Source organism: Panicum virgatum, chromosome 4K (genome assembly GCF_016808335.1).
Source record: "Panicum virgatum strain AP13 chromosome 4K, P.virgatum_v5, whole genome shotgun sequence".
NCBI classification, from domain to species: Eukaryota; Viridiplantae; Streptophyta; class Magnoliopsida; order Poales; family Poaceae; genus Panicum; species Panicum virgatum.
The window spans coordinates 20,359,508-20,502,887 of record NC_053139.1 but is presented as its reverse complement, the minus strand read 5'-3'; the positions used below and the strand labels follow the sequence as shown (position 1 = coordinate 20,502,887).

At 47.8% G+C, this 143,380-nt stretch overlaps 4 protein-coding genes and 4 long non-coding RNA genes across 14 annotated transcripts in view; 4 read left to right on the top strand and 4 right to left on the bottom strand.

Annotated features, from left to right (window-relative positions):
• Positions 1-9,826: 9,826 nt before the first annotated feature.
• On the top strand, positions 9,827-14,534 carry LOC120703450. The gene is made up of 7 exons (XM_039987543.1): positions 9,827-10,444; positions 10,560-10,646; positions 10,741-10,977; positions 13,140-13,304; positions 13,432-13,485; positions 13,576-13,722; positions 13,900-14,534. The coding sequence occupies exons 1-7, from the start codon at positions 10,217-10,219 to the stop codon at positions 14,275-14,277; spliced, it is 1,296 nt and encodes a 431-aa protein (XP_039843477.1). The 5' UTR covers positions 9,827-10,216; the 3' UTR covers positions 14,278-14,534.
• Positions 14,535-27,733: 13,199 nt separating this feature from the next.
• On the bottom strand, positions 27,734-31,456 carry LOC120703448. 2 transcript variants are annotated; one of them, XR_005686969.1, is made up of 4 exons: positions 30,964-31,456; positions 29,188-29,272; positions 28,760-28,816; positions 27,734-28,072 (listed from the first exon to the last, which is right to left on the bottom strand). It is a non-coding gene; the product is annotated as an uncharacterized LOC120703448 (long non-coding RNA). The 2 variants fall into 2 exon arrangements; XR_005686968.1 differs by having other exon boundaries at positions 27,734-28,024; positions 30,964-31,442.
• A 15,631-nt stretch (positions 31,457-47,087) lies between these two features.
• Positions 47,088-49,120, bottom strand: LOC120703447. Its single transcript, XR_005686967.1, has 3 exons — positions 48,766-49,120; positions 47,884-48,053; positions 47,088-47,795 (listed from the first exon to the last, which is right to left on the bottom strand). It is a non-coding gene; the product is annotated as an uncharacterized LOC120703447 (long non-coding RNA).
• Positions 49,121-65,195: 16,075 nt separating this feature from the next.
• Positions 65,196-69,576, top strand: LOC120703446. Of its 5 annotated transcripts, none has more exons than XR_005686964.1 (7): positions 65,196-65,447; positions 66,662-66,739; positions 66,887-67,271; positions 67,349-67,443; positions 67,721-68,190; positions 68,354-68,518; positions 69,225-69,576. It is a non-coding gene; the product is annotated as an uncharacterized LOC120703446 (long non-coding RNA). The 5 variants fall into 5 exon arrangements; XR_005686966.1 differs by lacking the exon at positions 66,662-66,739 and having other exon boundaries at positions 65,197-65,447; positions 66,887-66,948; positions 67,032-67,271; positions 69,225-69,575; XR_005686965.1 differs by lacking the exon at positions 66,662-66,739 and having other exon boundaries at positions 65,197-65,447; positions 66,887-66,924; positions 67,032-67,271; positions 69,225-69,574.
• A 1,949-nt stretch (positions 69,577-71,525) lies between these two features.
• Positions 71,526-73,337, bottom strand: LOC120705128 (probable methyltransferase At1g29790). The gene has a single exon (XM_039989639.1). The coding sequence runs from the start codon at positions 73,144-73,146 to the stop codon at positions 71,689-71,691; it is 1,458 nt and encodes a 485-aa protein (XP_039845573.1). The 5' UTR covers positions 73,147-73,337; the 3' UTR covers positions 71,526-71,688.
• Positions 73,338-78,423: 5,086 nt separating this feature from the next.
• LOC120703445 lies at positions 78,424-80,612 on the bottom strand. Of its 2 annotated transcripts, none has more exons than XR_005686960.1 (3): positions 80,272-80,612; positions 79,962-80,060; positions 78,424-79,715 (listed from the first exon to the last, which is right to left on the bottom strand). It is a non-coding gene; the product is annotated as an uncharacterized LOC120703445 (long non-coding RNA). The 2 variants fall into 2 exon arrangements; XR_005686961.1 differs by having other exon boundaries at positions 80,288-80,612.
• Positions 80,613-106,020: 25,408 nt separating this feature from the next.
• Positions 106,021-111,264, top strand: LOC120703444 (transcription initiation factor TFIID subunit 6-like). The gene is made up of 12 exons (XM_039987542.1): positions 106,021-106,372; positions 107,316-107,402; positions 108,123-108,224; positions 108,314-108,422; positions 108,547-108,653; positions 108,760-108,897; positions 108,979-109,074; positions 109,177-109,301; positions 110,057-110,189; positions 110,262-110,387; positions 110,512-110,623; positions 110,726-111,264. The coding sequence occupies exons 1-12, from the start codon at positions 106,247-106,249 to the stop codon at positions 111,085-111,087; spliced, it is 1,623 nt and encodes a 540-aa protein (XP_039843476.1). The 5' UTR covers positions 106,021-106,246; the 3' UTR covers positions 111,088-111,264.
• A 30,995-nt stretch (positions 111,265-142,259) lies between these two features.
• The window catches only part of LOC120703442 (FKBP12-interacting protein of 37 kDa-like), a 10,449-nt gene continuing 9,328 nt past the window's right edge, over positions 142,260-143,380 (top strand). Inside the window, exons 1-3 of the mRNA XM_039987540.1 lie at positions 142,260-142,580; positions 142,729-142,790; positions 142,936-142,992. Coding sequence (XP_039843474.1) covers positions 142,565-142,580; positions 142,729-142,790; positions 142,936-142,992 — 135 coding nt within the window. The 5' untranslated portion in view covers positions 142,260-142,564. The remainder of the gene's footprint in view (positions 142,581-142,728; positions 142,791-142,935; positions 142,993-143,380) is intronic.

The following is a 143,380-nucleotide window of genomic DNA, read 5'->3' as shown; positions in this document are numbered from 1 at the left end:
TCCCGGAATAGATCTGCATGGCGAAATCCAAACCAAAAATGCGCCCACAAAGGTGTCGAGAAGAAGCAACTACTAGCTTCTTCATATATCCACCACCAGATCAATGATCATCTTAATAAAACACATGCTCAGGCTTGTTCTAAAAAAAATCAATGATCAACTTAGCTAACGGTTCGACCCCAAAGTTCTCTACTGAGTTAATGTTCTGCCCTTCGCCGTTTACTGCTAGAACAATACCCCCACCAACCCCGCTCTAGGCTTTAATGCAAAGCATAAGCGTTTCAGATATAGTTATACAGAAGCACAATTATTCTAATGAAAAGAATTATAGAAGCAGCTAATTTACGGCCGTCCATATTATAAACCATCCATATAGCCACCTTATTTTTGGAAGGAAAAAACAATGCCGGCTAAATTTCCTTTCTTCTTCATTTTTTTCAGAGGAGTGTGGGGAAACGGGTAGGCTACGCTAGCATCACTACCGCATAAACCCAAGATACTTGCGAGTAGAAGATCATAGATCGTTACCACTAGACGCGCAGCGCAGCGGAAGAAGTCGCGCGTCGATGTAGAGGAAGTAGTCGATCACGTCCCACGAACCGAGCTCCTCGTACTTGATCCCAGCAGCCGATCAGCGCAGCAGTCGCAGCAGCGCCTCCACGGAGTCCACACGTACGGGGATGAAACGCCGGGCGTCGGTGTGCTAGCACCGCACGCACGGCAAGGGCGGCGGCCGAGAGAGAGGGAGGGGCGGCGGCTAGGGAGGTGGCGCGGCTCAGGTCATCGCCCCCCTAGCCCCTCCCTCATATATAGGGCGTACTAATGGGCTTCTATCTCATAGGCCCATTAGTAACCCTAATCCCTCTTGGATTAATATCCACTTGGGCCTTTAAACCGTATTATGATGATGGGCTCTTGGGCATATCACCAACAATCTCCCACTTGCACTAGAGACAATCATACATGCAAGCTTTCCAACATTCCAAGCCCCTTAAGTGTGTGACCCATTAGGTTCATGTGTAGGTGGTCGTGATCGGAAATCATTTCCGAATCACAAGTCAATAGCGGCACCTAGCAGGGCATAGTGACTCACAAATACACATAAAGATCATATCGGCCGAACCATAGATATACTCATACACCGATCCCTTTGCCACACGATACCAGTCAAGCTCAAAGCGAGATGCGTGCCACCTTTGTGATAGCTCGACCATTCTCTCGATCTAATAGTGGATTCTATTCATAACTAACCTTTAGTCATCATGATTAACTCTTTAATCACTTTGGCATGGCCATGCACTTTCAAATCCAACTATCTCGAGGGGCCCAGAGATATCTCTCCCGTTATCTAGGAGGGGCAAATTCCATCTTGATCCGCTCACATCTCATTCCATGTTTCATGACATACTTGTAAGCTGCTTTTGTAACTACCCAGTCACGGAGTAGCGTTTAGCAGCCCTAAGATGCACCACTACACACAGTGAGAAACAATGGCGATCTCAGGTCTAAGGATTCAGTAGGTATAACACTCAAGAACAACTGATGGCACATACAAAATAACAATCCCAACATTGTCTTGGAGTGGGTCAATCCAACACCATGTTCACCAACATGTGTCCACATCATTAATCCGATATCTCCATATCCATGATCCGTGAAACATGATCATCAATTAATGCATGTGCTAGTCTCAACATCGTTGTTGTCCCACACAACGACATAAACTAGGGATAATTTAGAATCATATCATTTTCAACAAAGAGTTTCACGAACAAGTCACATACTTGATAGTCAATGTAAAATAATCATCCATGGAACAAATAACAATTATTTATCATTACATAAACATACTCATGACACAAAATCTCTCATGCACACTAGAATCACTGATGTAAGTATCTAATACCCATAGATCTCATGTGCGCCTCATGCTTTGGTTGTGGGAGAGGCTTCGTCAACGGATCAGCAACGTTTGAATCCGTGTGCACCTTGCAAACCTTCACATCTCCTCTCTCAACAAAGTTACGGATGAGGTGATACTTCCGCAGTATATGTCTGGACTTCTTAGTTGTTCTAGGCTCCTTTGCTAGTGCAACGGCACCACTATTATCACAATAAAGGTCCACTGGACTGGACGCACTATGAACAACACCCAAGTCAGAAACAAACTTTCTGATCCAAACAGCTTCTTTTGCAGCTTCGGAAGCTGCAATATACTCGGCCTCTGTCGTCAAATCAGCCACCGTATCTTGCTTGGAACTCTTCCAGCTCACTGCCCCACCATTGAGGCAGAAAACAAAACCGGATTGCGATTTGGAGTCATCTTTGTCTGTTTGAAAACTAGCATCGGTGTAACCCTTTACAAGGAGCTCATCTTCGCCTCCAAATATTAGGAACATATCCTTAGTTCTTCTCAAGTACTTAAGGATACTCTTTACAATTGTCCAGTGAGGTTCACCGAAATCTGACTGATACCTGCTCGTAACACTTAGAGCAAAGGAAACATCTGGGCGCGTGCAAAGCATAGCATACATGATCGACCCTATGGCTGAAGCATAAGGAATCGTACTCATCCTCTTTTGCTCATCAGGTGTTGTAGCACACTGACTCTTGCTTAGAGTAATGCCATGTGACATTGGCAAGAAACCTTTCTTGGAATCTTGCATATTGAACCGATTCAATATCTTGTCAATGTACGTGTCTTGGCTCAATCCAATTAGCCTTTTTGATCTATCTCTATAGATCCTTATACCCAGAATATAAGCCGCCTCTCCTAAATCCTTCATCGAAAAACTCTTTTTCAATGAGGTTTTAACGGCTTCAAGCATTGGAATATCATTTCCGATCAGTAATATGTCATCCACATATAGGACCAGAAACACAAGTGCGCTCCCACTAGCCTTTTTGTAAACACAAGGCTCATCTTCATTCTTGATGAAGCCAAACCCTTTGACTACTTCATCAAAACGAATATTCCAACTCCGAGATGCTTGCTTCAATCCATAGATGGACCTCTGAAGCTTACATATTTTCCCAGCATTTTTAGGATCGACAAAACCTTCAGGCTGTGTCATATACACATCCTCACTTAGATGTCCATTAAGGAAAGCAGTTTTGACATCCATTTGCCATATCTCATAGTCATAATATGCGGCAATTGCTAGGAGAATCCGAACAGACTTTAGCATTGCGACGGGCGAAAAGGTTTCCTCATAGTCAACACCTTGAATTTGTCGGAAACCTTTCGCCACCAATCGTGCCTTATAGATGTGAACATTTCCATCCATGTCTATTTTTTTCTTAAAAATCCACTTACAGTCGACATGTCTCACACTGTCAATTTGATCGACCAAGTTCCAAACTTGATTATCATGCATGGATTTTAACTCGGATTCCATGGCTTCAAGCCATTTGTCGGAGTCGGGTCCCATCATTGCTTCTTTGTAGGTCAAGGGCTCATTATTTTCCATCAATAATACATGGCGCTCCTCCGTAATAAGGAGGTTGAGCTTGTCAGTAGCGCGACGTGCCCTTATAGACCTTCGTGGGGCTGGTGCCTCAACTACGGGTTGTGCAACATCTTGCACATCCCGTGGATCTTCAGTGGGTGCTGAAATAGTTTCGGGTGTTTCCTGAATTTCTTCAAGTTGCACCTTGCTCCCACTAAATCCTTTTGAGAGAAACTCCTTTTCTAAGAAAACACCATTGCGAGCGACAAACACTTTGCCTTCCACCTTATTGTAAAAATAATATTCTTTGGTTTCCCTAGGATACCCCACAAAGAAACATTTGTCTGACTTTGGAGTGAGCTTATCAGACATCAAACGTTTGACATAAACCTCACATCCCCAAACTTTGAGAAAAGATAATCCGGGACGTTTCCCAGTCCATATCTCATATGGTGTCTTCTCAACAGACTTACTTGGAACCCTATTCAGTGTGAACGCAGCAGTTTCAAGAGCATAACCCCAAAATGACAATGGAAGATCAGCTTGGCTCATCATGGACCTAACCATGTCCAACAAGGTTCGGTTCCTCCGTTCGGATACCCCATTCCATTGAGGCGTTCCGGGCGGAGTTAGCTGCGGAATAATTCCACATTGCTTCAAATGATCACCAAATTGAAGGCTCAAATATTCTCCTCCACGATCAGATCGCAGAAATTTAATTGTCCTGCCTAATTGATTTTGTACTTCATTCTGAAATTCTTTGAACTTTTCAAACGATTCAGACTTGTGCCTCATTAAGTAGATATAGCCATATCTACTAAAGTCATCAGTGAAAGTAATGAAGTACTGAAAACCACCTCTGGCTATTGAGCTCATTGGTCCACATACATCAGTATGTACAAGTCCCAACAAGTCACTCGCCCTCTCACTCTGACCAGTGAAAGGCGCTTTGGTCATCTTTCCAAGCAAACAAGACTCACATGTGTCAAATGATTCAAAATCAAATGAGCTTAACAATCCATCTTTATGGAGTTGTTCAATGCGGTTCTCATTTATATGACCTAAGCGACAATGCCAAATAAAAGTGGGATTCAAATCATTTGGTCTAAGCCTCTTAGTATTAATGTTACAGATAGATTTATCCTCAAGATCAAGAACATATAATCCATTCACCAATGGACAATGAGCATAAAAAATACCATTGCAAAAGATAGAACAACGTTTGTTCTCAATTACAATCTTAAAATCACCAACTTCTTCCAAACATGAAGAAGAAATAATGTTCTTACTCAAAGAAGGAATGCAATAACAATTATTTAATTCCAAAACTAATCCGGAGGGTAGAGACAAGTGGTAGGTGCCGACCACCAACACCGCAACCTTTGCGCCATTGCCGACCCGAACGTCCAACTCGCCTCTTGCAAATCTTCTAGTCTCATTTAGACCCTACAACGATTTGCAAGTGTGAATCATCGATCCAGTATCAAATACCCATGATTCACTAGAAGATAATGCAATATTTATTTCTATAACATTTATACCTGAAGTGGAAGTCTCACTTCCCTTCTTCTTCTTCTTTTCTTCCAAGTACTTCTTGCAGTTTCTAGACCAATGTCCCTTTTCATGACAGTGGAAGCATTCATCTTCAGAAGTAGGGCCAGATTTGGCCTTAGGTGCTGGCTTTAGCTTAGAGCCTGAGGACTCACCACCGGAACTCTTTTCCTTGCCTTTACCTTTGGGATTAGGAGGCGTCCAACGCTTCCTCTTTTTGTTCCCCTTCTGAATCATCATCACATGATTGGGATTCTTCTTAATGCTCTCCTCTGCTGTTTTTAGCATCCCATGCAACTCATTCAATGTTTTATCCAAGCCATTCATCTGAAAGTTCATGATAAAAGGCTCATAGCTCGCCGGGAGCGACTGGAGAATAACATCAGTAGCCAAGTCTTGGTGAAGTTCAGAACCAAGTCTATCCAAAGTCTCAATGTAACCAATCATTTTGATCACATGAGGACTGACTGGGCTACCTTCTGCCAGCTTGCACGCAAACAAGGACTTTGAGATATTGAACTTCTCAGTCCTGGCTTGGTTCTGAAACATCCCACGCAGCCCCTCGATCATGGTATGAGCATCTGCATGCTCATACTGCTTCTGCAGATCAGGGGACATGGTGGCGAGCATCAGACAGCTGACATCAAGTGAGTCATTGCAGTGCTTCTCATAAGCTCTGCGATCAGCAGCAGTTGCATTGTCAGGGAGATCATCAGGATATGGCTTCTCAAGAACATACTCCTTTTTCTCTTGCCTGAGAACAATTCTCAGGTTGCGGTACCAATCAATAAAGTTTGTTCTATTTAACTTTTCTTTCTCAAGAACAGAACGCAAATTGAAAGCGGAATTGTTACTGGCAGACATGATCTACAACATTAAAGTAAAGCAAGATTTCAGCACTAAGTTTATGTAAAGACTTTCATTAACTGATTTAACAAAAGACAACCTACTATATCAAAGTCATCTTCCCTCTAATGACATATAGTGGTTCAAGATCCATAATCACTAAAATTCTAGTGAGCTTTAGCATCACGGCTAGAAAAGTAGTGATACAGGTAAGTAACAAATTACTAATCACATCTCTATGCGACTCTTGTTTGTTGGGTGGCATCCAATGCCCCGGCCCCAACCCTATGCCTTAAAGCCCAAAACTGTTTTGATAGCTTTGCTGAGTAAACCAATACTATGCTTGTGAATGTCCGACATCCACCCTATACAAAAGTGATAGCTGAGGGTACTCTACTTTGGTAAACCTACCACACAACGATCAAAATTTATAGGTGCAGCTATTGGTAAAAGGCATCAAAAACTCAAACTTTTCTGAGGGAAGCTATTCTATCATGATTAAAGCATCCACCATATGTAAAAGCATGAAAGAATAGTATGACAGGAAAATAAACATCACAGGCATATAATCATATTATATTGTGAATAGTATGGCCTCTTGCATCACAATGGGCTCCATCGCCATGGCTCCAAGGTGACCTCCATTGCCATCCATCTTGTCTTGTGGTGATCATCATCGCCATCATGATTGAAACCTCCATGAAAAGATACTAAGCTACTACATCTAATAGCTAGTGAAATAGTTACATGAGGATTCAAACATCACAAGTCGACACGCAGGTCGTTATACAATAATGGTGCAACCTCAACCCGGTTGTGTTAACTTGCGACACGCAGGCCGCACAAATCATCACATACATCATCACATGACATTGAGGCCATACCATTCACATCACACCCTGCAAAAACAAGTTAGGCGTACGATGTGTTCTACCAAAGTAGCGCTTGGGAAGCCGCTACAGCGAGAAAGCAACGGCGGTCCCCCGCGGGTCTCAGGGCAGCGCCCTGAAAACCTCACGGAATTACACAGATCGCATCTATGGAATCCCTATGAAAATCTCATCAGAGTGATCGCATCACCTCAAATCCGAGCCATTCATAATGCCTCAATTTTCACTAGGTCAATCACCTTGACCGTGCAAACTTTGCACTTGAGAAGACTGCATCTCCACATGACCTTGATATGTTGGTTCAATCTGCTGACTATGCACACAGTTAGTCCCGATGGTGATTCCAGCCGGTAGGGACATGTCGTATGCATAACAGAGAAAGAACACAAACTAATCTTTTGTCACATGCCGCGCAATCAACTCGCTCCAGTTTTAACCCCTTATGACCAATTGATCTAATCAAACCGTGCAAAAGTAATAGATCCAATCTACTACAACAACATATCATCTATATGCAAAAGATCCAGACCAAAAACTACGCAAGATGGCTCTGGTACCACTGTGGGGAAACGGGTAGGCTACGCTAGCATCACTACCGCATAAACCCAAGATACTTGCGAGTAGAAGATCATAGATCGTTACCACTAGACGCGCAGCGCAGCGGAAGAAGTCGCGCGTCGATGTAGAGGAAGTAGTCGATCACGTCTCACGAACCGAGCTCCTCGTACTTGATCCCAGCAGCCGATCAGCGCAGCAGTCGCAGCAGCGCCTCCACGGAGTCCACACGTACGGGGATGAAACGCCGGGCGTCGGTGTGCTAGCACCGCACGCACGGCAAGGGCGGCGGCCGAGAGAGAGGGAGGGGCGGCGGCTAGGGAGGTGGCGCGGCTCAGGTCATCGCCCCCCTAGCCCCTCCCTCATATATATAGGGCGTACTAATGGGCTTCTATCTCATAGGCCCATTAGTAACCCTAATCCCTCTTGGATTAATATCCACTTGGGCCTTTAAACCGTATTGTGATGATGGGCTCTTGGGCATATCACCAACAAGGAGTTCAGTTTGAGGCTTTGGCAACACACTTGGATGTATGCATGCATGTAAATGTGAGGGGGGAAGAATGATAGATATGCGTGCACCCAGTTTCAAAATAAAATGACCATTTTCGAATTAAGCATTCAAATCAAAATCTATTTGCACCACGCTTGTTTCAATAAGAGCTTCAAAACAAGATCCCATGCCACTATATTTTAATGACATGAGAATACTTTTTACGGTATTCTAATTTGCTTATAACTTTTGCAAAAGTTGCTTATGGCTTTATAAAATGTTGCTTCACTTGCCCTGAGTTCAGTGAAGTGGATATTGGTGTTGATATTGCGAAGATAGACTGGTTGGTGCGATTAGCGGATGAGGGTAAATGCGGTGGGTAAATGTTTATTTCATGAACAATGGTAGGCAACTTTAGCAAGTTAATTGAGTATTTTAACTAATTTATTTTGGTATTTCTCCATTATACATAAAAATTATCTTTTAAAAATATCATCAAAATATATGTAACTGGGGTCTTAATTTGAAGGTCTCGCTGAAAGAGACACCATTGTGCAATCGAAATTTGAATTTGATGAATGGTTAAGAACTACAATTTTGTAAAGTTTTGAAATTGTTTTCATGTATCACTCCAGTTGAGCGGCATTTCATTGAACTAGACATCAAGGCGTATTGTATACTGCATGAAAATTTATGAAAAATGAAAGGATCATAGAATTTCACGTGGTCTGGTATAATTGATAGACTAGATAAGCATATAGTACACAGACATGGGTGATAACGGTCATAGCCCTAGTGGTCTTTTCACAATCCAACTTAGCCCTATTTTTTGTATAAAATTAGAGCTCAACTCTTTTAGAGCCCGGTTGATGGAAAATATACGTACAAATGGAGAAAATTAGGGCTGATTGTAGGAAAGCTATTACCAAGAAGTATAGTGTCACCCTGTTTGGTTCCTGCTAGGAACCTAGTATGCACGTTTCTCGAGAGAAGAATCTCGCATGCATGGAATACTAAATGAAGTCTGTTTGCGAAATTTTTTTAGAGATGGGTGTAACTTTTCACGACGAATCTAATGATGGTATTTAATCGATGATTGGCTACAGTGATGCTACAGTAACCATCATCTAATCACGCGGTCAAAATGCCTCATTAGATTCTTCAGGGTTTCTAGCGCAGGAGTTCTGAAGTTGGTTATGTAAACTGGCTTTGTTTGACCCGTAATTAGCGGTCAAAATATTACTATTCCTAGCACAAGAACTAACCAAACAAGGCCTGTATAAAAGTAGTTTTTACGAGGAATCTAGTTATTTATATTATTCTTCTTTTTGCAGGAAAAGAGCGCATATATTTATGATTTATCAAGAAACCGAGAGTTTACACCTCTAATCGAAGCTCTTTTATACAAACAGGACCATACCGCACAATACTTATTGTTCTTTTTGCTAATTATGTTGTGCTAATTATATTAATTCATGAGCAACTCTATTGCACTCTTCTAACATTGCTAACCTCACGTTTCAAGAAAAAACATTGCTAACCTCTCAGTTGCATTGTTTCTAGTTGCGAATAAATGTATGATATCCTTCAATAAAGTAACTTTTAGCATAAGAATGAACTAATTAGCTTGTGACATTTTTGCATAATGTGATTTACATAGTACTAAATTTTAGTATGAGTATTTGAGCAATACTTCCTGTAAATTTATATACATAATATATCAGAAAATTTTATGTCATATGTATGTATTATAATATGTGAGATATTAATACCTGAAGTGTGATGTTAGAGACCGCCTTCTTGGAAAGCAGGGAGTACTACTACGTGCTGATAAGGTTCTGATGCCTGGCTGTAGTCTAGAGTAGTAAAAGCTGGGGGTCCATGGCAGGCCCAGTGACCAGTGGCTAACAGGTCAGGCGCTGCCAGGGTCCCCTTGCAGCCTTGCTTTAGCTGCACGCTTGGTTGGCGCTGCAGGGTTTTACTGAGACCAATAAATCTATACTAGCACCCAACACTTTGTGTGGGAACTCCAACACTTTACTCTTCCATCTTCACAGTTCGCCCCGCTCTTGAATCTTTCCCTGTTTTTTTTTTCCTTTTCAAGTAGAGTCACATGGATGGTTTTAAAAGTCAAAGGTAGGATCAGCACTTCAGCAGTCAGCATATAAGAGATGCAGCAGTAGAAGGAGAGGTGCCTCCCGGTGTAACAAGTGAGAGACCCATACTCCATAGACGCGCGCGCGCACACACACAGAGGGACAGCCAAAGAAGACACTCACAAATCACAATAGCAAGGGACGAGGAAAGATTGCTCGCAAGGCACCAGGGAGGAAGAAGACAACCACGCACTACTACTATTTCTACTGCTTGTGCTTTCCCAGTGTGCGCGCGGGGCGAGAATCAGACAAGCACCTGCGGGAGCAAAACGGGGCATGGCTTCTCGCGGTAGCTTCTACTTTGTTCCCTTGCTCCTCCTGCTGATACTCTTGCTCGCGTCTCCTTCTACTGCTGCATTGTACTCATCCAAGCCTGGGAGTGGCGATGCTGGCAATGCCACTGCTGCTGCTGCAAGGCTGAAGCCGGGAAAGGAGCTGCTCAAGTACAACAGGATCAGGGCTCTGCTCAGGAAGCTTAACAAGCCGTCTCTTAAGACCATCAAGGTCTCTGCTGATAACCTGAAACCAACCTCCATCTTTGTTTGGCTATATCTCCTTTCGATCTCCCTTTGAGGTTCTTGATTTGCTAACTTGGTTGCTTGTTTGATTCTTGTGGCAGAGCCCTGATGGTGACATCATAGACTGTGTACTCTCTCACCTCCAGCCTGCATTTGACCACCCAAAGCTCAAGGGACAAAAGATTCTGGTAACACTAACAACAGCTTCTTCGTTCTACTTGCCATTTACTTATAAATTTACATGCTATGTTATAATGTTAAACCAATTTTTTGTTCATTCAGGATCCACCGGAGAGGCCAAAGAACTACAACTTCACCATTACCGGCAGTGGCAGCGGCAGCAGCGATGATGTGGTGGTGCAGGCATGGCATGCCACCGGCGAGGCATGCCCGGAAGGCACCGTGCCAATTCGGCGGACGATGGAGAAGGATCTGCTCAGGGCAAGCTCCCTAAGGAGATATGGCAGGAAGCCAGTGCGCCGGGGTGTTCGCCGTGATTCCACAAGCAGTGGCCATGAGGTTTGTTGGTCCTACAAACCTTGTTATCCATTGCCATACAGAAAGATAGGAAGGAATTAATAATTTTGTGCAACTTTTTGTTTTTAACAGACGGTATAGTTGCCATAATGTCAATTCGTAACTGTCTTAGTGACATGGTAGATGGCAGTGGCACAACCAGTGTTCTGCAATGGCATGCATATATTATTAATTACTCCATAAAACATTTTTAAATATTTTCTTCAGTTGGTACCCAAAACTGCAGCTCCAGTATATAGTAGTATGGATTAGATTTCCTCAAATATATGCATTTGCACAGCTGGGATTCATTATCTTCCTCAATTGTCAGTTGGTACCCAAAACTGCAGCTCCAGTATATAGTAGCATGGATTAGATTTCCTCAAATGCATGCATTTGCACAGCTGGGATTCATTATCTTCCTCAATTGTATCATAAAAAAAATGGAAAGAAAGAAAACAGAAGTTTCTTGTTCAGGGATAAATTAATAACCTGAAGTGCCAAAACTAGAGAAGTTACAAAAGAGAAGCCCGTGAACTTGGAATAAGATAGCACAACAATTACTACTTGCATGAATCTACAGAAGCTTCACTTGGGAAAAATCCATATGAGAAATTTTACTTTGCTTCTAGGATTAATGGTTGGCTTTGTTCTCTTCTGTAGGCCAGACTTCTTTTTTAGATCTACTGGCATCTTACATATTTCAAGATGTCCTCTGCCTGACTACATAACCTGGCCACTGAAACACATACTCTATTTAAGTCACTCGTCAGCGCAGTGGTTGGACTCCTGTCTACTAGTAGCACAGTTTTAAGTGGCCGCATGTGCAATCTCATCTCGGTCTTGATGTTGTTTATTTCCTGAATCAGGAACATAGTTTCCATGCTTATTGAGGTGATTAAATAAGTTCTCTCGTGTTAGGTTTTTGATGCTTGCTGCTAGGTCAATGACAAAGCTCTCAAATTTCTAGGATGGGTTCGAAATATGTAGTGGCCTACTGGCCTGTCATTAAACAGATAGGCCAAAGGGTTCCAAAGAACCAGGCGTTTACATAACGTTAAGTACTCATTTCCCAGTGCAGCTACTGAAGCTTCGATTGGTAACTTTAGGGCTAGATATTTGACTTCATCAATTGCAGTGGTAAACAGTCAGCCAATCAAATATTGTTGATTCTCTACTCTGTAGATCAACTTTGACTGTTGTCTAGACTCTAGACGAAATTTCAGTTCATTTAGTTGCAGTACTTCAACAGAAAACATATTGTTGCTTTCAGTTGATAAAATCGTTATCTTTGACGAAGTTTCCTCCATTTTTTCTCCACGATTTAGAGAAGATCCTAATATGTAATTTTCTTGTGGGCTAACAAGTTAACTGTGCTCTTCGAAATGCTCATGTTCATCTACATCTGGTAGTTATCGATTCCATTTAGCTTGATAGTCCTATTACCGAATCTCTGTACTATAACTCAAGGCCTTGACGTGTATCGAGCTAGCACATGAGATAAGTTAGCGGAAAACAGCAGAAGTTCAGAGTTGACAAAGATTCTCGTTTAAGATATAAAGATTCAAAGAACCTCGATTGAATTCGCCGAGAAGTCTAATATACAGCTAGGAGATGCCCAAGGGACACACAACAAGAAAGCCCCCATGTGGCTCGGAATAAGCAGGCCAAATTGTTTTCTACATCTGCAGAGAAGCTTCATTAAGCTAATCCATATCCGCAAGTTAGCGCTTCTCGAATCATGAGCTCATTTGACGTGGCCATTATAATACCGACAGCTCTGTCTTGTGTCCACAGCGTTTAATTGGCCGTGTTAGTACTGTACTACCAAGGGCCACAAGGGAGATGCCCAAGGGACACACAACAAGCAACCCCCCATGTGGCTCGGAATAAGCACGCCAAATTGTTTTCTACATCTGCAGAGAAGCTTCATTAAGCTAATCCATATCCGCAAGTTAGCGCTTCTCGAATCATGAGCTCATTTGACGTGGCCATTATAATACCGACAGCTCTGTCTTGTGTCCACAGCGTTTAATTGGCCGTGTTAGTACTGTACTACCAACTAAACTATGCAAATCTCACTACAACTCACTAAACTAGTCAAATCTCACTGCAACTCTTGTTGGTGTACATGTTACTGATGAGTTTTCACTTGGTTGTTGCAGCATGCAGTTGGGTATGTGAACTCTGAGCAGTACTATGGGGCCAAGGCCAGTGTTAATGTGTGGTCACCAAGAATAGGTGACCCATCTGAGTTCAGCCTGTCACAAATCTGGGTCATATCTGGCTCTTTTGGCAACGATCTCAATACCATCGAAGCTGGATGGCAGGTACATTTGAACAGAGGAAAATAAGCAGTCATGTTTCCGTGCATGCAAGACAGAGATTGCTGCCTCATCATAATCAGATAATTATATTAGCAGTATAAATTTCATAATCTGTGTTCTGCTTTTATAGGTAAGCCCTGAGCTATATGGGGACAGTAACCCAAGATTCTTCACCTACTGGACAGTAAGTGTGTTTAACAACAAGCATTGCGGCATTGACAGAGTCACATCTTTTGCCCACCATAGGATCCTAAGCAAACTCTCATTCGTGTAGACTGATGCGTATCAAGAAACCGGGTGCTACAATCACAACTGCCGTGGATTCGTGCAGACGACCAACAAGATTGCAATTGGGGCGGCTATTACCCCGGAATCGGTGTACAACGGCAGGCAGTTTGACATTACTCTGATGCTATGGAAGGTAACTAGTCGAGATTCCCGTTGCAAAGCTAATGCGGTGTGACTAATCATGTAATGCTCCACGATTGTTCAAGATCTCAGTAGAGTAGAAGCATTATTTTGTAGTAAAATGTATACGTGGCCATAAGTTTATCAGTATGCCGTCATTCTCAGACAGCAAGTGGTCCATGGTGTGCAGGATCCGAAGCACGGGCACTGGTGGCTGCAGCTGGGCTCGGGCCTGGTCGTCGGGTACTGGCCGTCCTACCTCTTCACCCACCTGGCGCGCCACGCCAACATGGTGCAGTTCGGCGGCGAGGTCGTCAACACCCGGCCGTCGGGGTCGCACACGGCGACGCAGATGGGCAGCGGCCACTTCCCAAGCGAGGGCTTCGACCGCGCCGCCTACTTCCGGAACCTCCAGGTGGTGGACTGGGACAACAACCTCATCCCGGCGGCCAGCCTGAAGCTCCTCGCCGACCACCCCGGCTGCTACGACATCCAGGGAGGGTCCAACAGCTACTGGGGGAGCTACTTCTACTACGGAGGCCCGGGGAGGAACGTGAAATGCCCCTGAGATTAAAAAAAATTATGATCTTGTTTTCGTTTTGCTGTTTTTTTTTTTTTGCTCTCTTGTTTGTTCTCGTTTGTTTAATGCTTTTTTCTGTTGGGTCCTTTTCTGATAGGAAGTATCTGTTTAGCCCTTTCTAGGATACCTTAGGTCTTAGATCTATCTTTTAACTCAAAAATGCATCAAAACATTAAGACTCCAGTGGGACTTGTAAATTTAAGTATACTGAATACATGATAGTGACTAGTACTCATTACGGATGACAGGATTCCACATTCAGAGACAACAAAGGAACTAGAGCGGAACCAAACGCAGGAGCGATAGTCGTAACATCAATTCCTGTTTGTAGTTCAACATGCCATACGGTGGCAGGGTGGGATTGTCGGCGGAAGAAAATAACCCCGCGCAGCCATGTAACTCTTGCCTCTACAAGCCCGGCCCTTCCAACGTCAAGGTGCTAGCAGCCCTCTTCAACGACGACGTCGGGAATGAGTCGTGCCGGCAGAGGCAGAAGGGCAAACTAGCTTCCTAGGCTGTTTCGCTGCCTTTCCTGGTTGTCTATCATTTATATAATATCGAACTTTATTTTTTGTTGGCGCTCCTTTAAGTACACATTTTATCTCTTGTTTATCTTTGATAATGGCATGAATTTAATATCAAAATCACTAACCGTCCTAATCCCGGCCTAATTATTGTTCATTTTCACATTTGCACATATATTTTGGAGGAACTTCATTTTTGCAGATTTTTGGCCTATTTTGGAGCATGAAATGACGAGGCTCGTGATCGAGCGCTAACACGGAGAAAGACGAAGGCCAAAGCCCAAAGGAAGGACCAAAGCCCATGTTGATTCGAAGCCCATTCATGCATATCCATCCTCCAAGAGAGCCCAAAGGACCAAACCCACGAAGATGAGATCAAGATACTTCGGGATTAAGCAAAGCAAATGAAGATTTAAGGAAGGATTCCTTATCCTATCCTTTCCTCGAAGATATCTCCAAGATAACGACGTCCAAAGCGGTGTAATCGTGAAAGACATAAACTCTAGAAGGTGTGAGGAGTCTACACGCGAAAGATGAGACCGAGGCGGGCCCGAAAGAGGGTAGGCCGGCCGGCCTAGGCCCATGAGCTGGCTGGCCTAGCCCGTTTCTGAGGCGGTTCGGCCTCCCCTTCGACCCGTGGCTTTCTCGGCTCATAAATAGCTCGCACCTTATTCAACTCGCGGCATCCATCCACCCAGAACTCGATGAAAACCTAGGCCCAAGACCGGAGGGAGACGACGGCCGCCGCAAGTCTTCGAAGTTGTCTAGGAGATGACTTAGGCCACCCCTAGCCGCCATGGCCTCCCTGCGTGGTTGTGCCATGGCGGAGTTCATGAGCTAGTTGGATTCATCGATAGTGTGCACACGGTGGTGATGATCCAAACACATCTATTATATGAGTAATGATAATCATGTCTTCCGAATCTATTAGCGATCATGTCTCTCATTTTTTATTTCGTTCTTGCCTTGGGTGCGCTTATTTCTAAATCTATTCTCGAGATAGATTGCATGGGGTGTTCTTGTAGCTATGGTGGCTAGGAGTTCATACCGGATCTACTCAAGGGGGTTCGACACGTCTAGCGTGCTTCGGGGTGCTTTTGTCCAAAGGGAGCATCGTGACAGGGCGTGGCCTGAGTAGAAGGGTTCCCGAGGGGTTGGATTGGAGGTTTTGATTTAATGATGCTATTGATTCAGATGCATGATTTATTTGCTCGTTAGCTTGAACTACAACTAGATGACGATAGGCCTAGTTATGTCTTTGGTTTTGCTATGGTTACACCTATATTCATGGATGAGATCAACCTTTACACAACACTCATATCTATCAAAGGTTTACTCTATATGTGCAATTCATGCTTCATGTTAGGATAGATCCGTTAGATTAGATGAAAAACCTTAGGTAGTTCTTTGTCGATCCACGGATTGATAAACCTTTGGGGAGTACTCTAAGGGAAAAGTTATCACGATCCGTGCGCTTGCGGTACATAAATTGGGGCGCTAAGGAGTGTCAACATTCTTGTAGACCCTATTCTAGAGCATTCGCTTGAAGCGCGTATTCGATAAAAAAAATATAACCCTTGTCTTCAATTACACTAGTAGCACTGCGGCCACTGTTTTCTATATCCCTCTACTAAAGCACGAAATAATCTTTCTTAAGTCCACACAAGAATTTGCACCCTAAGATGGATGAACCATTGTGCATTCATACAAATGTACCCAGACTATTTACAACATTAACATCCATGGCTAAGATTGGATCGCCCGAGACTTCAACGCGAATCAACGGCCCAAACTCGTCGGTTCATCCCAGCCTCAACGCATCCCCCGCTTTCCCCGCCTCCCTCCCGCGCGTCTACCTCCATCAGTCGCGGTTCGATTCCATCTCTCTCTCTCTCTTCTATTTTTTCGCCCAGACCTTCGGCCTCCCCGGCCGCTCGCTCGTGCCGAGCACCGCCGCAGCTCCGCTCGCCCAGTGCCGGCCGTGCGCCTGCGCATGCCTACGCCTTGCGCCCGCAGCCGGTACGGGGAGCCTCCTTTCCTCCTTTCTCTTCCCCTGGCCTCCAAACCTAGGTTGTCTCTGTTTTTTGCCGCCGCCGGCCGCCCCTACCTCCTCGACTTTAGTGCGTATGGCAGCGGCCAGTGCTCGACCGAGGTCCTCATCGAACTCCCATATAAGAGACCTCGCTTATCCCGATGCTGCGGATGCAGTGATTCGGCAGCCGACGGCACCACGGACCTCTAAATCATTGGTGTACGAAGCGCCCGGCTGTGGCCGTGTAGCGAGCTGATTAATAACTCTACCTTGTGCGATTAATTGCAAGGCTATGGCACGGGTAATCGCTGGCGTCGAACCGTACCCTGGACGTGGGATATATTTTGAACTCTAGGCGCTGAACTCATTGATTTTTTTCTTGTGGTTTTCTTGATGTTTCTATGACGGAGTGACTTACATATTCCACATGCGAGTTTTGCTGTCATAATTAGTAAGAAGCTTGTTCGTTCAGTGCATCCCGCTATATGAATATATAAATTTCTCATAGTACAGTCATGTGATGCCTTCAGTGTTTTAAAATTTTCGGTATATGGTGTAGTATTGCATATGCTGCTCCTTTTGTTCCAGGAGCATATGCTGCTCCTTTGTTCCTCTATACCGTCCAGCAAATAAATAAGCGGAGTGATACCTGTTGATGTTTCTTTAGAGGCAGGGCTAGAGATTGAAATTTCCGGCTTATGTAAGACATATACATCATTTGTCCCCCTGCATCTTATGCGATTGGTATGTTTCAATAGTATGTGATGGGATTAGGACCATAAGCAAGGAAAAATCACTACTACACAAATCTTTACCGAAGCGAGCAAAAACCATAACCGAGACGGTTTTTACATCCGTCTCGGAGCTATCATCACGGTTAATCGTGGTATCAACCGAGGCGGTTGCGCTAACCGCCTCGGTTAATCGAAAAAAATAGGAAGCCCATGGACAGGCCCGCCAAGCCCATCTAGTGGCCCGTCGAGCCCATCCACGGGAGAGGCCGCCGCTGCCGCACCGCCACTCGCGCTGCCGCCGGGGGAGGCCGAATCCAGCCCATGCTCGCCAGATCCACCGTCGCTCGAGCCGGAGGCCCGTGCCGCCGCTCGAACCGGAGACCCGCTCCGCCTCGGATGCGCCGGCCTCGCTGACCCGCGGGCCCACGCGCCACGCTCCTCGCGCCATCCCATCCTGGGCTCGAGCCACCTGGGGGAGCGTGCCGCCGAATTTGAGAGAGGAGGAGGGGGGCGCAGCGGAGGAGCTCGAGGGAGATGGGTCAGGACGGAGGAGCTCGAGGGTGGGGCCGTGTCCGCGCGCCGCCATCCACATCCCCACTGGATCCGGCCTCGGGGGGCCGCCCACCGCCGCATCCCGCCACTCGCCACCGCCTCCTAGGCCTCGCTGGGCCACGGGCCATGAATTTGAGCCCGACGCTTGCCGCTGCCTCCTCGGCCGCAGCCACGCTGCGCGGACCATAGGCGCTGACGGAGGGAGGGGGCGCGGCTGGCAGAGCAGGGGCGCAGCCCATATCGTGACGAGAAGGAGGGGGGTTGGGAGGATAGAGGAAAGAGAGGTGCGGCTGGGAGGATGAGAAGAGAGTTAGGGTTTCCTTCGTTATATACTTCCTCTCAACAACTGGGCTGATATGGACCTTGAATGGGCTTTGTCTGTTAATCGAGATGGACGTTTATAAGCGGTCCGCCTCCGAAAATAGGACTATTAACCGAGGCGGTTCCTTTAAAATGCCCGCCTCAGTTAACAGATTTTGCGAGGTGGTTTTTTTAACCGCCTCGGTTAATAAAAAATGACCATCTCGGTTAATCGTAGGCATTAACCGAGATGGTTTTTTAACATACCCGCCTCCGAGGCCTTTTCAAAGTGCCTCGGTTAATCAGTTTTTGTAGTAGTGAATGTGATCTCAAAGCATTTTAGAGTTTCTGGAAGGAGTTCTGCTTCTAGGTTAGTGTGCCATTCTAATGGGGCACAGTTTCACTGTTGGTTATTGTTTGATTTGCAGGCATTCATCGAGGGATCAAGAGAAAAGAAACCGTGGTCGGTCTCCATTTGCAGACCTTTCTAACAGGGACAATGTGGGTAAAGCTTCATATGAGCTGAATTCTCTGTATACACAATTCTATGCCTAGTGTAAAACACGCTATGATCATTAATTGTTGGCACTCAAAATACTTATTAACCAAACTATAATACTTATCGATGAAAATTATGTTGCAGGTCTCACTGGTTGCAAGGTAAGATATTGTCACTAATATTCTCCTAGCTTTGAAATTGATTATGCAGATTATGTCTCGAAGGGACATGACGACTTTGATAAAAAAAATTCATCAAAGTACGACAAGCTTGGCCCTTATGGTCTTCTGTTGAAGTACTTAATTGTATTATAATCTTATACTGATACTTTTTATATCTCATGTATGATCAATGAAGTATTTTTATCCCGCCAGTCAATTTATCCTAGCTCTAGGCTGTAATATGGTTATAGTTGATTTATCTGTGGACTTCAAATAATAATGATGGTTTTCATGTTACATAGAAACTCACAAATTGGATACTCTGATAGTTTGATGCCACCATTAATTTCAGCAAGCCAATATATACAAAAATATTTGTTGCTTAATTACTGTTGTTGACTAATTCAGGTACTGACCATTGCTTAATATATGGCACCCAACCAACTGAAACTTCACTGACGAAGTGCTGCATCCAAGTCACAAAAATAAACGGCAGGTAATTGTATCATGCAACTCATTTCATCTGTTTAGATAAGTACACCTGCAGGCACTAACAAGTCTATGGTGTTCTTGTGGTTCTGTCATCAAGTCTGCAGTGTGTTTATTTTCCCATATACAATGCACTGTTTTTGCTGCTCCATTGATCCATGTTTTATTGATAGAACCTGACAATCTGAGCATGGTTTGTTGTATAGAAAGAGAGTCATGATTGGAATGTTTTAATTAGTGTAAAAATGTACATGATTATCTGATAATTAGGATGGTGCAGACATCGTCGCATATATATTTATTTGTGTCAGTACAAAGACCTAGGAAGCTCAGTGATGCTTAGCTGGTGCTTGAGTACGATCTTTGTGTCCAGGGAATCCTCTTGAAAACTCCGATTGCTTTTACATCTGCTATTTTAACCCTCTTAAACACTGACTGTGGGCTCCTTTTTCCACCTGAGAAACTTCCTTATCCATCCACACCAGGAAAAGCCCATGCAAGGCTCTTGGTTCAGTTCACCCAACAATGGGCGCAGCTTGGGACAAAGGCAGTCTAAGCCCATAGGATCAGTGTCGCTCCGTCCTCTCCTCACCACCGCCAACTGCTTTCACTACTACGAAAAGCATTTGTAGGGGCGGGTAAAAATATATTTTTAGGGGCGGGTAGAAAATCCATTGCTAGTTTCCACTGCTAAAAATACCACTTTTTCAGAGGCGGGCAAATTCCTCTCAGTTGTGAGAAAGTTTTGAGTTGTTCTGTGTTAGCATTTCACATTGTGCATAAAGAAATGGTTTCACACTAATTGTTTTGGTGACATTACAAAATATATAACCTTGACCTCCTCTATTTTGGTGACATTGCAATGGTCATGGTTCTGAGCTTACTTCCATTGATGAACTGAGCTTATTGACCATGCTTTGCTCTGTCGCCAGGCTCTTCAACGACAACATCTTCCTGTACTTCCTTGCTCGACGGAGTGAGAAAGGCAGAAGCTGAAAATGGGAGTAAATCTTGCAGGTTGCAAAGTGTTGATTGGGTTTCATTCATTAGTTTCTGATTTGTTTTTTGTTGTTTAAAATGATACTCGTAGCGTCTATGTTACATCTCATTTAATTTGTGTGGAACATATATTTTTTCATCATTCTGAACTATGGATCATGTATTATTTTTTGTATATCTGAAATTTATCCGTAGCTATAGCACGAGCATCATTACTTCAACATAATAACTCTGTTCTTTGTGTCAAACATATATTTCTCAGTTTGAACTATGGGTATGTGTTGCTTGGTGTAAGTTTGAAATTTATCCGTGGCGTTAGTACAGACACCTTACTAGTAAGGACAATAAAGTCTAGAGTTCGGTGAGTAACGAGAATATTTTGTTAACATGCAGTGAAGAAAATGGGGAGCAGATATGAAACATGAACAGTACTCTTTGGTTGTCCGTGTGGTGTCATCCCTGCGCCATCTGAAATCGGTATGCGTGGGCGCCCGTCTAGAAATATGCTCCAGCACCAGCAGTGAGCTGCCCGCTCATGACCAAGATCACTGCCAAGGCAAGGATGACCTTGTGGATTCCCATACTAAGATTGCTGTGAAGTGAAACTTAAAGACTTATGTTTTCATGGCACCACCTTATATACACCAAATTCTGAAGTGTCGGCAGACAATTTGGCATGCCTAACATGTTGCATTTGCTGAAACTGATGCATGTGGGCCAGGGTTTCATCTAAGGAATCAATATCTTGCAGGTATGTGACTAGCTAGCTAGATTCTAACGGATAGGTTGTTAGGCATGCAATATGTGGAGTACAGAGACAAGGCAAAAGGGTCTTAGCTCACGACGAGGGAAATGTATTACAGTTTTAGATACAGTCATTACAACTCAACGTCAGCCTATGTTACAAGGTATTCCTGTCCGACAATTAGAATGCGCGCAACCATACAAAATTCCTAATTGTTTTGAGTTCTGCGAGCATGTATTGACTGCAGGGAAGATCAAAATTGTTTTGGTACTGAGAATTGATTCAGTGAGGATCAATGGTGGTCAACCTTGGATGATGAGTGATTCACAATGTTGTATGAATTTGATGTCTCTTGGCTCGTAATGTGCAGGCGCAGGATGCGACGTGGTGGTCGACAGATTTGGTAAAGGTCAAGCGAAAAGTTCATGCCGATAGACCAAGAACGATGAAGAATGGACACGAGTAGGCTTGGACCGAGGAACCCGAGGAGTCTGGGTGGACTCACGAGCGATCCACGTGGTGCACTAAAGAGGGAGATAGCACATGCGTGATGAAGACGACGTCAGTTAAGTCAAGGAGAAAGACGATGGCAAGCTTTAGTAGGCTGCCCATGCAGAGGGAGCACAAAAGAGTTGAAGGTGTCAAGGCTTGGCGGAGACTAGACACGCGTCGACACTGAGGAAGTCGCATGGTAGCCAAGTGGAGATGGACGGTCTCGGCCTCAAAACCACCGTGTAGGTAGGTTTCCCGGTTTGGGCCTCAAAATCAGGGGCGTGTCTAGTACAGTCAGATGGTGGAGACGGAGAGCACGTGGCACCATCGCGAAGCTTGCATCGAGGCGAAGCGATGGCGTGTCTGTCCAATGCTTCTATAAAAAGTTGGACGAAAATACCCCCAAATGCGTAATAGGTATAATTAGTAGTGTAGGGCAAAATCGTCATTCGGCCGAGGAGTTGTGGAAAATAAGAGATGAGGGGTAGCTATCACTTGGAAACCCTCTCTCCCTTATTTCTTATTTCCCCTTTCCTTTCTTCCAACTAGGGTTAGGATTTAAGAGATGAATACTTGAGATTTTGTGTGTATTTTTGTTAGGAATGGATGCCATAATCTTCTTGTGTCCTTTGGGCTTCCGGGTTCAAGCTTCTTCTTTGTGAATTTCACGTGCCTTTTTCTGTCCTATTTTTCCCCTTCCCATTCGTGCTCATGTTCGTGGATTTGAGGAGTTTTTGGTTCGTTTCATTTGATCTAAGATAAATTAGGATGTGAGTTGATCCTTTCCACTAAAATAATTTGTCTAAATCCTCACGGGTTCATAGATCGGAGTGATTAAAGTTTTTTGGGTGAAAAAATGGCTGCCTTCTTTTCTTCTTTGATTCATCAGTGATCTGAATTTTGTGGCAGCACGGGGAAGCGCTGCGCTCGGATCGGGCGTTCACTGCGCCGGCAGCGGTGGCAGGCGAGCTAGCGCTGGCCGGCGGCGGTAGGCTTGCGCAGCCAGATCACGCAGGAAGCACTCCAGCAGGCCGGGGCAAGCACAGCCCACCTTGCCATGCAGGCCCGCAGCCCAGTAGGAGAGTGGGCCAAGCTCGAGCGTGGCCCATCTTGGAGCCAGGAAGCAGCCCAGCTCGTATACATAAGGTGTGGGGGCAATGGAAGGAAGTCGGGTGACATTGCAGATGAATACAACAAGCATGCAGAAGGGCAAAAAAAACAGCTATACAATGCAAGAAACATTGGAGCAAGAGCAGATTAGTTTTCGTCCTCGGTGCCTAGGCGACTCGAGGTGGGTGTGGCGTCTAGGGTTTTGGAAAACTTTCTCCTTCCGTGTTCCTTTCTGTTCCCGATCCAATCTCCTTGATTGGATCTTGAGTCCACGTCCTAGTTCATGATCGCATCCACGTCAAACCCTCCGATTCGGAGCCCAGCCAAGACTTGCTAACCTAGGGTTGGAGAGGTGCTGCGCCTTCTGCTGCATCTCCTCGAGAGGTTGGAAGGGCTACGCGTTTCCAATGGAGGCAGTCGAGGGCATGCTGAAATAGATGCAACTCTCGGAGGCGGAGAAGAAAGGCATCAGGATTGGTGGTGGAGATCCGTCCAGGGCAAAACAGGCAGGGCCCCAGGCGATCGGCAAGGTTCTGGCAGAAAAACCAGTGAGCGTGGAGGGACTAGCCGCAGCACTGGGCAAGATTTGGTGCCCGATCAAGGGAGTTATGTGTAGAGATCTTGGGGACAACCATTTCCTCTTCACTTTTCTCTATGCGTCGGGCAAGCGACGTGCACTAGATGATGGGCCTTGGATGTTCGGCAAGGATCTCATTGTTCTGGCGGATTATGATGAAACAAAAGTGCTGGAGGAGATGGAGTTCTTCTTCATCCCGATCTGGGTCCGGGCTATGAAAATGCCGTTGGGGGAGATGAATAGGGAGGTCGGGGCAGCGATCGGGTAGGAAATTGGGGAGTTCCTTGAGATGGAGGCCAAGGAGGATGGCACAGTTGTGGGGGCAATTTCGTCGAATTGTGGTGCGGATGGACATCCGAAAGCCGTTGATGCGGGGTGTGACCCTGTTTGTTGGAGCGGAAGGAAAACCTTTGTGGTGCCCTCTGGTATATGAGTTCTTGCCTGACTTCTGCTATACCTGTGGCATCATCGGGCATACTGATAGGATGTGCGACATTAAGCTAAAGAAGGATGAGGTCCAGCAGTATAGCAAAAGCCTGCGCTTTATTCCGGAGAAGATGAGATGGGAAGAAGGGGGTAGTGATTGGTACTCTGGTGGTCGTGCTGTGATGCCATGGCGTGCAAGTGGAAGTGGGAGTAGAGGCAGTTGGGGAGGTGGTAGTGGGAGATGTTCAAGGAGTGATGCCCCATCCTGGAGGAGATCGGAGGGTGGTCGCATGGCAAATCCCCAGAATGTGGCAAGGGACGAGGATGAAGTCACTAGCCCACTGAAATTGACATCATCACCTAAGGGTGGCGACGCTGCAAAGCGGGCTCTGTTCTAGGTGGATGACAACGAGGGAAAAGAAAAGGATGGAAAGGGGACGGGAAAAAGAGAAGAGGAACAACTAAAAGATATGGAGGTCCTGGCGGAGGGGGAGGGAAAAGGAGCGGGAGAGGAGAAGAGGAAAAAGGTGGGCACTTACAAGAAAATGTGTCGCGCTGGTGGGAGGAGTGCAGTGACACCAAAAAAGAAAGCCGGACGGAAGAGGGGTGGTGACGTTGTTGATGAAGTGAATCAAAAAGGGGAGAAGAGGCAGAAGGAGGATGAGACGATGGGGGTGACCACGGTAGCAAATATCAATGAAGCAGGACTGGTTCGCCAGTCCTGCAATACCCAATGAAGATTGCAGTGTGGAACTGCCGAGGTCTGGGAAACCGCTCGACAGTTCGGGGGCTTCTGGGCTTCCAGAAGTCAGAGGGAGCTGACATCCTGTTCTTGTCGGAGACAAAACTAGACGAGAGGAGGATGCAACGATTTCGGTGGATGCTGGGACTTACAAACATGCTGGTCCATGATTGTGGCGGTCAAGGAGGGGGGATTGCTGTGTTGTGGAGGAGAGGAGTCGATGTGTCATTACGAACTATGTCGAAATACCACATTGACATGGATATTAAAGGCACAAATGGAGGAAGTTGGCGCTTCACGGGCCTGTACGGGGAGCCACATCATGATCATAAGTATAAAACATGGATTACCATGAGGAACCTCATCAGCTACCCAGCGGTGCCGTGACTGATGGCCGGTGATTTTAATGAAATTTTATTCGCACATGAGAAAGAGGGTGGTCGGCCAAAAAGCCAAAGGGAGATGGATGCTTTCAGGGTGCCGTTGGAGGAGTGTGAGCTGCAAGATTTGGAATTTGAAGGGGACATGTACACATGGCGAAATAACTGCCACGAGGTGGATGGTTATATAGGGAGAGATTGGATAGGGGAGTGGCGAACAAGGAGTGGCAGATGATGTTCCCGAATGCACGGGTGATCAATGGCGATCCCCGCCATTTCTGATCATCGGCCAGTGATTATTACAACGGAGGGAAGAGGTGAGAGAAGGTCTGGTGGTGGTGGTCAAAAACTGTTCCATTTCGAAGTAGCATGGCTGGAAGAGGAGATGTGTCCAGAGGTAGTAAAAACAGCTTGGGAGGAGGCGATGGGTAGAGGAGAGACGGGGGTGCATGCTGCCCTGAAGGTGGTGGCAGGTGGTCTGGGGCATTGGAGCCGAAACATCCTGGGGGACCTAGAAAAAAGAATGAAATTCCTGAAGAAGCAGTTGGAGCTGTGTCGGAGGGGTGCAATTAACCCGGAAAGTGTAGCCAGGGAAGGGGTGCTGAGGTTCCAATTGGAGAGGGTGGAGGAGCAAATTGATTGATGTGTCTCAACGTCAACTGATTGAGATATTTGTTATCTCTCAATCATCTCCACTAGCCGTTGGATGGTGGATCAACAGCTTAAATTACTTCCTGTCTTTTTGCCCAACCTTCCACACTGGTGCGAGCGTACGAGCATACAGGGTCCACAATTTCTTTTGTTCAATGCACAGTAATTAAGCAGTAATGGGTCCATGTCTACTTTCATACCCGTTTAGACTATTTGGACTACTTTGGATCAATTAGCAGTTCTCTGTAGAAGTGCATAAAATGCCCAATGATACGAGCTGTTTGTTAATGTATATGAAAGTGATCGGGTGCTCTAGCCTAAGAGGGGGAGGAGGTGAATTAGGCACTCTAAAAACTTAACATATGGCTCCAACTAGTTTGCACAAAAACTTAAACTAAAACAATCTATCTAGATGTGCAACTATGGTTCTTCTAGTGTGAAACCCTCATCCCAAAAAGAGTTTTGCAACCTATAACTAATCCTAGCAAGATACTATACTAAGAAAGTGAAGGCACACAAGTTGCAATATGAAATGCGGAAGCTTAAAGAGGAGGGATGAGAGAAAGCAAACTCTCGACAAGAGGATTTATCCCGTGGTTTGGATTGCCACAAAGGTGCCCCTACATCCACGTTGTTGAAGCACTCACGAAGAGTATCGCTTCCTGGCAATCAAGTCTCTTTCGTGAACATAATCACGGTCACCTTGATCCCACTTTCCACTGAGGGAGCTTGCCCACGAAGGAGGGGTCTCCGTCCCCCGCACAATGTTGTCAACGCCGCTCCACACCAAGCAGGAGAGTCGTTGACGTGCCAGTGAGTCACCAATGCTCCAAGGAGCCGGCGCACCGAGATACAAGTGTGGTTCACTCTATAACCAAAATACAAGGCAACAACACCTTGCTCTCTCACTCACTTAGGAGCTAAACTAGCACTAACACTCACAAAGCTTGTGCTAAGGACTAAAGATTTGATCATTAAGCTCTTGGATGGCTTGGAGGTGTTCTTGGGTGTATGTGTGGTGTCTTGGAACTCCAGCAAGCTTCAAATGGCCTGGGGGAAGCCATATATATAGCCCACAAACTCGAAGTAGCCGTTTGTAGCCGTTGGGCACTTTTCTGCGTAGGCATCAGAAATTTCGGTGCTAGGGCATCGGTTCTTCCGGTCACACTGAGCTCTAAAGTAGCCGTTGGCTTCTCTGACATAGCCGCAGCAATCCCTGGGACCATCGGTTAAACCGATGCTTGGTCATCGGTTAAACCGGTGACACAGGATCTTCACGTAGCCGTTATTCTTGATCATTTCTTGATGACGTCATTGCTCTGACGCTTGCTCCGATGGGGCATCGGTTCTTCTGGTGCTAAAGGCTTGGCTGCTGCGCACTTGACATCGTCTCTGGACAATAGTATGTTGAATGCGCGGATGCCTGTCTCTGACCAGTCGGTTAAACCGGTGCCTAAAGGCTGTCTTCACTTGATCCCTTCTAGCCCCAAAACTTGCACCGATGCCTAAGCGTCGGTTTATCCGGCAACCATCGGATGCACCGATGATGGGGCGTCGGTTTAACCGGTGCAGCTGACTCTGCATCTCTGGATTGTAACTATGCTTTGGCACCTCGACGGCGGTTTGGACTTGTCATCTTGATGGTGGATTGGACTTGGCGTATCGACGATTGATTTGACATTGCGTCTTGACGGTAGTTTAGACATTTTGAATTATATCCATGGGACCTAGAAATCCTACAAATATGATCTCGCAAACTTGTTAGTCTCATTGATTATGTTGTCACTCAATCACCAAAATCACAAACAATGGCCTAAATGGGGGGCCATGTTCCTTACAGTATAGATTTTAAAATTTTGAATGCAAGGGAACTCACATCATATTCCAAATTTACACCCATTTCTTTCACACAAAAAAATAAATTTACACACATTTCAAGTCACAAACATAAAATGAGCTCTCTCTCTCACTCTCTCTCTCTCGCTCTCTCTCTCTCTCACACACACAAATAACAGCATGAGAGGGTGAAAATACATCAAAAATAAAAAAATTACAGGCAATATTTTACGGGTTGACAATAAAGTTACATGTAAATAAAATATGCAAGCTGGGAATCAAATAGCAGCATTAGAGGGTGAAAAATACATCAAAAATTAAAAATTTACATGCCACAAGTAATTTTCCTCACAATTACAATCACACCCTATAAGTACATGCCACAGTTACAGTTTGACAAGTGCCGATTCCTCCACATTGTGAGCTCTAATAAAGCTCAGGGAGAACACAATTTCAATTTTATGGGTGACACCGTACCATAGAAATCTGCAACGAAGCAACATCAATGATAACCTTATATTGTTGACGTTCCATCTGCCATTGCATGTTTAAAAATTTACACAATCACAGTTCATAAACACATCGATCAGATAAAAAAACTATGTACCACACATTTAACAATTTGTGACCTAAGATTCATAGAAGCATTATCAAACAAAGCTCATGAACAGTTAGCATTATGTCTAATCCAACAAAAAGTTTTCATATGCACAGGTTCCCAATTAGGTTCTCCCAATAGCATAGCATGGGCCAAATAAGCCCAACGTGTGAAATGATGAGCTTTGTTATAAATCCTTAGTTGGCGCCCGACAGTATTTAACTATGCAACCAAATTAAATAATTTATAATGTCATTTATACCATATTTTTTGGCGCCCGAATTAAATTCCCAAATCCTTAGTTGCTACATATATTTTAAACACTTGGGCATGAACCAGTTATAAGCTCATGTAGAAGCTACAGACCATGGAGGTGTGACTGGACAATAGATGCTAGTACACATTTTTGTGAACACCAGGCCGTGGACCATGCAGTTGACATTTGACATGGTTATAAAAATATTATATAGAAAAATCACAGCTGCTACATGGCATAAAGTTAATATTTTTTTTAGTTCAGACATGTTCATATGATACATAGTTGTTTAACGAACTGTAAAACACTAGAAAACATGATGAACACTTGGTAAACTATATAGCTTAGTTTTGGACGAAAGAGGTACCTTGGAAAGGTGCATTACACACCACTCATCTCAAAAACACTTGGGTAAACTCATAGTCTGAAAAATATACAATATTTATCAAGACAACTGACATTTGACATAAATATGTATGAACTAGTTCATATTTACATTGAAATTGTAAGCACTGGTCATATTTGACAAGAATATGTGAGGTGATGCACATTTGCATATTTACAGTAAAAAATCAGGGTATAAGTCTAGTATAATATATTTAAGGTAAAATCACAATATTTATACTAAAATTAAAAAATTACAAGTAAATCACAATATTTACAGTAAACTTAAAAGATTATAGTAAAATCACAAATATTACAATAAAATTAAACTTACAAACTAGACGTGCAGTGTCATTGATACGTGTTGTGCAAATAGACAAGGGATCCAGAGAGAGAGAGCTTGCAACTTACAGACACAATAGGATACTCAACCACAAAATAACTTGTATACATTCTTGAAGTTGTCTTCACATATCATCTTAGAGTCATCGTTGTTCTAGAACAATAGAAATTATAATTACAAATCGAATCGGTCACCAAGATTCAAAAGCTACGCAAAATTAAAAGGCATTTATAACCAATGCCACATACCTCATTATGCGGCAGATAGGCCTGTACCACATCAAGTATGAAAAAAGGGAGCCAAGCAAACCATAGACGGTGGCCAGGAAAAATAGTTTCAAATATGCAAGCATGGGATTATCCAAGATTTAGTGGTCGTATGCACTGAAAGGCAACATTGTCTATGCATGTACTAAACTGTAATTAAGTAGGATTGGTACAGTAAATGTGGAGGTGCATGAGGAAACAGTTGTAGAGAGGGCAGAAACTAGCTAGAAAGATTTGAGCTAACCCTCCACGATCGAGCAGACTATGATGAAACAAAAAAAACTCTAGAAGAGATAAAACACACAATGACTGTACATCATAGCAATAAAAGAGCACCCTCCGTAAGATGGAAACTACAATCTGTGCGATGAAATTGAAGAAGTTTCACTAGTGTAATTTTATATCACTACATGAAAAGGATTTTCAAATGGAACTAAAATGTCATAATAATGCTACATTGATATAAATTATCGCTATAAATTTTATTATTCAAAACTGAAAAGAATGAAGAACGTCTGTAAGAAAATGACAGGTTTAGACATTATATGAAGGACAATCACCCAAAGAACATACTGATGCAAAAGGTATATGGTAGGAAGAATATATACCCACGTGAATTTAGCTTGAAAAATAATTTTGACAAATTCGACATATCATACTGCTAGTAGACGCACTACAAATATATGGTTTTATGAATTGTTTGCTGAAAAGAAATTGCACTGTGTCGAAGTATAAAAATCACACATACAGATATATGATGGATAATATAAGCCAACAAAAATAATAATAAAAGGAGAATGTCCCCTTGCCCATTGTTACAGCAGGCTGTTAATGAGAAAAATACAATAAAACAATAATCAGATACAGAAAAGCGAAAGAACATGAATCACAAGTAGGAACATCACCCATCAGTGTTTCTCGTGATGTAAGACACACTTTGCTAAGTTAGACAATCTTAGCTGGAGCATACAGAAAAAGAGATGGCTATATTACCAAGGAGATCAAAGGTGCTATTGCAATACTAGTAGGCTTCAAGCATTTTCAAAACAAGGAAAAGATTCTTCAATCTATGCAATTCCTGAAGGGGATACTGGTCAACAGTCAACACAATATACTTCCCCTTTTCTGAAACATATGGAAATGGAATACCGGAACAATCTATCATGCATGATATCAGGTAAAATACCAAAACTATCGCCACAATTCAGACATACACACATCTCCCAGTTAACTGCACATGGACACAGGATACACATATGCGATAAACCATCAAAAATCGATGAACACATAACACAAATGGATCTTTAATCGCGCAAATCGAACATAGCGGAAAGTGGGGAAACCAACAGGAGACGAATCTAGGCAAAGGGGGTAAATCCTCCACTAATTTCTCATCTGCGTGGCATGTGTATGGTGGCGCACAGCCAATGCAGATGCTTCCCGTGGAAAATCTACAGCTCAACCAGACAGGATGGGATTAGGGGATGAATAGGGGATTTCAAAGGCCAATCTGTCCGCCTACCCTCACATCAAACAACTGAACCAGGAACGGAAAGATCAGGAGAAGAAGAGACTAACCTCAAGAGGACCTCGCCGGAAATCCACAATCGTCATTGAGGAAGACAAGGTCCGCCAAATCGCCCGCCTCTCCATCTCCACCTATTCCGCCTCCATGCAGCTCAGCACAGAAACGAAAGGGACAGGAGACATCGAGTGGAGTATCAGACCAAACCCGATAACACTTCAACACCGACCCGGTAACACTACAACGGGCAGAACAACTGAGCCGAGCGGGCCCGATTACACGAAGTAGAAGCGAATATATCCCACACGTCCAACCCTGATCGGATGGCTCACAGCGTCGATTGACACATAAACAAATCCTCAAACGATTGACGTGGAGTAAATCTGAAATTTGATATGTATTGGAAACAAAGGGCGCATGTTAAATGGCTGGAGAAAGGAGATAAAAATACATCGTTCTTCCATGCATCTTGTTCGGAGAGGAGGAAAAATAACTTTATTGGAAAGTTGAGGAGAGAGGATGGGAGTTTGGTGGAGGTGGAGGGGGAGGAGGAAAAGAAATGTTTTATATCTAACTACTTTGTGCATCTTTTCAGGTCGCAAGGTAGCCATGACACTGAACGGCTACTTAGCAAGTTGAATATGAAGGTCACAGAGGCGATGAATGAAATGCTCTCCATGGATTACACCGTGGAGGAGGTGAAGGAGGCTTTGGATGGAATTGGTGACCTGAAAGCTCCGGGTCCGGATGGAATGCCGGCAATTTTCTACAAGAAGTTCTGGGAGATTGTGGGAGAGAAAGTGCAGGATGAAGTGTTGCAGGTCTTGAGAGGAGGGCCGATGCCAACCGGGTGGAATGAAACGACAATCGTACTGATCCCAAAGGTATCGCAGCCTGAACATGTTAAAGATCTACGCCCAATTAGCTTGTGTAATGTTCTGTATAAGATTATCTCCAAAGTTCTCTCGAATAGACTAAAGAAAGTGCTACCAGACGTGATGTCTCCAACACAAAGTGCGTTTGTGCCAGGCAGGCTCATCTCGGATAATATTTTGATCGCTTATGAGATGACACACTATATGCAGAAGAAGAAAAGGGGGAAAATAGGGTGTGCTGCAATCAAGCTAGATATGAGTAAAGCATATGATCGGGTTGAGTGGTCTTTTTTGTGAGAGATGATGGTACAGTTGGGTTTTTGCGAGGTGTGGGTGGAGCTTGTGATGAAGTGCGTCTCCTCGGTATCATACAAAATTCGAGTAAATGGCCAATTGACAGATAGTTTCCGGCCAGAGAGGGGACTGTGGTTGTGGTAGGGAGATCCTTTGTCGCCATATTTATTCTTGCTCTGTGCGGAGGGTTTTTCGGCAATGCTGGAGAGGGCTGAGTTAGAAGGGGAGTTGAGGGGTATCAAGATTTGCCATGGAACTCCGAGCGTTTCTCACTTACTGTTCGCCGACGACCCATTGATACTTTGTCGTGCGGACGGGAGTGATGCGCAGTGACTACAAAGTATACTTCACATTTATGAGGAGTGCTCCGGGCAAATGATTAACAAGGACAAGTCGGCAGTGATGTTCAGTCCTAACACCCCAGCAGCAAAGAAAGCCGAGGTGATGCAAGCTCTTAATATCCAGCGAGAGACAAGGAATGAAAGGTATCTTGGCCTCCCGGTATTCATTGGGCGATCGAGATCTCAGGTGTTTGGGTACCTAAAAGAGAGGATCTGGAAGAGAATCCAAGGTTGGAAGGAACGCATGTTGTCACGTGCGGGGAAAGAAGTGATGATTAAAGCTGTGGCGCAAGCCATCCAGACATTTGCGATGGGCTGTTTCGACATCACCAAAGAGATGTGCGATCAAATAAGCTCCATGATTGGGAGGTATTGGTGGAGTCAGCAGGACAGTGAGAAGAAGATTCACTGGTTAAGTTGGGAAAAATTAACGCTTCCGAAGAGCAAGGGTGGTCTGGGCTTCCGGGACACACACTCTTTCAACTTGGCGATGTTGGCGAAATAGAGTTGGCGCTTGATCCAATGCCCAAACTCGCTGTGTGCTAGAATTCTACGTGCAAAGTATTATCCTCATGGTAATGTGCTAAAAGCAAAAGAGACGGGTCATCTGTCTTACACTTGGAGGAGCATAATGAAAGGAGTTCATATCCTGAAGGAAGGCATCATATGGCGTGTGGGCAACGGGGAGAAAATAAATATTTGGACCGATCCCTGGATACCAAGAGGGACGACGAGGAAAGTGGTAACACCTAAGGGGCAAAATCTGCTAAGAAATGTCAGTGAGCTGATCGACCCCAGTACTGGGAGTTGGGATTATGAGCTGTTGGAGCAAACCTTCTGGGGAGAAGATACTGAAATAATAAAGTCTATTCCTGTTCACCAAGATATGGACGATGTAGTTGCCTGGCATTATGACACCAGGGGGATCTTCTCGGTCCGGTCGGCATACAAAATACACAGAGTAAACTCCTGGATGGCGAGTGGCAGAGGTGCATCATCAAGCCATGGAAGGAGTGATGCAGAGGAGGGATTTTGGAGGAAGCTCTGGAAGCTAGCATGCCCGGGTAAAATCAAACATTTCTTGTGGAGGCTGGGTCACAATACCTTGGCTATGAGAACTACTCTGTCTCGACGCGGAATGGATCTTGACACACGATGTGTTGTATGCGAAAGACTTGATGAAGATGGGGGGCACCTGTTTTGCAAATGTAAGTACGTGAAGCAACTGTGGCAGGAACTGAACCTTGAGCATGTGAGGCTTCAGATGGCCGAGAGAACATCAGCTAAGGAGATGCTGCGTATGATCTGGGAGCTGGAAGAGAAGGAATGCATTCTGGTGGTGACGACGTTATGGCACTGGTGGTTGGAAAGGAACCGAATCAGAGGAGGAGAAAAAAGAAGGGAAGTTGGAGGGCTAGCTTTTGAAATTCGGTTCCACACTGAGGAATAGCTGAAGCTTGCTGCAAGTGAAAACCCCAAACCGCCCAAGACCCTAAGGAGGTGGACAAAACCAGGAGGGGAGGTGCTGAAAATCAACTCTGATGGTGCGTTTGACCCAGTAGCAAGAAGTGGTGGCTGGGGTTTCGTTATACGAGACTCAGAAGGCACTGCGATTCTACGCAATACTAGTTTCACAGGTGACCGTAGGAAAGTCACGGTCGATTCTGTGGAGGGTCCCACCCACGTGACTCTCTAGTCCCCAGCCCTCTCTCCCGTGACATCTCTCATATTCCCTTTCCTCTCTCCTTCTCCTTTCATTTTTTCTGTCTGCATCTAGCGGCCGGCGGCGGGGAGCGAAGCGCACGATTGGGCGGCCGCTGCTGCATCAGCGCTTGCGGAGGATGGTGGCGACTGCGACGAGGCCGCTTGCGGAGGATTGGGGACGCGGCAACGAGGGCGCTCGCCGGCGGCGGCGGCGGCAGGGTGTTCCCCCGGGCGCTCGCCTCCGGCGACGGATCTGCCGCCGGATTCGCTTCCACGCGCCGCCTTCGCTGGATCCACGCTCATCCGCCGCCACACGCTCCCTGCCGCCGCCACCGCCGGATCCGCCTCCCTGGGTGCGGCGGCCGCCGCCTCCCTGGCCGCGCGCTCCCCCGCCAGCGTGGAGGACGACGGGGCAGTGCGACCTCCCCGCCACCGGCATCTCCGGGTTTTTGTTTTCATTTTTTATCTGAGATTTTTTATTTTTTATGTAAATATTTTTTTCTCTTTGAAATTTTTCTCTTGATTTTTTTAAAATTTATTTCGTACAATTTTTTTTTCAAATTTTTTCTTGAAGGTTCCTCTCCCCTAATTTTTCCTTTGAAAAAATTTTTCTGCTCTCCAAATTTTTCTTGAAAAAAATTATGTTCTTCAATTTTCCTTTGAAAAATTTGCTGCTGCTCCAAAATTTTTCTTTACAAAATTTCTCAAATTTTTGTGTCTAATTTTTTCTCGTCAAAAAATTTCTCTCTCCAAAATTTCTCTTACAAAAAATTTCGAAAATCGGAAAATAACAAAAAAAATACTAAAAAAGGAAAAAAAATGGTCGGACTGTGGTCAACCGTAAACTAGCGAGACTCGCGATTCTATCAGGATTCAGGAGCCGGTGTGGTGTTACATGCATTAGATGCTTTCCATACGGAAGTGCTGGGATGCCTTGCCGGGGACGGGGTCAAAGCAGCAAGCGATCGTGGAATGCAGAAGGTGATTGTTGAAACGGATTCCATGCTTCTGAAGATGGCTACGGGAGGGGACAATTTCGCTCTCGCGCCGACTGGTGGTCTCGTTCATGAAATCAAGGCAACGGCCGCATCTTGTTTCTCATCGTTTGACGTTTACTGTCCTAGATCTTGTAATAAAGTACTAAAGTAGCGCATGCGCTAGCTGCAAAAGGACGTATGTGTCCCTCGAACGCAGACATGTATTGGGAAGGTGTGCCTGCGGGTACAGCTCCGACTTGCGCCGTGCCATTTTTGGACGGCCGTGCCATATCATTTGGCACGACCCAAGCACAGCACGACACGAAATATTTTGGGCCGTGCCGGCATGACACAAACACGAGGGCCGTGCCGTGCCTAAGATCTCAGCACGACATGTTGTATGGCATGACCCGCATTTTGGGCCGTGCTTGGGCCGGCACGGCACGAAAACAGCCCATCGGCCAGTATGTAGCCCCTTGTTCTATTATGACAGATAATCTTCATTTCTAATTAACAGCAATCATGAAAGAAAATATTATTCATTCAAAAAATCATGTAATTTTTATACATCAATAGTAGTTTATGTGCTTTCTAATTACAATAATAATATTTCTATATCGATACATATAAATCCAATTGCAAGTATACGAAGGGCCGTACTTGGGCCGGCACGGCACAAAGACGTGCCGGCGTGCCATGGGCCATGCTTGGACTTCATAATAGACTTGTCGTGCCAGCACGGCACGGCACGGCACGATGTACCGATCATGCCTAAAAATCTAAACCCAATACGGCACGAAGCACGAGAGGGCCGGGCTGGGCCGGCACGGCCAAGTCCCAGCTCCGCCTGCTGGCATGGAGTTCATGGTGGCCTGTTGATGAGTCCGTGGCTCCTCAAATTGCTTTAGCTTGTCAACATGAAAGGAAGTATATAGTTTCCAACAATTCAGATGGTGCAGCACTGCATGGAAAAGAGATGAAAATGAGCCCAAGGAAATTTGTTTATATTGGCTCTATGCATGTCGAGATCATTGATGCCTTTCCAACTTAATCATAGGGACATAATTTGCTGGAAGAGCTGTTGGCGTCATTAGCAACTTGGCCGGAATATCTTATTATTTCTATAGACATGATGTACTGTCAGGTTACTATTTTATACATTAACCAGTAGATACGCACGTGCCTGAGGCACGTGTAATAAAAATATATTAAATAAAAATTTTATATTTGTATAAATTCTAGTAAATAATAATTTTATATTTTATAGTAAAAGTGCCCATGCAGAGAGAACATAATTTCAAAAGAAACTTTGTAAACAAGAATACAGTAATTGACAATTTACTATCACACGGATTAAAAATACTCAGTGATAGAAAAACTGAAACCCATACCATAATTTTTTACATTCAATAATTCAGAGCTATATCGACTGTGGACGAAAGCCTAGATAGAACTGGTCGAGTTTTGTGTCTTTTTCTCTCTATCCTTGTCTGCTGAAACTATTTTGCTATTATTCCTTGAATTCTAAGATTTTTACTCGTCTTGCCTTGATTTTTCTCTATAGAATAGTTTCCGTAGATTTTGGCCTGAAGTAAGTCAAACGACCATCATAGGTGTAAGCTAAATGACCCTTTATAATAGCACAATAGAACGTTTTGCGACGTGTTGTGTTAGTCGAGTTGTGTGTTAAACTCGGCTAAAGTGTAAAATTTGTATGCTTGTTATTATGCAAATATTTGATTTGGATCTTTGGTTGATTGCATAGCTTAGTAGTTAAATTTGTTTAGTGAAAATCAGCTCTGAAGTTAAAGTTTAATTAATTAATAAAATGAGTTAGACCGTTAGGGTTAAAACCATGCACTCTGTCATGTCTACTTTATCATCCCTAAGTCTTCCTTGCAGAAAGATATCATATCCATCTGAAATTATTTCTGCAATATCTTTGCTCATACATCTTTTGTTCAAATCAGATGGTGAACACCTGGAGCACCGGTTCCGGTTCTGGCCAGCAAGGGCAGAACAACCAGGGTACCGGAATGCCGAAGCCTCCACCCTTGACTCCGGAGCAGTTCTTCCAGCTCCAGATGCTGATGATGGCCACACTGAACAACACCGTTCAGGCACTGCAGCAGGTCCACGCTCAGCCGCCGCCACCGCCTCCACCACAGCAGCCCCGCGACAGGCGCGCGAAGTTTCTGAGGGGTCACCCGCCGACGTTCTCCCACACGTCTGACCCACTCCAGGCGGACAACTGGCTCCGTGCAGTGGAGCGCCAGTTGGATATCGCACAGTGCGATGATCGGGAACGTGTCCTGTACGTAGCAGGGCAGCTGCGAGGGGCAGCTCTTGACTGGTGGGAGTCCCACAGGATTCAGGACCGCGAGGCTTTCACCTGGATCCAGTTCCGGGAGCGGTTCCGCAGCCACCACGTCCCAGCGGGCGTGATGAAGACGAAGAAGAAGGAGTTCCTTGCGCTTAAACAGGTAAATCCAGATATAATCCTTCAGCATTTCCTTTTGAGATAAGATCTCCCTTGTTCTATCTTTCTAAAATAGGAGCTAATCATTCGTCATACATCTTTCTTTTTCACTTCAGGGGACTATGACGGTCACGGAGTACCGTGATCGTTTCCTTCAGCTCGCTCGCTACGCCTCTGCCGAGGTCGCGGATGACTGCGAGAAGCAGGAGCACTTCATGGAGGGTCTTGAGGACTACATCCAGTACGCGCTGCTCAACCTCCGCTTCGATGACTTCAACCATCTGGTTGACAGCGCGCTCAACACGGAGCACAAGCACCGGGAGATGGAGGATAAGAACAGGAAAATCACTCCAGTTGCTTCCGGCAGCAACACCCGTCCCCGCTTCCAGCCGCCTCAGCAGCAGCAGTACCGGCCGCCGCAGCAGTACCCGCCTCGACAGCAGCAGCAGGCGGTGCAGGGCCAGAGGTTTCCGGCACCTCCGGCTCGTGCCGCTCCACCAACTCCGCCGCACCTCAGGCTCCATGGCAGGTAGCTCCTCCTACCAGATAGCAGGCTCCAGCACCTCCTCGCGCGTGCTATCACTGCGGCCAGCCGGGGCACTATGCCAACTCTTGCCCCCGGTAGGCACAGGCGGGACAGCAGGGGCGCCCAGCTCAGCCCAGAGTGCCAGCACAAGGTCGGGTGAACCACATGACAACCGAGTCAGCGGCCGAGGCTCCTAACGTGGTTATTGGTACGTTCATGGTCAACTCCCATCCAGCTACAGTGCTTTTCGATACTGGTGCTACTCATTCATTCATCACCAAGTCATATGTTGAGCAGCATAGTTTCTTTACCACCACATTAAAGAGGTGTCTGCTAGTCTCTTCACCGGGAGGGGAGTTGAGATCCCATATTGTTTGCCCCCGGGTCAGTATAGCCATAAGGGGGGCAAAGTTCAGTGCTAATCTGATGGTGCTAGACACCAAGGGTATTGATGTGATTCTGGGAATGGAGACTCTTGCCAAGTGGGGAGTCAGAATTGATTGTGCTCAGTGGACAGTTCACTTGTCAGCATCTGATGGCCAGCAGGTCACAGTCAGTGCTTCAGAACCCTCGGGGTTTCTTCATCAAATGGAGGCTAGACCCACAGACGGTATTCGCGTGGTGTCTGAATTCCCGGATGTCTTTCCGGATGATCTGCCAGGTGCCAGGTACGCCGCTTGAACGCGACATTGAGTTTTCTATTGATCTCTTGCCTGGCATATCTCCTATTGCAAACCGGCCCTACCGCATAGCACCTATAGAGCATGAGGAAGTCAAGAAGACCATTGATGAGTTGCTAGCCAAGGGCTATATCCGTCGCAGCTTTTCTCCTTGGGCTTTTCCGTTGTTGTTAGTAGATAAGAAGGATGGTTCGAAGAGAATGTGCGTCGATTATCGGGATCTGAACACAGTTACCATCAAGAACAAGCATCCACTGCCCCGTATTGAGGATCTTTTTGATCTGCTTCGAGGTGCTTGTGTATTCTCGAAGATTGATCTGCGTTCGGGTTGTTTTCAGCTGAGGATCCGTCCTGAGGATATTCCGAAGACGGCATTCACCTGCAAGTACAGGCTGTATGAGTACACGGTCATGTCCTTCGGCTTGACTAATGCCCCGGCTTTCTTCATGCACCTGATGAACAAGGTTTTCATGGATTATCTCGATGTCTTCGTGGTGATCTTTACTGATGATATCCTGATCTTTTCCAAGTCAGAGGCAGAGCATGAAGTTCATCTAAAGCTCGTGTTGCAGAGATTGAGGGAGCATCAGTTGTATGCTAAGTTCAGCAAGTGCGAGTTCTGGATTGACGAGGTTCCATTCCTCGGTCATATCATCTCCAAGGGAGGCATTGCAGTTGATCCGAGCAAGGTGAAGGATGTGCTCGAGTGGGAGACACCGCAGACGGTGAAGGAAATCCGGTCATTCTTGGGCTTAGCAGGATATTATCGAAGGTTCATTGAGAATTTCTCCAAAATCGCAAAGCCCTTGACTTCTTTGTTAGAGAAGAGTGTGGATTTCATATGGACTGATGAGCGTCAGATGGCATTCGATGAGTTGAAGAAGAGGTTGACTACGGCGCCAATCCTTACTCTGTCGAACCAGAGCAAGAGGTCCAGGTGTATTGTAATGCTTCGAAGGATCGTCTTGGTTGTGTTCTGATGTAGGAAGGCAGAGTGATTGCTCATGCTTCACGGCAGTTACGTCGGCATGAGCTGAACTATCCCACTCATGATCTTGAGTTAGCCGCAGTTGTCCATGCTCTGAAGATTTGAGGCATTACTTGTTCGGGCAGCAGTGTGATATCTACACTGATCACAAGAGCCTCAAGTATATTTTCACGCAGAATGAGCTGAACATGCAGCAGAGGAGATGGTTAGAGCTGGTCAAGGATTATGACCTAGAAATTCACTATCATCCGGGTAAGGCCAATGTTGTGGCAGACGCTCTGAGCAGAAGAAGCTATGTCAACATGGCCGTGGCTTTTCAGATGCCTCAGGAGTTATGTGAGGAGTTTGAGAAGTTGAGCTTGGGTTTCTTCTATCACACTTCGAGTGCAGCATTCGAGGCAGAGCCCACTCTAGAGGCAGAGATCCGGCAGCATCAGAAGGAAGATGAGAAGCTGCAGGAGATTCGTGAGTTGCTCAAGAAAGGCAAGGCTCCTCATTTCAGAGAGGATGATCAGGGTACCTTGTGGTACAAGAACCGGATCTGTGTGCCAGATGTGAAGGATCTTAGGAAGTTGATCCTGAGCGAGGCTCATGATACAGCGTATTCCATTCATCTGGGCAGTACAAAGATGTACTATGATCTTAAGGAACGATTCTGGTGGTTTGGGATGAAGGGTTCCGTTGCAGAGTACGTGGCTATTTGCGAGACTTGTCAGCGTGTCAAGGCTGAGCATCAGAGACCAGCATGTCTGTTACAGCCATTGAAGATTCCAGAGTGGAAATGGGACGAAATCACTATGGACTTCATTGTTGGGTTGCCTCGTACTCAGAAAAGGTACAACTCTATATGGGTAGTAGTGGATCATTTGACGAAGGTTGCTCACTTCATTCCGGTGAACACTACCTACTCCGGTGCCAGACTGGCAGAGTTGTACATCTCCCGGATTGTCTGTTTGCATGGTGTACCCAAGAAGACCATATCTGACAGAGGATCTCAGTTCACTTCACGGTTCTGGGAGCAGCTCCATGATTCGTTGAATATGAAGCTGCGCTTCAGTACCGCCTATCATCCTCAGACAGATGGGCAGACAGAGAGAACCAATCAGGTCTTGGAAGATATGTTGCGAGCCTGCGCTATTCAGTATGGTACCAGTTGGGATAAGTTCCTGTCGTATGCTAAGTTTTCCTACAACAACAGCTACCAGGCCAGTCTGAAGAAGTCCCCCTTTGAGGCATTGTATGGCAGAAAGTGCAGGACTCCTCTTTATTGGGATCAGATTGGTGAGAAGCAACTCTTTGGCCCTGACATTATAGAAGATGCAGAGCAGATGGTACAGACTGTGCGGGAGAATCTGAGGATTGCACAGACTAGGCAGAAGAGCTATGCAGATGGCAAATGGAGGGACCTGACCTTCAGCGTTGATGATTATGTATATTTGAAGGTGTCCCCGATGCGAGGGATCCGCAGATTCAACGTCAAGGGGAAGCTAGCACCTCGGTATATTGGTCCATTCAAGGTGCTAAAGAGGAAAGGCGAAGTTGCTTATCGCCTAGAGTTGCCTACCAGTCTCTCTGGAGTGCATGATGTCTTCCATATCTCTTAGTTGAAGAAGTGTCTACGAGTACCTGAGGAGCGGGCACCACTGGATGGGTTAGATGTGCAGGAAGATCTGACCTATACTGAGCATCCGGTGAAGATTCTGGAGACATCAGAGAGGGTTACACGGAACAAGCGCATCAAGATATGCAGAGTTCAGTGGAGTCATCATAGTGAAGCTGAGGTTACATGGGAGCGAGAAGATGAGTTGAGGAAGACATATCCAGATCTCTTTGCTAGCCAGTCCAGCTGAATCTCGGGGACGAGATTCCTATAAGGGGGTAGGGTTTGTAACACCCTAATTTTAATTTCAGCATTTAATAATAAATTTAATTGGCTTTATTTAAATTTTTAAGGTTTATTCGCTTAGCCTTGCATTTAATCTAATTTTCTTTCACAAGTAATTAAAATTTTTCTAGGTTTAAACTTGTTTGTGCATTCATGTTGGTGCGTAAGTTGTGTTAGGTTTAAAATTTAGTGTGAAAAACAAAAGAAAAAGAACAGAGAAACCAGCCCAGCAGCCCAACCCCAGCCGACCTGTTTTCTTTCCGCCCGGCCCGCGACTCCCTTTTCCCCGGGACCCCACCTAGCAGCCACTCTTTGTGCTCCATCGCGGCAGATGCGCAGCGCCGTTCTCACCTGGCCCGCGTGCCAGCGAGTGAGGCCCGCGCGGACGTGCTCCCCTCAGCGCCAGCGCCCTTTCACCGATGCACAGCAACCCGGGCCCGCTTGCCAGCGACACAGCACCCGTTTCCCACGCGGCCGCACCATCCCTTTCCCAAACGACGCTGATGCGCCGGTCCCACCGGTCAGCTCCACCCCTTACCTTCCTTTCTTCCTCCCTGCGCCGGCCCACGCCGAGCTCCGTTCCCCGCTGTCCTGTGGACCACCTCGCCTCTGCAGGCCCACCGTCCAGTTTCGCCTGCGCCATCTCCTTCTAGAAGCCGATTTCCGTGTACAGGATCACGTAAAGCTCTTGCGTGATCCGCTTCCTCCGCGGTAAGGCCCATCCGAACCCGCCGCCACGATCCTTGCGGTCGCCTTCCATACTGAGGCCGCCAACATCTTGGCACAGCTTTTAAACACAGCCCCGGCCTTCCTAGCGCCGCACACGCCCACCTGCACAGCCTAGAGCCCTGGAACCACCGCGCCGCCGCAGCTCCACCACGCCGAGATCCTGCGCCGCCGTGGACCAGCCGCCCCACTGCAGCTCCACCTCGCCCAAACCCCGCCATAGCTCCGCCTCGGCACCAGGAAGCTTCCCAAGGCCTCCACCCGCGACTCCGAGGCCTGCACGCATGGGAATTTCCCCGAGATTTCCGCGCAGGTGAGCTCGCTGCGCCGACGCGATTCCTCGCCTCCGGCGATCCCGGACCTCCCTGATCCCCCGTGGAACCTCCGCAGGACCGCCGTGAGTTGATCCGTGGAGCCCTGAAGGCCGGAGAAGCCCTGCTCCGACCTGTCCTCGAGCACTGCGCTGATCCCGCCGCTGGACCCCGACGCCGACCACCCTGCGCTGCCTTCGAGCTCACGCCTGAGCCTCGGTGAGCACCCACGCGTCCCCCTCCTCCTTTAGCGTTAGTTGTTGCAGCCCTTAGGCCACGTTCGAGGCCGGAACGCCCGGTCGCTAGTGTTCCGCCACCGCGCAGGCGCACCCCACCGCGGCGGGCATGCTGCAGCGCCACACAGGCCTGCACGACCCTTGTTTCTGATAGCCCGTGCCTTGCGCAAGCCCCATGACTCCTTTGCACCCAGTTTCCCGCACTGGAACGGCCTGCACGCCGCACGCCGGCGATCACCAACGCCCAGAGCCGCCGCCGCAGCCGCATTCGCGCCCCTGAGTCTCCCCGAGCCATGCTTTAGCCCCAGGTGGTTTACCCATGCTGCGTAGTCCATCCCTGACCCAAACCCCGGTCAAAACGACCCCCCGGAGCACCGGTTTCAGCGAGCTCCAACAAACCCCACGCCGCGCCGCCGCGGACAGAGCCGTCGGCATCGAGCGCCGCCCCCCCCCCCCTCGCACGGAGCCGATCTCAGCCACACGATCTGCCTCGGACGCACGAGATTAGAACGGCGTACCCCTTCGCCCTGGGCCACGGAATCGAGATCCAACGGATCAGATCTGCCCATACCGGTTCGGCCTGGCTGTCTTGCTAAAGAGTCCCTGAGCTTTTCCAGAATCAACCCGCAGTCCTAGCCAGTTCAAAAGTAATTCCAGTTAGGTCCTGTTTTTAGCGTTTAGACCCCTAAACTTTACCAAAATGGAACCCGCAGTCCAGCCCCTGCAGTTTTGCGCGCCAACCCCAAATCTTTTCAGTTTTTATGTATAGGTCCCTGGTTTTTGCGCAGAAGCCCCTAGAAACCCTATTTTCTTGCAGTTTAGTCCCTGAACCTTGTTTTGGGCCTAGTTTTCGCGTTCTAGCTCCGTTTTAGGTGTTCTTTATGTCCACACGATCATTGTAACGCGTAGAATAGTTCTAGACCAGTTTTGCTTGCTATTTTTATGTATTATTGTACTGTTTCTTAGCTTTTGCCTTTGTTTGCATGTATGTGTATGTTCCGGACTTTGTTTTGGCGTTGCGATCGTGAGTAGATGTTGAGCAGTAGGAGGGATACCAGGAGCCACCCTCCGCGGGACACTTCGAGCAGCAGGAGCAGTTTGAGGAAGTCAAGTATAACATGAACACCACCTATCACTTTTAAATACATTTTCATACTGTATTTTAATACTGTATGACTATAAGAATTTCCTAGCCACATTTATCCTTTATATAATTACCTTGGGTTGCATTTTGGTTAGTTGTGCTAGGTTGCTGCGCTCTCACACATAATGGTCCTTTTTAATTAATTTGTTAATAATCTTATGCAACTTAATTCTGGAGCCGACCCTCTGTGATGTGTACTTGAGTGGCTTGTGCGTCCTTAAAATTATGTTTTGTTAGAAACATGATTTAGGGGGCCAGCACGGTGCTTAGTGCTGGGTTGGCCACTCTCCATAAGGACCGGTTCATAGAGAGACAACCTGGGACAACAGCGCTACCACAAGACTGGAATGGGACGGTCTTGGCTTACTAATTAGGTCATTTTGGTTCGGGAGTAACTTACCGACGGGGCAAGAGGAAGGGTGAGCTTCAATGGTCCCTGCGCTGCGAGGCTTCGTCTGTGTTATCTTGTACCCCTCGAGGTGGGCCCCATCAATGCGGAGCCTGAATCCTTAGCGGTTACACCTTACCAACGTGGTCCTTTGTAACAGCCTCGTAGTGAGTTTGCTAGTCATCTCACCTACGGAATTGTGATGAACAACTAGCGTAGCTCACGACTTGTGGGTAAAGATGTGCAACCTCTGCAGAGTGTAAAACTGGTATACTAGCCGTGCTCACGGTTATGAGCGGCCCAGATCCTCCTTTTGATTAGTGGGGTTATCTCCTTTTGATTAAGGTGGTTCCCCGGGTGGTTGGTTTGGTTCTCGTAGTTCATAATTAATTCTGATTAATTTCTATGTAACTGGGTTATGGTAATTTCATCAACTTATAGTAATTAGCTTTAATAAAATTTTGCCAAGATTAAAAGCTAATGCAATTAAGTCAGCCAACCTTAGAGCCTCATAGTTTGTATTATACTTGTTGAGTACAAGTTGTGTACTCACTCTTGCCTACTCTACTCTTTTTCCCTTGTTCTTTTTGGGATACTCTACTGCTGCTCAGTTCCCGACGACGCGGAGGAGTTCACCCGAAGCTACCAGGAGTACGAGGACTTCTAAGCGGTCGTCTCCCAGTCGACGTCCCTGTGGCGCCCAGCTTCAGAGAGTTTCGTACTTGTTCTACGCTTCCGCATATTTGTATTAGACATTTTGTCATTAATGTAATAAATAACATTCGTACTCGCTTTATTATATCTTTTTACATGATATGTGCTGTGATATACTGTTCATTCTGTTGTATATACGTGTGACTTGATCCTGGTACGTATATGATTGCTCGGTTTGTCTTTTTGTAAACCGGGTGTTACAGAGTTATTTTAAAAAACTTGATAAACCATAATTTTATATTCATAGACAAAACTATTATGTCGAAGATGTGAAAGAGAAATTAACTTTTAACTTGGCGAAGACGACTATACAAATTGATAAAAACAATTTATTGATTAGCAAACAAACCACCGTGAACTAATTGGCTTGCACAACCTTTGAAATTTGCATATAATAAAATTAAGAGAGATGTACAGTAATTTCTATAGCTCATGCCTAAATGACTTGCAATTGCTTTTTGATTCTGCGAGTCTTCCGCGTGCCATTCACAAGCTTCAACTACAGATGCTGCCCGAACAATTTATATGATTAAAAGGGATGTAAGAATAAATATCTCAAAGCTTATGTTTATGTACAAAGCAGAATAATAGGGCAATTCTTCTTGACCTAACTCATGGGGAGGCAAAACATTTGGCGTGACTGAATTGAGAAAGTCTGGGGAATAAATGGATAATTGTTCCGTGTGTCATCATCAATAGAGTCAAAGCTACAATATAGCTTTTCCTTTCCTGGGAACCAGTGGCAATGACCTTGAATTTATCGCAGTTTCTGATTGCCACCTTAAGAAGAATCCTTATCGAGTAGTTGTGCCGATTTTACATGAGGAATGTTAGAGTATATTTGGTAGTTGTAGATATACGTATCGTAAACTGTCATATGTATCCCGGAGAGCCTTACCCCCCCCCCCCCCCCCCCCCCCCTCAAGTCATGCACTCTCGTATATACCGGCCGAGGCCTCAATGCAATACATCCACAACATTATACGCATCTCTATTCTCTCCTACCAAATATACTCTAACAAGGAACCACCTACATGGGTCAGCTCAACGGTTTTTTCGGAACTCACCCAAGAAAGAAGATAAAAATTTGTAAGAGGTCAAACTATATAATAGTACATTCTACGAATAAATTAGCTAGTACGATCATCCCAGACAATCTGCATATCAAGTAATGGAGATTTTCTTACCTACACAGTGATAAAATGGCACCGCCACCTGGTCCATTAGCAACCCAAAATGAATCAAAATTCTGAGTACAACCATATTAATATTACTCCATTTCCTCTATTATAGAAAGGTAAGCAAACCAGTTAGTCAATAAGCAACTGCCATTCGCAGATACACTTTATAACCTAGTCTCTGCACTCTTTGTCATTCCCACCAGTCCACAAGGAAAATATGCTGCATATGTCTCAAAATTTTCTTTTCTTTCCTTTCTAAAAAAATGGCACTTATGAGAAATAAAAAAATTCTAACTTTCATCACCAACAAGCCAGCGAAAACAGCACCAATGTGCAAGCTTGTCTCACATGTTATTCTTCATGCAATGTCAATGCTAGTTAGCTAAAAGAAAGCCTACATATTATTTCTTTGATCTATAAATTTCTCCAAGTACAATCTCGATTCTTAGTCATGGCAAATTAAATTTTACTTTATTGAACACGCTAACCCTACCCTACCAAATACCACTGCAAACCACAACAAAAAAATTGGCCACACCAGGCAATTCACCCCTAACCTCTCTAGTTCACTCTGTACCTGAAACTTCAATGATGGTACAGAGTAGAAAGCAAAGAACTAAAGGAAAAAAGTTTGTCATTTTGCACTGGTATTCAGTGCCATATGCCATGATCCAGCAAAAAGAAGTTAATGACTTCTTGCTGGGAAAAAAAAGATATACCATCAAATATTTGCACAGCCATAAAAATGAGATGATCCCATTTATTGTCAGAAACCAAGAGGCCTCGGATTCAAATTTATTTTACTATGATCTAAATAGATCAAACTCATTTCCTTATGTTTCCAGATCACCAGACTGCTCAAAACTTGAACAAATCAATGATAATTACCAAGCAATTAGATTACATGAGAGAGGAAGGGCAAAGCAGAGGTGGATCTTACTATAATAAGGAAAAATATTTCAAGCATGTTGCATAGTAAAAACAGCACAGGTTCTCTTGAAGCCTCTTCAAATTTTTGCACCAGTATATTCTTTTCATTACATAGTTTCTGGACATCCTTTTCAAGATCAGCAATCCTAGAAACATAGTATGCAGAAACCCTGAACTCAATGGAACAATGGTTACTCCATCATCTGCAACTGAAGTATAAAAATCATACGATGCAAATTAAAAGCCATGCAGTATATATGCTGGCATGGAATAATATCTAATTATATATGCTTTCCATATATTCAGATATCTATGTCAGAAACAAGAATATGAAGCTAATTGCCCATGCATTGGCAGATAACATTCGTAAGGTCAGTCACTTACTTTGCCATGGTAATTAAGAAGAAGGCCACACATACCCACAAGGTGCTCAGTTATGGTAGGAATGGTTGTGTTGGTTGTAACTTCTAGTCGCCAATTCACATTACTTGGATCTAGGTTCCCGTCTACAGAAAGTTCACAACGGCTTAAGATGACGATCACCTAAAAAGTAATGAACTGCCGATGCTAATAGAAATAAAAGTGTATGATTACCTGGTACGTGGCCAGTGGTGTTTGAATTGATAGTAGACTGAGGTTGCATAGAGAAGTTCTTGTGGATCCATTCGGCTTGTGGTCATGACCATGGGGAACTATACTGTTAGTTTGTACGAGTGCATGTGATGGGATCACATCAAAATGCATGTAATGGCAGCCATCATAGCCTAAAAAAGAAAAAATGCAGAAGCATAGACAGTTAGATAATATGCAGTGAGCTGAAGAAATTGTTTCAGATTCAGAGATGTTTGTGCATTGTTGGTTTCTGTTATAGAAATATGGTCAAGATGGCTTTACATTCAGACATTCAAAATTTTCAAATTGCCATCATGCTTTCTGCACTGTATAGCACAATTAATGTATCCAGTGACTGAAATTCTTACCAGAGTAATGCAGCAATAGTTAACACATGAACATCGATTAGAAGGAACAAATAAAAAATATTATCTGAATGCTATTTACTTAACTGCATGCATATATAAATAAATGTACAGGGCTGATGCCAACACGACACAGAGTTCATAATAACTTGCTCATCCAAGCATTCATCATAAGGTTAATTGTGTCCCTGCATTAACTCTCATCACAATTCTTAATGTATATGGACATATGACTTTTAAGAACCATGATAATTCACAGCTTTAAATTTCTGAACGACAAAGTTAAAGTTCTATATAATCTGCAGAACCAAATGAGCTAGGGAAATCAATGGAGATCACTACAGAATCATATGTATCATATGGCTAGCGTTTCGCTGTGCTTAAAACTTAAACAAATCAGATTGCCACTATTATACATTATTTAGAACTGAAGCAAGCAAGTAGCCAAGCATTGACATTCAGAATGTTCATTGAGAAGACGAAAGAATGCGGGACTCACAGGAACTTGCGGCTGCGGCAGTTGGCACATTGCAGTGGCCCGTGTCCACCAGCGATCTCCACTCTCCAGTCCCGTGAGGCAACGGCGCCCCTGCAATTGCAGCCGCTGCAGACCTGCAGTCGAGGATGCTGCAGTGGCAGCGCATCCACCACAGCAGAAGAGAGGAATCAAGGCATGGCAGGGATACGATATACTGTTACCACAATTGGCTTCTATCATTTCACATTTCGCCGGTGCATTTCATCGAACAAATGGCATGCAGAAGACAAGGATGAATGTTCGGAACTGCAAAACTAAGCAACTTGCGATTGATTTTGTAGCAAATAGGCAAAACGGATAGAGGAGATGATGAAGATCTCACTTGTGATCCTGGGATGTCGTGAGGATGAGCACCGTCGATATCCTCGCGGCTTGTCTCGAGCTCCTGCGGCGGGTGTGCGTTCAGTCCATCTCGCGGGCCAAGCGTCGCGTGCTGCTCTAGACTCGGCGGGGACGACGGCGGTGCGGTGATCCGCGAGGACGGCAGTGCCAACCCGAGATGGCAACGATGATGGAGGCAGCGGACGCAGCGAGGACGGTGGCGGGGATGGAGGGCGGCGCTCTGGACTCGGCGGAGCCGTGCTCAGGGCTCGTTGGCGAAGGTCGTGGGTCCTACCGTCAACGCCTCTCCTGCATCGCGGTGGCATCCTCATGGGCGACGGGGTCCGGATCGCCTGAGTCCCCCGCAAAGGTCCCCTGTTGTTGCCGGTGTCGTAGCAGCCGGAGGTGGAGAGGAGCCGCGAGGAGTGGTCGCGCATGGGGAGGAGGAGGTCCGGGAGGCACGCGCGGCCACGGCGCTGTTCGCTCAGGGCGTCGTCGTGGTGACGACGACGGCGTCGAGGAGGACCCCGCGGGGCACGGCGCGACGGGAAAGGAAAGAGGAGGGGCGCCGGGGAGGGGAAGTAGGGGAGCAGCGCCGGGGTGGGGAGGCGGCGGGCGTCATCGTCCTCCTCGCACGGGTCAGCAGCGGACGACCTCGGACCAGGCAGGGGGCAGCAGCAGTGCCGACGGCTGCCTGACGCCGAGTGGGGGCCGGACGGGAGGCGTCAAGATGCACCGTGCCGGCGGCAGGCGGCAGGCGTCACGACGTTGCGAGATTGCCGATGCAGGTGATTGCAGGGAGGAATCACGGAGAGGCAGCAATCAAGGAGGAACCCACCCGCGGCTGCATGCTTCCCTTCCGTGATTGCAGGTGAATATGGAAGGCAACCAAAATCCCTAATTTGTTGCGCGTGATCAGCGAGAATCGCATGAACGAAGGCAATCGCACGGTGGGTACAGACGGCGGGTAGAGAAAGCGTCGGTGTTCCAAACTTTTTTTTCCCGTCGGAATCCACTTGGGCGAGGGTGATTTTCGGTCTGCCAAGGCCGCTGTGGGCCATCTGAGTGTGTTTTATAAAAGAGATAGGTAAATTAGTCTAGGTCAAAATCTATCTATTTATATCTCTATACTATAAGAAACAAAAACAATTGAAATAGTCTTCCACCAAAAAAATTACAGTCTTCCACTAAAAAATTTGCCCACACTCACTCACAGAGGACCCACAAATCAAAAAAAATTTGGTCGTCGACGAAAACTTCCAGCGGCAAAACAGGGAATCGGTGATGTTTCCCGTTCTTTTTTTCCCACCGCGCGACGTACCCATACCCATGCGCCATGGCGGTCTTCTGTGATTGCAGCGGACAGGGGGATGCGACGGGGTCTTCCGTGATTACAGCGTCGAGTTCCTCTGGATCCCTCCCCTACCACCGCAGCGCTGCTCCCCTTCCTTCCCCTCCTCCCTGCCTCGCTACGCCGACCCTCCTCGCTGCCCATCCCCAACCGCACACCCCTCCTCCCTCCCCTGCTTGGTCCCTGCGTGAAGCGGCAGCGGGACCGGCGCGGGGCCTGCATGGAGCAGCGGAGGCCGACGCGGGCGTGGGACGGCGGCAGGCTGGCGCGGGCGTGGGGTGGTGGCGGGGCCTCGCTCCGTGCTTCCCTCCTCCTCCTCCTCCTCTCTCTCTCTCTCACGATAGCGGCGGCCGCACGCTGCCATATGCCGCCCCGCACGCGGCCACCACGCCGAATCCCCGTGGGTGGTGGGAGCGCGCGGTGGCCAGCATGCGGCGGGCGGAGCAGCCGCAGCCGCGGAGGCGGAGGCGGCAAGGCGGAGCGATTGCAGGCGCGGCGGCGCGGAGGCGGAGGCTCGGTGCGAGCGGGTTAAGGCGCAGTGTGTGCGGCTCCTCGGTTACGGCGGCACATCGTGTTGGTGGAGAGTGTCTACGTAGCGGACTAACACAACAACAGTAAGGAAAAGCGCGAAGAAATCAACTCAGGATCAATTGCGAAGGCTTCGCACAATCAAGCGAAATTCTCTCTCTATTCACTTTGTCTCATCAATGTACAGCGGTCTGGTATTTATATGTGACGGTTCACCTACCACTCTCTGTAATTTACACTGTAATACCCTCTGACAACTATATTCCTGGAATATTCTAAGGACAAAGCCATATTTTCACATCACAAGATGGAGCACAGCTGGATTCTTTACTGTTCACTGGGCCCAGCCTCGCGCATCATCATTAGGTCAGCTTGGCCTTCGCAGCTTGCGGCGCGACCGCTCCCTGACGCTTCGCTTCGTCGCTCTTCGCTTGGCTTCGCGTCATCACTCCTCGCTTGGCTTTGCTTCGCCTGGCTTCGCGGCACTCCTGGCTTGGCCTTGCTTCGCCACTCTTAGCCTAGCTTCGCGGCACTCCTCGCTTGGCCTCTTCGCCTAGCTTCGCGTTGTCGTTCTTCTTGGGACTCCACGTCCGGGTCGTCGAGTGACGTGGCACGTCTTCGCGCCTCTTCGCCTGACGCTCGAAGCCCTTCGCTCGCTCAGAAGGCCAAGTCGGCGAATGACCTTATCTCTGGTGGCCGAAGGTGGCGTCCCCAACAGTAGCCCCTCGGAGTCGTTGGTCCTCCTTGGAGGGGCGAGGACTCTGACTTTTTCTCCGAAGCGCCATCCTTTGGACCTCGTCCGATCACTTCGCGACGAGGGCAGAAATCTCGTTGAATTCCCTGTTAATCATTGGACATGATATCGAGGTATCATAAATGCATTTGTGAGGAATTTTAAATGATTTGACTTTTTCCTTCGACGCGGTTAACGAGGTGATAATGTGAACTACCGATGCAGCCCTTCCACACGCGCTCGCCCTGCAAATAATATGAAGGTCAAAATGGACTTAGTGCATCCTCCCCCCCTATAAAGGTGAGGGCGCGCGAACGGGGGAGACACTTCCCATTGCTCTCCTGCTCTGAACGCTCTTGCTCTCCTCCTGCCTCCGCGCATCTTTCACATGACCTAGCACGGCTTCAGCTCTTCTCTCCCTTCGTTAGCGCCACGACGACCTCGGCTGATCTTGTCATGGCTCCGAAGAAAAACAAAGCCCCGCCTACCACCTTCTTTGGCCAGACGAAGATGACTCTTCCCATGTTGGAAGACATGGAGAAGAGAGGTATTATCTCTCCTGGTTACGGGCGGGTTCCCCCGAAGACGGAAGTCTACGCGAAGCCCCGAGAAGACGAAGTGGTCGTCTTCAAGGACTTCTTTCTAGCTGGGCTTCGCTTCCCTCTCGATCCTGCTGTCATCGACATATTCGCCCGATATGGCGTCTTCCTTCACCACATGACTCCGAATTCCTTCGCCTGCGTCAGCCTCTTCATGTGGCTGTCGAAGACCTGCCGCATCACCCCGACTCCTGAGAACTTCGCTTGGGCGATGCGGGTGCATTACCAGCCGAAGACCATCTCCGTCCGAGGGTCTGATGGCAAGTCGACGGAGATGGAGCCCCAGTATGGGTGCTACACCTTCGCCTTTCAACAGACTGCTCCCAGCCCCATGGGCGCGTCGAAGAACAAATGGCCAGGGGACTGGTCTTCGTTCTGGTTCTACCATAAGGTCCCCCTCGACCCCGAGACAAAGCGCCATCCCCTGGTTACTCGGAAGCTTGGCAATCTGGGCGACACCCCGAAGGTGGACTTGGCCCGCGTCTCTGCCAATGAAGCGTACCTGACCGTCCTTCGTGGGGTGTCCAAGGTGTTGAGCATGCACGACCTTACCGAAGTGTTCATCGCGTGCGGGTGCTTCCCCGTGAGGGAGGGCTAGTCTGTGACCTTCTGGGCCTCGCCGGAGAGGGAAGTTTATGGGCTTCCAATGCCCAACTTCAGCGAAGTCTTCGGACTTCAGAAAGAATGTGAGTTTTTTTTTCAACGAAGGCCTTATAATTTTTGTCTTCGGCTTGCAGAGAATGATGCCACGGAGGTGGAGTCTCGTGCCGACGACATCCTTGGTCCCGTTTCCGGGACTGAGTATGATCTGCTATAGTCGAAGCTCGTAGGCACGGGGGGAGGGGGGATCGAGTGTTCTCATTCTTTGAGATCGAGGCCCCGCAGCGCTCTACCGAAGCCCTGCTCGCCACGCAGAAGTCGACGAACAAGACCGGAGGTGTGGGCGGCACCACCGCCACACTTGAAAAGAAAAAGAGAAAGAAAGGGGGTTCTGGCCCCGGTGGAGCGAAACGCTCGAAGCTTCTCGATTTTCTTTCTTCATCGCCCCTCCACAGCACTGGGACACTGAGGATGACGATGGCAAGGGGAGCCCCACCGCCGCCGCTCCGTCTCCTGTTGCCGCTCGGCCTCTTTCGGTCGTTGCTCCTACTCCGAAGAATCCCCTGGCATTGGAGTACAGCGCGATGGAGCCGGATAGCGACGATGAGCTTGCCCTCGATATCCAATCTGCCTTGGCTGCCACGGAGCCCCAGTTAGCCGCCTCGCCCACATCCCCTTCATCCTCCAAGTCGACATCGATGTCTTCGGACTCCTCATCATCTTCCAGCAGCGAGGACGTTGAGGGCCGCGGGTCTGGTCCCCAGAAGCAGGCCACTGCCCCTGAGACGGGCACAACTGGCGCCGTCGGCGGAGACGGTCAACTCCCCACCGCCGGGTCCTCTCTTCGAAGGCCCGCGACGTCCACCTCGACGGACAACAGCAGCTACCACGTGAGCACCTCCAACCCTATTGAGGTGGCTGCTGTTCTCGAGATGCCGGAGGCAAAACTGGTCGGAGACAATGTCGTCGGCAGCCTCCGATTCTCCAGCAGCGACCGGGAGAGGAGGTTCCTTACCAAAGCCGGCTCCTTCTTCGGTTTTCCCCTCATGAAGAAGCGCTTGATGGCCACCGGAGTGAGCCAAATTGTTCAAGACGTCGAAGATCGCTCCTTAAAGGCCTTCGTCGCCTCCCGCTGCACCTCCCGTCAATTAAGGATCGATAACGAGCAGATTTCGCAGCTGGCGAGAGTGGAAAAGCGCGTGGCCAGCCTAAAGAAATAAAAACCTGATCTCGAGGTGGCCCTTGCCGCTGCGCGCCGAGGCGAAGAGCAATGCTGAGGCGGCCGAAACCGCCCGCCGGGACGCTCGCGTCATGGAGGAGGCGAAGGCGAGTGCTGAAAAGGCTAAAGCAGAAGCCGAAGAGGCCCGGAAGCTCGCCGAGGTGCGCGCGCTCGCGGGAAAGATACAATCCAGCGATGGCGCACTGCCATTAGCTCCGCAGCGGATTTGGTATAGGCTGATATGCACGGCCTGCTTGGGAAGTTTGCTCTCGACCCTCCGGAGATGTCACAGGAAGAAAATGTGGAAGTGTCAGAGCTCTTCCGCTGGATCCACACTTCCCTGGCGATGGCCAGGTCTGGCACAAACTTCAAGTGCGAGCTCTCCGCTACGGTCGCGGCGTGGACACTTAGCACCACCGTCTGCCAACTCCTTCCGGCGGAAAGCAGCAGCTCTTCGACGGGCATTCAGAAGGCTCAGCTGCAGCTTCTTCGGGATGCGTCTTTCGAGTGGCCTTCGTTGGACTCCCTGCGCCATGAGTCCCTTCCCACCTTACCGAAGAACATCGCCAAGAACTTCGACTTGGAGCTGGAGCGCATGAAGAATCAGGTACCTCTTTGCTTTCTTCGGATTTTGTCATTTTTTACTTTCCTTCCACTAACTTAGAGGTTTGTATTCTCCCAGATTCAAGAAAAAGCTGAGATCTTCGCGCGAGGCTTTCATGGTGATGCTAACGCCGACAACTTGTGCAGTGGAGTCTCCCGGAGATGGTGAGGCCGAAGCTCCTGGGCAAGGCGAAGGCGGAGTTTTCGAAGAGCAAGAAGGCGACGCGGCGAAGACCGGCGAGGTGTGAGGGGCGAAGGCTGAATGAAAAATGTTATTTTATATTTTGAACGAAAAAGTGTAATTGTAACTAATGCCTTCGGTGTCTGCGCAGGACCCTGCGTTGGCCCCTGCGTGGATTGCCGAAGGTATAACTCCATGGCGCCTAAATCGAGGAAATTTTTATGTTTCTGGTTTAACTTGGGCGAAGATCCGCGCTCGTCGCCCTTGGCTTTCATTCGGAGACTTCTGGTCTAAACGGAAACATGTATATGAGTCACCCAACACTGATACGAAGCGGTTTTTTGCGGAATTCCAGCGTGATCCTGAGAAACACACCGAAATCTTGGCTGAGCGCAGGCTTCGCCGCTAGATAAAACGTCTTTTGGACACCGATAAGCCTTATAGTGCGCTGATGGGCCTTCTAGAACCAAAGCCGGAGCCCGTGGAGGAAGTGATGGCCCCGCATGAATTCATATACCGTCGCAATGGGATTTTTGACGAAGAGTCATCTTAATGTTGTGTTGCCCTCGCTTGCATGGGATGACTTTGAAGCTTTTCTTCGTCGGACTACCGAAGAAATATTGGATCTCGCGGTCCGCGAAGTCATATCTGACTTGGATCGCATTATCTTTGAAGAAGAAACCTCAAATGTAACTTCGTAACTTCTTCTTCGCCTTCGTGCGAAGTGTATGTTTGTATCTTCTTCGCTTTGTGTGAAGTGTACGTTTGTATTGTGACACAAATGATGTTTTGTTTATACAGTGAAAGTATTCTTTTTTCCTCGTTTACCCTTCGACCGTACAAAAATTATGTGTTGCAAAGCACCACCCCCCCCCCTTTTGTGCGGGCGAGAGGGCGAATGTATTCGTTTTGTTCATCAACACCGCAGTCGAGCGTGACTTGTTTTTACGAAGCGCCACCCCCCACCCCCCCCTTCGCTCGGCTTGCGGGGGTGATGAATTTTTGTGTTTCTTCGACTTATTCCCGATGGGACTTCCGCCTTAGGCTCTCGCACATAAGGACTTCGTTAGGGGATCTTCGGCTCTTTAGCCGGATAAAGGTTGCTCCTAGCCTTCGGCTTTCGCACGAGAGGACTTTCCTGCCTTAGGCTTTACGCTCGTAAGGACTTTTCTGCCTTAGCCTCTTCGCTCGTAAGGACTTCTCTGCCTTAGGCTCTTCGCTCGTAAGGACTTCTCTGCCTTAGGCTCTTTGCTCGTAAGGACTTTGCTGCCTTAGGCTCTTCTCTCGTAAGAACTTTTCTGCTTTCAGCGTTCTATGCGAAAAGGATTTCTTATTTTAAAATCTTCGAAAGTGAAGCTAAGGGATGTGATGCCCTAGTTCGGCATTGTGCCCCGTGCTTACTTCTTTCAAGTGTCATTGCTTGTCTCAGCGCCGATGACTCCCCTCTTCTCTTGGCGAAGCGGGATAGATGCTTCGGCGCCTTCAGAATATACCTGTGCCAATGAGATTTCTTTTTTCGTGGGACCTTGTTTATACTTCACAAGTGGTTACACAGGGTTCCGCCTTGTTAAAAACCTCACACCTTCGACGTCCAGTTTGAACATGCGAAGGCTTCCCCGTGAGGAAAAGAGTACGGTCCCTTTGGTACATCATGCGAATCTTCGCAAACAGAAATAAAATTTGCGTACAGAAAAACTAAGCTATGAGCCCCTTCAGTTTCCTCCGGCGGCTCTTACACAGTTCCTACACATAGTACTTTTGCATCATGTCTTTGTTCCTTGAGTATGGGTCTTCGACGCCCTCCAGCGTGCAGAGTCTGCAGGCTTCTGGTCTCACCATTGAGGCGACAATGAATGGTCCTTCCCACTTGCTGTGCATTTTTTCTTTCTGTTTGGCCTTCGGGATTCTGCGGAGCACAAGATCTCCTTCCTGGATCTGCCTGGGCTTCACTTTCTTGTTCTTCCATCTTCAAGTCTCTTCTTGGTACTTGTCAAGGTTGATTACAGCTTGTATTTTGCCCGCTTCGATCGTATCGATCGAAGGCTTTTTGTCTTCTTCTCTCGTTCCTGCCTCTTCGGACGTCCTCCAAGATTTGAGCCTGATTTCCTCTGGTGTAATAGCCTCTTCGCCGTACAGCATCTTGAATGGGGTAAATTTCGTGGTCCTCGACTCTGTCGTGTTGTGGGACCAAATCACTCTTGGCAACTCATCGACCCATTTTCCCTTCGGCAACTAGGTGATGTTTTTCTTTATGCCCGCGAAGATGATACCATTGGCTCTCTCCACCGTGCCATTTGATTGCGGGTGGTAGACCGAAGCGAAGCATAGCTTTGTCCCCAACTGTGTGGTGAAATCTCTGAATGTGGCGTAATCGAACTGCTTTCCGTTGTCTACAGTGACCTCCTTCGAGACTCCGAAGCGACATACGATGTTTTGCCAGAAAAACTTCTGCAAGGCTCCGGCAGTGATATCCCTGAGTGCCTTGGCTTCGACCCATTTCGAGAAATACTCCACTGCGACTGCAGCGTACTTGTATTTTCCTGGCACCATGGGCAAAGGCCCGACAATGTCGATGCCCCATCGTGCGAGAGGCCACACCAGAGGCAACAATTGCACCTCGTCTGGTGGGAATTTGCTGTATGGTGCATGCCTTTGGCAATTTGGGCATGTGCGAACCATGTTGTGCGCGTCTGCCACCGCCGAAGGCCAGTAGAAACCTTCGCGAAAGGCTTTTCCTACCAAAGCTCTTGTTGCAATGTGCGAAGAGCACATGCCTGTGTGTATCTCTTCGAGCAACTGTCTGCCTTCGTCACGAGAAATGCATTTTAAGAGAGGCGTGCAGACCCCCTCGGTACAGGCCTCCTTTGATGATTCTATAGTTCCGGGCGTGAAGCACCATTCTCTTTTCTTCCTTATCATCATCCGGGATGAAGTGCCCGCGAAGATAGGCCATTATGGTGGCCCTCCAGTCTTCGCTGGTTATGGCGTTGATGAATTTTGCTGGCTCTTCGGCGCAGTTGACGGACTTGTGCTTTAGAGTTTCGAAGAACACGTCAGGTGGTAGTGGATCACACTGTGCTGCTGCCTTCGCCAATACATCGGCTTGCTTGTTTTGTGATCTAGGAATGTTTCGTATGCTGAATCCGAGGAAAAACTTCTCCATGCTTCGCACAGCTGCTAAATACTTCGCCAGTTCTGGCTTCAGCGCTCTATTTGACTTGTTGATGTATCCTTTGATTAACTCAGAGTCGGACCTGATGGATAGCCTTCGCGCTCCCAGCGCTCTGGCCTTCCGAAGACCTAAGAGCCGGTCTTCGTATTCAGCAACATTGTTCGTATACCCTTTGAAGTCTAGCCTCACTGCATATTTCAGCTGCGTGCCCGAAGGGGCTGTTAGGATTACCGAAGCCCCTGCTCCATCTCTTTGGTATTTCCCGTCACATTCAAGCTGCCATATTGTTTCCAATTTTGGTGGCTCATGCGAAGGCGTTGCTGGAGTCCAGTCTGCAATGAATTCTGCCAAGACCTGGGACTTGATTGCCGTTCTGGGGACGAAGTCAATTGTGTGCTCTGCTAGCTTTGTGGCCCACTTGCCAATTCTGCCGGAGGCCTCCCTGTTCTCAAACATGTCCCAAAGAGGGAACGAAGTTGGGACTTTTACCTTGTGACTTTGGAAATAGTATCGGATCTTCCGCGAAGCCATCACAACTGCATATGCCATTTTTTTCCATTTCTGAATACAAGAGTTTTGATCCATTCAAGGCTTCGGAGACAAAATAGATTGGGATCTGCTTGAGTTCGCCTTCGATCATGCGTTCTTCCACAAGAGCTGCGCTGACTGCTGCACCCGAAGTGGTGATGTACAACAGTAGCTCCACCTTTTCCGAAGGGCTGGACATGATGGCCAATTTTTCTATGTGTGCCTTCAGGGCTTCGAAGGCCTTCGACTGCTCTTCGCCCACTGCATGTTGCCAGACCCTTTTAGAGTCTTGAAGAACGGAAGACATTTTTCTACCAATCTGGAAATGAATCTGTTTAGCGAAGCCAGTCGGCCCGTGAGCTTTTGGACCCCTTTCTTCGTGGTTGGCGGCTTCATCCGCCTGATGGCCTCGATTTTTTCAGGGTTTGCCTCTATGCCCCTTTCCGTGATCATACAGCCTAACAGTTTGCCTCTTCGGACGCCGAAGACGCACTTTTCAGGATTCAGCTTTAGCCCGTGTCGGTGAAGGTTGACGAACGTCTCGCGGAGATCTTGAATGTGATATTCCCTCTTTCTGCTTCGGACGACCACGTCGTCAACATATGCGGAGACATTTCTACCCAGTTGGTCCCCGAGCACTTTCTTGATCATTCTGTTGAAAGTGCAGCCCGCGTTGCGAAGGCCTTCTAGCATTCTCACATAACAATATGTTCCGAAGGGAGTGGTGAAGCTGGTTTGCTCTTCATCTGCCTTGTTCATGAAAATCTGATGATAGCCGGAGAAGCAGTCCAACATGCTCAGCATTTCTGAGCCAGCCGCTGCGGCAACCAATGTGTCGATGCGAGGCAAAGGATACTCGTCCTTCGGACAAGCCTTGTCGAGGTTTGTAAAATCGATGCACATTCGCCACTTCCCATTCTTCTTCGGTACCATAACAACATTTGCCAGCCACTCTGGGTATTGCACCTCGCGAATGACACCTGCATCTAGTAATTTCTGGACCTCGCCCTGAGCTGCCTTCCGCCTTTCTTTGGATATTGACCTTTGTCCCTGCTTTACTGGTTTTGTCTTCGGGTTCACTATGAGAGTGTGTTCAATGACTTCGAGGACCAAGCGAAAACGTCTTGATTGTTTCGTAGGAATTGTACAAGCCTTGCCTCTTCCACCTCCTCGAGCTCCTTGCCGATGATCACAATGCGGTCGGGCACATCTTCGCACAGCGGTACCTTCTTTGTGTGCTCCGCTGGCGACACCCCTTCGAACCTCTGGCTTCTCTGCACATCTTCGGCGACAAATTCTTCGGTTTTCTCTTCGGACGCCTCAATGACGTGCACAGTCTTGTTGGCGTTGTATGCGTTGTCTTCGCATCTGCGTGCTTCTTCTTGGTTACCGTAGACCGTGACAACTCCTCCTGCCGAAGGCATCTTCATGCACAAATACGGCTGATGAATTACTGCTGCCAATTTTACCAGCGTGTTGCGGCCGAAGATGGCGTTATAGGGGTAATTGATGTCCACCACATCGAACGTTATTGCCTCTATTCTTTGCGTGGCCCCTTCGCCGAATGTGACGTTGAGCTCTATCTTGCCAAGGGCTTCGATTCTCTTGCCTCCGAAGCCAATAAGCGGGTACTGCGATTTCTACAAAGCTTGCTCAGTGAATCCCATCTTGACGAAGCACTGCCATACCAAAATGTCTGCGGAGCTGCCATTGTCAACTAAGATTCTCCCTACATCATTTCCAGCGAAGTGTACTAAATTCTTGCCAATGTTGGCTCTGATGACGAGGGGGTCATTATGAGGGTAGTGTTGCAGCCGAAGATCTGCCTATGTGAAAGATATCGGGACATGCGACCACGGAGTTCGGAAACATTTTCCTTCGCTCACATGAGACACAGCTCTGAAGTATTCTTTTGCTGTCTCTTCATCTCATGCACTGGTTCGTTTGATCCTTCGGAGATGGCGTTGATGATGTTAACCATACTGCCGAAGGGTGCATCACTTGCTCTCTCTGGTATTTGCCCTGGTTCAAGCTTTGGTGGTGGTGGTAAAGGCATGGAGCTCCTTGACCATGTGTTGGCGTACTGCGGAGCAGGTAGCATCGGCATCAATTGGTGCGAAGGTGGTGGCATGGATTGCTGCGAAGGCAATGACATTGGGGTTGTGTATGATGGGTTGTAGTTGTAGACTGGATATGAAACTGGCCAATTTGGTGTTGGGGTCCAAGTGGTGGGTAGAAGGGATGTTTGTTGCGGTTGTTGCGAGGTGTAGTTGACTGGCTTCGCTGACAGGGCATTATGGCGCTCGAGCTCCACTTTCCTTTCGATGGCGATGGGGCATTCATTGGTCCAATGGCCCTGGTCTTTGCCATGGAAGTAACAGAATGGTGTCTTTTCTCTTCGGCCCCCCTTTTTCTCTTTGACCTTTCTGGTGGCGGTCTTTGCGGGTGTATCTGTCTTCGCGGGTAGACCTGCCATCACGACTAGACCTGTCTTCATGACTGGGTTTGTCATCGTGATGGTCTCTGTCACTCCTGCTCTTGTGATGCCTGGATTCTCGCGACTCCTCTTCGAAAACACTATTGACAATTTTATGTTTCCTCGACTGATCAGAGTGTCATAGCTTCGAGTGCGACCTCTCATTGTTCCGTGACTTCCTCTGTTCGTTCATCTCTTCGAGTCTTTGCCTCTTCGCACGGTCGAAAATGCAGTATTCTTGCATTATTTCAAATAGATTGGTGACTGTCTTCGGCCTCCGCCGGGATAAGTATTCTCCGCATGGTCCTAGACTGATCCCTTTGACCACTGAGTCAATGATGCTCTGATCAGCAACGTCCGGCCCTCTTGCACGAAGCTTTATCAGGCTCTGAAGGTACTCTTGTAGGGTCGTGCTTCCTTGCTTCAAGTTGTGGAAGTCGCAGGACGTGACTTCGTCGGGCCTGACGGCTCGAAAACTTGCGCGCAACTGAGAACGAAGCTGATTCCATGATAGAATGCTTCCGGGTGGTATGTTTGCATACCAGCGCTGGGCTAAGCCTCGCAGCGCGAGGACGAGTGCCTTCGCCTTATACGCAGTGCCTCCTCCTGCCGCCTCTATGGTGGCTTCGTACTTGAGGAGAAACTCTTCGGGGTCAGTTTCACCATCAAACTGAGGCAGTACTGCTGGGTTGAGACGATGGGGCCATTGTATTTCCTCCAGTTCCTCGGATAATGGTGTTCTTCGCTGATAACTTCTTCGATAATGCTCTTCGCCTTCCGACTCAGAACAGTCAGAGATCTTTTCGATCGGTATGATCATTGGGCGAACCCTTGGTGGCACATGTTGCCGCGGGTTGGTTGTGGCCATCTCCTTCGGTGGTTGTGGTGGTGGTGCTTGCATTTTCTCAAGCAGCAGACGCTGTGCTTTAATCTTTTCTTGCAGCACTTTGCAGCGAAGCTCTTCTTCTTTTAGCTTGTTGTATTGATCCTCTCTCTTGGCTTCGGTTAGCATTGTCTCCTTCCCCTTCGCTCTTGTTATCATCTGTGGCTCTGCAGCTCCCTCTTGGAGAGCCTGCCTGTTGGCCCTTTGCACTTCTTCGAGTTGAGCGTCAACTCTTCGCATAACTGCGATGTCTTCGGCGGAGATGCCGAGGTCCAGTAGGTCGACCTCGTGCTGTCCGTCTGCGATGGTGTCGACGGAGATGTTATCCCCACTGGCTGCAGCGCCTTGCGCGGCAGCGGCTTTGTCTTACGCAGGCATCGTCGTCGTCATCGTGTCTGCCGAAGTGGTAGTGGTGTCTCCCTTCTTCTTCGCCGCCATTTGGTGTGGCGTGGTGTGTCGAACCAACGGGTGAGCGCCAAACTGTTGGTGGAGAGTGTCTCCGAAGCGGACTAACACAACAACAGTAAGGAAAAGCGCGAAGAAAGCAACTCAAGATTGACAGCGAAGGCTTCGCACAATCAAGCAAAATTCTCTCTCTCTATTCACCATGTCTCGTCAATGTACAGCGGTCTGGTATTTATAGGTGACGGTTCACCTACCACTCCCTGTAATTTACACTGTAATGCCCTCTAACAACTATATTTTTGGAATATTCCAAGGACAAGGCCGTATTTTTACATCACATGATGGAGCACAGCTGGATTCTTTACTGCTCACTGGGTCCAGCCTCGCACGTCATCATTAGGTCAGCTTGGCCTTCGCAGCTTGCGGCGCAACCGCTCCCTGACGCTTCGCTTCGCCGCGCTTCGCGTCGTCACTCCTCGCTTGGCTTTGCTTCGCCTGGCTTCGCGGCACTCCTCGCTTGGCCTTGCTTCACCACTCTTAGCTTGGCTTCGCGGCACTCCTCGCTTGGCCTCTTCGCCTGGCTTCGCATTGTCGTTCTTCTTGGGACTCCACGTCCGGGTCGTCGAGCAACGTGGCACGTCTTCGTGCCTCTTCGCCTGACGCCGGAAGCCCTTCGCTCGCTCAGAAGGCCGAGTCGGCGAATGACCTTATCGCTGGTGGCCGAAGGTTGCGTCCCCAACACATCATCCACAAGGATGCACGTATCGCGCCGAGATGGCCTCAACTAGGGACAGCGGCGGTGCGGCTCGCCGTGACCTCATATGCGTGACGGGAGGCAGCGGCTTCATCGGCTCTTCTCCCCGGTAATCTTGTCTCCATCCTCTTCCTTGAGAGCGAGCAGGAGGAGTGGGAGTGCCCAATTACTCTGTTGGCCGCCGTGTACACCACGTCCACACCGTGCCGGCGGCGGAACAGAAGCAGCAGCCTCGACGGCGGGCGGGTGTACCGGACGGCGCCGCTGCAAAAGGTGGGCGCGGGGTACCCGCTCGCAGACTGCGCCCTCTGCATCGCGGAGGTCGCCGCGGGGGAGGCCGCTCGCGTGCAGCCCTGCGTTCAGGCCCGGCTCTGGGCCTAGGTGGGAGGGGCAACCGCCTAGGGCCCACGGCCGAGGGGGCCAGAATCAAATATGTATACACTAGTACCTACACATCAGAAGAAGCCCAACAAGCAGCCTGTCGATCGCTGGCTTGGGCAGTCGAAACGTCGCGGCGTCCACCAGCTTCGCAAGTTTGCATCGCAGACTTCGCTGTGGCCGCCGCCTCCCAGCCGCCCGCCCTGCGTCCGGCGACTGCCGATTGGTGATCGGCTGATCGCCTGCTACTGCACTCGTGAGCAAGCCGCCAAGCTAGCAACGTTTTGCAATTGGTAAGTAACTATTAGCTTGTACTAGTAATCTGCTACTTTGTGACTACAGTTGGATACTTAGATTTCTAGGTTTAAACTTCTAATTTCTCTATTTATTTTCCTTCATAATTTAGGTGTTATTAGAATGTTACCTAAGAAGCATTTGTTGGGATCTCAGAAAAGAAAAAAAAGAAAACAAGATGAACGGCTCGTTGAATCACAAAAGGGTGCTTTGCACAAGTATAGAAATGAAGGCCAACAGCAGTAAGTGATGCTCAATCTTTAGTCAGTACACTTGAGAATTTTGAGTTTATACTTGGTATAGTTATTTGGCATGATATTTTATTTTCTATAAATATGGTGAGCAAAAAATTGCAGTCTAAGAGCATTTGTATGGATGCTACTCTCAAACAAATTGAAGGGATCATCTCATATTTTCAAAAGTATAGAAATGAAGGCTTCCACTCTAGTATTGAGGCTGCAAAAGCCATTGCATCTGATATGGATATAGAGCCAAAATTTCCTACAAAACGTCAAAGTAAAAGGAAGAAGCATTTTGATGAAATAAATGATCAAGATGAAGAAATTCAACTATCTGCTATGGAATCCTTTAGAGTTAATTATTTTCTTGTCATCGTTGATGCTGCAATTGCTTCATTGACTAGTCGATTCGAACAGCTGAAGACATTTGAAAATGTGTTTGGTTTTCTATTCAACTCAGAGAATCTGAAGTCCTTGGATGATAATGATCTGCGAAAACATTGCACCGCTTTTGTAGAAGTCTTTTCTAATGATAAATCATCCGATATTGATCTAGATGATTTTTTCTCTGAATTAAAAGTATTGCAAGTAACTTTGCCAGATGATTTTATGTCAGCGCCAGAGATTTTTCAGTTTGTTACAACTTTAGATTGTTATCCAAATGGCTCTGTTGCATATCGGATCCTCTTAACTGTACCTGTGACGGTAGCTTCAGCAGAAAGAAGTTTCTCAAAATTGAAACTCTTGAAAAATTATTTGAGATCAACTATGTTACAAGGAAGATTAAATGGATTGGCTATGTGCAGCATTGAGAACGTCATCTTGGGCATCATTGATCTTGATACTATTTTTAATGATTTTGCATCAAGAAATGCCCATAGAAGTTTTTTCGCGAAGGACTGAAGTATTATTATTTATAAAGTATTTATAAAATCTTGATAACTATACTAGCTTTTTTTGCTGTTCTTTTAGTTTGTACTATCGATAATGTTCTTCAAAAATTATATATATATTATTAGTACTACTATCTTTTTATCATATTATATAAGTAAAAAAATATTTAATCTAAGGGGCCCATAGCATCCGGTTCGCTGCCCTCGAAATCATAGAGCCGGCCCTGCCTGCGTTCCCACTTGCCGGTGCGGCCAAGCGTTCCACGTCGAGTGCATCGACATGTGGCTGTGCTCCCACTCCTCCTGCCCGCTCTCTCGTGGCGCCGTTGTCGACGAGGAGGCGGCGGTGGCGCCCCCGCGGGCTGTAGCACCGGCACCCACAAACTAGGCTGATGGCCTATTGCCGGTGGCTGGGGACTGAAAATATCATCCTTGAGAAGCCAGATGCAACCACATCCCACAGGAACGGCTCGACAATCTCTGAAGGTAGTTCCCTCTCTCGCTTTAGGGAGACTATGTTTTCTCCACGTTTCTGAATCAGTGTGAGCAATCCACATATTAGGCTCTGTTAAAATGATATAGCATTCCTCAACATGCACCTGTGTTCATATTAAATTGATTAGATTACGTTGTTGCATATTATGGCTGTGGAATTGGGAGCATATAGCATTTTAGAGTTCAGTCAATGCACACACACTTTTCAGATAAGAGATAACTGCTCCTCTGTTGCAAAAAAAAAATGGTTGGACAATGTTGCTTCAAAGGTAGTGCTACTTAAGGAGCATGTCACTACAAAGAAACAACATAGGGTGAAATCAGAGCAACTGCTTAGCTTCTATGTAAAGAATTTAAAAAGTGTTCTTTATTCTCGGTGTGGCAACAGAGCTTCAGAACTTTCAATGTGAAAATAAAGATTCAGACTAAGGTACAGGACACGAAGACCATGATTAAGCAACATAGGTGGAGTATTTAATCCATATCAGTAGCTGCTCGATAAGTTTACCTATAGAAATACATGTTACTGTTGAATTCTTATTGCTCATTAAAAATATAAATATAAAGATTATTTAAAGATTTGAAAAATACTAATGCAGTGTCAGGTCATATTGGGATGCAAACTTAGGCTTTTGTCATTGTTCGTAGTTTGGAGAATGCACATCGAGATTGTAGTATGTTTTGATGTAGCACAAATAGATGAATGCTCCGTCCTGGGTCAGCCGATTTGATGTAGCGCAAATTCAGATTGGGGTGGCGGGTTAAATGGGTGGTCAACGATAGATTCATGCACACGAAAGTAGATAGACTACTTTGTGGCCACAGCTCATTGGAAAAATACACAATGTTTTTCTTCAAGGTTGGCAACTTGGCATTATTGGGAGCACCAGCCTTTGGCTTGCTGTTGTGTTTGGTTAGAGTTGCTCAGCTGTCTGATTGCCTGGTTTTCTTCTCGCCAAACTGGCCAGACAGTGATGAGTTTATGGCTATGTGGGAAAAAGCAGTAGCTGGGCTCATGGAAGTTCTATGATCAACCTCATGACACATTACATATGTTTCACAATTTTCTATTCTGGGATTAACTCTTTACATCCGCCCTCCATATCTAATTATTGTAATGTGGACTACACCTTATTAAAAGTCACTGAGGTAATTGATCGTTTATTGATGAAAGATTTATTGTGTTCCATTGGTTCAACTTTTAGGCACATAATAAATTCAGTTTTGCTACTGTTATTCCTCTGATCCTGTGTTTCTGAAGATCAAGTGTTTCCCTTGTGCAGGTTAACATTTTCTATTCCTCTTTATCACTAATGTTAACGTTTTCCCGTTATATTTGCAAACTTTTAAGTTGACAAGCCAATCTAACCTTTTTTTAGTTTCTTAATATTAATATCATGGGTTTGATCAATGCTTTCTATTTCCAACAGATCACATTCTGAAGCAAATCCTGCCTGCTGGAGTGGAGGTACCCTCTTCTTTTGAGACAATTGTTAAGTATACTAAACTTTATGATGTGTTCATCCACTTTTTGGTGTGATCTTGTTACTATTTTTTTTTGTATGATAAGTGCAGGTCATGTTGCTCATTTGAACATATCTGATGACTTGCTAGCATATAAAAAAGTCATAACAAAGGTTATCTATGATGTCAGCATGCCTTTCTCTTTCTGAGTAACTTGCCGCAGAAAGATATGATGGAAACAGGAGCACACCCAATGGACTTCACAGATGGCCTCAAAAAACTCAGAATAAACAAGAGTGCAGAGTATGACAGATTTGCTTAGTGACCATAGTGTTACTCCTGGAAGTCCTGGTAAGTTGAGAAGAGAATAAGTTTAAATTCGTGCTTATATAGATAGTCATTAGTCAATAACATAAATCCTTCACCAGGGTTATCTTGGCGGTCTGCTTCGAGCTCTGGTGGTTCTGGACACGGGTTTTGTACCATTGGATCCAGAAGTGCAATTGCCATCAGGAAGTGGAAGGTGACTGTTCACTTATAGTAATAGCAACATGTCACCTATATTGGTACTCTGAACTATGGCTATGTGATCTTTTGGCACTGAAAGAACTTGGCCATCTAAAGAATATTTTCATTTTCACAAAAAAGTGCCCTCCTTTAGTTATGCTTGAAAGGGCAGAAACTGAAGTGTAAAGTCTCCTTGATGAAGTGTCAGGCAAACAGAAAAAATTTTAGCTCCATAAGGTCCTTCAGTATCTTGGTTAGGTTCTTATAGTGCTCGTGCCATGGTTATTGAGCAGGTCCAAGAGGCAACATTCATCTGGAAGAAGCTTGGGGAATCTTGATCCAGTTGGACTTTTTCCACTGGAGCAGGAAGTGAGGGACTTCAAGATGAGAAGACTTATTAATTACTCGTGGTCTTGTTAGCGATAACAGCAGCACCATTCTTTTGTTCTCTGTTACGTGGTAGACTTAGCAATTTGCTTACTTAAATATGCATCTGTTGAATATTTTAGAACATACTTGTAGATTTAATGTCAGAAATTAAATGACTGAAGATGATCTGAAAGTTAGAATTTGTTATCTTTCACGCAGTATATGCTATGCTGCTTATTGTCCATAAATAGCATGGCGCTGCCAGTTACCAAATGGTAAAGCTATTTTTGTAGATAGCTTGTGATTGGTCATACTCTTACACTGTAACGACCTTGTTTAGAGGATCTACACCTTCACGGCATGCCTGGTTGCTGTACTCGCCTTGACAATCTTGGTAAGCTCTTGCAATTTATTGCCCATACGGTTCTCACAGAGTTTGTAGGGAATAAAAATGAGAAGGGACAGGAAAATGATAAATGCAGTTTCACTTACGCTAGAGTATGAGAGATAGATTACCATGTTGTTGATTTTTTTTTAATGTTTCTTATGATTGCTAGGTTTTTTGAATTGGGCTCAACCTTGGAACCAGGGAAAAACCAGTAAAAGCTGACAAAGCTGCTATCCTAAGCCATGCTACTCGCATGGTTATTCAGATTCGCTCTGAAGCGCAGCAGCTCGAGGACACCAATGGTAATCTTGAAGAAAAGATTAAGGAACTAAAGGTTACTCGCCTATTTCCTCTTAACACTTACATACAATACATTAATACATCATCTTTTCTATACTATTTAGGGATCCATCAATATGTTTTTGGAAAAAATTATGTATTTTCTTGATTGAAGTGGACTACAATTTGGTCCATTTTCCAAATCGAAGTCCAGTAGTATGTTAATCTACTACACAATGAGATATTTTTAAGGCCGGCAGCGCTGTATGATAGGCTATATCCTATTATCCACTACATATGAACACATTGCTGGCAACTCTTGCGCATCTCATCCAAGATCTTTCTGGCTACCAGCTAAGAATTATGGTCACATGCACTTTTTTACATATGCATTGCCCACAAGCACCAATGATCCATGGAGCACATAGCATCTTTTGATCACATAAAGCCCTCCATTTTCTTATGATAGATTAACCATCAAGCTTCGGCCGTTTGTAACTCTGGGGAATTCACAGCATACCACTCCACTGTATTTTAGGATCCATCAGGAATTTGATTAGACCTTTGATTATAGGGTACTGTATATATGGTTCTCTTGTCGTACTATGGCCCAGCAGCTGCCAAGTTGTGTGCAATACTCTGCTTGTGGAAACATTCTCTTGGGGGGGGGGGGGGGGGGCACAAACCTGCTTCTTTTCCAATGTTTTTTATCCTGTGATCTGCAATGATTATGAAACTGTTGTTCTTTCTCTAAATTCCAGCTCGTGATCGCGATGAGAAGCAGAAGCTGAAACTAGAGGAGAGTTTAGAGCACCAGATGAAGCTTATGACCTCAACTCCAGCCTATATGCCTCATCCAACCCTGATGCCAGCACCCTCCCCACAGGCTCTGCTAGCACTGTTCCATCCCCAAGCGCAAGCTGCAGGGCAGAAGCTGACGATGCCCTTTGTTGGCCACCCGGGATACCCAATGTGGCAGTTCATGCCACCTTTTGAAGTCGACACCTCGAAGGACGGTTAAGAGAAATATTATCTTTATTTGTACCGTGAAAGATTGGGACAAATTCTCAGGCATTATAGGCGTGTCCTCATCACGGGTGATCTTGCCGAGCCTTAAGTTAATGGAAAAGTTTTTCCTTTTCAAAAAACAAAACATTGGAGCAAGTCTATCCATCATACAAGTTCAATGGACCGAATGGAGTCCACAACGATATCTGCAAAAGGAGCATGTGGATGTAGAAAACAACCAAGTCCTTAGCACCTCTATCAATGTTCGAGGTTTGTTGACAGAGGGCACCAAAGCAAACTTCGAACACTGACAGAGGTGAGACACAATTACCCTGAATCACAACGGGAATCGGCTCTTTTGCCGTGTGCCACGGCACACGGCAAATGCCAAAATACTCACGGCAAAACTTTTGCGGGTTTGCCGTGTGTTACACACGGCAAAGGGCACACAGCAAATAGGCGTCAACAAAGAGGTCTTTTGCTGTGTGCCATTTATCGGGCACATGGCAAAGAGTTTGCCGAGTGACAAAAAAACACACGGCAAAGAATTTATTCGTGAAGGACCCCACTGGTCAGCCACATGCACATTCCACCAAAGTCCACCAAAGTCGCGAATCACAACTGTTTTTGTGCACATTGCGTCTGGTAGGTTTCGAACCCGCGACCTCGCCCTCACATCTAACCTTTTCTACCACTACACCACACACTCAGTTTTTTCTATACTTCATTTTCTTTCCCCGTATACTATACTAAACCGAGTCTAAATTGCTTGTTTGATATCCTAAACGAGTTCAAATTAAAAAGTTATCAACTACAAAGTTTTATAACTTTTCGAGATCTACAACTTTCGTTTTGGAAGTTTCTCCATCCGAGTTCGTTTACGAAATTTGAAGTTCATTTTGCTGTGTGCCTTGATCTAGCACACGACAAAACTATTTTTTATTTTTTGTTTCCTTCTTTTTTTCTTTTTGTTTCCTTTTTTATTCTTCCAAATTGATTACTATGCACTTTGAATATATCTTATCAAATTCAGTCAACTATATGTACTTAATTTTTCTACTCATATTATTGCTTTATTTTATGGAGTTATAGATCAAAATTCAATTTACATAAATTCCATAATTGCACTTGATACATTAAAATTATCAAATGGTTCCAAAAAATTACCAAAATTTCACACGAAACAATATATATGTCTCTTGGTTATAGAAAAAAATTTGAAGTCAAACTCAAATTTGATCGTCACTTCCACTCCAAACCTAACCGCATCCTTCTCAACTCTCTGATTCTTCTTCGCAGATGTTTCCATTTATAAGCATCGTATGTGACAAAATTGCAAAACCCACTCAAATTTTTACCACAGCCTCCACATATGATATCATGAGATATTGACAAATCTCATAATTTTCAGACTTCAATTGATTTTTTTTAGAATTTTAAAATCATTCGAACACACGTTTGTGGTCGTATTTCCTAGACAAGATGTTTGCAATTTCTTTTCATTTGATAGGTAAGGCCTCAAACTATGTTAAATAACATGAATATCATTTTTTTAATTAATTTATTCTATTATTTGAATCACTTGGGGTTTAATTTGACTTGATTCAAAAAAATTGCTTGAAATAAAATTAATTAGTTAAATATAACAAATAAATACAAAAATATATCAAATTTTAACATGTAGTATCACATGTTGTATGTAAAGAGTAGAAAAAGTTTCGAGATGAGAAGATAATTTTTTTTATTACTTTACCGTGTGCCAAAATAAAACACACGTCAAAGTCTTGCTTTGCCGTGTGTAAAAAAAACACACGGCAAATTGTTTCTTTGCCGTGTGCCAAAAAAAAGCACACGGCAAAGGATGACTTTGCCGTGTGCTTTAGTTTTGCCGTGTGTTTTCTTAAGCACACTCGGCAAAATTTATGTTTGCCGTGTGCCTGTGAACTTGCACACGGCAAACTTTGGTGCACACGGCAAAAGTGAGATTTCCGGTAGTGAATGGAGGAAACAGCTGAGGTTTTGATCAAATTGGCTGGGAAAAAACACTTCAAAACCTTTGCATTTATTCATCAACAAGTTAGATTGTATTATCAGACCCTAAATTACAAAGCTCATCAGTACAGGCAAACAACCAGATGCAATTCTCTGTATATCTCTTAACAGTTCACTATACTCCTTCACTGACCAATGGTTGATGATGAGTCGATCGATGTTGGATCATGACCTTGGCGGCTTCTCGAGCAGTGCGGAGAGGTAGACCTCGTCTTTGGACTTGAAGGAGACGACCCACCGGTGCTTCTTGTACCTGAACTGCAGGAACATGTACATGTAGTCGTCGAGGTCCTTGCGCGCGCAGGCGAACTTGTCGACCCAGAGCAGGCCGCCGGGTCGGAGCACGCGGTCCCAATCGAAGAGCACGAAGTCCAGGAGCTGCAGGTCCACCCACCCCTCGAAGAACCCCGCCGTGTGGATCAGATCCATGGTGTTGTCGAACAGCGGCAGCCGCTGGCTCATGGTCGCGTACAGTGGCACCAGCCCCCGCAGCGCGATCGTCTCCGCGAATGGTGCGCCCAGGTTCAGCGCCGCGGACACGATGGTCACGTTGCGCTCCCGCATGCGCGCCGCGAAGCTGCCCGTGCCCACGCTAACGTCCAGGCCGATGCGCACCTCGCCTGGCTTCGCCGCCAGCACGTCGTCGATGCGGAAGTCGGCGAGGGACGACGCCGTGCCGTTGGGCTTGGGCGCCGCGGCCACCCACCGCTGCCTCTCCCGGTCCATGTCGAAGCACCCCACGCAGCGGTCGTAGCCGCGCCGCTGGTTCCTGGCGGACAGGCACTTGTAGCCGCGGCAGTGGTAGCGGCTCCACCGGACGTTGCCGTCGTCCGGCAGCGTCCAGAGAGACTCGTTGATGGGTAGCGGGCGTTGGAACAACTTGGAGGCGAGAGCCAGGCAGCGGCGGCGCGGCAGCGGGTCGCAGCCGCCGAGCATCAGGCGCTGGCCGAGGTCCCAGTCGTCGGGGCAGTGGGCGCCGACGTCGTAGCTCATGTACTCGTCCAGCTCCTGCCGCATGAGCACGCAGGCGTGGCCGATGGTGCCGTACGTCCGGTTAGTCCCGTACACGCTCGGCAGGCCGTCGCGGTTGCCCTTGGCCGTCACGTACTTGCGCGTCTCCTCGGCCGTGAAGAAGTTGACGAGCGGGTCCACGGCCGGGACGGCCGCGTCGCCGTCGGGGTCCGGGCGCGGGATGCGGATGAGGCGGAGCGCGATGTGCGCGCTGTAGAGCGGGTGGATGACCTCGTCCTCGAGGAAGCGCCTGAACTCCGGCATGGTCATGTTCTCCGGCTGCTTGTGGCGGGCCTTGCTCTTCTTGGACTTCTTGGCGATCTTGAGCGCCGTGGCCTCAAGCTTGTCCTGCAGCTCGGCGAGCTGGACGAGCACGTCGTCGACGCGGTCCGCTAGCGCGCGGATGTCGAAGTCTGCGTACCCGCCGGCGCCCGGGACGGTGTGGAACTTGGCGCAGAGGGCGGGGTCGTCGTGGCCAGGGAGGAGGCTGTTGGTGGCGTAGAATCGGTGGAGGCTGGCCATGCTGATGAACATGGCGAACACGCCCAGCACCAGCTGCATCGCCGCCATGAGCCGCGTGAACCGGCAGCGCGCGAAGCAGAACCCCTCCATTGCTAGCGGGACGCTGGGCGCAACGACGGGCGACGCGGCCAGAAGAGAGCACGGCGCGTCAATGGTGCGCGCTTTGATCAACAGTGGATTGGTGTTGCCAGCTTTAGTCGTCTTGGTACATGGGATTGCTTTTTTTTTGGATAAAGGTACATGGGCTTGCTTTGGTTTCTAGCCATGATCGGATGGGTGGCAGGTGACCTGTGCTTAGGGCGCACTCCACTCGCAAAGCTCGGATCTCCATGCTATTTGTTTATCAGCCTACTCAATGTTGAAGAAAAGGGCGCAAGGATGAATAGTGCAAACATTAAGGCTCTGTTTAGTTCAAAAAAAATTCCTACATTATCCGTAAGGGACTGAAAAGAGCGACCAGAGGGGGTGAATGAGAGCCGATTAAAAATCTTGCAAACAGAAGCTTCGGCTTTGTCCCAACGTGCACACCCAACCCTAAAGTCCTAGGGACAGCGTGGAGTAGCTATAGAGAAGCTACACCAACACAAAAAAGCCCTAAGAACAAGAGATAGCAAACAAATGCGGAAGCTAACACAAAAAGCAGTGCGAAACAGGCACGGTATATGAACACCGGTTGAACCGACGCATATAGAAATGAACCCATCGATCTAACCAGTGTCACAGAGCCGGCAGCAGTAGAAATGACGCCCACGTTTAGAAGGCGTCGGTTCAACCGACGACACTGCACCGGATGATCCGACAAAATCGACTTAAAACATCGATTCAGTTGTCCAGAGAGAGCTCAAACAGACCAGTGGGCACCGGTTAAACCGACGTGCACAGAGGGCAACTCATCGGTTTAACCGATGTGCAAAAATAGTCCAGACACAGAAGCGATCACCGGTTAAACCGTCGTCTAGTAAAATCTATACGCCGGTTGAACGAGCATACACCTTCAAAGCGTCGGTTCAACCGATGCTAGGAAAATCAGAGTCCAAAGAGGTTTTACCAGCCTGCGTTTCTTGACAAACTCAACGATCGAAGGACCAAATCATGTCCAAACCTCGCCAAACTTTGTAGACACCATCACAAAGGACTTGTGAACATATCCGCGGAAGGAATCGACGAATCACTCCATGGTTTGGGAGGAATCGAGGAATTCCCGAGCAAGAACGGGGTTTTCTCTAGAATGCGAAAACTTCGATTTGAGGAGACTCGTGATTCTGGGGGTTTTAGCACTTAGCTAGATGGATTAGAATCACTTCAAAGAGTCACACAATCGCAACAAAACAACCTCGCATCTCGTACTCAAGAATCGACAAAGGAAAATCGAAATTCATCCAAACGAGGCACAAGTTGAACGAGATTGACACGAGATCAAAAGCCCCGAGGGCACAAGGAGGGAAGGGCCTCCTTTCCCACACAATCTCAGTACAAAACGTCTCAAGAATACATACCTCTATTTCTCATCCTTGAGAGGAAGGAGAAGAACAGAGAGAGGGAGAGCAACGGGAGAGAGTTGGGAGGCGCTGGCTGGTGGAGGATGGTTATGTTCCAGGCGCGAAGAGAGAGGAGAGGGGTGAGGGGATATTTATGGTGCCCACGCAGGGGTCCAAAATACCCCTAGACTCAAACTAGAGACTAAAACACCCGTAGGGGCTAAACCGAAAATATTTACATGATCCCATCCGACGGCCGAGATTCTTTCTTCGAGTCGAAGCCATCTCCGCGATGCCGCCATGTCGATGAAGATCCGGTTTGCGGTTTTGGGGGGTTCGCTAAACCCGGGTAGGTGGCCGGTTTTGAGAAAACCGCCAAAACTCCATGCGCGGGAAGATTCCCGCCTCCACGCTGTGGCCCTAGACGCCGTTCCCGCCTCGGCCTTCTGACGGCCCTAGACGCCGTTCGACGCCCGTCACCTCCTCGCCCGCAGCGAGGCCCTAGACGCCGTCGACGCCCGTCGCCTCTGTCAGTCCCGAGACCAATGTCCGTGCCTCCATGACTTGGCGTCTTCTACTGTCGTCCGCCTGCTTGGTTTTGTGGCGCAAACCAAGAAACCCGCCTTTCCGTCGTCGCTTGCGCCCTCGATACAGGAGTGGACGCCACAGCTACCGCCCGGCAGGAGCTCCGGTCCCGGCTGCCCTTCACCGCCGTCCACCGCATGGTCCATCGGCCACAGCACCTCCACGGCAGCTCTCTGTCGACACTTGACGCCCGTGTACCTGCAATCCAAAGACCAAGCGCACGATCACACCGCACGGTTGACAATTCACTCATCACAAGCAGGATAGAGTACTCAACATTCCTCAACCCGTCACATCGAATTTTTAAACACATGCATGGAGCATTAAATGCAGTTAAAAAATAACTAATTACACAGTCTAACTGATTAGCACGAGATAAATCTTTTAAGCCTAATTAATCCATAATTGAACAATATTTATCAAGTAACAACAAAATATGCTACAGTATCAAAACCCAAACTTTTTCGCAAACTAAGCAGAGCAAATGGGCAGTGTGGAACTGTGGATGGAGGAGTTGACGAGTCGAATAATAGAAGTGACGCGAAAGCGCGTCACGGAAGCAAACTGCGCGCTGCAAGGAAGCAATCATGGACGAATTTGCACCTTCGCTGATGAACGAATTTCCATAGGAAAAGCTATACCTCACTTGTGTGATCGGCAGCTCTTTCTCGCTCAATTTGTGGCCGTGTGATACTTTCTGGACTTGTTTTGATCTGTCCGATCACTCCACCGTTCTTTTTTCTATCTCTGACATGTGGGACCGGCTACACTATTTGTATTTTGAGCTCCGTGCCGATATTTTCTCTCTGATTGCAGCTCAGTTTCATCGTTCCGCTTTCTCCATTTCTTCTTGTCCAGGTACGACGATTTTAGGGTTCCTCCCCAATCGATTCTACCCCGCTCCGATTGATTTTGTTTGATCTATTCTGCATCTCTATTTTTGCTTGTGCTTGTGGTTGGATTAGATCGTTTTTGTCTGCAGTTTGAAATTTCCTCGTTGAATTTGTCCAGCGGCCTCAAACTCGTCGCCGGCGACGGTACGCCACCTCCGCCCCTGCCGGGATGCGCTGCGTCGTAGGAATCAGACCAGGGCCGTTCCCTTCAAAATTTCAATACTTTACAAGATTTCCCATAACATCAAGTCTTTTAACGCATGCATGAAGTATTAAATATAGCCAAACAAAATAACTAATTACACAGTTTGTTTATAATTTGCTAAACGAATCTTTTAAGCCTAGTTAACCCATGGTGGGATAATAATTACCAAATACAAACGAAATTGCTATAGTATTTTACACAAAAAACTTTATGCATCTAAACAAAGTCCAGGCAGCTCCTGTCCTTTTTTGCTGTGGCGGCGCGGCCCGCTGCGCGCGCTCTCTCTCAGATCGAGCTAATAGTCCTCTTCTCTCGAATTCTCCCGTCCAGTTACTGTTTGAGAGGGGACAAGAGCGGACGATTTGGTCCCCGCCGGCCCCGGCGGTCTCCCTCACCTCCGTTGGCCCCCTGGGCTTCGCGAGGTGCGGCAGACCGTTGTGCTCCTCCCGGTCGGGGGTGGTGGTCCCGGTTGGCCTAGGGTTAGGGTTTGGTTTCCGGCGGCGGCGTCGAGGCGGCGGCGGCATCAAGGAATAAGGTCCTCTCAGTCTCTTTCTCGTCTCGCTGGTACTCCGCTCCGGTGCCGGCGTCGAGCTCGTGGAGGAGGGTCTCCCCGTGTGGAGTCTCTGTATAGGAGTCCGTCGGCGGCGGTTCGTCGTCCTCGAGGGGTGACGAGGTCGCCGGCTTTTTGCGTTGAAGGTACCGAGGTGGCTGTTGGTCTCGTGGATGACAGGTAGTTGGATCGGGCTCGAGTTCCTGTCGTGGCGGTCGTCGGCGGCGGCGAGCTTCGGTCCAAGATCGAGGGTGCTCGGGGGTGCGGCCCCGGCCGATGGGCTCTCGGCGTTGGTCCTATCTCGTTCTTAGGGACGAGTGTCTGCTGCGGCTTGTCAAAGCGTTCGCGCGATGGTGCTCCCTCCGATCTGGGCGGCGGCGGCCGGAACCGGCGATCTTCAGTGGTCGGGTCTGGAGCTTTCGGCTTGCAAGAGGTCTGGGGACCTAGGTGTAATTTCTTTTTTCTTGAGGGCCTTTTTGCAAGATGGGTGGGACAGCTGTCTTTTGTATTCTTTTGTATGATGTATCTGTACTAGTATTGTACGTCTTCCTTAACTTTTTGTATGATGTTATTAACTATATATTTCGGAGGTTAACAGAAGGTTTTACCAGACACATTGAATAAAGTGCTCGCGATTTGGGAAAATATTAGGTTAGTTATGCAAAAAGTCTAGGTTGGACTGAATTTTAAGGTTCTATATCTTTACTAGATTTATACCCGTGTGTTGCTACGGGAAAATCAAATTTCCTCGATGTTACGTCAATGCCCAAAACAATTTATAATGGTATTTTCTAAAGTGAACTTTGCACATAATTCAAATAATACATTTCAGAAGGTTCACATTGCCTTGAAATTTATTGTTACACATGAAAGAAGACTATAAAATAGCAAAGAACAAATGTCAAGAACTACATGAGCTGTTGTTAGTCGATCTTGGGAGAGCATGTTAGTTTATCCACAGCAATCTGCATATGCACTATATTAATCGGCTATTTCAAGCTTATTTGCAACCTATGCTACAGCTTATTTGCCATGGAAGGAATAATATTTGGAACACCAAGATAGGATGTGTGCATTTATTTGCAAAAAGGAGCCAAATAGCTTAATATGAAATGTTTCACCTAAGACCATGCCACGTTCCTCTTGCCTTACAAAAAGGTCCTGGGCACCTTTCTTATATCATCATAGAAAAATCACAGCCTTCATATTTAAGCCTCCCTTAAAACTATAGAAAATACAAAACAAGGTACATGCTAACTGGATTAGTGAAACTTGAACCAAACATCGGGCAGTAGGTTTTTTCTAAGCTATGGCCGACTCTATATTTGGTTCAGATGAGCTAAGAATAGTAACAACGTACTCAGATCTCTAATGACTTTGTGTTCTTGTGTTTCTGAAAAGTCAAAAGCACGTGGAGTTATCACGTAAGTAGCAAATTGCAATCTGGTCATAGCTAGGATTCTGGTAATTGTACTCTAAATTGGCAGGAAGGGGAAAGAAAAGGTGCATATCAATGGTCACCTCTTGAGCCCAGTATGCTCCTTGTTAACATATTTTGTCACTAGGTATATACCCGTGCGTTTCTACGGGTAAATAAAATTCATCTATAAGCACTGATCTTTATCATATGAAAATATTTTTAACCAAATGTAGCAATGGAGGAATGCACTATACATTAAACAGAAGTACAAATTATCGTCAATAAAAAATGTCTATTGGGCAATTCGGTTGCTTAGCATCCGATTTTTCAACCAATGAATTCAAGTGACAGACAAGATTTTGTGACACCTGAGGCATGATCCTCAGCAATAGCTAGCATGCTTGTAGCTTCAATCTTGTGCACCAACCCTTGGGGGCACCTAAATGCGTGTAGCTCTTCTTCATGGCACGTGAACATATGGTAGTTCAGGAGACGACTTGATTTATTACTTCCCATTCAAGTGTTTAGTTGCCATAAAACAGTAAACAATATCTGAAAGACATCACAAATCAATTTGTCCATTGATTAGTTTTCTAAAAGTAAGTTTGTTATTTTTCAGGCCTGGGAATAGCCAAAAGAAAGAGCACTGCTTTATATAGTACTTGATTTTGTTTTGGAAGTCCCCAATGGAAGAAATCAGTTTTACATAGTACTTATCTTATTCAACAATCAACATGTAAAAAAAATAGGTAGGGCTCATTTAATAGAACTCAAGATTGAAGTGTTTAATTTAACTCAGCATCAGAAAACACAATAAGTCAATAACAATGAATGGTATGCTAAGTGAAAGCCAGGACATGGCAATGAGGGCGGAGATCCCAGAGAACAATGTGTTACCAAATTGAACCTGAAAATAGTACAAAGAATTGTCAATAGTTACTTCTATACTAGAATTGCATTATGCAATGACGAGAATTCAGAGTTCAAACAGAACAAACAAGCTTTGAATAAAAATTATCACCGGTAGATGTTCGCAATGCAACTTGAGTGTCAATTCATTTATGCAGGCAATCTTAGAAGAAACAAATAGAGTGTAGCCTTGTAGTTACACCTGGTTTGCACAGATCTTCCACTAACAACAAAAATCAAACTGTTACGCTCTAATAGATTGATGGAACTTTAGAGAAATGATCCACTTAGAGAAAACTTCATAACAGTTTTCTACACTGGCATAATGATCAGTCAAAGATGACCAAAGAGGGAAAACTCCGCTGATGGCATTTTTAACACACCACATTCTATAATAGTTGTTTGATATTTTTCATTGTAAAAAATAACTCGAGAAAGCAATAGTATGTGTAAATGTTGGTTGACACTTATATAGAGATTAAAGGACCTAAGTAAGAGCTTAAACATATTCCCAAATCCCAGCTATGTAAAATCAAACCTGTTGCTGCCTCCTGTATTCTGGTGCCTGCTGCAATTGCTGTGGCCGCCAGCTATGCCCCACCCCATCGTCTACATTATACTGCAGAAATTGAACCTATCTCAAGTTACAAATTCTACAATCACAGCCACCTATTGACAAAGATATTAGAATTCCAAGTTGACCACTCAAACAGGCTAATATAAGCCACACCACACAAATCATACAATCTTTGCCTCTAATCAGTTAAGTCAGAGCTACTTTAGCCTGACAAAACACAATTATTAATCTGCAAAACTATATATCCACTGCTCATCAGTCAACAAATAACTAACCAATCACACTCACCTCTTCGGTCTCAGATTAGAGGACGAACGACACCCCGAGAATCGGGTATGGTTGGGGGGCACTGGTGCAGATCATCACTCCCAGCAGCCATGGCACAGCCTGCGCAGCAAGTTCATTTGATTGAAATCTATTTCAAAATTATAATCCAACAGGGCAAACACAAACAAATAATCATTAATTGAAATCCAGCAAGCTAATTTGGTGGTCTGCATCTTGATAGAAACAAGAAATTTATAAGTAAGCAAATCAGTCATGGTGCAGGCTTGAATGTGAAAGATGCTATAAAAGCTGCAATGCGAGGCGAGCGAACCATTGGGGGCAACCACCTTGCCTCGGCCTGCAGGTGTCTTCAATGAGATTGAATATTAGGGCCTCCGCATGCTGCAGCGACTGGCCCTGCCTCCATTGCCTGACCCTTCCCCTTTGTGTACTCATCGGCAACGGAAGTTTTGTTGTATGCGACGGGAGGGCGGCGGCTGGGCGTGGATCGGCGGCCGGGTGGCGCGGATCTGCTGGGACGGCGCGGAGCCGGGGACGCGGATCGGTCGGCAGCCGAGCTCGCGCACGGATTCGCCGGGGACGAAGTGGCGGCGCGGCGAGGACTGTGACAGCCCAGGTAATTAAAAGGCTAATCAAGAGGAATTAAACAGGTCATCATGCATCATTAGTCAAGAATAATCAAAGCAGTTGCATGTATGGGTGTATGTGTATGTAAAATGCATCTTTTATATATTGCTGAGCATGCTTTTCACACTCACCGTGAGATGACAAATAAAATGCATCAAAATGTACTAGCTGATGTTGAAATTTTTGCCAGAAGAATTGGATTTCAAATTAATAGTGGTCACACGAAATGACGTTTAATTCAAAAGCTCGTAAATAGGTGTTGAAAATAACTTTTAAAATATTGCTCGAATGAACTTTTGCCCAAAATTAAAGTTGTAAGTTTTCAAGTGTCAAACAACTTTCATGTTCTAAGTTTTTCAAGTTGCCACACAAAAATGGAAGAAAAATTTGAATCACGAAGCGTATAGGACATTTTCAAACACACGCGAGTTTCAAATTTTAACTTTCAAACAAAGCTTCGAACTGAAAAGTGTCTGCAACTAAAGTTGTAGGATTTTGAATTTTGAACAACTTTTGTATTCAAACTTTTTCGAGTTTCAATGCAAATTTTGGAAAAAATGCAAGTCAAACAAGTTTGACTTCTCTCATTCTCTCTCTACTCTCTCTTCTCCCTCCTCTCTCTACCCCCTGTTCTGCACGCAGCAGAGGCTGACGGCCACGCCCGGCCAAGGCGCCTTCCCCGACCGGCCGCGCCGACGCCCGCCCTGTCACGTCGCCGAAGCCACGCGGAGGCCATGCCCCGGCTCCCCGGCGCGCCGCGCGCAGCTCGATCGGCCACCGAGGTCGTCGCCGCGCCATCCACTTCGCCCGGCCGCCCCAGCCCTGCTTCTCTTCTCCATTCTTCTCCGCAGCGAGCGCCCTACGCGTTTCAGGCAGTCCTCTCCGTTTCCCCTCTCGCCCCAGCACCGCACCCGTCTCCAACGCCCAAGAACGGTGCCGTCGTCCGCCATGGCCGCCGCTCCTCCATAGCCGCCGCCGAGCACCCTCTTCCGCCCTCCCACAGCCCAAATTGACCCCTGGAATTGGTTCTCCACCTCCGAAGGACGCTCCCCGACAGCTTGCCTCTACCCAGGACCGCCGGAGTGCCGCCACCGCCGCCGCCTCCTCCACTGTGCCGCCGGTGAGCCCCTTCCTGGCCGTCCCAATCTTGGAGAGTCAAAGTAATCTCAAGTTTGACCAAGATTATAGAGAGAAATATAAAGATTTATGATATCAAATTGATGTACTATAAAAATATAACTATTAAAAAATCTAATGGTACTTAGTTTATATAATAAATGTCATTATTCTATTATATAAATTTGGTCAAACATAAAAAACTTTGACTCTCCAAGACTGTTGGAATGTCTTATAATTTGGAACCGAGGGAGTAAAAAAAATTGTTATGGCATATCCTTCTCTAAATCCTAGGTACACTACTGATTGTGATGTACTCCTGCATAGCTTCTTGTTTAGTCATAGCACCAAGCTTAAGCCCAGCATTCCTAGCATATTGAGATCATAACTGGATAACCTTGGTTGTGAAATTTAGAAGAAAGAGAATGGTACAATTTTATCTTTGGTATCATAGATATGGCTGTGCTGCATTAGAACTTTAACAAATGGAAACATAAATATAGGAATAAATATAGGAATGTGATCATGCATATTGCCCAGTATATAGACCGTGTGTCACTTTGCTCCTGGATTGAAAACGTGGCAGGGTATGTAGAGGTGCCAGGCCGGCCGACCTAAGTGAGGCGGTCGGCATGGGTATTTTGCCCGTTTTGCTTGACTTTTGACACATGATCTCCTATAATAATAACTCATCCAAAACTTGTTGCACTCGTTAGAAATAAGAACAATATGTATGGAACATGGTGTAAAGCTCATTTTATTCTCGAGAAGTTGATGGTCAAAATGAGAAATAATTGCCATCAACACTGAGTACCCAAGAACTCTTGTTACGCTGGACCGGTTGCAATGGTATAGGGCAAGTCAAGGCTTTGAAGCGATGGACCGCGAGGCGTGAAGCTTGGGCAAGACTTGGCACCGATGGACCGAGATGATGGTGAAGAGTGTAACATCCCGGATTTTTCCGGAATGTTAATAAGTCGAAAAATGTGAATTTCAAAAAAAATTCGTGGCAATGCTGTAAATATCAACTTAAGTAGGATTGCTGCCTTCCAAAATTCCTAGTAAATTAAAATTTTGTTCCTAATTAAGGATAATGTATTGCTAGTGTGGGAATATTTTGAGTTGTTTGGTTTTATTTGGCTCTACCTTGTTTATTCAAATTCGAATTGGATTTATTTTATCGTGTAAGAATTGTGTGGAAATTAAATTGAGGTGTGCCCCTCAATTTAATTTCAAATGCTAACACCTGTGTGGGATTTAATTTGAATTGAGCCATTCAAATTAAATCCAAACTCTAACCCTAACCCGCTAACCTACCCTACCATTATCCAAACCTCTAACAAACCCTACCCGGTCCAATCCGCGGTCCAGCCCAAAACCCAGATGAAGCTCAGCCCAAACCTAACCCTGGTCCAGTCCAGCCTGGCCTGAACCCGAGACCCACCTAAACTCTGCAAACTGGCCCAAACCAGCCCAGCTGGCCCCCTTTCCTTTTCAGCCTGACCCAAAGACCAGCAGCCTGACCCAGTTAGCTAATCGGCCTGCTAAGCCAACCGGCCTAGCCCGCTCCACCAGCGCCAGCCCCCATGCGCGCGCCCCGGCCCGTTCACGTGCACGCGGCCCGGTCCGCCCGCGCGGATGCGCGGCACGCGAAGCCCCTCCTTTCCCTGCCGCCCGGGCCCCCTTGCCAGGGGAAACTATTCCCCTTTCTTTCCCAAATCTACAACGCTACCCACCTGCTCTGCTTTTTGCGCTGCCCCGCTGGCATCGCGCGCAGCGCGCGCCTCCAATCCGTGACGGCGCAGCGAAACGGCCACGCCGCTTTGCCATCTGCACCTGCCCGCGCCAGCCCTGCCGCTCTGCTATGCTTTTTGCCTTTCGACCACCACCCGCGCCCTCTCCGCCTCCCACGCCGGCACTGCTGCCCTCTCACGTCACCGGCGCCAGCTCTGCTCCGCGACAATGCACGGAGGCTGCCGCGCTCCCAATCCTGCATGCCTTTTGACCGCCACGCGCACCCGAGCCCCAGTGCCGAGCGCAGTGATGTCGCCGCGTGTCCACGCCACGGCGCACATCCCATCCGAGCCCTCGGCGTCCGAGCCTCGACTCGCCCTCGAACCCTAGCCGCTCCGCCTATAAAACCCGCCGCGGCCACCCAAGAAACCCTAGCCCCGTTCCCCTTGTCCGCCGCCACAGCCACCAAGAACAGAGGAAGACAGAGTAAGGGAGGGAGAAGGGGAGAGGAAGGAGCAGCGGCCCATGGGATGCCACCGCCGCGGGGAACGCCAAGCCTGCGCCTGTTCAACTACGTCGCTGTCGCGGTTCTCCCTGCACGGCCTCGCCTTGCGTCTGCTCCGCCTCGCCATGGCACCGCCTTTGTCTTCCCCGTCCTAACTGGTAGGCCACCACCGTTTTGCCGCCCTACGCCTCTCCTGTGTCTGCTCTGCCCTGTTTCGCCCTTGAACCACGTGTAGCGAGCAGAGGGAGTTCCCTCCACGCTCACCCAACACTCATCACCGCCGAGCCTTTTGGCCGCCAGCGTGCCTATCCGTCGCACCGCCGTGCCGCGGACCTACACCAGAGGCCCGTGTGCGCACGCGCCAAGCTATGGCCAAAGCCCATGCCTTGGCCCTCGTGTAGGACCCCGTGTTGAAAGATACAAAACTCCAGGGGGCTGTCTGCAAACCCCGTGACTCAGATGAATAGTGCCTTTAGGGACTTGTTTGTTATGATTTGCTGTGAACTTTGAAATTCAATATCAATTCGTAGAAAATTCGTAAAATATCAAATCTTGATGTTTTGGAATCCTATTGAAGATATCTATGCAGTAGAATCATAATATGTTAGGCATTAGTTGCAAGTTTTTGCTGTAGAATTTGATTTGTGTTGCTAGTGCATAAATATTAGTTGATTTTATCTTTTTCTTAACTACTGTTTAAAGCCTTATCTTGCAATGAAATTTTTATGGTGAATTACTCATATGAATATAGTGTTACTATAAAAATTTCGTGCTCAGTTCTCATGTGTAGCTATTTCTTTGTTTTAATGTTTGTTTAGTAGGCTTTAATTATGGTAAATAGTTTCTCTTTATATTAAATCATGACAATATTTCTGCATGTTCTTCTTGAGTAGCTTAGATTGTACAGGAAGTTTGAACCCCAGTTCCTGAATAGAACAGGATCTAAAAATGAATCTTGCTAATCTATTGTCTGTTTTGTCTATTTTCTCAGAATTAATTCTGTGTATATAAAATCATGAAAAATTCACAGTAGCTAGTTAATTTCTGTTTAGACCTCCTGTTAAATTTTGAGCTTCTTCTTGGTCTAGTTTGACCTGTATAATTCAAGATTGTTCTAGGTGTTGTCTGCTTGAATGGTTTGTTGTGATTAAATGGCTACATGTCTTGGCATGATTTTTACAGGGTAGCTTAATCTGTTCATGTTCTGTTTATGGTAATTTTTGCTAAATTTATTTCTGTTTGTGCTTTGAGTTGTTTATTTATTAGCAAACCATGACTTATTTGTTATAGGAAATCACCCCCGCTTGTTTATGAAGTTAGTAAACTTCATTTGTGCTGTTGATCATGATACCTTGTGTAGTTAGATTTGTTATTTAACTACTCTATAAACGATTGCCCATGTGTGTTTATAATTCTGTTCTTGCATTACATATAGATACGACTGCCTTAACGGACGGGACGTACGAGCTGATCCCGGAGTCTGACGGAGGTGATCTCGAAGCTCAAGTGAACACCGCTGAACTAACTGAAGCCCCGAACCAAAGTTCGGAAGAGCCTAGAGCTGAAATAGTTAGCGACTACCGAGAAGGCAAGCCCCGGACATAACCTATATTTCAAAGTATTATCATTTACTGTTATTATTTACTTGTGCATTTACAGTTCTTAGGATTTGAATTGAAACCCTAGATGCATGATCCTAGGAACCTATGTACTGAACACTAGACCTGAGTTCGACTACTTGTTAAGCTTATAGGACCGGTAAAAGTCGATTGATTGCCTGTCACTCACGAGCTTTATAGGAATTGCTTGTTTACTTTCTGTTATCAATATAAGGACGACGGACGGGGTCGTGTTCGATTCCATGACCTTTGGTGAGACCCCGTCTGTGTTGATGAACTTGCTAAGGTCGCGGTGTGTGGTAGTGTTGGTTAAGTTTTTGAAAGTACTAGCCACAAGCCGTAAATATGGTACGCGGTAAGCCTAGTAACCGATTGGACCGGGGAGTGGATATACCTGGCACTCTCTCTTAGGGATAGGTTTTATTTTATGTTGTGCAACACTACGACTATGAGGGACGAGGTATAGAGTGCCCTATGGGACGAGAGAATGTGCCCTATGGGACGAGGGGGAGCCCTATAGTCGGGGAGTGTGTTCCTATCCACAAGCCGGAAAGAAAGATCAACGGTTGCTTGGAGGTGACTCGACGGTGCTTCAAGCGTGTGTGCTAGGTTTACCCTTGCAAGGTTGAATTTCGATTCAGAATCGTCCGCCTCTCACGATGAAATGAGACTGCTTAATCTCTTTGCCACACAGAGTAATAAGAGCAACATTACTATGATTAATCTTGATGTTTGCTTAAAGTTCTACCATGGTTGAATAGTAGTTGCTCACCTAGAATGGTTAATCAACTAGAATCTGGAAAGCTAAAATTTGAAAGTAAGGACCTACTCTTTATTGCTTTTCAGCAAAAGAAAACCAGAGCCTCACAAACCCTGCATAGTCTAGCTAAAGTGGGTTAAATATACCCGTTGACGATTAAGTCTTGCTGAGTATTAGAATACTCAGCCTTGCTGTTGAAACCCTTTTTCAGGTGTGAGTTTCGAAGAGCAGATCGCTAGTTTGACCTACCCATGCTCTTTGCCTCCTGGCTGGTCCGTAGAGTGGGATACGTCTTCGACCGGCAATGACTATGACGAGTGATACCATGCTTGGGCTAGCCTGGTGTCCTTTTGCGACGTGTTGTAGCCGTCGTGTTTTATCTTCCGCTGTCTAAACTCTGAACTTATAGTTATGGCTTGTATAACTGCTTTACTTAAGTTGGTTTTGTAATAATGGTTTGAACTGGTTTGTAATCACTACTGAAACTGCCTGTGTTGTAAAATTTGTCGTTGTAATATCTCTGGACTCGCCTTCATGGGGTATGCTTGTTCGATCCGAGAACCGGTGGTTGTATCGGGACGTTACCCGACAGACCAAGAATTGTTCCGTTTGAAGTGCGTTTGAGCTGTTGTTGCCTTTATGGTGATGGCCTGCGCACTTGAGCCGGGATAATTCAGGTGGTTCTGCCACAGCAGCGCCGCCGCCCACTGCCCGCCGGCCCTCGTGGCGCCGCCGCCTCGCTTCGCCCCAGCCCGAGATAGGAAGGGGAATCGAAAGCCCTCACTCCCCTCTCTCTTTCCCCCTAGCCCCGCTCGCCGCCGTGCCCCAGGGCATCGGGAATCGGCACCGCCGGCGCCCTGCCTCCCCCTCCCCTGTTTTGGTTACAGGAGAGAGGAGGAAGAAGGGCATTTTGCCCATAACCCCCTCCCTTCCCTTCTATACCTTTATAAGCCCCCATTCTCTACACTCTCTTTCCAAATAAACCCCCATGTTCTCTCTATTTAGAAAATGAGCCCTTCCACTACACAAAATAATTATGGATAGGCCCCTGACCCCTTTCAGAGTAACCCATGTGCTTCTAGAAATTATAATCAAGTCATTTTACTCTCAAAACTAATTACAAACAAACCCCTAAACCCTGGTTTAACCCTAAACCCCTCTTCGACCTATCATTTAATGCACCAAAAATCCTCCAATCGCCTCGAAACTTTACCACGCCTGTTCTAATATAGTTTTGGCTGTGTCATTAGAAAATCATCCAAACATATTACTCCTGTCTCCATATCTTAATTTTCTCTGATTCGAGCTCGACGATAAAACATTTATTTCTTGTGTGTTTGTTTGTATGCGCCATAGATACCGGTGTCAACGAGGGAGGACCCGTCGAGGAGTTCGCCGAACAGTACCGCGAGCCGGAGCCTGAAGAACCGTACCACGAGCAAGAACTCCTGGAAGGTTTTGAAGACGGCAAGTTCAATCTCATCCTTTGATTGCATATTTAACCCAGTTTTATAAATACAACTTGTTGACCTGCTTTACAAAATTGCATATGCTTTTACTACTGAAAACATGGTGGGATAGCCACCCCTTGATTTGTTATAACCATTCCTTAACCACCTAGATTAATGTCTAAATATGATTTATTTGGATGTTAATCGCTGCTAGAGCGCCGCTTAGGACCCGGTACTCGTTTTAAATGGTTACAACATGTTTTATAAAATAGAAAAATGCGTGAGTCTTGAGAAAAGGGAAGTTGGGTTATAAAAGAAAAGGATGTTAAGATCGGATGGATGAATGGCATTCCCTCGGTGGATTGTCATGTGTTGGAGGCTCGTACCGTTGTGGTAGAGCAAGGAGGTTGAGAGATACCCATTCTGTCACAATTAAGGACCAAGTTGATGTGTCATCTTGCCTAACTCAACTATCGTGCAAACTACTCGACCGCTGTATGTGGCAACGGCTTAGCATAAACCCCACTAGTTAGTCTGATAGCCATCAGGAGAGTTGAGAGCAACGGGTGACCAAGGAGAAGGGATATGGTCGTGGTGACTTATGCCCCGGTTAAACCTCAGTATTAGGTCAATGGCCCCTTGGTGGAGTCCGTGTTGGCTAGTCAGGTCTAACTAAGGTGGGTAATGGCTTTGTTGGGATCTGCACCAACACTAAGGTAATCGTGCTGTGGTACCCCACTTGTGGGTAAAGTTGCACACCTCTGCAGAGTGTAGAACCTATTCGAATAGCCTTGCTCACGGTATTGAGCGAGTTACGGTTTGGTCAGACAACTAGATTTTTGGGAGGGATGTTTTCGTGGTGTGAGTTGTTTTTGGAAGGTGTCCGGCAGTTGTGCCGTGAGCTACTGCGGATGCGAAGTCCGGTAGCATTAAAACTTGGATCCTTTGTGTGGGATCAACCCCACTCATTACTCGGTTAAGTAAGAAACTGCTTTAAGAAAACTCTTTGCAAAAATAAACCCCTGCATGTGTAAAATCTAGCTTTACTGCAAACAAACCCTAGCCTTATCCTTGATTTACCCTATGCATATCTGTGTTACCCCCTCCGTGGATGGGGTTGGATTTGTTGAGTACTTTTGTACTCACCCGTTATATATTTGTGGTTTTGCTTCACAGGAGGATCCAGACTTCGTGTCCGAAGACGTTGAGTAGGTGATCGTCCTGCACCCAACCTTGCCTATGGATCGGGGTCTCCACAGAAAGCTTCTAATGGCGCAAGACTCTGATGCTATCTTAGATTTCGTTGACATTTTAGTATGCTTGTAGTACTTATGTTGTCCCTCGTGATAGTGGCACTTCAGTGCCCACTACCTCGACGATTTATACGATAATGAACCATCTGATGTAATAAATGTGTTATCAGCCTCCTGAGACTGGTATTTGTATCACATTTAAGTCACCTCTTATGAGGGAATGCTTCAGGTGGTATCAGAGCCATATGTTGGCCGTAGGATGTGACCCTTAGGACCGAGAACCTTTTCTAAGCCCTTTCCCCCTAGAACTTTTCCTGCTTAGCCCCTCTTTCCACACAACACTTACCTTTGGCCTTTGCCTAGTTTCAAATGGCTAACGATGAATGGAGTGGCGGAATCTTCCCCCGCAGAGCCTGGCCTCCCTAAGTTGTTGCTACTCAGCCTGGAACGCCTTGGAGTTGTGGACCCACCAGAGTATGTTTACCGGGAGTACGACTCCAGGGGCACCCTTCGGTGCGACATGATGATCTACGTGGGAAAAAGCACCCGCTATCCTGACGTGGACCCCTGGTTCATCTCCATCACTGGCTTTTGCTTCCCAGACACCTACCAAAAGGCCGCCCAAAAAGCCCTGCGACGTCTACGTGTGGTTTACAAGCATCATCTTCAGCGGACTCCTATGGGATTCTTCCCACCTACTAGAGGGAGAGGACGCTCATGGATTGCCCGGATGAGAGGACTTGGAAGAGAAGAAGAAGAACTAGAAGATACGGTCTCCCATCTATCCATCTACCTCACCGGTTTGGACCAACTCTACAAAGAACAGGCGGCACAACTGAAGCACCAAATCAGCAGGGCAGAAAAGGCAATTCAAGATATGGAAGTACAATGGATAAGAGCCATACGAGCCGAGAACTCCCTAGCCGCTCTCCAAGCCCAATGGCAAAACCATGAGGCGCCCAGGACAGAAGCCGGGATGTTAGAAGAAGAACCCGAAGAAACCCATTGGGATAAGGGTACTCAGACCGAGGACGAAGAGCACTGTCTTCCACCGAAGAAGTGCCACACCTGGGTTGAGGAAGCATCCCCATGAGTAGAAAATAGTATGTCTAGGCTAGAACCGCTATCCTAATAATGCACCCATGAACCATGTACCCAACCTTGTGATGAAATAAGAACCGTCTATTCCCTTTTGTACCCAAGTACTTATGCAGAGCTTGTTCACCATATCTTTGTTTCCAGGGCTGAGGAAGGATGGACCCAGGGCATTTGCCAAGCTGCACCTAGCTTCCCCCGCCTTTTGATCAATGCCTTAGAGAACCTTGGCGTTACGGAACGCCCAAGGTACTACAATAGGGAGTACGAGCACCATGGTACCCTCCGCTGCAGGGTGATCCTGGTCATCACCAAAAGTGACCGCTACCCCGACATCCAGCCATGGCGAGTGACCGCCACGAGGTTTAGGTACCAAGATACATATCCGGGTGGCTCAAGCCGAGGGAAGAGCTGCAGCCGCGGTCAGTAGCGAAGCAATTGCCTAGGAGAGCCTCAAGCATGCTCGGGACAGACGTATGCAAGAATGGACCAGAAGTCAAACGCCCATCCCGGCAATTGGGGAGAACCATGTTCTACTTGGGACGCCTATCATAGGATGGGGACCACTCTTGGGAACCCCACAAGTTTGGGAACCCCACAAGTCCCACCCGAGAACTCTGAAGGGCCTACTGCCACCGTTGAAGGAGAAGCTGTTGAGCAACCCCGAGAAAATAGAAACCTAGAGGACGGCGAGCAAGGACTGCTCATTCCCCTAGAGGCACACTCCGAAGAAGGCTCGCCCCGCGAGTAGCATGCACCGAAGCCACCCTAGTGTTGTACCCTCCCAGCCCCTATGGCTTAAGTTGTACCCGTAAGTGTGGCTTTTGTACCCAGTCATGTAGTATGCGTTTGGCCTTGCCCCAGTATTGTCCCCCCGTGCAGTAATAAAGTTGTTTGTGCTTGTTGTTCTGTGTGCTTGTTTGTGTGCTTTTCGGCAGAAGGAAGATTCAGCCTTTTCAAAAATACGAACTAAATAACTTAAACATCACTTAATCTTAATCCCAATCTCACAAAAACTCTACCCCATCAACAAATGTCTTCCAGACGCGGTTAAAGAGCTCCCCACAGTTGGACCCCTGCAGCCCCTAGCGCAGGAGGACCGCAAGATGAGCGCGGACAAGACCTAAATCAGAAGGAGCAGGAGGTCGACCAGCAAGAAAAAGGAAGCCAAGGGGAAGTGCCACTACCACCACCACCACCCATCGGGGACCTGGCACAGATAATACACAATCAGACCCTCATACTAGAAACCCTGGCCAATGCCCTCGTCAATAAGAGGCCAAGAGAGCAGACCATGAATGACAAGCTAACGGCTTTCCTGAGAACCAAGACACCAACCTTTGCCGGATCCAGCAACCCCTTGGAGGTAGATGACTGGCTGCGTGTGATCCAGAGGAAGCTCGAGCCGTTCAAATACCAAGATCGAGACAATGTTCTTCTGGCAGCCCATCAGCTCACCGGGATGCCTCCACCATCACTTGGAAGGAATTTGTGAAGGAGTTCCGCCGCTATCATATCCCCTCGGCCACCATGAAGTGCAAGGCGGATGAGTTCCGCGAACTACAGCAAGGAAGCATGTCGGCAGAAGAGTACACCTATCAGTTCATGGAGCTGGTCCGCTATGCACCCGAGGAAGTGGATAAGGATGAAAAGAAGCAGGACATGTTCAAGAAAGGATTGAGCCCAGAACTCCGGACCTTGCTTACCCCTCAGATATACCCGGACTTCAATACTCTGATGAACATGGCCATTCTTACAGAAAGGGCCAAAGCTGAGGAAAGGAAGGAAAACAAGCGCAAGTTCCTAGAAAGCAAGGCCCGCCAGCAGGATCGCTTCCAGAGACCCAGAAGCTCCAGCTATACTACACCTAGATCTCAGGTCCCAATGCAGTATAGGACCCAGCCCCAAGTGACAGGCCCCCAGACTCCTAACACACAGTTCAAGAGCCAGAACACCATGAAGGCCCCACAGAGCAATGCCAGCCAAGTCACCACCAACAACAACAATGCTAGGGCCTGTTTCAACTGCTGTGAGACAGGGCGTTACATTGCCAACTGCCCTTATGCCAAAAACAAGCATGCTGCATCGGCCTTCTCCAACTCGGTGAATGGGCCTAGGCCACCTGTATCTGGAGCCAACTGTGTTCCCATCAGCAGCAACAACAAGGGCAACAACAACAACAACAATAGCCAGCAGCCATATTGACGAGCCCGCGTCAATCACATCAACGCACAGGAGGCTCAGGGTGCAAAGGAGTGGTACTTGGTGAGTTCCTAGTCAGCTCAACTCTGGCAACAGTATTATTTGATTCTGGAGCATCACACTCATTCTTATCATCAAGTTTTGTGGATAAGCATAAAATACCTATGGTACTACTAAAAATACCCCTATTAACCCGAACGCCTGGAGGTGACATCAAGTGTCAACTGGGTTGTTCCCGGGTAAGGATCAATTTAAGTGGGGTAGAATTTCTAGCCGATCTAGTAGTACTTAAGTCTAAAGGAATAGATGTGATCCTTGGAATGGACTGGCTAAGCCTACACAATGGTCTCATAGGTTGTGCTGACAAGGTAGTACACCTAACCAACTCAGATGGGATGCAAGTGACCTACCATACTCGGGGAAGTGGACCAGACCCAATGGTTTTTAGTATGGAGGAGAAATCCTTAGAAGGAGTTCCAGTTGTGAACAAATACCCTGATGTTTTCCCCGACGAACTCCCTAGAATGCCACCAGACCGGAACATAGAGTTCTCCATTGACCTTGTCCCAGAGATCTCTCCCATAGCCAAGAGACCCTATAGGATGGCAGCCCTACAACTAGTAGAGCTGAAGAAATAACTAGAAGAGTTACAATAAAGTGGTTTTATCAGACCTAGTTCATCCCCCTAGGAAGCCCCAGTTCTGTTTGTCAAGAAAAAGGATGGAAGTATGAGGATGTGTGTGGATTATCGCGCACTGAATAAGGTCACCGTCAAAAATAAGTACCATCTCCCTAGAATTGATGATCTTTTTTATCAGCTAAAAGGAGCCAAGTACTTCTCCAAGATTGATCTGAGGTCAGGATATCACCAGCTCAAGATTAAGGAAAGTGACATTCGAAAGACAGCTTTTGTCACCCGTTATGGGCAGTTTGAGTTCACTGTGATGTCTTTTGGACTCACGAATGCACCTGCTTATTTCATGAATCTCATGAACAAGGTGTTTATAGATGAGTTAGATAAGTTTATCGTAGTCTTTATCGACGACATACTTATTTACTCCAAGAGTGTTCAGGAACACGAGCAACATCTGCGGGTAGTTTTAGAAAAGTTGAGAGTGCACAAACTCTATGCTAAATTCAGCAAATGCAAATTTTGGCTAAAGAAAGTGGTTTTTCTTGGACATATTCTGACCGCAGAAGGAGTAGCAGTCGACCCTGAGAAAGTCGAAGCGGTTTCCAATTGGCAGCAACCAACTAATATTATTGAAATCAGAAGCTTTCTTGGATTAGCAGGGTACTATCAGAGATTTATTGAAGGATTCTCCAAGATCGCTCGGCCCATGACAGAACTGCTTAAGAAGGAAAAGAAGTTTGTCTGGACAGAATCCTGCGAAAGTAGTTTCCAGGAATTGAAGAGAAGATTAACAACCGCCCTAGTATTAACCCTACTAGATATCCACCAGGATTTTGTCGTCTATTGTGACGCATCCCGCCAAGGGTTAGGATGTGTCATGCAAGACGGGAAGGTAGTTGCATATGCTTCCCGCCAGCTCAGGCCTCATGAGCAGAATTACCCAACACATGATCTGGAGTTTGCAGCCATAGTGCATACCCTTAAGATTTGGAGACATTACTTGATTGGAAATAAGTGTGAGATTTACACCGACCATAAGAGTTTGAAGTATATCTTCACCCAGCCGGATTTGAACTTAAGGCAAAGAAGATGGTTGGAATTGGTTAAGGATTATAATTTGAAAATTTATTACCACCCCGGAAAAGCTAATGTGGTAGCTGATGCCTTAAGCCGGAAATCTTATGGACCCAATGATGCCCATCTGCAAGAGGAAATGGCACTATTGAATGTGCACATTATCCCCCGAGGCTCCAGCCACAAGCTGAGTGTCCAACCCACCCTGGAGGACAGAATCAGAAAGGCCCAAGGATCGGACAGGGATTTAATGAAGATCCGCAAACATACTGGAGAAAACAAAGCACCGGATTTCTGAGTAGATGATAAGGGAACCTTGTGGTATAAAGACATGATTTGTGTACCCAAAGAAGGGGACTTCCGGCAAATGATCATGGACGAGGCTCATAACTCGGAATATTCCATTCACCCAGGGTCCACCAAAATATATTTGGATTTAAAGCAAAAGTATTGGTGGAATGGAATGAAGTCAGACATTGCCCAGTTCATGGCCCATTGCGATACATGTCAAAGGATCAAGGCTGAGCATCAAAAGCCAGCAGGATTGCTACAATCCCTACCTATCCCAGTTTGGAAATGGGACGAGATAGGAATGGATTTTGTGGTAGGACTGCCCAAGACCCAAAAGGGTTATGACTCCATTTGGGTAATAGTGGACCGGCTCACTAAGGTCGCTCACTATAGAGGAGAAAATATAGCCCGGCTTTATGTGGATAATATAGTAAAGCTGCATGGTGTGCCTAGCAGAATCGTTTCAGATCGAGGGACCCAGTTCACCTCCAAGTTCTGGAAAAGTCTGCATAAGGCCATGGGGACCAAATTGGATTTTAGTTCGGCCTATCACCCGTAGACTGATGGACAAACTGAAAGGGTAAATCAAATCATGGAGGATATATTAAGAGCATGTGTGCTTACCTATGGTAGAGATTGGGAACAAAGCTTACCCGATGCATAGTTCTCATACAACAACAGTTATCAGGCAAGTTTAGGCATGTCGCCATTTGACGCTCTTTATGGGAGAAAGTGTAGAACTCCTCTGATGTGGTCAGAAGTAGGAGAGCGTTCATTAGTTGGACCAGCCCTCATAAAGGAAGCAGAAGAAAGAGTAGTAGAAATCCGCGAGAAGTTGAAAGTAGTCCAGTCCAGACAGAAGAGCTACGTGGACAAGAGGACATGAGAAATAAGTTTCAATCCAGGAGACTTCGTGTATCTCAAGGTTTCACCTATTTGAGGGACCCGAAGAGTTCAAGTACATGGAAAGTTAGCCCCCCGGTACATTGGACCGTACCAAGTACTGAAGAAAGTTGGAAAAGTGGCCTATCGACTTCAATTACCTGAAGGAATGTCAGACATACACCCAGTGTTCCATGTCTCACAACTAAGAAAGTGTTTGAGGGTACCCGAAGCAGAACACGTGCCAGTAGAGGAAATAGATCTGCAGCCAAACCTCCGATACTAGGAAGTACCGGTCAAAATTTTGGACACGGACACAAAAAGAACAAGAAACTCAGAAGTATGGATTTGCATAGTGCAATGGAGCAGGCACGGAGTAGAAGAAGCTACATGGGAACGCGAAGATGCCCTGAAGAAGGAGTTTCCCCATTTCTTTAGGAATCAGCCGAATCTCGAGGATGAGATTCATTTTAAGGGGGGTAGGTTTGTAACACCCCCCAAAAAAAATTCACCAAGTTAAATCACGCGCTAAAAATAATTTTCAAAATTTATTTTGCATCGTTGAGCTCAAATCTTTTCTAAACCCCTAATCTCCCGAAACCTTTCCCGGTGATTCGCCATCCCAACACCCGCATCAGTCACCATCTAATTTTCCCTGTTCTCCTCATTTCTCGTGTGTGTCGCTTCTCGTCGACGCCACGACCGGCTCGCGACCATCGCCGCGAATCCCGCCGGCGCCCCCTTTTCCTTTTCTCTTTTTCCTCCCTCTCTTCTTTTTCTTTTCTTCTTCTCTTTCCCCATTTCTTTTTCTTTTTCTCCCTCCTTCTCCTTTCTCCTTCCTTCTTCCTGCTCCATGCGCACGCTCTGCTCCCTGCCGCCCCACGCGCTCTGCGCACCCTGAAAGCTCGCCGCGCCGCTCGCCCCTGCACAGCACCGCCTCCTCGCTGCACGAGCTGTCCCATCGCCTTGTGGCCGCCTCGCCGCCCGCGCCGCTGTAAGCATCTAGGCCCTCAAGGTATGTTTCGGTGATTAATGACAACCATTATTGTGACTAATGAGTTTGTGCAGCTTAATAGATCATTATCGCTCATTTGGTCATATGTCAAAAGAGGCCCCTCAATTTCATTATTCAAAAGGCGATCTCGGTATTCAACTCAATTATATGTCAAGACTAAGGATCTTTCTAGTCCTAAGTGTCATAAGGTTGAGAAGGACACTTAGGTTAGTATAGGTTTTATAGTTTTGTAGTGATCGCACTATTAAGAGGGGTTAAGGCTAAGTAACTTGAGCATGGACATGGTCATTTGAAAATGGATGCACACTATGGTCACTCAGGTTTCTAGAAGTTCAAATAAGTGGTTCTCAAACTATATCTCAAGAATATTTGGATTTCATTCAAGACTCAAATCAGAAAAGACAAAATCAGAAAAAGTCTATACACCGGTTTAACCGACGTTCTCAATTTTCTATACGTCGGTTAAACGAAGTCAGCAGTGTCTGGACAAATTCAATACACCGGTTAAACCGACGTGTTTGAATTTAACGTCGGTGCATTAGTCCAGAGTTGGTTTTTCCAGGGTATTTCAAGTTCTATACACCGGTTAAACCGACGATGTTTGAATCAGGACGTCGGTGCAATTGACCAGTGAGATGGTTTCCCAAAGGAATTCAGAAGTTGTACTCACCAGTTAAACCGACGATAGGTTTGAGTTAACGTCGGTGCAGTTGTCCAGAGACTTGATTTTTCAGTTGATCAGTGGACAACTACACTCACCGGTTAAACCGATGATACGTCGGTTAATCTGCCCAAGTTGTAACGGCTAGTTTTCAGAAGGGGCAGTTTACATTCACCGGTTAAACCGACGATGACTATTGGAGGGACGTCGGATTAACCGGCGCTACGCAGTTTTCTGGCAGCTTTTCTCCAACGGCTCTATTCGTGTGAGCTGCTTATATATACCCCTCCAATGGGTCATTTTGCTACTCTGGACACCAGGCAACATCCATACACTCAACACTATAGTCAAGAGCCACCTTGAGCTTCATCATTCACATACTTGTGCATTCAATCAATCAAGAAGCAAGATTAAGGACTTGAGTAGAGAGAAGCTAGTGTGCATCCGTTCTTGGTGATCGGTTCTTGCTCAAGTGAAGGCCTTAGCTTGTTACTCTTGGTGATTGGCATCACCTAGGCGATCTTGGTGATCGAGGTGTTTCTCGCGGAGCTTGCCAAGGATTGTGGGAGCCCGGAGAAGAAGATTGTACGTGGCTTGATCTCCACCACGCCGGGATGGTGAACGGAGACTCTTAGTGAGCGCCCTCGTCTCGGTGACTTGGGAGGTGACAAGACTCTTTGTGAGTGTCACAACGTGGATTAGGGGTGTGTGCCAACACATCGATACCACGGGAAAAAATCCGGTCGTCTCTTGTCCACTCTCTTTATTCAAGCATTTTCTTTCATGCAATTCATTCATGTGCTTGACTTAGAGATCATAACTTAGCTCTACCTTGCTAGGCTTTACTTCTCTTTTTTTTCTCTCTTAGCTTGTGTAGTAGCTTAGTTATCTGGTTGGTGAATTGGTGCCTTACTAGCATTGCATAGGTTAAGGTTGCTTTACTTCGTTTTAGAAATTGAAAAAGGCCCAATTCACCCCCCTCTTGGTCCATCGATCCTTACAGCCGCCACTCCACGACACCGCGCTAAGCTCCAAAATGCCATCAATGGCTGCCGGGATGCCCACCGGCCGGCCGGCCATCGTGCCCCCTCCTCCACCGCCTCGCTTCGCCCCAGCCCGAGATAGGAAGGGGAATCGAAAGCCCTCACTCCCCTCTCTCTTTTCCCCTAGCCCGGCTCGCCGCCGTGCCCCAGGGTGCCGGGAATCGGCGCCGCCGACGCCCTACCTCCCCCTCCACTGTTTTGGTCATGGGAGAGAGGAGGAAGAAGGGCATTTTGCCCATGACCCCCTCCCTTCACTTCTATACCTTTATAAGCCCCCATTCTCTACACTCTCTTTCCAAATAAACCCCCATGTTCTCTCTATTTAGAAAATGAACCCTTCCACTACACAAAATAATTATGGATAGGACCCTGACCCTTTTCAGAGTAACCCATGTGTTTCTAGAAATTACAATCAAGTCCTTTCACTCTCAAAACTAATTACAAACAAACCCCTAAACCCCGGTTTAACCCTAAACCCCTCTTCGACCTAACATTTAATGCGTCAAAAATCCTCCAATCGCCCCGAAACTTTACCACGCTCATTCTAATATAGTTTTGGCTGTGTCATTAAAAATCATCCAAAAATATTACTCCTGTCTTCATATCTTAATTTTCTCTGATTCGAGCTCGACGATAAAACATTTATTTCTTGTGTGTTTATTTGTATGCGCCATAGATACCGGTGTGAACGAGGGAGGACCCGTTGAAGAGTTCGCCGAGCAGTACCACGACCCGGAGCCTGAAGAACCGTACCGCGAGCAAGAACTCCCGGAAGGTTTTGAAGACGGCAAGTTTAATCTCATCCTTTGATTCCATATTTAACCCAGTTTTATAAATACAATCTATTGGCCTGTTTTACAAAATTGCATATGCTTTTACTACTGAAAACATCTTTGGATAGCCACCCCTTGATTTGTTATAACCATTCCTTGACCACCTAGATTAATGTCTAAATGTGATTTATTTGGATGTTAATCGCTGCTAGAGCGCCGCTTAGTACCCGGTACTCATTTTAAATGGTTACAACATGTTTTATAAAAGAGAAAAATGCGTGAGTCTTGAGAAAAGGGAAGTTGGGTTATAAAAGAAAAGGATGTTAAGATCAGATGAATGAATGGCATTCCCTGGGTGGATTGTCATGCGTTGGAGGCTCGTATCGTTGTGGTAGAGCAAGGAGGTTGGGAGATATCCATTTTGTCATAATTAAGAACCGAGTTGATGTGTCATCTTGCCTAACTCAACTATCGTGCAAACCACTCGACCGTTGTATGTGGCAATGGCTTAGCATAAACCCCACTAGTTAGTCTGATAGCCATCAGGAGAGTTGAGAGCAACGGGTGACCAAGGAGAAGGGAGAAGGTCGTGGTGACTTATGCCCCGGTTAAACCTCAGTATTAGGTCAATGGCCTCTTGGTGGAGTCCGCGTTGGCTAGTCAGGTCTAACTAAGGTGGGTAATGGCTTTGTTGGGATCTGCACCGACACTAAGGTGATCGTGCTGTGGTACCCCACTTGTGGGTAAAGTTACACACCTCTGCAGAGTGTAGAACCTATTTGAATAGCCGTGCTCACGGTATTGAGTTAGTTACGGTTTGGTCAGACAACTAGATTTTTGGGAGGGATGTTTTCGTGGTGTGAGTTGTTTTTGGAAGGTGTCCGGCAGTTGTGCCGTGAGCTACTGCGGATGGGGGGTCCGGTAGCATTAAAACTTGGATCCTTTGTGTGGGATCAACCCCACTCATTACTCGGTTAAGTAAGAAACTGCTTTAAGAAAACTCTTTGCAAAAATAAACCCCTGCATGTGTAAATTCTAGCTTTACTGCAAATAAACCCTAGCCTTATCCTTAATTTACCCTGTGCATATCTGTGTTACGCTCTCCGTTGATGGGGTTGGACTTGTTGAGTACTTTTGTACTCACCCGTTATATATTTGTGGTTTTGTTTCAGAGGAGGATCCAGACTTCGTTCCCGAAGACGTTGAGTAGGTGATCGTCCTGCACCCAACCTTGCATGTGGATCGGGGTCTCCACAAGAAGCTTCTAATGGCGCAAGACTCTGATGCTATCTTAGATTTCGTTGACATTTTAGTATGCTTGTAGTACTTATGTTGACCCTGGTGATAGTGGAGCTTCAGTGCCCACTACCTCGATGGTTTGTACGGTAATAAACCATCTGATGTAATAAATGTGTTATCAGACTCCTGGGACTGATATTTGTATCACATTTAAGTCACCTCTTATGAGGGGACGCTTCAGAGAGTCACCACTAGCAAGAGGATCAGCGGCAACCTTGGAGCTTGTCTCAACGGGGACTAACTTGGTGGCAACCAAGTGAACCTCGGGATAAAATCATCATGTCAACATTTGTCTTCCCGCTGGTTTGCATCCCCGATACACAAGCTTGTTTTCACTTACTCGTATTTTGTGCTTGTGTAGTTGCTCTTGTAATTAGTGAGCTAATTTAGCTTCCTAGTTTCCTTCCTCGCTTGTGTAGCTTAGAAGTAGCTCCCTTGCATGACTAATTGGCTTGAGTAGCCTTGTTAGTCACTTTGCTTACTTTGTGTAGCTAAGTAATTTGAGCTCTCTAGTTTGGCTTGTGCAGTCTTGCTCTTGACAACTACTAGTTGTGCTTAGTTTTTGTGTCCTTTGCTTACTAGTATGTGTAGGAGCTTCCCAATTATTTGAGTACTAGTTGCATAGGCTTGTGTGACCTTGCAAACTAGATTTGTGTAGGTGAGCTCTACCTAGCCCGGCATCTTAGTTTCTCAATTAGAATCCTTTTGTAAGGTGCAAGTTTTAGATAGAGGAGTATAGTCTTGGCTAGACCGTTTAGTTTAATTCAGCGTTTGTTTTTATTAGCTGGCAATGTTTTAAGTTTTAGGAAAGGACTATTCACCCCCCTCTAGTCCGCCATCTCTACCCTACACCAGCATTGTGCCGATCACTGGCATGGGCGTCGGTATGGTCGTCGATCCAATGTTTACGGGCGGACCATCCGGCGTTCATGGCCGGACTGTTCCGACGTAGAAATGTGCGAACATTCATGGGCAGACTGTCTGGTGTCCCTGGCGGACCATCCGCTGCCAAGAAGTTCGGACAACCGAATCATCTGGAGAGTTCCACTGATGAAGGGGCGGACCGTCAGCTGTCCATTACGGACCGTCCGACGTCACATCGTTCGGACATCTAAATGCATGTCCAGAATATCAGGACACATACCAGGTCCACGATCAGACATCCAAACCGCTGTCATGACAATCGGATGTCCGATGCTGGCTGACCGTCCGCCTCTTATCTGCGGATCGTCCGCTTTGCACTTTCCCAGACTGCCCAGATTTTGACTCGATTTTGACTGGCAAAAGCTCCAAATTTCGCACTGCAACTCGAAATTTGGCCAAAACGAAAGTTCTACAGGAAGAAAGGACCTACAACTTTGATGTTGGGCAAAAATTGATTCGAGGTTTGAATTTGGGCAAAAACCATGATTAAACTCAGCTACTCTTGAAATATACTGTACATACTTAATTAAAGCTAGTGACAAGCTTAGCTAATTAAGCACAAGTTTAACAATGGGATGTTACATTATGGTGATTGTACACAGTTTTTGGCCTTTGACTAGTACACTGAATTTTACCAAGACGGAGCACATTTTGGCCATTGTATACAGTTTTTGGCCTTTGTCCAGTACACTAAATTTACTAAGATTGATCCTGCTGGGCATGGAGGTCTGGATGTCCGAACTTGTTGAAGAGTGGACGGTTCGACACAATGATGCAGATGGTCCGCCAGCTAATTCAAAGTTTTATTTAGAAACGTTTTTGGTTCTCGTGGTGCTACAAAGAAGAACAGAGGACTGTCCGCTCTAGGAGCACGGACGGTCTTTTACAGATTTAGTCAGAGACAATTTCGTCTCTGAGTGTTCGGGATACTTGAACGGTGGACGGTCCGCCCCTAAGGCGCGGATAGTCCTCATGAGCTCGAGGTATGCAAGAAATGAGCAGGGGCATGGAGGTCATTTCACATGCTCTCGCTGACTGGAAGCCACAGTGGCATGCCTGTGTGGCGTGCCAGCTAGGCGAAAATGGCAAATAGATGAGTTAAACTTCTTTAATATAGTAAATATGTAAGAATCATTCTAAGAGTGACTTTCAGGTATGTGACAACCGTTATAATTGCAAACCAGAATTATTAAAATCTGCTGCCCTTCTCCCGTTCTCCGCTCCTCCCGCATCCCAGGCGACGGGTGCCCCCCCCCACACCCCTTTGCTTTTGCCATTTTGCAAAAACACCCTCTAATTTTCTAAAAATAGCAACTAACCCCTGCTGGCGACCCGCATCTACTGCCCAGCGCCATCCGCGCCCCCGGCCCTCGGACCCGCGCCGCCGCCCATCACCCGCAGCCGGCCAGCACCCACCCACGACCAGCGTCATCCGCGCCGACCGCGCCCCCGGTCAGCGTTCGCCAACACAGGCCGCCCAACGGCCGCCGTACGGCCCGGCGGCCAGCGTCCCCGAGTTCCTCCCCGTCCCTCACCACTCCGTGCGGCACGGGCCGGCGTGGATCTGGCGGGCCTGCCCGCAGTGCGGCCGGCAGCGGCTCTGCGCGGGGATTAGAGCCGCGGCCGGCGGAAGCTGCGCCGCGCACGCGAGGAGGAGGAGGAGCAACAGCGCGGGTCCCGCGCGGGCGCAGGAGCAGAGCGGCCCCACGGTCGCGCGAGCAAAGGCCGCGCGGCGTGGCCGTGCAGCAGCGGTGAGGCGTCCGGTGACAGCAAGGCCAAGGTGAAAGCGATCGGGTGCTCTAGCCTAAGAGGGGGAGGGGGTGAATTAAGCACTATTAAAATCTTAACCTATGGCTCCAACTAGTTTGCACAAAAACTTAAACTAAAACAAGCTAACTAGATGTGCAACTACGGTTCACCTTAGTGTGTAATCCTCATCCCAAAAGAGTTTTGCAACCTATAGCCAATCCTATCAAGATACTACACTAAGAAGGTAAAGGCACACAAGTTGCAATATGAAATGCGGAAGCTTAAAGGGAGGGATGAGAGAAAGCGAACTCTCGACACGAGGATTTATCCCGTGGTTCGGTTTGCCACAAAGGCGCCCCTACGTCCACGTTGTTGAAGCACTCACTAAGAGTATCGCTTCCCGGCAATCAAGTCTCTTCCGTGAACACAATCACGGTCACCTTGATCCCGATCTTCACTAAGGGAGATTGCTTTGACATCTCTATGACGGATTGGACTTGTCATCTTGATGGTGGATTGGACTTGGCGTCTCGACGATAGATTAGACATTGCGTCTTGTCGATGAATTAGACATGTTGACTCATATCCATGGGACCTAAAAACTCCTACAAGTGTGATCTCACAAACTTGTTAGTCACATTAATTATGTTGTCACTCAATCACCAAAATCACAAACAATGGCCTAAATGGGGCCATGTTCCTTACACAAGGTACGTCCGTGCCTTCCTTTCCTCCCTTCTTCCCCTTGGGTAGCAGCGCCATGACCTAATGCTTCTCTCTCTTTGTTGCGGCAGGAAAGGGTATTTCTCTTGATTGAATTTGTCCTCTACTCAGGCAAGTTATTGATCTAAAATGCCCCTGCCTCCCTCCCTCTCTCCTTACGGCAGAAAGGAGGATTTCGTTTTGATTGGATTCGTTCTCTCCCTGAAAAAGTTATAGATCTCATGTATAGTGATAAACTTGATTGTGGATGTAGACTGCTCAATTGCTGTGGCTGCATATGCTGTTTATGTATAGTGATAAACTTGATCGGTCAACAATAAAATTGATAGGGTCAACAAGGTGTTCAAATAATATATTAGTTTGTTTAAATATGATGTTAATATCTAGATTGATATGATGTGGAAAATACATAGTTTATAGACACAACGACAACAGAATATGGTGGTAATTTACCACCTATTGGAGGAGGTACTCTCCTTTTACTGTGCTAGCTTCTTGCATTTGGGGAAAAAGATAGTTGACATTGAACTAAAATAGATTATAGAGTGATAGCTTATTGTTCTTCTACAGCACTGAGCCATGCACCCATGGATCAGAGCAAAGTACTTTGCAGTTGCTAGATGAATCAATGATTGTTTGACTTTAGCAAGCTTTCAGACATAATGTGATGTTATCTGGTTTTGTGCCTTCTCTAACCATCATTGCAAGTACTTTACATATTTTTCATAATGCAGCTTATTGTGTATTCAGGATTTGTTTACACTGGTGTGGAGTTCTCCAAAAAAATTCTGTAGTATCTCAGTGATTAGGAGGTACCAACTTTTTCTAAAATATTCCCCCTTATACTTACTGAGGTTCTAATTGAGCTAATGACTGTGGCATTCACATAAAGCAAAAACTTCCTGATTTCATGCCATGATGCTATGCAAGTTCACTTTGAAGTTCTATTTTCTATAGATGGCCAAAATACAAAATTTCTGCTTTGAAATGGATGTTTTTTTTATCACACCTCTCTGGTAATCTTGCACAATTAGAGAGCACTTTACCTCTGTTTCTCCATAATTGACAACTTTGGCTTCTAATATTCAATTGTTTACTAACAATGTTTGCTTAGATATTCGGTTAAGCTACACAATAAAGGTATCACTATATTTGTTGCCGAGAGTACTTTAAACATATTACTTCTGGTTATTCGGTTAAATATTTTATTTGTTCAAAGTTGTGAGTGTTCCATGTGCATAGCTTATAAACATTTTTTTTACTATGTATTTGTGATGATTCCCCAAGTGTGGTACGGCTCATGCTGATTCCTCAAGCGGTGGTATAGCTCATAAATGTTCCCTCCTTTGTGTACACTGGCGTGGCTGTGGTTACGATGAAGGAACGGTCAGATCTATTTCTGTTTATGTCCTAGGACAAAATGACTCCTGGTTTATATGATTGAAACGGAATTGTTCACTTGATGAGTGTCCAATGTAGTTTAGTGCAGATTTTATCCAATGTGGTTTGGTGTAGATTTCTTCCAATGTTGTTTAGGGCGGATTATTTTGCAAACTATTGATGGCTGATGCTGGTGATTTTTAAACTGCTGCTTTGCATACGTGAGAAAATCATGTTTTTATGATTATAGTCCTAGCTTCGGTCCTAAAACTATGTATCTTGGTTGATTTTCTATTATCTAAAAATTATCTTTATTGATCCTAGCTCTTCTTTTTCCTTATGCCTGCAACCTCTAGGGAGGATCATGAACCGGAGCAGCAAGATTTGAACCTTTATCAGGTGAGTTTATGCCTTCCTTAACTTGCTTTTGTTTTGGGTAAAGACTTCTTACCGGCCGGCCGTATTTTAACTTGATTGCACGGCCGCATGCATCTATAGGGAGCGGTTCACGGAGAAGTATTTTTGTTTCTATTGCTCTCTCTTAAAAAAGCTGTAGTTTTCAAAACATCCGTCAAATTCAAATTTTAATTGCGCAGCTGTATTTCCTTTAAAAAGACCTTCAAAACAAGACGTTACTTGCATATATTTCAACAATATTTTTTAAATACACATAAATTGCTTATATAGATTAGAAAAATGCCAAAACAAATTAGTAAAATTGCTCAATTGACTTGCTAACGTTACCTATCACTAATCATGCAATAACACATCCACCTACCCCAACACAATTGTTTGCCATCATCCTCTAATCACACCATCCAATTATCTTCTAAACATCAACATCAATATCCACTTAACTAGATGGAGACGAGTCAAGCAATATTTTGTAAAACGATGGGCAACTTTTCCAAAATTCATAAGCAGAGTAGAATACACTAAAAAACATTTTCTCAGATGAAAAATATATTTTCAAAACATAGTGGTGTGGGATTTTGTTTCGAAGCTCATGTTGAAACGAGCGCAACTGTGTAATCGGATTTTGATTTGGACACTTGGTATTGAAACTACGATATTTTTTCGAAGTGAAAAAATTATAAAAATAGAAAATTGTAATCAGTGATTTTCTCTAAAAGCAGCAGCCGTACAGTGGACTAAACTTACGGCCGGCCGTACATTAGTCTGGTCTTTGTTTTGACTTGTGCTATCGATACTCACTAAATGGTTATCTTTTTCTTCACTTTTTTAGGGCCAGCTAAAAAGTCTAGAAGAAACCTTTCTTGCGGCGGCTGCTGTGGTGCGCGACGAGGCAGTGGCCCATTGGGCGACGGCAGCGCGGCCTGCTACAGATGTTCTAGTATGTAAAAAACCCCGAAACGTGAGTCCCTTCCGCTCGGGAGAATTGGGGGAAGAAGAGCTAGCGTGAAACTGAAACTAGGGTTTAGGCCTTCAGTGGATTCGGGCCCGGGAGGACCGCGATGAGCATCGTGCCGAAGGAGACAATCGAGGTCATCGCCCAGAGCGTCGGCATCCCTAGCCTTGGCGCCGATGTCGCCGCCGCCCTCGCCCCCGACGTTGAGTACCGCCTCCGCGAGATCATGCAGGTCAGGTCCCATCCGCTCGCCTTGGGTTTGGTTTGATTGATACGCTGCTTCTTAGGAATTGGAAGGGTTGGTTCCTTCTCCCCGCACTAGGAATGTGCTTGGATTTGTTTAGCAGTGCTCTGAATTTGGGGGCTCGGTTTGCGATTTGTTGGCTCTTCATTTGCTTATTTGTTACAGTTGCAGTTCGTGCGCCTAATGAACGAGTGTAAGCTGGGTGCACCCTTTAATTTTCATTATGCGTATTTATAATCTTTTGGGGTGGAAATGCTCCAAGTTATCCAGAATTTCTCATTATGTGCCATGGTGTAGGGAAAATGAAGCATTTGGTTCCTGTCGGTTCTCTAATTGCATGCAATTGACTGGTTGTCTCCACTTTGCCTGCTAAGTACATGGCATCTGTTTGGGTCCACCTCCTGAGCAAGTGTTTGAAATCAGTAGCTTTAGTTGTAGGTTGTCCTTGTTTACGACGTGGTCTGGTATTTTTGTGGGCAGCATAATTGGAGAAACTTGCTAAGTTAAACGTTGTTCCCTTTTATTTCTGGTTGATATTGCACCAATATATTAGTCCTTTGTTCTGTCCTTGCACTTTTTCTCATTTTCGTTGGATTATGTACCCCGGACATGTTTATATTGCCACTAGAGAAAAGTTCTCAAGTTTTCTTTCATGTGACAATTCAAGCTATGCTGCATCTGTACCATTCTTGCCATTTACGTATCCACAACTTAGTTAGCTCTCAGGATTTGTAAAAGTACTAGTGCGGCGGGGATGATATAAGAGTGTCCGTTGACCAGATATTTCATTAGCTAGTAGTTTTCACAATTCACTACTTTGTTGGTGCTGTCAGTGCCCTTTTTTCCACCTATGCTAATTTTATAATCTCACAAATCTTTAGAACCTTATTAAAATTTCATAGAAGCACTCATATTGTGTTTGCTGCTGCAGGAGTCCATTAAATGTATGCGCCATGCAAAACGGACAGTTCTGACTGCAGATGATGTTGACAGTGCTCTCAGCCTTAGGAATGTTGAGGTGAATTATCTTCCTATGATAAAATATCAGGATAATAGTAAATTAGTAATGTTGGTTCATAATCAACTATGTATTCTATTACATATTTTGCTTGGTAGCGAATGAATTTAGTATCTTCTTTTCTTTCTATTGTTTTTCTGAATCGGATTAAGCAGCTTAAAAATGTTACGGCAATTAAGATGTTGTGGAACTTGAGAAATGTTTATGGTAGCTAAAAAAAATAAACCTATGTGCTCTAGTTGTTTTTGCTTAAGTCAAGAGTAGAACAAGTAGGTTCCAGCCTACAACTTCTATTCCACATTTGTTAGCTCAAAAATTTATTTCAGCAGTTCTGAGGGGGAAAGAAGACTACTTCTGTTGTAGTGGGTCTTTTTTCATGGATATGATGATCTGCTGATAAGTTTGAGTTCTCTTGATTGGTTTAGAACTTTAGATGAATGTATTTCCTTGTACGTACAAAGTACCTCCACATGGTCGCTTAGCATTACTAATGTAATGGCATTTCCTTGAATTTAATATATTATTTTACTTTATGTCATGTCTTGCCTTGAACGATATGGATTTTTTTAGTGTGCAAAGCTGTCTCGATAGCTTCTTTTTATGTGAAACTACATTTCTTTTATTGAAATGACTTCAGATTGTCTAAATTCTTTGCTGCATTTTTTTTTCAAACTGACTCTACATTTATTTGATATTTTGATTCTTTGGGTTCTCAACCAGCCTGTATATGGATTCGCTTCTGGTGATCCATTGCGGTTTAAGCGAGCTGTTGGACATAAGGATCTCTTTTATCTTGATGACCGGGAGGTAGACTTCAAAGAGGTTGGGGCAATATTAACATTGACTAAAAGTTTGTACTAGTTATTTCAAAATCTTTCACTTGACTTGTCTCTTCTGTTGGTGTCATGCAGATTATTGAAGCTCCTCTGCCAAAGGCCCCTCTTGACACAGCAGTTGTAGCCCATTGGCTAGCGATTGAGGGTGTGCAGCCTGCAATTCCGGAGAATCCTCCTATCGATGGTTAGCTATTTGTTTGTAAATTTTATGTCTAGTCCTTATTTTTTACCTTGACAAGATTTAGTGACATTCTTATCTAGTATGGGAATAAAAAACAGTTGTTTTGACAACTAGCATTTTGCATCAGCAATTATACCACCAGCTGAAAATAAAAGGTCAGAACATGGGAAGGATGATGGGCTTGCGGTTGATGTTAAGCTTCCTGTTAAACATGTATTATCTAGAGAACTACAGGTACTTTGATTATCATATAATGCTTTATAAATGATATGATCTAATTCATTATAATTCATACACATTTCCAAGAAACTTATATTCCTTTTACTGGTTCACTTTGCAGATGTACTTTGATAAAATAGCTGAGCTTACTATGAGTAGATCTGATACGCCCCTTTTTAAAGAAGCTTTAGTGAGCTTGGCAAAAGATTCAGGCCTTCATCCATTGGTTCCTTACTTTTCCTACTTCATCGCAGATGAGGTTGTAAACTAGTAATCTTGCTTTTGTTGTTGTTTATCTGAGATGGTATTATATTGAAGTATGTATCCATCTGAATTTCAGGTTACCCGGAGTTTGGGGGATCTTCCTGTTTTATTTGCTCTCATGCGAGTAGTCCGAAGTCTTCTCCATAATCCACACATTCATATTGAACCTTATGTAAGTGGAAGACCATAAACTGCCTGCCTTTTTTTAAAACCATTGCCTATATTCTTTTCATCATGTTAGTCCTAAATTTGCAATATTTGTCTTGGTTTTCAGTTGCACCAGTTGATGCCATCAATGATTACGTGCATTGTTGCAAAAAGGCTAGGGCATAGGCTCTCTGATAACCACTGGGAACTTAGAGACTTTTCTGCCAATTTGGTTGCTTTGGTATGCCGGAGGTGAGTGTATGCTGAGAGTATCAGTAGGTACTTTGTATAATAATTATTAAAGATTTATTTGGTTACATCTATGGTTAGCGACTCCTTGCAGTCAACATTCCCATATTATGATCTTAATGACTGTTCAGACAAAATATACCATGGCTCTGCTTCACATAAAACTTCTAAACTTTGTTTTATAGGGCATAAAACTTCTATAACTTATGAATTTCAGTTATGCTATCTTTTTGACAACTTTAGAATGAAGGTCAAGTAATTGGAACTTTGACCTCTAATTTATAATAGACTTTGTTATTTCTTGTGATCATCTTAAATACACCTGAAAAATGAAAGTCCAAGTGCAAATCTGATTAGTTTCGTGGTAGCTTATTTGTTCTTTAATGGCAAAGATGCTGCCAACAATTGCATGGTTCTGCTACTGAGTACACTACACATATGGCTGTTTTCCTGTGATACCAACTGATATGTTTGTTTTTCCATAACTATTTCTATGTTGTGTGTGGACAGAAGGTTATTTCAGTTTTACCTTCATGCATTTGTTGGGTGCATTACGACTTATTCGTGTCTCGTGTTTCCTATAATTCAATTTTCATTTGGAATATATAGATCCGTACCATTTTGCATACTCTAATAATTGACTGTTAGAGTGCTAGGGATTTTTGCTGATGATGATCTTTAGATTTTTCTAATTGCAGTAACTGGCTAATTAATTTTTCTCATTGCCAATTTGATCAACTGGAGATGATGTTTTGCAGGTTTGGTCATGTCTATCACAACCTTCAAAACCGATTAACAAAAACATTAATCCATGCGTTTCTTGATCCTGCGAAATCATTGACCCAACATTATGGTGCTGTTCAAGGGATATCTGCGTTGGGGCCCAGTGCGGTAGAACCTAATCAGTGTAAACTCATCCTTTGTATTAGTCATGCATTGGCTGATTGCATGTGTTGCTTACAGATTAGGCTGCTGCTTTTGCCCAACCTCGTGACATATATGCAACTTCTGGAGCCAGAACTGCAGCTTGAGAAGCAGAAAAATGAGATGAAAAGGAAGGAAGCCTGGCGTGTTTATGGTGCCTTGCTGGTCAGTTCAGAGCTCTCATTCAATTCGTTTTACTATATTTTGGTTGAGCAACTAAAGGCAAGCTAAGTTTCTTACCAGTGGAGACCAAAAAAAAAGTTTCTTACCAGTGGGATGCATTTTTCAGTGTGCTGCAGGCAAATGCTTGTACGATCGGCTCAAATTATTTCCTGTTTTGCTTTCTCCATCGACACGTCCTCTTTTGAGGAGCGATAAAAGGGTTTTAACCAATAACCCAAGTAAGTATTTTATATGGACACCAATCAGCCAAATGGTCCAAACTATTTGCACTTGAAATGGTTAAAGTTTGGGAGTAAGGTTATGTGCTATGTGAATTCCAGATAAGCAGAAATCCAGCACAGATCTCTCTGCATCCCAGCCACCTCTGAAGAAGATGGCACCGGACACTTCAGTCAACTCCATGGCAGGAAACATGCAAGGAGCCATGGATGGCTTTTCCACTCAGTTGGGTAACCCTGGGATGATGCAGGCTTCGTCCTCTGGACAGATGGTGGAGAGCATCCCATCAGCTGCGATCCGGAGAGATCAGGGCAGCGATCTTGCACAGAGAGTGTCCACGGTGCTGAGGCAAGCTTGGAAGGAGGATCAGGATGCCGGTCATCTCCTGGGGTCACTGTATGAGGTCTTCGGTGAAGCCATCTTCTCGTTTGTCCAACCACCAGAGATATCCTTGTTTGTGTAGAAAGTGGACTCATAGGCTTGGAGGTATTTTAATCTGTGCTGTACAAGTAGGAATGTATTGCTGGATTCTTGGAATTGTTCCTGGTTGGGTGGTGTAACTTGCATCAGCTGATCTAATGAGTTGCAGTATAATTTTAACCAAAATTTGGCAGAGATTTTGAAAACTGAATCTCGTTTACTTCGCTCCTGCTTAAGTTTTTGATATTTTGAGGACACCACGCCAGCACCTACCACTATGCAGTAGTTGTTTAGTTCTTTCCGTTACGTTGTAATAGTTGATATTAGGTTGTTGCAATAGTTGATTTCGGATATTGCATAATCTATTTTAGGGTTTTGTTTTGTTGCATTGAGATGGAGATGGATACATTTTTCTAGATTAGTTTTTTGGGTGTTGGAATAGCTATGTGAAGATGCAATTATGATTCTATAGTGTTTACTTGTGGATAGGATGGTGTACGCCTCACTTTTATAGTGTTGTGGCACCGTAAATCAAAGTTTATTGATGAATGTTGCGTGAAATACGAATGCGATGTTGTGGTGAATTTTTCTCCTTGAATCAAATGCATATGAGCTACTTTATATATAATTTTATGTTGCATATGTTGATTTGTAATGTCCCGATGTTGCTTGCGATAGTGTCAGAGTATTTGATGGAAAATTGGCCGTGGGACATCCACGAGCGTGGAATCATCATTATGGCTTTACAAGAAGACTAGGTAAAAGCTTGTGCGATATTATGAGCACATGATTTTGAATAAAATTAAATAATTTTAAAGAAATATGGTAAGATGATAATATTTGTAGTCTAAACTATAAATTTCAGTAGCAAAATATATGTTAAAGGTGATGGAAAGAAAATGCATCCAACATGCCAAATGTCTAAAACTTCTGATACAAATAGGGGTGGTAATGGGCCAGGGCTCTATTAACCTCTTCACATCTTAACATGGTTTTTAAATTTTTTAACTCAAAATTATACATGATTAGAGTTTGGCACTTTTAAAAGCCGGCCCTAGAATTTTTTAGGTTAAATTCTAAGGCCCTTTGCCACCCCTAGATGCAATTTTATAAGAATCACCTAGTTTAGATAATAATGTTATAACAATTCATACTTTTTCATTTGTGAGACTAATGTAGCGTCCAAGATAATCTCGTAATTTTTTTGGTATATAGCGTCCAATATCTATGAGCCTTATCCTCCCTACCTATGCCACAGACCAGTAATAAGCGAGTTATAGATTTGCAGATCAGCTTGGTAGCCAGCATCATCTCGTTCGACACCATGTACCCATGTATGTACTCTTCCCCAACCTTCCAGTGGAAACATACCCATCAATAAGTGAGACGTACACCATCATGTCCACAAGTAAACACTTCCTCGTCACCGCACATTACATCCGGCAATAGCTGAGCGAGGCGACGACGAGGGAGAAGGCTGGAATAGGAGCTAGGGACGGGGAGACAAGCAACAGGGGAGAAGCTATGAGGACTGAGGAGGCATATGCGCTGGGAGAGGAGGCCGCGAGACTGCACAGATTTGAACGTGAGTCATCCTGCAAATAGGTTGAAAACTAAACTATATCATCCAAAGCTGCTTCGGTACCTCTCTCGAACTCTCTCCTCTCTTCTCCCTGCTATAGCTGAGAGAGGCGAAAGGGGAGCGACACGTGCTCCCGCCGTCGAGGTCGCCGTTCCCCTCCGCCTCCGGTGGCCCTCGGGCTCTCGGATGTGTGCGGGAACGGCGTCTCTCTGCCTGGCGGTGTAGATTAGGTACTAGTTCTTCTAGGGTTCGGTTTCCGGCGGCGGCGTCGAGGCGGCGGCGGCGGCGTCGTCGTCTAGGAATAACGTCCTCTCGGTCTCTTCCTCGCCCTGTTGGTGCTCCACTCCGGCGCCAGCGGCGAGACCGTGGAGGTGGTGCTCCCTGCGTGGAGCGCCTGCACAGGGTTCTGGTCTTCGTTCTTCCTCGGCTCCAGTGGGCGGTGGAGGTACGAAGCTTTTGTTTTAGGGTGCAGAGCAAGCTGGAGGTCCGGCGGTTCCTTGGTGGGTGGTCCAGGCTCGATCTTCCCTCGGCGGAAGCGGTCGCCGTCGGCGAGCCTTGGTCCAGGGTCGCTGGAGCTTGGGGCGGGCCCCCGACAGATGGATCTGCAGCGTTTGCTTTTTCTACTGCGGTTCTTCTCAAAGCCATGCGGCGATGGAGCTCCTCCCGACCTGGGGTTGGCGGTGACTGTTTCTGGCAGCCTCCGGCGACGGCCGGTGGCGGCGGCGTCCACAGGCGTGTAGTTGCAGAGGTCCCAGGGATCTTAATGTATTTTCTTCTTTTTTAAGGGGCCTTTCTGCAAGTACTTTGGTGGAACAGCTACTCTGTATCCTACCTGGGCGTATCTGTATTTGTACTAGACTTTGTATTGTTTCCTTAACTTAATACAGGTGTGCTCCGATAAAAAAAACTAAACTAAATCCACACCACTCTATTCTCATAAGAGAAATTATATAACCTCACTCTACTCCAAACCACTACGACCACACACCAATCCAATCCAAATATTTGAGCTCATAATGTAATAAACTATTAGCCAAATTATGGTTATCACCCAATAAGAACTCGTTTCTCAAAAAAAAATCTATAATGTAGATTTTGTCACACTGTTTTGCACAGAGTAGCTGCCAATTATACTGAGTCATCTCAAAACAATTCGGTCAATTTCGATAAAATTTTATAGTGTGAATGCGAGGTTTTAATTCTAGGGTCCGGCTCTTGACATGGCCCCATGTGTAGGTCTAGCCACACTGCTTTGCACAGAGTAGCTGTCAGTCATACTGAGTTATCTCCAAAAAAAATTGGTCAATTTCGATAAAATTTTATAGTGTGAACACGAGATTTTAATTTCAGGGTCCGGCTCTTAACATGGGGCCCACGTGCAGGTCTAGCCACATTGCTTTGCACAGAGTAGCAGCCAGTCATACTGAGTCATCTCCAACAAATTTCAGTCAATTTTGATAAAATTTTATAGTGTGAATTTGAGATTTTAATTCCAGGGTCTGGCTATTGACATAGGGCCCACGTGTAGGTCTAGTCACACTGTTTTGCACCAGCGTAGCTGCCAGTCATACGGAGTGATCTCCAACAAATTTCGATCAATTTTGATAAAAATTTATAATGTGAACGCGAGGTTTTATTTTCAGGGTCCGGCTCTACACAAAGGATCAATTTCAACTCACCCCAACCCACCCCAACCCATATTTATATAGAACCTGCTCCATCCTACCCTATTACCTAATACAATACAACCTATTTTAACTCACTCAAATACACTCCATATTAAAACTCAACCCATTAAATCTATTGGAACCCACACTGTTTGCAGGGTGACACGGGAGAGAACGAGAGAGGAGCAAGAAGCGGGTAGACGGAGCATGAAGGTTCACCAGCTGTTGGGTCCAGGAACAATTTGGGGGAGGATCTCGCATCAAATGGCTAGTATTATGAGTTCGCCGGATCGAACGGCTTTTCTTAACTGGTCAGCGTGGATACCCGCACCGAACTGGGAATGCACTAGCTCTAGATTGTAGAGATGGTATAGGCCTTCGACATCCTTTTCTCAAAAAAATTATAGTTATAAAAATAAAATGTTAATGAGTTGGGTTCCAAATTGCATTATATTTCAATTCACCAATAAAAATAGAAAAAAGTAAGGTATAAAAGGCAAATGAATTCACCAAGCATACACATAGGTGTCAATGAACATACCAGTCTTTTGATTGGTGCCAGCTCCAGAGAAGTAGCTTCTGACCTTCTGTTACCTTTGGAGAAGATGACCAAGTCTGGTCAGGCAAGAGTCCTTGATGTGTGTATATGTACAATAGTGGCCATATGGGCCAAGAGAGGAATATGGGCCATAGGCCTAGTATAGATTGCTCAACACCCCCCCCCCCAAACTCAAGGCAGTGATAGAGGATCTGACGCATTGAACTTGAGCATATGTAACTGATGTTGTTCTCGAGTTTGTGCTTTAGTAAAGAAATTTGCCACTTGCAGTTCTGATGGCACATACTGAAGAGCAATTGTGTTTTGATGACAATGAGACCGAGTGAAGGAAGCACCAACACCAATATGCTTTGTAAGCTCATACTTTACAGGATCTTTGGCAATCTGTATGGCTCCAGTATTATCACAAAGAAGAGGTGTGGGAGCATCACAAGAAACACCAAAATCAGCTAATAACCAGCGGAGCCATATAACCTCAGAAGTGGTGGTAGCAAGTCCCCGAAGTTCTGCCTCGGTACTAGACCGAGAGACAGCTGACTGGTTCTTGGACTTCCATGCTAGAGGAGAATGTCCAAGAAAAATACAATAACCAGTGACAGAATGGCGATTAGTTGGATCACTCGTCCAAGTGGTATCGGAATAGGTATGAAGACAAAGTGGGCTATTATGAGCATAGAATAAACACTGAGATGATGTCCCCCTCAAGTATCTTAGCACACGAAGCAAATGTCCGAACGAAGTGAATCGAAGTTGGAGCACTCACAAACTGGCTTAAGATATGTACTGCATGAGCAATGTCAGGTCTGGTGACAGTGAGATAAACAAGGTTGCCCACAATAAGCCGATATCGTGGCAGATCCTCCAGAGAAGTACCATCTATAGGATGAAGCTGCAAATGAAGGTCCATAGGTGTGGCAGCCGTCCGACTATCAGTAATATCAGAACGTGCAATAAGATCTCTATATATTTGGACTGAGAGAGATAATAGCCTTTGGAAGAATGTAAGACTTCAATCCCTAAGAAATAAATGAGAGGACCCAAATCAGACATCTAAAATTGCTCACCATGTTGTTGCTTCACATGATTAATGCAATCAATATCATCTCTAGTAATGAGCATATCATCAACATATAGAAGCAATAGTGTACGCCCACGTGGAGAGAGATGAACAAATAATGCAGGATCATGATCGATCACTTTGTGAGAAACCAGCAGCTCAAATCACCGACACAAAGCATTCAAACCAAGCACGTGGAGCTTGTTTAAGACCATATAAGGCACGACGAAGATGGCAAACATATCCTGAAGGTACATTAACACCTGGTGGTGGCTACATATAAACTGCCTCTTGTATATCACCATGACGAAAAGCATTCTTAACATCCATTTGGGAGATATTCTGAGACTTAGAAGCAGCCACAACAATCAGAGTACGAACTGTGGTCATGTGAGCAACAGGAGCAAATTTCTCATCATAATCATATCCCTAAGTCTGCTGAAAACCTCTGGCTACCAAACGGGCTTTATATCGCTCAATAGAACCATCAGATTTGGTTTTAACTTTGAATACCCATTTGCACGTAATAGGTACTGTATGAGGTGATAATGGAACAATATGCCAAGTACCTATACGCTCAAGTGCAGCGAGCTCCTCAGACATAGCAGCCTGCCTGTCGGGTACCACGATTAAGGACATCCTAATCGGGGTACTAAAATTACTCTGAAAAACGCAAACACGTGTTAAGGCAACTGGGCCCACGAAGGCCCACGGCCTCCTTCCAATATGGAAGAAAGGAAAGGACTCAAAGAAGCCCAGCATGCGGCCCATTCGCACCCCTCTCGGGCCCGCGGGACGACCTCCGCCTCGCTCGAGGGCTCCCATCGGGACCCTCGACTGCGCCCCGCATCTCCGCCTCGCTCGAGGGTAGCGAATCTACCCTCGAGCGAGCAAATCATCTCCGCCTTGCTCGAGGGCAGCGAACCTCCCTCGAGCAGGTAACTCATCTCTGCCTCGCTCGAGGCCACCCCTCGGCGTAAGGGACAAACGGCCCCGCCGCTCAACCGCCCGCCGTACGGAGGCATTGAATGCCAGCCACTCCTCCCCAGTGCTCAGGACAGACGGCGTCAGGCCGCCATTCCCCACAGTGACTGTGACCGAACTCCCATCCGCCAACTCCGGTCACTGCTCCGCCATCCCGGATGCTGTGGCAGCAATGTGAGACCTGCGACGCGGGACGAGACGCGCTCGGCACTGCTCCCGTATTATTCTGCCAACTCCGGCCGTCCGGACTCCACCTCATCACACGCATAGACCCGGACCCACCTCATGCTTGGGAAGGGGTCCGGCGACGCCACGTGCCCCTCCAGGAGGGACGCTCAGCACACGCAGCCGGAGTCCTGGACCTGCCCCCTCGAGAGGTCCAGGACCGCCACGCAACCCTCGGACCTCCTTAGTGCGCACACCGGCACTTTATTAAGGGGGGTCCGGGACCGCCGGTTGCCTCACCACCACTGGAGCACGCAGGACCCTGACCGGCAGGGCCCACGGAACGCCACGTTTGGAAGACTATACACCCTACAGTGAGGACCACGCCGCCCGCTGGGGCTGGCAGGACGCCGGCGCAATCCCCGCAAGACCAAGGACGATATCCAGGACGACTACCACGCCCGACGCCATGACCCACAGTGTACTTCCTACAGTATTCGACCACTGCACCCCTGCGGTTTGGGGGAAGACGACGACTTTCACGATCCCCTGTGCATGTACACCGTCCTTCCTTGTGACTATAAAAGGAAGAGATGGGCTCCCATTAAGGGGGATGGCCATCGTCACCTTGGACGTTTTCGCGATCATCCTCACACGAGCACCACGCTCAGCACTCGATATTGGCACTCGCCTCAGTCAGCTCCTCCTCTAGCAGATACCTAGGAGCTTCCCTCCCTCTCTCGCCTTGCCTGTACCCCCTACTACAGGCACCTCCGGTGCAAGATAATACAGTGCCCTCGCACACCCCCTTTGCTGGACGTAAGGCCCCGCGGCCGGAACCAGGATAAACCCGTGCGTTACTGTGTTGCCTCTTGCATCAACATCTGGGACGAGGAAACACGCAGCATTTACTAGTTAGGATCCGGACCCCCGGGTCAGGGCACCGACAGTTTGCGCGCCAGGTAGGGGCACGCTGCGTGACATTTTCTCTCTTTTGTTCCCATTTGATCTCCAGGGATGGCGGGCAGATCCAACCCATACCCCTTGGGTGTTTCGGATCCGCTCCCAGTAGGATTCGTGATCTGGTTCGGGAGTCTTAAGTTCAGAGCAACCGGCAATGGTTACCTCATGGAGCTCCTCTCGCCTAGACGCAACCCCGTCACTCCGACTTCACCAGCCCAGCGCAACAGGCTTTCGGGCCACTGTTCGCGACAAGCACGCGCGGAGCGGCGCCGTGCGTCACGACCCAGCTTCCCCGCGTGGGTTGAGGCTGGCATGTCGCAACTCAGCATCGCGGCCAACGGGGCCACCGCTTCGTCATCACGTGCCTCGGCATCATCTGCGCCGGCACCATCATCTGCTGCAGCACTAGAGCCTCCCAGGGGGGGCTCGACCTTGCCGTCGCACTTCCCGTTCGGGATGCGCAACGTTGCCACCTACGCCTCTTCAATCAGTACTAACTTCACCGAGTATGAGGATCTGCCAGGACATCATCTTCTGTCGATTCGCAACCTCATCGCATCATCTCCTGACGAATCCTACCCCGAAACGGCGAGCTCAATCGCCGACGACATCCACTTCTTCATGAACAACTTCACGGCCGAGGAGGCCGAGGACTACTCCGGGGTCCGCAACCCCGACGCATTTCGCTCGTTCCAGCTTGCGACGGCTTATTGCCTCACCTGCTCTGAGGACTCCAGTGAGGGGGAGTACAATCCCACTCGGGAATGCTTCATGGCTGATCTTGCGGACGAGCAGAACGACAACGCCCCGGGCGACGACAGGGATGGCTGGCCAGACGTCCAGGCGAACCAATCGGTGGTGCCACCTGCGGCCCCTTCTTCTTCGTCAAGCTCGGCGGCGCGACAAGCCCAGCAGGCACAGTTCAAAGAGCTCCAAGCCAAGCTCGACGAGCAGCGTCGGCAGACCCAGGAGCTGCGCACCGCGCTCGAGCAGCAGCGCACCGCACATGGCGCACATGCCCAGGCGGCGGCGCGCGTTGCCCGGGAACGCATCCTAGCCGACGACAATGTCGATAAACCTCCGGAACTGAAGACGGCAGGCGAAAAACTCGTCACTGTGGCCTACCTACTCCAAGCCATGCCCGAGCCATCGACGCCTTCGCGCCGCAACCTGCGCTGCGAGGCACAGGCGCTCATCGAGCAAGCTGCCGTGCAGCAAGCCGAGAGCTCTGCGCCTCGTATGCGCTCGAAAGCCCCGGAGCAGCCCGGTGGGACTGCACGCCAGGACCACGAGGCTTCTGTGCACACTCCACTGCAGAGAAGGGCAAGGCAGCCGTAGCGCCCGGTGCGAAGGCACCCTCGGTGCACGACCGCATCAGAAGGCCTCCCGTGAGGGAGCGGGTCCACGACGCATGCGGGCACGCCGAAGACGGCGACGCCCGCTGCATCGTCGGCGGCAGGAAGTACACCCCTCGACGAGGAGGACGCTTCAACCCCGAGCACGACAGGGGTGAGTCACCGGAGCCTCCGGGCACCCGGGTGTTTAGCCGGGAGATTCGAACTGCTTCTTGTCCCCCGCGCTTTCGACAACCCACCACCCTCGTCAAGTACTCGGGCGAGACCGATCCTGCAGTCTAGCTCAACGATTACCGCCTAGCGTGTCATCTAGGCGGTGTGACGGAAGACACGGTCATCATCCGCAACCTTCCCCTTCACCTTGCTGATGCCACACGAACGTGGCTCGAGCACTTGCCCGTGGACCAGATCCACAACTGGGCCGACTTAGTCAATATCTTCGTGGGCAACTTCCAGGGCACATACGTGCGCCCTGGGAACTCCTGGGACCTCAAAGGGTGTCGTCAGAAGCCCAACGAGTCCCTGCGTGACTACGTGCGGCATTTCTCCAAGCAATGCACTGAGCTCCCCAGCGTCACCCACGTCGAGGTCATCAACACCTTCCTCGAGGGTACGACGTGCAGGAACCTGGTGCACAAGCTCGTGAGAAGCCGACCCGCGAACACCAACGAGTTGTTCAACACTGCCACCAACTACGCCGCCGGCGAGGAGGCTGTTGGTGCCATCTTCGACGACAAGCCGAGCAAGCGCAAGGACGATGCACCCGCGGAGGGCAGCAACGTCAAGCCCAACGCCCCCGCCAAGAAACAGAAGCGGGGGAGGAAGGGAAAGAAGCCGGTCCCACCGAACTAGCGCGGATCGGGGCAGGCAGAGGACTCCGAGGAGGCCTTCGCTGCTGCCCCGGACCGCAAAAGACCTCGAGGCCCCCTCGAGGCGGTGACGGCCTGTTCGACGACATGCTTAAGAAGCCGTGTCCTTACCACAAGGGCTCGGTCAATCATACCCTCGAGCAATGCAAGATGCTCAAGAAATACTACAACTGCGTCGCGCATCGTGACGAGGACAGGAAAAAGGATGCTGGCGACAAAGGTGGAGACGACGAGTTCCCCCCAGTGGAGAACGCCTTCTTCATCTTTGGAGGACCAACGACGAATATGACTTCTCGGCAGCGCAACCGTGAGCGCCGGGAAGTTTTCTCCGTCACCAAGGCCACGCCATCCTACCTCGACTGGTCGGAGGATACCATCTCCTTTGGCCGCGAGGACCACCCCGACTACGTCCCGCACCCGGGACGGTATCCGCTTGTTGTCGACCCCATCATCGGCAACACCCGCTTCTCCAAGGTGCTTATGGATGGAGGCAGCAGCCTAAACATCATGTACGCCCACACCTTGGAGCTCATGGGGATTGGATTGAACAAGCTTCGCCCCAGCAAGTCGCCATTTCATGGCGTTGCGCCGGGGAAGCGCGTCCAACCCCTCGGCCAGATCGATCTGCCTGTCTGCTTCGGCACGGCAATCAACTTCTGCAAGGAAGTACTCACCTTTGAGGTGGTGGGGTTTCAGGGATCCTATCATGCCATTCTTGGTCGTCCCTGCTACGCCAAGTTCATGGCCATCCCCAACTACACCTACCTCAATCTAAAGATGCCGGGTCCGAAGGGCGTCATCACCGTCGGCTCTTCGTTCGAGCACGCCTACGAGTGCGACGTCGAATGCGTTGAGCACGCGGAGGCTCAGGCGGAGGACGAGGCCCTCGTAGCCACCCTCGACAAAATGGCAAGCGAGGCCTTGGACTCCACGCATCGACACGCGGGAAGCTTTGAGCCCGCCGAGGGTATCAAGAAGGTGCCCCTCGACCCGAATCGCTCCGACGACAAGGCATTGTAGATCAGCGCTACCCTCGACAGCAAATAGGAAGTGGTGCTCGTCGACTTTCTCCGCGCCAACGCAGACATCTTTGCGTGGAGCCCCTCGGATATGCCTGGCATATCGAGGGGGGTCGCCGAGCACTCCCTTGATTTCCGACCCAACTACAAGCCGGTGAAGCAGCGTCTGCGACGCTTCGACGAGCTCAAGCGCCGGGCGATTGGCGAGGAGTTGCAGAAACTTCTGGCGGCCGGGTTCATCAAGGAGGTATTCCATCCCGAGTGGCTAGCTAATCCTGTATTAGTGAAGAAAAAGAGTGGAAACTGGAGGATGTGTGTAGATTACACTAGTTTAAATAAGACATGTCCGAAGGTTCCCTTTCCTTTGCCACGAATTGATCAGATTGTAGATTCTACTGCGGGGTGTGAACTTTTATCCTTTCTTGATGCTTACTCCGGTTACCATCAAATCAAGATGAAAGAGTCCGACCAGCTCGCGACTTCTTTTATCACACCTTTCGGCATGTACTGCTATGTCACGATGCCCTTTGGCCTCAGAAACGCCGGAGCTACGTATCAGCGGTGTATGCTCCACGTTTTCGGGGACCATTTCGGGCGCAACGTAGAGGCATATGTCGACGATATCGTTGTAAAATCCAGGAAGGCGGACTACCTGGTTGCCGATCTCAGGATCGCATTCGACTGCCTACGGGCCAAAGGGGTAAAACTCAACCCCGAGAAGTGCGTGTTCGGGGTTCCTCGAGGCATGCTCTTGGGCTTCATTGTCTCCCAGCGGGGCATCGACCCAACCCTGACAAAGTCTCAGCCATCACTCAGATGGGACCGATCCGAGACCTAAAGGGGGTACAGAGGGTCATGGGATGCCTAGCGTCCCTCAGCCGGTTCATCTCGCGTCTCGGCGAGAAAGGCTTACCCCTGTATCGACTCTTGAGGAAAACCGAGCACTTCACGTGGACCCCCGAAGCCCAAGAAGCCCTCAACAGGCTAAAGGCATCGCTCACTCATGCCCCCATTCTCACACCACCCATGGACGGCGAGCCCCTCTTTCTATGCGTAGCTGCGACGACCCAAGTGGTCAGCGCGGTGGTCATTGTCGAAAGACAAGAGGAGGGCCATGCCCTGTCCGTCCAACGGCCGGTGTACTACATCAGCGAGGTGTTGTCTAAAACTAAGACATGCTATCCGCAGATTCAGAAGCTGCTCTACGCAGTGGTTTTGGCTCGGCGCAAGCTGCACCACTACTTCGAGGCCCATCCCGTCACTATGGTCTCGTCTTTCCCTTTGGGAGAGAGAGTCCGCAACTGGGAAGCCGAGGGTAGAGTTGCCAAATGGTCTGTGGAGCTGATGGGAGAAACTCTCACCTACGCCCCCCGCAAAGCGATCAATTCCCAAATCTTGGCTGACTTCATGGCTGAGTGGACGGACACTCAGCTACCCCCACCACAGATCCAGGCCGAATGCTGGACCATGTATTTCAACGGGTCGGTGATGAAAACCGGCGCCGGTGCCGGTCTCCTCTTCATCTCACCCCTCGGGGAACACATGCGGTACGTGATACGCTTGCATTTCCCTACATCTAACAATATGGCGGAGTACGAGGCCCTCCTTAGTGGCCTCCGCATCGCCATCGAGCTTGGCGTCAAACGCCATGACGTGCGCAGTGACCCTCAACTCGTCATCGACCAAGTAAGAAGGAGTCTAGCTGCCACGACCCGAAGATGGAGGCATACTGCAATGCAGTGCACTACCTCGAAGACAAGTTCGACAGCCTAAAACTCAATCATGTCCCATGCAAGTACAACGAGGATGCCGACGAACTAGCCAAGATCGCGTCGGGGCGAACCACCGTCCCCCCGAACATCTTCGCTCGCGACATCTCCAAGCCCTCCATCGAATTCAAGGATCCGGCGGAGCCGGGCCCCTCGACCGCCGGGCCCTCCAATGGGAACCCCCCGGCGGACGAGGCCGAGCCCATGGACATTGACTTCGGGACCACCTCCGCAGACGAGGCCGAAGCAATGGAAGTCGACGAGGCCCCCACTTCTCAAGATTGGCGCGCCCAGTACCTCGACTAGATGATTCGAGGGGTCCTACCCTCGAACCGCACTCAGGCGCGGCGCCTCGCTAGGCGGGCCAAGTCCTTCATCTTAATCAACCACGAGCTATACAAGCGCAGTCCCTCGGGCATTCTGCAGCGATGCATCCCCATTCCCGAGGGCAAGGAGCAGATCTGCGACATCCACGCTGGCTTCTGCGGCCACCATGCCGCGCCACGTACCCTCGTGGGTAACGCGTTTCGGCAAGGTTTTTACTGGCCCACCGCAGTCGCCGATGCCACCGACGTCGTGCGGACCTGCGAGGGTTGCCAGTTCTACGCTCGAAAAACACATCTCCTGGCCCATGCTCTGCAGACCATCCCCATCATGTGGCTGTTTGCCGTGTGGGGACTGGACCTCGTCGGTCCGCTGCAGAAGGCGCCCGGGGGCTTCACCCACTTGCTGGTGGCAGTCGACAAATTCTCCAAGTGGATCGAGGCTCGACCCATCGGCAAGATTAAATCTGAGCAAGCGGTTCTGTTCTTTACCGACATCGTCTTCAGGTTCGGGATCCCGAACTCAATCATCACCGACAACGGCACCCAGTTCACAGGCAAGAAGTTCTTGGCATTCTGCGACAGTTTCCACATACGTGTGGACTAGTCGGCTGTGACACACCCACAGACGAACGGGCAAGTGGAGCGTGCCAATGGCATGATCCTCCAGGGACTGAAGCCAAGAATCTTCAACAAATTAAACAGATTTAGCCGGAGGTGGCTCACGGAGCTACCCTCGGTCATTTGGAGCCTGAGGATGACCCCAAGCAGAGCCACGGGCTTTACCCCGTTCTTCCTCGTCTATGGCGCCGAGGCCATACTCCCCACAGACTTGGAGTACGAGTCGCCAAGGCTCAAGGCATACCAAATAGCAGCAAAACCAGTGAGCCCGCAAAGGACTCGATGGATCAAGTGGACGAGGCTCGAGACGTGGCGCTCCTACACTCTGCGCGCTACCAGCAGTCTTTATGAAGGTATCAGGCGCAGAGAGTCCGGTGCCGAGACCTCGACAAAGCGAACTTGGTGCTGAGGCTTCGACAGGACAACAGGGGCCGCCACAAGCTCTCACCGCCATGGGAAGGACCGTACATAATCGCCGAGGTGCTCAAACCCGGCATGTACAAGCTGGCGAACGAAAACGGCGAAATCTTCACCAACGCTTGGAACATACAACAGCTACGTCGCTTCTATCCTTAGAATTCCGAGCAATTTGTAAATCGTTTGTACTCGCATTTTCAATTTCCCGAAATAATAAAGAAGTACGCTTTACTTGTTTATTTTTGGGAACCTTCCGGACCCTTGAAGGCTCGGATGCGCACGAACACTGAGGTACGCCTGGCTTTACCCTCGGCAAAGCCAAGCCTCCCTCGGGGGCTACTATGGGGGGAACCCCCGAACGTCCCCAAAAATCACCAACATTTTTTTGAAATATTTCCGTCTCGCCCCTAAGCTTCTCGTATACTTAGAAAAAATGGACGCGAGGCGTAAGCAACTACGGTACGGGGCCGGCCGAGTCGTGGGGCCGCCTACGCCTCCGAGATACGGCACCCCCCTCACCACTCTACACCTACGTTGCTTATGAACGCGAAATTCCTCACAGAAGTTTATCTAAGTCGCGTACGAGAACACGGAAATAAAGTAAAGAAAATGAAGGCTCGAACACACAAGGCCTCGATGGGCCACACAGTCGATTCAATGAAAACGAATTTCTTATATTTATAAGCACGATTACAAAGTACGATTACAATAAATGCTAATCTATTACATGGGCTTCGAGGCCCAGACTTCCTACAGGCTACCATCCCCCCCTTGCGGGTCTTCAGCGACGTCGAATTCGGCTAAGGGAGGGATGTCAGCTTCGAGCTTTCCGGCGAGGACTGTGGCGAACTCCTCCGCGGCTGCGTCAGCATCGTCTATAATGGCTGACGTGGCGTCCGCATCAGCATCATCGGGGACGACGTACCCCGACGACACCCTCTGGAGATCCATGAGGTAGTGCGTTGAGGCCACGGTGAGGGCCCGCGGGACACTGAGGCGGAAGGTGCTCTTGGCGTGTTCGGCAATCCGACCGCCTAGCGCTCGCAGGCGGCTGATCACCGAACTGCCCGAGACGGCACCCTCCCCCTCGAGCCCTTGGCACACACTCACGGCAGTTTGCCCCAGCTCAGCGAATTCCACCTGCGCCGCAGTGAGTGCGGTGTGGACTGCTTCCTTCGCCGCGGACTCGTCCGCCACCTTCTACCTCAGCTCAGAGCAAAGGGAATCAACATAAGTTGCGAAAAGAAACAAACCAACAAAAACTCGAAGGTACTTACCCATGATGCTCTTTTGCGCCTCCTCCCTCTGGGCTCGGGCGGCCTCTTGGAGCGAGGACAAGGAGTTTTCCTTCTCCTTGAGGGTGGCCTCCACATTTTGGATGGCCACCTCCTTCTCCTCGAGGGCTTCGCCCTTTTCCCGGAGGGTCCCGGTGAGTGTGACAACGGTTACCTCCTTATGGAGGAGCTCGGTCTCTTGCTGCTCGAGCGCTATTCTGAGGCGCCGCAGCTCGGCGCTCTGTGCCTCGGCTTCCCGAGCCTTCTACTCGAGTGCCGTCCGAAGGCGTTGCAGCTCGGCAGCCTGCGCCTCGGCCTCCCGAGCCTTCTGCTCTACTGCGGCCCTTTGGACGTCCCGCTCATCGGTAACTCGCGCCAAATCCTCCTCAAGCGCCTGCTGACGGGCTCCCAGATCCGCCATTTTAGTATTGGCTTCAATATTCTTGAGCACTAACTCGGCGTTGTGCTGCTCGAGCCAGCTCATCTGGGAGTACATCCGGGTCATCTCAGCGCTCTTTTCGCGCGAGATTTCCCTCAGTCGCTGCAAGTGGAAGGGCATGGGTAAAAGCACGTTAAAGACAAATCGAATTCGAGCAATTTTTAGGGGAAAACATTTACCTTGCTGACCTATTAATCCGTCTTCTGATGGAGCTGGAAGGCGCGGTCGAGGGCTTGTAGGATCTCACGGCCGACGTCGAGCTGCGCGTTCCAGGCCTCCTCCTCATCTTGCTCTTTGCGGAGAAACTCCGAGGGGAGCCCGGACGGGATGATCGCCCCGTGATGAAGCCCCTCGGACGTCCCCGCCTCGAGCAAATCCGCACTGGCCGATGCAAACTCGGCGATGTGCGTGGCGGCGCTTGCCGCAGTAGCAGGGTCAATGTCCATCGAATCCCCGTATTCCTCGCTGCTGTCCGGTAGTTGCACCACCGGCACTATGCTCCCTTGCGCCGTTTGCACCGGCACCGCCGCGACGATACCCTCGTCCCGGGCCTCGGTGGGCTCCGAGACGAGGGCTCCTTCCACCCCCGGCGCCCTTAGCGCAGTTTCCTCCTCTGTGACGCCCTCGGCCTCAGCCCTCGGGGGCTCGAGGACGAGGGTCTCCACCTCCACATGGTCGTCGGGGTGCTCCTGCGCACCCCCACCAGTTTCTCCTTCTGTAACCGGCCGGGCGGCGCTGGCCGCGTCGCCCTAACTGGCCTCAACTTCGATGTCCAGCCGGGCGGTGCCGTCTGCACCACCCTGGCCGGTCTCCCCCACGTCGTTAGCCTGAACGGCTGCCTCAGCACCGCTTTGGCCGACGTCGAGCTTGCTGGGCCACCTCGGCCCCTCGAGCCATGGCCTCCCGCAGCTTCGCGGCCACCGTCACGAGGTCTACGGCAGGCAGGGGCTGTGGCGCCGCGTGCGGCGTATTGCATGCCCCGGTCTTGAGGGCCTTAGTTGGGGCGAGTTGGACCACATCCTTGGCAATGGCCCCAGGGCTGGAAACCGGGAAACAAAAGTTGAGGACAACGGGATCGAGAAATAGATCAAACAGACAACAGGAACGAAATCCAAGTCTATTTACCCGGATTGAGCGCTCATACTCCGCTTTCTCGTACCGCTTCTTCGGGCCCGCGGCACCGCGCCGCCACTCGAAGACTGTCCCGAGGGCGCCGCCCTCGGGTCTGCCTGGTGCCTCGAGGCTGTCAGCACGGGCGTCTCCGCACCCGCCGCAGACTCATCGCCACGAATCAGCACCCGGGGCACGGGTGTCTCCTCACCCGCCGCCGGAGGGGACGACTCCCGCTCTGCTCCCTCGAGGGACGGATCCACCGACGACTCCGCCGCGGTCCTTGTTTCTTCCGGCGCTACTGGAGCCCCCTCGTCGGCATCCCACTGATAGGTCGGCGGGGGACTCGCACCCGCTGCTGCCCCGTAGTCCCCCAGGAGGTGGCCCTCGGCATCCGAGGCATCTTCCTCCTCCTCATTCGTGGACTCGGGCATGGCAGGCCGCGGTTTCCCCTCCGCGCGAGCGATCTTGCACACCTTGTCATGCTTCGCCTTCCTCTTCCTCTTCCTCTCGGCCTTCGCCTCCGCCGCGTCCTTCCGCCTCTTCATCGCCTCTGCGTACAGGCGGTTGATTTGGCGCTCTTCCGGGACCGGAGGCCTCGAGGGGTGGCACTTCAACCCCTGCAAAGCACGACCGAGTTGAAGTCAGGGGGCGGGAAAAGGGACCGCACAAGACACGCGACGAATCTGGAATCAGGACTCACCAGGGAAATGTACCCCGCCTCGGGGCGCATCTTGATCCTCCAAAGATCCTCGGGGTCGTGGGGGAACTCCGCCACCGCGTACCTCGCCCTCCGGGCGGCGGTGTTGCGGGGAAGCAGCTCGACCGCCGTCCTCGAGCCCGAAGCCTGGGTCCCGGGGGTGAGCTTGAAGATCGGCAGGACCCTCTCCATGAGAGGGATCACCCTCTGCCGGTGAAAGTTTGCGATGACGGCTGCTGCCGTCAACCCCTTCTTCGCCAGGTGCGCCAGCGCGTCGGTGAGGACTCCGAGCTTGGCTTGTTGCGCTAAGGGCGACACCCCCCAGTCCCACTTCGGTGGTCGCTCCCGGAGTACCCTGTTGGTGAACGCCGGGAGCACGCCGCTGTAGTTCCAAAGGTAGAACCACCCTCGACTCCACCCGGTGTTGTTCGTCGTCATCTTGCTGGGGATGTAGAGGTTCTTCCGGTACGGGCGTACATGGAGCGTTAGGCCACCAGCGCGCGCGAACTGCTTCGGTTGGCCCACGCGTTCTCGACGAAGAGTTCACCGTGGAACAGATGGATCCATAGATCCCAATGGGCTTCAATGCCGAGGTACCCCTCGCAGACGGCGACGAAGACCACAGCCCGCATGAACCTACAGACGGGGACGCCGATGCCTCGCTCATGAAGACGCACGAAGCTCACAACATAGCCCAGGGGAGGCTTCGGCTCGGTCTCCTCTGGCAGCGGGGAGATCCATGCCGGCGCTCCCAAGTCGGGGTTCAGCGGCAACAGCCGGTCGGCGACCAACTGCTCCATAACCGCCACGGTGGCGGAGGATTTCCCCCACGGCAATGGCTCCTGGATGTCCGACATCTCTTCTAGTCGCGGGGGGATGTGGGAATGAAGGCTGAGGAATGGTTAAGGTGCGCTCTCACTCCTTCTTCTTCCTCCTTTCGCACTTGGCTGCGCGCTCAGGATGCATGGGAGCGCGGGGAAGGCAAAGTGAGACGAAGGCAAATAGCCAGGTGAGCCCAAACAACCCTTTCCTCTTCGTTTTTATTCACCGCGACGGGCGGGTCCGCAGCCACAGCCCGAATCTACCGCATTGACTGCGGTAGATTTTGCTGTCGCTGACGGCTGGGGCCCCACGACCGCGGAGTCTCCCACGTGCGCACACAGCAATAACTGCGGCACGGTAACCGGCGGGCGCGGCGCGACTATTGCACTGTCCCATCCGTTAGCCGCCACCCACGCCGCTTCGTCTGCCCGAGGCTGCCGCCTGAAAAGGCGCGCCCGCACCGCACTACACGAATCGGGCCACGTCGCCCACAACCAGTGGAAGACCCGTGCGCTTGACCAGCGACTCCGCGCCGTTCTCGAATCATGACGGAATATTCCTTCCGGGGTCTCTTTACCCTCGAAGGAATCACATTCCGAAGCCTTACTGATCAGGGGTTCGAAGCCTGGCCCGTCGGGGGTTCGACAGGCGCCCCAGATCGCCAGAGTCAGGGACTGCATGGATGTGCTGTACAAGCTACCGTCGAACGCGGAGTTTGAGACACCCTACACAGTGTTCAAGGCCAGTCGAGGGTGCCTAGAAGGGGGATCCCATCGAGAGAGAGCATCGAGCCCTCGGACCCTATCGAACTGGTCCGAGCCCCGCCTAGCGAACCTTCGCAAGCGCTTTATGTGACGTGTCCATGGACCACGAGCCGACCCTTATCGAACGGGGCACGGACGTCCGCTTGAACTACCCGCTAACAGCTCACTGAAGCAGCCATAGCTCGCGGCCCGGGCATGGGTAGCATGGTGCGCTTCACCCCTCCTCCCTGCGAAAGGGCGACGAGGGTCGTAATCAAAGACGAGGGTTCCCCTGAACGCCTTCACGTAGGCCGGGGCTCGGGGGCTCCTCGCACACTGCGGCTCAGGCCGCACCCTCGAGTAAGTCGACGATCGTCGATTGTGAAGTTCCACGGGTCCAACCAAATCCCCCACTATTAACGCGCGCCCGCCTGACGGTTAAGCTGAACGCCGGATCGCTGTACCAGCATGGAGAATGCCGAGGGCGGCTGAAAGAGTGCCATTGCTGGCTGAAAAAGACGCTGGACGGCCACCCCAGTAAAGCAACCCAGCAGGGCGATGTTATAGCCCTTGGACGAGTACAAACACTCCTCCAAGGCCTCGGGGGCTACACCCGCGGATGCGCTAACACGCCCCCACGAAGGAGACTTCACACATATTCAAGGGTAGTAACTCTCTTTACATCCTTATACCCTCGGTTATCCTCCCCGTAAAGGAGAAAGGGACTTTATTGCTCAACGCAAATAAAGATTACAAAGGGTTACCGGCGCGAAGCCGTCGAAAAGTACAAACACGTTGTCACCTGCGTGTCAATTTTCCCTGTCTTGGGGAGGAGCGAGCGATGAAGAAAGGCACCGAGCCCTAGGCTGACGCGACGACCAGGCTGCTAGTGATGCGAGGAACAGCCCCCAGGCCGCGCGGGTCCAGCGAGATGCTCTCCTCGCAAGCTTTCTTCTAGCATCTCCTCCACCGAAGACTATGCGGGGGGTTGACCTGGCGGACAGCACCCTCCGCACCGTCTCCCCGAGAGCAAACTTGTTGCCGGGGGGGACGACGTGAAGAACAGCCACCAAACCTGGCACTAACGCCATGGTCAGGCGTCTCCATCCCCCTTCAGGCTAGGGGACATCGCAGGAGCAGGACCCCACGGGCCCAATGCTCTTCTGCTGATCCCACTGAAGCTGAGGGATGGTGCGCACGACCTCTCCGGCTTTTCCCCGCCGCTCGCAAGCATTCTTCTAGCACCAAAGCCTAAAAAAGTCAGGCTACCCCATCTAGGGGTCGGTCACGAAAGGCAAAGGAAAACATTACTAGACTTAGGCGATGCTGGAAGAAGAGCAGGGAAGTTGGAGAGGACAGGAACCCCACGACCCCTATTTATAGCTGCGTCGGGCGCCAAGCTTCAAGCCTGTCGAAGGACAAGGGCTTGGACCGCCCGTGATGGCGCGACACTCCACGAGCAAAGGATGCCCTCGGTTACCGTGCCGAGATGCGACCGAACAAAATAAAGCGAAGCTGAGCCCCTGGACGCTAAGCGGCGTAGCATCGGCACAGACCGACCGCCCTCGAATGGCGCGCCACAAGGCAACCAGGGAGAGCGGGGCCAAGGCCCTGAGCGCGGGACAGCGCGATGAAAGCGCCAGCTGCTGAGCAGCAGGCGCCATCGTCGCCCTGGCCCCCTCAACGCACGGACACATCTTGTCCCCGGAACAAACAAACAAAAAGGCACGCGCCTCGAAGTACTCTCCCCGCAGGCGCAATACCTCGACCGATGAGTTGTCACATCCGCCGGGCTGGCGCTCAGGCGCGCCTGGCGGGTGCACGACATTGACCGATCACGTCAAGGGAGAAATTGCCGAATTACCCTTTGGCCGGCACCCTTGACTCGACCAAAGCCACGGGGGCTACTGTCGGGTACCACGATTACGGACACCCTAATTGGGGTACTAAAATCACTCTGAAAAATGCAAACACGTGTTAAGGCAACTGGGCCCACGAAGGCCCACGACCTCCTTCCAATATGGAAGAAAGGAAAGGACTCAAAGAAGCCCAGCATGCGGCCCATTCGCACCCCTCTCGGGCCCGCGGGACGACCTCCGCCTCGCTCGAGGGCTCCCATCGGGACCCTCGACTGCGCCCCGCATCTCCACCTCGCTCGAGGGTAGCGAATCTACCCTCGAGCGGGCAAATCATCTCCGCCTCGCTAGAGGGAAGCAAACCTCCCTCGAGCAGGTAACTCATCTCTGCCTCGCTCGAGGCCACCCCTCGGCGTAAGGGACAAACGGCCCCGCCGCTCAACCGCCCGCCGTACGGAGGCATTGAATGCCAACCACTCCTCCCCAGTGCTCAAGACAGATGGCGTCAGGCCGCCATTCGCCACAGTGGCTGTGATCTGAGTCCCATCCGCCAACTCCGGTCACTGCTCCGCCATCCCGGACGCTGTGGCAGCACTGTGAGACCTGCGGCGCGGGACGAGACGCGCTCGGCACTGCTCCCGTATTATTCTGCTAACTCCAGCCGTCCGGACTCCACCTCATCCCACGCATGGACCCGGACCCACCTCCTGCTTGGGAAGGGGTCCGGCGACGCCACGTGCCCCTCCAGGAGGGACGCTCAGCACACGCAGTCGGAGTCCTGGACCTGCCCCCTCAAGAGGTCCAGGACCGCCACGCAACCCTCAAACCTCCTTAGTGCGCGCACTAGCACTTTATTAAGGGGGGTCCGGGACCGCCGCGTGCCCCGCCACCGCTGGAGCATGCAGGACCCTGACCCGCAGGGCCCACGGAATGCCACGTTTGGAAGACTATACACCCTACAGTGACGACCACACCGCCAGCTGGGGCTGGCAGGACACCGGCGCAATCCCCGCAAGACCAAGGACGATATCCAGGACGACTGCCACGCCCGACGCCATGCCCCACAGTGTACTTCCTACAGTATTCGACCACTGCACCCCCGCGATTTGGGGGAAGACGACGACTTCCACGATCCCCTGTGCATGTACACCGTCCTTCCTTGTGACTATAAAAGGAAGAGACGGGCACCCTTTAAGGGGGATGGCCATCGTCACCTTGGACGTTTTCGCGATCATCCTCACACGAGCACCACGCTCGGCACTCGATATTGGCACTCGCCTCAGTCAGCTCCTCCTCTAGCAGAGACCTGGGAGCTTCCCTCCCTCTCTTGCCTTGTATGTACCCCCTACTACAGGCACCTCCGGTGCAAGATAATATAGTGCCCTCGCACACCCCCTTTGCTGGACGTACGGCCCCGCGGCCGGAACCAGGATAAACCCGTGCTTTACTGTGTTGCCTCTTGCATCAACATCTGGGACGAGGAAACACGCAGCATTTACTAGTTGGGATCCGGACCCCCGGGTCAGGGCACCGACACTGCCATTCCGGAATGAGAGAAGCCTCATGATAGGTGGATGGCTCGTCAAGAATAGCACTTGTGTAGGGTTGAGATGGCGGACTAGAGGGGGGGTGAATAGTCCTTTCTAAAACTAATCGCCCAGGCTAACCGAAACTTGTGCGAAATTGACACTATTCGCTTAGCCAAGATTTCACCCCTCTAACTATAACTCTAAGGCACCTCCAAAAGATCCTACACAAAGTAAAAGGAGCATCGGGCTAACTAGAGCTCACCTAACCAATTCTAATGCAAGGTCACTCAAACCTAAGCACTAGTACTTCACACACCGGGGGAGCTCCTACTCAAATCTAATGAGCAAAAGCACAAAGCCAACCTAAGCTCACTAGATGCACAATGGACAAAGGCTACACAAGCCAAATCCAAAGGCTCAAACTTACCTAGCTACACAAACTAAGCAAGGCAACTAATTATAGTTAGTTACACTAAGATCTTTACTTCTATACTACGCAAGCAAGAAGATGTTTAGCAAGCTACACAAGCTAACTAAACACTAGAGCGACTACACAAGCACAAGATATATATGGATGTAAATACAAGGCTTGAAATTTGGAGAATGCAAACCACCGAGAAGAGTTGACAAAGTTGACACGGTGAATTTTATCTCGAGGTTCACTTAATTGCCACCAAGCTAGTCCTCGTTGAGACAAGTTCCAAGGTTGCCGCCGATCCTCTTGCTAGTGGTGACTCTCAAGTCACACTCTCCCACGTGGAGTGCTCACACCGAGCTCTAGCACATGATTCGGCCGGACCACTTGTTGCTCTTCGTGTCTCGCTCAACTAGAATTGCTCTTCGCGGCTCCCGCGGGGTGAGCACAATACTGCTCACAATCACTTCTCCGGAGCACCGCACAATCTTCTTGCGGGCTTCACGACGGAGACATGCCACCAAGCCGTCTAGGAGGTGGCAACCTCCAAGAGTAACAAGCTCCACGAGCTTACAACTCGATCACCTAGTGCCACACTCTTGCAATCTCTCAATGCAACGCACTAGAATTGCTCACTCGCAATTGGATCACACTCTTTACAAGCACAAGTGAGTTAGAGGCTATCTAGCACTCCCCAAGCATGGAGACTGAGTCCCAAGGATGCCAAGACCACGAAATGGCTGGCCACAACCTCTATTTGTAGAGGGAAGCCCCAAACTAGCCATTACCTCAAAAACCCGGCGAAATAGAGTTTTCGTGGACTGTCCACCTCACAAAAACCGGACGGTCCGCCATTCAAACCTAACGGCTAGAACTGCAATGAATGCATGTCAGAGTCAACCGTTAGAGCCCCGGGCGGACTGTCCGCGCCCCTGGGGCGGACCGTCCGCGGTTCAAAACTTCAAACCCACCGATTTGAAAACATATCTAACTAAATCTGGAAGTGACCGGCAGACTGTCCGCACCCCTGGGGTGGACCGTCATCCATTCAACCTGTGAGCACACACAGAAACCGCAGAGTTTCTGTCCTAGAATTTTCGGTAGGAGGCGGACCGTCCGCCCCCAAGGGCCGGACCATCCGCAGTACAATTTCGGACACCACCCAGAGCTAAGAACGATTTTGTTCGAGCTCAAACGAGATAACGACGGACCGTCTGCCATCCTGAAGCAGACCGTCCGCAGGTCCATTTCCAGCAGAAATGAACCTCGGTAAAACGGCCATAACTCTTAGCTCCGAACTCCGATTTCAATGATCTTGGACATTTTGGAAAGCTTATTCAGAGGGCTACACAACCCAACAGAATAAATAATCCAAAACACAGTTAGGAGCATAACACAAATCCTTTTTTCTAAAGCATGCCAACTCCAAATGATCTCCCACGGGATGATCAACACCTTTAATCCTTAGTTAGCATTTTCACAAACATTTTTTAAAGGATTTTCACTTTCTCTCACAGAACCACTCAATCCTAACACATCGCAAAGTTAGATCGCTAAAGTGGACTAGATAACCGATATGCAAACAAGTTTGCCCCTCTTGATAGTACGGCCATCTATCCTAAATCCGGTCATGCACTTCTATATACAACTTTTGACCGGTGAAATAAAATGCCCTACAAGTCATACATTTGCCTTGCACATTCCATTTCATCTTCTCAAATGTCGATGCCACACAAGCACCAAACTCCATCAAGCCTTTTGATCATCATTATGGGTCAACATTTGGCTTGATCTTCTTAGAATGATATGATCCACTCCATATCATCACATGACCTCTTTGGTCCATCGATCTTGACCTTGCTTGCTCTTCACCGTCGCCTCGGTCCATCGGTGCCAAGTTTTGCTCAAGCTTCACCACCTCGCGGTCCATCGCTTCAAAGCCTTGACTTGCCCTTCACTATTGCAACCGGTCCATCAAGCCAAACCTTATCTTGATCTTCTTCACCTTAGTCACATGACTCTATGTCATGTCTCATATGCAATGAGCTCCTTCTCATCATCACCTGTGGACTAATCACCTGTGTATCTCCATATGCCACATTATTAGTCCACCTAATGTTGTCACTCAATTATCAAAACCAAACAAGAACCTTTCAACTTGCACGTAGAAATCCCAATTTATCAGGTGGCTGAATAGTGGTGCGATCACGCAGATTGTAGCTCTGTCCAACTTGTGACTCATCAGGAGCATGAGAATCAACCAAAACAGGAGCATCAGGACTGGTCGAGGAATGAGGACTAGATGGAGGCTCTAGAGGATTGGTAGAACGACGAGTGTAAACACGTGTGATAGGTGGTTTACATGGTGGAGGCCTAGGTGGTGCAGTCCGAGGAGAGGGGATTGGTGGCTAGTCATCATGAGGAGATGGTGGCCTAGGTGGTGGAGACTGAGGAGAGGGGATTGGTGGTGAGTCATCGGGAGGAGATGGTGTAGGCGAAGGCACATCACCACTAGACAAAATAGGAGGAAGGTAAATAAAAGACGCCGACTCTGTAGAAGAAGTGGATGAATGGGTAGAAGAGTTGTAGAAGAAAGGACAATCCTCAACAAATGTCACATCACGAGAGATACGCATGCGACGAGTGGAAGGATCATAACAACGATAACCCTTATGTTCAGGACTATACCCCAAAAAACACATTCAGCCGATTGAGCTGTCAACTTAGTGCACTCATGAGGTGCAAGCAAAACATAGCAGGTACATCCAAAAACCCGAAGATGATCATAGCGAGGAGGAGTGCCAAAAAGAACTTCACCAGGAGACTTACCAGAGAGTTTGGATGATGGTTGTCTGTTGATAAGATAAACAAATGTCGAAACTGCTTCTCCCCAAAAGTGAGAAGGAACAAAGGAAGTAATGAGAAGAATCTGAATAGTTTCAATGATGTGACGATGTTTGCGTTCGGCTACACCATTTTGAGGGTGAGCTCCAGGACATGAAAGCTGGGGAAGAGTACCTTCAGAGATCAGAATCAGACAAATATTCTCCACCAGAGTCGGAATGAAAAATTTTAATGGAGATGGAAAATTGAGTATGAACTATTTGAGTAAAAGACTGATAAATAGAACATAGCTGGGATCGGTGTTTCATAAAGTAAAGCCAAGTATAGCGAGAATGATCATCAACAAAGATAACATAATACTTATGGCCACCTTTAGTAGCAAAAGGAGCAGGGCCCATACATCTGAGTGAATAAGGTCAAAGAGTTTGGCAGAGTGAGAGACACTAGAAGGATAGGGAAGCTGAATCTGTTTTCCAAGCTTACAATCCTTACAATGAAAGTTAGACTCGACAGATGTATGACCTAAATAGCCCTGCTGTGCTAGTGTAGACAAATGAGACCCACTGAGATGATGAAGACGATGATGCAACTTCGCGAAGGATGATGGAGATGATGACGAAACAGAAGACACCCGGGCGGCAGAAGAAGGAAGACGCAAGGTGTCCAAAATGTATAGTCTAGGAGAACCTCCACGGCGATGGCCAGTCCCAATCACAACCCCGCTTTGACGATCCTGAATAAAGCAAGATGAGTAATCAAATCCAATAAAACAATTATGATCAGCAAGTTGGCCCGCTAAAAGAAGATTCATGGACAACTGAGGTACAAATGAGACATCATGTACAGAAAAGTTGGTATTATAAAGAGAACCCCGATGAGTAATATAACAATGTGTACCATCAGCTGTCTGAATAGATGCACCATCAGTGATTGGCTTGCAGATAACCAACTAGGACTGATCAGATGTTACATGGTAAGAGGCACCAGAATCAAGAACCCAAGCTGGCTGAAAGGCAACAACAGATGAAGCAGCAGCAATAGAAACATACCCATCTCGAGTAGTGGAAGAAGTAATGGCCACGAGCAGCATGGGAAGCTCGGCGAGCATGATACTAAGCTAATTTCTCTAGATGTGCCAAAAAGCAATTTGTTGATATATGAGTAGTTTTGCCACAATGCTTACATGGCTCTGAAGTGGTACCTCTAGGTACAGTGACCCGCTAAGAAGCTGCAAACACATTATGAGGCGTTGTCACCGGAGAGAAAGAAGATATAGACTACAGACGTGTCTCTTTAGCAAGTGATTCAGCCAAGGCTTGGTCCATAGTGAGTGTAGAAGAATTATGAAATAGTCGAGTATGAATGGAATCAAATTGTGGCTTCACTCCCTTGACAAAGCGATATGTCAGAATTTTTTTAATAAATTTGTGGGCTAGGCAGCCAGCTGTTGTGCACTCATTCACCATGGAAGTCAATGAGCCCATCAAACGATCATAAGCAGAATAATAGTCATCAATTGACATATGACTTTGCTCAATGACATGAATTTGCTGCATGAGATTATGGAGAAGAGCACCACTGTCCTGAACATAACACTGCTTGAGGGCAGACCATATTTCTGAGACTCATAATCATTGACTGCTTAGTGCTATTAATCATGGCAGCCATCACCTTGCCATCGTTAATTTGCCATGTGGTGATAATACTAGCATTATTGCCATCAGATTTAGGTGGATCATCAGTGAGATGATAATAAAGACCGTGACCTCTCAAAGCAGTTTCAACACAAAAGGACCACTCCGGATAATTGGAACGATCAAGAGTGATATTAATAATAATGGAATTGGTCTGAGCCATGGCAAAGATTGCAAGAACTGAATTAAACGAAGCACCAAGCAGCAGACAAATCCACAGGGCAGCACCAGAGCAGAGCAGCACCAAAATAGAGCAGCCCAGGTGGATGACTGGGAAGAGATCCAGAAGAGCCGTAGGGGCCCCAACAAGCAGCCGCGATGGCCAACGGAGGGGCGCGGCAAGCAATGGGCGGCACGAGGCCGCAAGGGCTGGTCGCGATGGGTGGACAGGTGCCACGGGGACAAGCCGCGACGAGCGGCGGAGGGGCGCAGCAACAGCGGTGCGGGGACGGGCCGTGACAGGCATCAAACGGACGGCGATGGAGTGAAAGGCGGACGCGCGGCAGCCAGAGCTGGCGGATGTGCGGCGGCCGAAAAAAAATGGGTGGATGTGGAGGTGACGCTCCTCACCCTAACCCTAGAACATCTTTGATTTCATGTTACCTGTGGAGAAGATGACCAAGTCTGGTCAGGCAAGAGTCCTTGATGTGGATATGTACAATAGTGGCCATACGGGCCAAGAGAGGAATATGGGCCATGGGCCTAGTATAGATTGCTTAACAGCTTCATTGTGAGAGTCATGCCTGATTGTGAAAATGTATCTGTCAGGTCTGGTTGCTGCTGTTAAGAACTGCTATGACAACATGGATAAGCATGCCTACAGTTATGCAATCAGTAGCCCGAAATTTCTTGATGGTGTCCGTTGGTGTACTTCTATACGTTTCTCCTTTTTTCAATTGCAAAAATATCAACTTCTAATAAATTGTGCAACACTATTGATTTTCTCAAAAGGCTTCCAAGGAAGTTGCAGTTTTAGGAAACATGCATGTTGAGATTCAGCCTATTTGAGCATGGGGCAATCAAAGAGATTCAGAAATTGCAACACTCATAAGTTCTAAGAGTCAAACTTTCATGCTCCGGTACATATATTCATAGCTGACAGGCCATACAACTGGCTTTGTTATAACAGAATCTGCAATTGTACGAACTGATAAAAGAGCAAGGCAAAAACTCATTGATTGCACAATAAGAGTATCTTCAGCTGTCACCTTTTCTCTAATAATAAGCTAACACAATTCCAAAAAGATGTTCATCAACGATACCCTCGTACCTCTTTCCTTCCTAGTAATTATTATTTTTATCTCAATAATTTATCCCAACTCCCTGAAGGAAGAGTTCATACAGTGTTGAAATAAGATTATTGTGGAACTATAAAGCACCTTCTCCAATAGCCCAAAAAATTAGTATTTCCAACAACACATTATTGATAAATGGTTATTGGAGTACACCACAAAGTTGGTAGCCTTGGCCTCATATAACGCATTTTCATTTCTTTAATTTACAATTCAAGCTCACATTCAACATAGTATCAACGAAGACTCACAACTTGAAATAGTATTTTTTTTAGATTAAGGGAAATTCCAGCCTTAAACATTCATAAGTGAATGTCTACAACCAAAACTACAATAGCTTTTAGGCTCTAAACCTCAAAATGAGGGGGAAAAAGCACAAGAAAGTTATAAAATAAAGAAAGAAAGCTAGAAGACTACGCTTCAATTTTCTTCTTCGTTCATGTCTGATCCTGCAAAAACTTTGTGTCGCACTAATTCAACACATCTCTTGTCTGCTTAGAAACTTGATGCTGGAATCTTCCGTTGTTCGCAAAATCCTTCCACGTAGAGACCAGATAGATAGACTCCGCCTAGGTAATAAGTTTAGGTACCCAGAACTCCAGGACGACGCCTCCAAGGAGAACACGATGTTGAAAACGCCGTCGTCGCCCATCCGACAAACCAGAGTTAGATTTTCACCAAGAGAACTGCTAACCTTTCCAGAAAGCATCACAACAACACCTCAAAGGAAGAAAAACGATGCCTATACAGTGCCGCCGGTGTTGACCCGACGCATATGTCAGGTAGGTCTTTCGCCCGAAACTCCTGCAAGAAAACATCATTACCACCACGAGCCAAAAGACGGCCATCAAAACTCCACCGGCCGAACCGAGTTGGGGAGTGGAGCAAGCCGCTGATCTCACTCACGGCCACCATGAAAGGGAGCCAAGGGAGGCAATGACGGCCACCGGCTCCGTCCTACGCAACCGGCATCGCCGTGCTCCACCTACACCCCATATTTGGTGGCGCACTGCCATCCACAATGCTAGCGCCGACCATATGCCGACTTAGCAAGCACCCCGGCGGTAGTTGCTGGCGCGGGAAGCAAGAATCGGATCCGGGGGGAAGGTGAATCGGCAGCCAAGAGCATCGCATGATGCCCCTCCCCAGGCACAACCACCAAGCCGCCTCCCACTGCCCCAGATCCACCACCACGCCCCGGATCCGGCCATCGGCCGCCACGAAGAATCACTGCCCGACGCACACCCACGACCACGAAGCTACTGAGCAGAAAGGAGAGGCCCCGCCCTCGCCCTTAGGCGTCAGCGCAGGCCAACGGAGGCCGGCGGTGGTCCGCTTAGGCGACGGCGCGGGCCAGACGAGCACCATCCCACGCTCGGGCGGGCGAGCGAGCGCCCACCCGCGCTTGGGCGCGGCGTGCCGACTGCAGAGGGCGAGCCCAAGCAGCGGCATGGCTGAGGCCCACGACACCGGGGGAGAGCCACCGCAACTCGGATAGGCAACTTCAGATCGGAGAAAAGGTCCCGCCGCCTCCATCCTTGCTGCCGCACGGCCTTCCTGCAACCAGCTCTGACGACCGCGCGCCTGGGGAGGCGGCGCTAGGGTTGGAGCCGCCCGTGTCACCCCTGGGGAGCGACACAACTTGAAATAGTATACTTGAATGATCCCGCCACTAGTGGTGCTACTACTGGAATTACAACTTCCACCATTCATGACCAGATAGCACATCTGGAAAACAGAAATCAATTCATCCAAAAGATCAACTGTAACAGTATAAGCATCAGTTGCGTTCCTGAGGCCCTCCACAATGTATGCTTTGAGTGATGCCCAAATAGGTGAGAGAAGATTTAAGAGTCACTCCACACACTGCAGCGAGCGAAGCTAAATCCAAGTGAAGCCCAAAAAAGATGGAGCGGCCAACTACTTGCACCGGTGCCCTGTTATTAAACAATGATTCTTTGCACTCTGGATTCAGTCTTGCGTCTCGGAGCTCACGGACGTCACAACAGTAAAGAGACCATATTTTACTTCGTTGTGGGTCCGTATGTCAAGATAGCAGTGATGCCAGATTTTCTCCGCACTGCAGCCATAGATAGTCGATGCTTGCTTCTGCTGAGTGGGGCCCAATATTTGTTGGCTTCACTTGCACATTGTGGCCGGCCAGACAAAGGTTCGAGCGCAAAATTTTTTTCGTTGTAATCTTATTAATTTGAAGTACTAAATAAAGCCTATTTACAAAATTTTTTATATAGATGGGTTGTAAATCGCGAGACGAATCTAATGATGCTAATTAATTTATGATTAATCAATATTTAGCGGACGGTTACTGTAGCATCACTGTTGCAGATCATGAATTAAGTAGGCTTAGGCTCATTAGATTCGTCTCGCGATTTACAGCCCATTTATGAAAAAAGTTTTGTAATTAGACTTTATTTAGTAATCCATGCATGTGTCAAAACATTCGATGTGATGATTTTTTTGCGTTTACGGGGTTTATAGGGTGGGAACTAAACATGACCAAACTATTTCAGGTCAGCCCACACATTGTCAGAGGTGGCCCAAACTGGTCTGTAGCACGATCTTCCCACATAAACACACATGGATTTGCAGTTTTATTTTTTAATGAGGAAGACCGGTAGCAAATAGGAATGGTGGGTATAAATCATTATCCGCGGTACAAAATTTTACCCACGATAAATATTCTTACCGCGAGTATCCATTAAGCTACCTCAAATGTAAAAATCAAAGCAAATTAGTGAGTGTTTGTTAGCCATTGCTGCAGCAGCCCGTCAGCTCCAACGACTCGAGCATGCACTCCGGAATCCAATTTCAGCGCCGAGGTGTCTGTGTGCTGCCAGGCAGCTGTAGACCTACACAGTTGTAGCAAGTTTTTTTTTTTTTTTTGCGACGAGTGTACAGTTGTAGCCAGTTGCATCAATTACCATTAGATAGGATCTGCTTGGTTGGCTACCAAAACGTGGGCACGAAACGTCGGCACATCCATAATTTTTTAAACTTATTTGATTGGAATTTAAAAATAGACTATATAATCAAATGACTTGCCTAGATTTTAGTAAAACTGATTGGCATATCTATATCTATATTTGGGTACACCATCAAAACCCTAGCTGATCGTCCAGTGTGTGAAAAAGCGAACCAAGAGGAGGCCGTCGAACCCTGGCCCCACGCTCCACTCCCCCAGCGGCCGTCGCCCCTGGCCCCCCGCCCCGCGCCCGCAAGCTGCAACCGGCCCGGCCTGTCCGCGGGCTGCTCCGCTCTTCTCGTCCCTCAAGCCTCCGGCCTCTTCCCCTCCCACTGCTCGCCCCCTCCTCGGGTCCGGCCGCCTCCGCCCGCCACCTGCGCTCGGTCGTCCGCCCCTCCTCCTCGGGGCCGGACGCCGCACAGGCACGCGGCCGGCCAAAGGAGTGCCGCCCGCGCCGGACTCCGTTCAGATGAATACGGATCCAGGTATGCTTGGGCCTGCGAATACTGCTTTAGGGTTTTTGCAGATTTTTTTAGGGGCATGTCCGCCGCTTCTTCGCTTGTGATGATTCACCGCATCCAGCTTGGTTTGTTAATGCTGCTTGCTTGTTGCGGCTGCTGCTTCTCTCTTCAGGCGAGAAGAGGCCGTTCGGCGATCTGGACGATGACGACGATGACGTCTTCGCTTCCAAGAAGGTTAGGTCCTAGGTGTTGCTATTGTTTTGGCATAGTGGAAAACATTTAACTTCTACTTGAATGCTGGAAAAATTCGTAGTGAATTTTGCATCAGACTTAGCACCTGCTGTGGAAATTACTCTCACTCATGTTTTGCACCAATTAGGAGTTGGAATGTTGGGCATGGAAAGCTGCTTCTTCTTCTGATGCCATAGCAAAAGGGGTGCGAAATTGTTGGTGATTTGTTTGTATAAGTACTGATGAAGACATGTTCTCTTCTGTATATTTGGACCCATCCCGCCCAACTTATACCCTCATGCCCACATCTACTACCGGATAATAGACTTCAGATGCATCCCAGATATTACCTTTAAATAGGCTTGTGCTTTGCAACATTATATTAAGTGAAAAATGGTTAGCTGTTCAGGGCATGTTAGGATTGTTAGCCTTGACTCACCAAGTTAGGGGCAAGGAACTGATTGATTGTGTGGTAGAACCAATGTGACTTGCCCTTTGAAGTAGTTAAACCAGAAAGGCCAGGTAAGAAACCAAAAACTTGCATCTTGGCCTAGTAAAAATCCTGGGCACTGAAACTTTGTTCCATGGAATGA

Bases quoted from the DNA above. Each gene is read 5' to 3' on its own strand.
- LOC120703450 (XM_039987543.1), top strand. From the start codon at position 10,217: ATGGCTTCTCGCGGTAGCTTCTACTTTGTTCCCTTGCTCCTCCTGCTG. The intron at 10,445-10,559 runs GTCTCTGCTGAT...TTCTTGTGGCAG, and splicing joins CGTCTCTTAAGACCATCAAG to AGCCCTGATGGTGACATCAT. The intron at 10,647-10,740 runs GTAACACTAACA...TTGTTCATTCAG, and splicing joins TCAAGGGACAAAAGATTCTG to GATCCACCGGAGAGGCCAAA.
- LOC120705128 (XM_039989639.1), bottom strand. From the start codon at position 73,146: ATGGAGGGGTTCTGCTTCGCGCGCTGCCGGTTCACGCGGCTCATGGCG.
- LOC120703444 (XM_039987542.1), top strand. From the start codon at position 106,247: ATGAGCATCGTGCCGAAGGAGACAATCGAGGTCATCGCCCAGAGCGTC. The intron at 109,075-109,176 runs GTAAGTGGAAGA...CTTGGTTTTCAG, and splicing joins ACATTCATATTGAACCTTAT to TTGCACCAGTTGATGCCATC. The intron at 110,190-110,261 runs GTAGAACCTAAT...TGTTGCTTACAG, and splicing joins CTGCGTTGGGGCCCAGTGCG to ATTAGGCTGCTGCTTTTGCC.